We start from the raw sequence: 140,445 nt of genomic DNA, 5'->3' as shown, positions 1-140,445 counted from the left end.
CAGAATTTTTGCTTTGCCTATTAGATGTCGACTATTAGCAGCATATTTCAGCCTCTGTTTATCCAGAGGACTTCAGTGGCTCTCCATGGCTTGGTAATAGTCTCCTCACTCCACTGGTGTGGAATTGAGTGAAAGTGGTGTGGAAATGGGTAAAACTTGGGAGGAAAAATATCAACCTCTTCATGGTTCTGATTTGTTTTCAACCTTTTTCTCTTTGTTTGATTTTTGAGCCATACTCAGGGTTGCTCAGCATTTACTTCTAGATGTGTGCTCAGAGCTCAGGGAACCGTATGGGGTGCTAAGGATCAAAGCTAGGTCAGCCACATGCAAGGCAAGTGCCCTGCCCACTGTACTCCCCATAAAATGTGGCTCTCCATAAAGTGTATTTCTTAGTCACATTTTAAAAATCAGCTTGAAATCCAACAGTTAGGTGGATTGAGAGCTAGAATTTTGTTTGTATTTGGGCCAGAGTGGTGCAGAGAGGTAACTCTTAGCTCTATTCTCAGAAAATCACTCCTGGCGGTGCTCAGAGTGCTTACTATATGGGATGCCACAGATCAATCCCAGGTCAGCCATGTGCAAGGCAAGATCCCTACCTGCTATACTCTCTCTCTATCCCTGAGAGCTAGAATTTTTGTTGTAAACTTCTCTAATACTAGGTTTCAGCTGTCATGGGATATCATGGGTTCTATTTAAAACATGTCTCTGTGAGCTAGACTAATAGTTAATAGATGAAGTCAGACACCTTTACATCCCTTTTATTTTTTTTTTTAACTGAGTCACACCCACTAGTACTCAAAGGCCATGCATGGCCAGGCTCCAGAAAGCAAAGCAAAATCTCCAATCCATTAAGCAATCTCTTGGCCCCCTTAGTCTTTTTTCTGTTTTGTTTTGTTCTTTTGTTTTTTTGTTTTTTGGGCCACACTTGCCAGCGCTCAGGGGTTACTCCTGGCTCTATGCTCAGAAATTGCCCCTGGCAGGCACAGGGGACCATAAGGATACCGGGATCAAACAGCAGTCCTTCTGCATAAAAGGCAAATGCCTTACCTCCAAGCTATCTCTCCAGCCCCTTTTGTTTTGTTTTAAGGCCTCACCCAGTTATGCTCAGACTTAACTCCTAGCTCTGTGCTCAGGAATTACCCTGGCAGAGTGCAAGTGATAATATGGGAGTACAGGGATTGAACCTGTTTGCCACATACAGACAAGTGCCTAGGGGCCAGAGAGATAGCATGGAGGTAGGGCATTTGCCTTGCATGCAGAAGGACAATGTTTCAAATCCCAGCATCCCATATGGTCCCCCGAGCTTGTCAGGAGTAATTTCTGAGTGTAGAGCCAGGAGTAACCCCTGAGGGCTGCTAGGTGTGACCCAAAAACCAAAAACCAAATAAATAAATAAATAAATAAATAAATAAATAAATAAATAAATAAATAAATAAAGACAAATGCCTAACACATTGTATCTCTTCAACTCCCTCTTTTCTTTCTTTCTCCTTCCTTCCTTCCTTCCTTCCTTCCTTCCTTCCTTCCTTCCTTCCTTCCTTCCTTCCTTCCTTCCTTCCTTCCTTCCTTCCTTCCTTCTTTCTTTCTTTCTCTTTCTTTCTTTCTTTCTTTCTTTCTTTCTTTCTTTCTTTCTTCTTTCTTTCTTTTCTTTCTTTCCTTTTTGGTTTTTGAGCCAACCCGACGGAGTTCAGCAGTTACTCCTGGTTATCTGCTCAGAAATCGCTCCTGGCAGGCCTAGGGGACCTTATGGGATGCTAGGATTGGAACCACCATTGGTCCTGGATCAGCTGTTTGCAAGGCAAATGCTCTACCACTGTGCAATCTCTCTGCCACGTTTTTGTTTTGTTTTGTTTGTTTTGGGGTCACATCAGGTGGTGCTCAGGGGTTACTCCTGGCTCTGCACTTAGAAATTATTCTGGGCAGGCTCAGGAGACTATATGCAATGCTAGAGATTAAACCCAGGTTGGCCGTTTGCAAGGCAAACACCTTACCTGCTGTGCTATTGCTTCAGCTTTCTCCAACTCCTTCTTTCAAATATTATTTACTCTTTGAAATATCTATACAAGGGGCCGGGCGGTGGCGCTAAAGGTAAGGTGCCTGCCTTGCCTGTGCTAGCCTTGGATGGACCGCGGTTCAATCCCCTGGTGTCCCATATGGTCCCCCAAGCCAGGAGCAATTTCTGAGCACATAGCCAGGAGTAACCCCTGAGCATTACCGGGTGTGGCCCAAAACTCAAAAAAAAAAAGAAATATCTATACAAGGTTAAATTACTTTTAACCTTTCGATTTTGTTTTACCTTTTTGTTTGTTTGTTTGAGGGGGAGGATAGTTTGGGCAACACCGGGTGGTGCTCAGGACTTACTCCTGGCTCTTAATTCAGTATCACTGCTACGGGACTCACAGGACCATATGTGGTGCACTGGGTTCAAACCCAGGTTGACTGTATACAAGACAAGCACCTTACCAGCTCTCCTCTCAAGTCTTTTTTTTTTTTGGGGGGGGGGCCACACCTGGCGATGCTCAGGGGTTACTCCTGGCTGTCTGCTCAGAAATAGCTCCTGGCAGGCACGGGGGACCATATGGGACAACGGGATTCGAACCAACCACCTTTGGTCCTGGATCGGCTGCTTGCAAGGCAAACGCCCCTGTGCTATCTCTCCGGGCCCTCAAGTCTTTTTTTATGTTTTCTACCAAGAAAATTTAGAAATATTTATTAGGCCAATTTTCTAAATCTTATTCTTTGCAGTGTGTTTTGTTTTATTTATTTATTTATTTTGGTTTTTGGGCCACACCCGGTGGTGCTCAGGGGTTACTCCTGGCTGTCTGCTCAGAAACAGCTCCTGGCAGGCACGGGGGACCATATGGGACACCGGGATTCAAACCAACCACCTTTGGTCCTGGATTGGCTGCTTGCAAGGCAAACGCCGCTGTGCTATCTCTCCAGGTAGTGTGTTTTATTTTAAATTCATACTTTTAGAGGCAAGTTTAATTTTTTTTTTTTTTTTGGTTTTTGGGCCACACCCGGTAACGCTCAGGGGTTACTCCTGGCTATGCGCTCAGAAGTTGCTCCTGGCTTGGGGGACCATATGGGACACCGGGGGATCGAACCGCGGTCCGTCCAAGGCTAGCACAGGCAAGGCAGGCACCTTACCTTTAGCGCCACCGCCCGGCCCCTAATTTTATTTTTTTTAACTTTATTGATTAATTGATTGGTTTTTGGGCCATACCCAGCAGTGCTCAGGGGTTATTCCTGGCTCTGCACTCAGAAATTGCTCCTAGCAGTCTCAGGGGACCATATGGGATGTAACAAATCAAACAGGGTTCCTTCTGGGTTGGTCACATGCAAGGCAAACACCCTACCACCATACTATCTCTCCAGCCCCTAATTTTATTTTTAATTATTATTATTAAAATGTTGGCTACACCTGGTGGTGCTCTCTTGGGAGGGTCACACTTATTGGAGCAAAGGGAGAACATGTGGTACTGTGCTAGAACTGAGGGTTCCTGTATGCAAAGTGTAAAGTTTTGTATAACTGCATGTACAGCAAGTGCCTTATCTACAGTACTATTTCTCTGGACCATGGATGGAATTTTAAAGTACCATTTAAAGAATATGAAATATTTGAAAGAGGCCAGAGAGATAGTGCAGTGTGTAGGCTGTTTGCTTGCACATGGCTGACCCAGATTTGATCTTTGGCATCACATATCATCTCCTGAGCACCACTTGGAATGGCTCAAAAGGCCAAAAAACATTTTATTTTGAGGGAGGAAAAATTTTAAAATATAATTTAATAATATAAAAGGATGAGGGGTCGGAGTATTAGCACAGTGGTAGGGTGTTTGCTTTGCCTGCAGCTGACCCAAGATGGACCTGGATTCAATCCCTGGTATCCCATATGGTCCCCTGAGCCTACCAGAAACGATTTCTGATCAGAGACTCAGGAGTAACCCCTGAGCATGCTGGGAATGGCTCCAAGCTCCCCCACCCCCAAATAAGAAGGCTGGAGATATAGCACAGTAGTAAGGTGCTTGTGTTGCATGTGACTGACCCAGATTCAATCCCCAACATCCCACATGGACCCCAGCACTACCCTGAGTCAGTCCTGAGCAGAGTCAGGAGTAACCTCTGAGCATCATCGGGTTTGGCCCCAAAACAAAGACAAACAGAAAATAATATTAAGTCTGGGCCAAAGTGGTAGAACAGCAGATAGAATGCTTGCCTTATACACAGTCATCATAGGTTTGATTCCTGCCACCCTATATGGTCCCGAGTCTGCTAGAAGTTATCCCGAGGCACAGAGTGAGGAGTAACCCCTGAGCATCACTGAAGGTGAACCCCAAAATAAAACAATATGAAGGACAACCTATACAGTTGATGGAACTATAATTAGATACATAGAAGGGAAAACTACAATATATACCAGTAGCCTTGAATATCATGTACTCAGGGGCCAGAGCAGTGGCGCAAGTAGTAAGGTTTGCCTTGCATTTGCAGACATAGAATGGACCGAGGTTGGATGCTCCGGCGTCCCATAATGTCCTCCCAAACCAGGAGCGATTTCTGAGCACATAGCCAGGAGTGGCCCCTGAGCATCACCAGATGTGCCTCCCCCCCAAAAAAAAGAAAGAAAATCATGTACTCAGGGGCTGGAGCAAAAGCACAGCAGTAGGGCATTTGAGCACATAGCCAGGAGTAACCCCTGAGGGTCACTGGGTGTGGCCCCAAAACAAAACAAACAACAAAACAAAAATGAAAATCATGTATTCTTTGGCTGAATATTCTTCTTTAAATAATTAATATATTTTAATTATTTGGGTGTTTTTTTTGGGGGGGGGTTGGGGCCACACCCGTTTGAAGCTCAGGGGTTACTCCTGGCTAAGCACTCAGAAATTGCCCCTGGCATGGGGGGGACCATATGGGACGCCGGGGGATCGAACAGCGGTCCTTCCTTGGCTAGCGCTTGCAAGGCAGACACCTTACCTCTAGCGCCACCTTGCTGGCCCCTATTTTAATCATTTGAATTTTATTTATTTATTTATTTATTTATTTATTTATTTATTTATTTATTTTTGGTTTTTGGGCCACACCCGGTGACACTCAGGGGTTACTCCTGGCTATGCGCTCAGAAGTCGCTCCTGGCTTGGGGGACCATATGGGACACCGGGGGATCGAACCACGGTCCGTCCTAGGCTAGCGCAGGCAAGGCAGGTACCTTACCTCTAGCGCCACCGCCCGGCCCCCTTTATTTCTTTATTTAAATTTTAATAGTTTGGGAATGGAGTGATAGCACAGCAATAGGGCATTTATTTACCTTGCACACAGACCTGGGTTCAATTTCTGACATCCATATGGTCCCTGAACCTGCTAGGGGTAATTTCTGAGCACAGAGTCAAGAGTAACCTCTGAGCACTGCTGGGTGTAGCCCTCAGCACCCCCCAAAATAAATAAAATATGATTTATTTTGTTTTAATTTTATTTTTTGGTTTGGTGTCCACACTGGCAGTGCCCAGGAGTTACTCTTGGCTCTGGTTTTGTTTATTTTTGGGGGGGGGAGCACGTCCATTTGACGCTCAGGGGTTACTCCTGGTTATGCCATCGCCCCTGGCTTGGGGGAACATATGCGATGTCAGGGGATCAAACCGCAGTCCATCCTAGGCTAGCGCTTGCAAGGCAGATGCCTTACCTCTAGCGCCACCTCTCTGGCCCCACTCTTGCCTCTGCATTCAGAAATCACTCCTGCCAGGCAGAGTCCAGCCTGAGTCCAGGTTGGATCACTGTTGGAGTTCAAAGCCTGTTCATTTACTGGCAGACATGTGGGGTCACACCTGGTAGTGGTCAGGGGTTATGCCTAACTCTAAGCTTAGAAATTGGTCCTGGCAGGCTCAGGAACCATATAGGATACCAGGAATCCAACAGGAATTCGTCCTGGGTCAGCTGCGTGCAAGGCAAACACCCTATCACTGTGCTATAGCTCCAGCCCTGAGAACTCGGGCATAATTAAGGTAGGGAATAATAATAAGTTTGATAATTTAATATTGACCGATTTGAAAAAAAAATTTTTTTTTTGGTTTTTGGGCCACACCCAGTGACACTCAAGGGTTACTCCTGGCTATGCGCTCAGAAATCACTCCTGGCGGGCCCGGAGAAATAGCACAGCGGTGTTTGCCTTGCAAGCAGCCGATCCAGGACCAAAGGTGGTTGGTTCGAATTCCGGTGCCCCATATGCCCCCCCCTCTCGTGCCTGCCAGGAGCTATTTCTGAGCAGACAGCCAGGAGTAACCCCTGAGCACTGCCGGGTGTGGCCCCCCCAAAAAAAGAAATCACTCCTGGCTTGGGGGACCATATGGGGATCAAGCCTCGGTCCGTCCTAGATTAGCGTGTGTACTTACTTACTTACTTACTTACTTACTGCTTGTGCCACAGCTCCGGCCCCAAGAAATCTTTTTTTAGGAAGATACCATGCCACACCTAGCTGTGCTCTGGGTTTATTTCTAGTTCTATGCTCAGAGGTCATTCTTGGAGGTACTCAGGGAACCATAAGTGAAGTCAGGATCAAATCAAGGTCAGAGAGGTTTGAGAAGCAAAACAGATAACATTGTTTTGTGTGACACTTTATAAAATTTTAAGTCTATAGCCTGGGATTAACAAAAAAGAGATAATGTTAAATATAAGTCACTTAAAAAAAAAGAATGATTTATTTATTTGCCCAACAAAAAGCAGAGAGTAAAGAAACTGGGAGTTGGTAAGATTAGGGTGGTCAGGGAAGACCCCTCTGGACTGACATCTGTCAGAAACCCAACGGTAAGGTGAGAATGCCCAGGGACTTTAGGCAACGGGTTGGTTAAGTAAGTGCCAAGGCAGCTATGTGCTGCTGGGCCTGAAGGACAGCAAAAGGAATAGTGGCTGGCATGCAGAGGGAAGAGGAGAAAGTGCCCAGGTCAGGTCCTTGAGGGCATTACAGACATTCTAAGCAGTTGCCTTTTATGATGAGTGAGCTGGGGAGTCGTTCTTTTTTTTTTTTTTTTTTTTTTTTTGGTTTTTGGGTCACACTTGGCGGTGCTCAGGGGTTACTCCTGGCTGTCTGCTCAGAAATAGCTCCTGGCAGGCACGGGAGACCATATGGGGGACACCGGGATTGGAACCAACCACCTTTGGTCCTGGATCGGCTGCTTGCAAGGCAAACGCCGCTGTGCTATCTCTCCGGGCCTGGGGAGTCATTCTTAAAATTTAGTAATTTCCGGGGCCAGAGAGATAGCATGAAAGTAAGGCGTTTGCCTTGCATGTGGAAGGACGGTGGTTCAAATCCGGGCATCCCATAGGGTCCCCGAGTCTGCCGGGGGCGATTTCTAAGCATAGAGCCAGGAGTAACCCCTGAGCACTGCTGGATGTGACCCAAAAACAAAAAACAAAAAATTTTTTTAGTAATTTCCCCCCAACCCACTCTCCCTGCTGTTGTTGCTGTTTCTGACTGAGGAAGGCGGCAGAAGGCTAAATGCTTTGTTACAGCATCAGTGACCCCAAAGCCTCCAGGACCACAGTTAGGCATGCTCTTTGGTTTGGAGGTTGCAAGGCAAGCACTCCCCTGGGAGTCCCATACCCCTCCTCCTTCTATACTTATCTTGTTTTTTTTGTTTTTTGGGGGGGGGCACACCCAGCAATATTTAGGGCTTACTCCTGGCTCTGCACTCAGGAATCACTCCTGGCAGACTTGGGGATACCATATGAGATGCTGGGATCGATCCTTGGTTGGCTACTTGTAAAGCAGGAACCCTACCCGCTGTACTGTCTCTCTGCACCAACCACGTGGTATACTTAAAAGAATTCACATACAGGGACCAAGAATGTGTGTGGCAGAATGCATGCTTCTCCTGCATGTATGGGTTGAATTCTCAAAACTGCCACAGTTGGCATCCAACCCAAACCTTTCACATGCAAGGCATGAGTCCAGCATGTTCTGCCCCTCCCCTACATGGCTCCATTCGTTTTGGGGGAGTTGTCTCACTCAGCGGCACTCAGGTTACTCCTGGTTTTGTGCTCAGAAATCGCTCCTGGCAGGCTTGGGGGACCATATGAGATGCCGGGATTCAAACCACAGTCCTTCTGCATGCAAGACAAATGCCCTCAGAGTTTAGTTCTACAATGTTTGCATTTGGAGTCTTCTTTTGGTCAGGGGTGGGGATGGGGGGTTGTCTTTTCTCTAAGCCCACTCTGTAAACTATTATTATCAAGTTCTGGATTTCTACTGGCCTGACGTCCACTATCCAGCTAGAAGAAGCAGTGGAAAGAGGGCCCTGGAATTTCAGGCCATGGAGACAGAAAAGCAGGCCAAAAGCTGTCCCTGGATCTGGGGCAGGACGTGGCCTCCCAGGAGGTGCTAGGCTTCTGATTCATCCCTCCTGAATCCCTGACTCTTGGGGAAAAGGGAGTGAGCTATTTGTGTAGACGAGGGCCTGGAATGTGTCCTAACTTCTCTGGCATCAGACACTCTTTTCAAAGGCCTGATAAAAAGCTGTAGAGTGGTAGGAAAAGTACATCACCTCTCCAGACAGTTTTGTATTAAGATTTTTCAGCTTTCAAAAATGAGTGTTCCCTATGTCCTAAGACCTCTTCTTCAAAAATGGTAATTTGGGGGCTAGAGAGCATGTATATAGTAGGGCACTTGCCTTCATGCAGACAACTCAGATTCAATCTCCAGCACCCTATAGGGTCCCCTGAGTCCTATAGGGTCCCCTGAGTCCTGTCAGGAGTGATCTCAGAGTAAAGGCTAGCACGAAACCCTGAGTACTGTTGGACATGAATGAAAAACAAACAAAAACTACAGAAGACTGGATAAAGAAACTGGTTTGGGCCAGAGTGATAGCATAGTGGGTAGGGTGTTTGCCTTGCATGTGACTGACTCAGGTTCAATCCCCAATATCCCATGTAATCCTAAGAATGGTTTACAGATCTGAGCTTACCATCATGAGAGATTGGGGGTAGGGGGTTTAATTTGACTTAATTTTGAGCAGCAAAATTATGCCCCCTATCCCCAATCTCTCACAGTGGTAAGCTCAGATCTGTAAACCATTCTCAGGTTCTTTTGTTTTTAGCAATTTGTTATTCCTTTGCTATATTTCATGTCCCACATATATAAGAGATCAGTCTGTTTGTCCTTCTGATTTACTTTATTTGGCATAATATTCTCCAGAAAAATCCACCTAACAGCAAATTGCCTAATTTCATCTCCTTTAAGTAGTGTATTCCATTGTCTATATATACATCAATTTCTTCCTTTCTTTTTTCTTTTATTTTTTTTTTTTGTTTTTCTTTTTGGCCATACTTGATGACACTCAGGAATTACTCCTGGCTCTGTGCTCAGAAGTCTCTATTGGCAGACTCAAGGGACCACATGGGACCCTATAGTACTCGGGGGACTCTATAGGGTGCTGGAGATTGAATCCGAGTTGTCTGCATGTAAGGCAAGTGCCCTACTATATTATCTTTCCTGCCCTCAATCATCTGTTCTCAGTAGGAGGTTTGCCTTGCAAGCGGCTGACCCAGGATCAATGGTAGTTCAAATCCCGGCATCCCATATGGTCCCCCGTGCCTGCCAAGAGCAATTTCTGAGCAGATAGCCAGGAGTAACCCCTGAGCACTGATGGGTGTGGCTCAAAAACCAAAAAAATAAAAAGACTATGACAGGGGCCAGAGTGGCATCGCAAGCAGTAAGGTGTTTCTCTTGCACATGCTAGCCTAGGACAAACCACAGTTCAGTCCCCCGGCATCCCATATGATCCCCCAATCCAGGAGCAATTTCTGAGTGCGTAGCCAGGAGTAACCCCTGAATGTCACTGGATGCAGCCCAAAAACAAACAAACAAAAAAGATTATGATAAGAGGCAGGAGTAGTAGCACAATGGGTAGGGCATTTGCCTTGCACAGGACCAATCCGAGTTCAATCCCCAGTATCCTATATGGTCCCCCATGCCAGCCAGGGATGACTACTGAAGCAGAGCCAGGAGTAACCAGTAAGCATTGCCTGGTGTGGCCCCAAAACAAAACAAAACAAAAAAAAAAGAGAATGACAGGTTCAAGTAACATGTTATTTAATGTAAGAGCTGATATTTAGGCTCACATCTAGGGATTCCTCAAGCCATGTCTGGGCTAGAGAGATACTAAAGCAGGTAATGCTTATCATAATCAGCACAGTTTTGATCCCCAACACTCAAATATTTGGTTCCCCAAATCTTACCAGGAGTGCAGTCAGGAGTAAGCCCTGAACACCCCTAGGGCATCCTAGAAACAAACAAAGCACCCTAGGAACCAAACAGAATATATCTTCTACCAAAGTATAATGTTCTGTGCTAGGGGTGGCTAAAGGGAGGTAGGTGGCTGGCGGTAGGAAGACTAGGAACCACTCGACAAAGCGGAGCAGTCAGTGCCATCAGCGTGATGCAGAGAGAGGCCTGGACAGCAGCTCCTCCGTTGGGCACACTGCAAGCTTTGTGAGAAAAACAAGGACTGAAAGTCAGTTCTTCAAGGGTGAGTTCGGGAATGTGGCTATTCAGGATAAGAAGGGCATTCTAGACATACAGTGAGAAGGAAAGTGTGGCAGTGAAGAATGGACTAGAATTGTAATTGAAGCCTCCCAGAGGCTGGAGCCCAGAGGGCTTAGGAGATCATCTGCTAAGGAAATCAGAGACAGGGAACAATTTGCAGAAGGCAGTATCAGGCTAGCCAAGGGTAGGGCAGATTCCAGAGGCCTCTGAACACCCAAACCAGTGTGCCTCGCTCGGTATGCAATAAACTTAGCAATCTTCTGAAGACTGGAGAGTACTAGCTCAACAACTGTGGATATGTGAAGGGATCAACACCAGATCTTATGAAAGGACAGGGATTTTATAGTGCCCTGAGATGACAAATGAGGCCGAGGAAGGTGGAGCTGGAGAAACAAAGAAGAGAGGGAGAGAAGACACAGCCACAGCAGGTACATAGATCTCAAGGATACAGAAAGTGTTGCCTGCAGAATGGTAGAGAGGCTGGAGCCATAGAAGAGCAGGTAGGGTGCTTGACTTCCATGGGGCCCACCCAGATTTGGTCTCCAACACATAGTGTATTTGTTCTTGTTTTGTTTCTTCACTTCAAAATAAGATATATGCAGTATGCATAGGAACTTGTTCATATTTTTGTTTTTACTATGGTCCAGCTCTCCAAGGATCTGAGGGACAGTGAGCTGGCCCCCTGTTTAAAAAGTTTGAGGACCGGGGCTGGAGAGATAGCATGCCTTTCATGCAGAAGGACGGTGGTTCGAATCCCGGCATCTCATATGGTCTCCTGTGTGGGCCAGGGGCGATTTCTGAGCATAGAGCCAGGAGTAATCCCTGAGCACTGCAGGGTGTGACCCAAAATCAAAAAAATAAATAAACAAAAAGTTTGCGGACCCCTGCTCCAGATGGTCCTCCAAGTCTGTCAGGAGTAATCCCTGTGTACCACCAGGTGTGGCCCCCAAACAAAATGAAACCAAACAAAAAACCAAGAGAGAGATTATTCACTTTCTTTTGGGAAAAATGCATTAGTGGACTCAATCTTGGTTTAGAAGAGAATGGGGGGCCGGCAAAGGTGGCGCTACAGATAAGGTGTTTGCCTTGCAAGCGCTAGCCAAGGAAAGGACCACAGTTCGATCCCCCGGCGTCCCATATGGTCCCCCCCAAGCCAGGGGCAATTTCTGAACGCTTAGCCAGGCAGGAGTACCCCTGAGCATCAAACGGGTGTGGCCCGAAAAACCAAAAAAAAAAAAAAAAAGAAGAGAATGGGTGGATAGCTGGTAGGGATCAGCTCTCACCTTTGGACTATAAATATAAATATATATTATCTAGTAGCAAAAAATACTACTTATAGTGTTACAGCTCTTTTAGAATTTGTCTAGCAAGCCTTCTGGTCTCCATTGGAAGCCCCCCCAAAAAAGACTACTTGTTTGGGATTTTGGGGGGGTGGGCAGACACACCAGGCAGAGTCAGGGCTTATTCCAGGCTCTGTTCTGGCAGTGTTGGAGATCACACGTGGTATCCAGGACTAAACTAGATCTATTGCCTTATCCTCTAATAGCAAAATACTACTTTATTTTATTTGGTTTGGGGGCCACATCCAGTGGTTCTCTGGATCACTCCTGAAGTGCTCTGGGGAGTCTTCATATGCTGCTCAAGGAATGGAATCTGGTGGCCTCATACAAGATAAATCCCTTAACCCTGTACTCTGGCCCAACTAAATATTTGGTGATTTATTTTTATTTTTTTGGCAAGAGTGCTCTGGACTAACTCTTGGCTCTGCTCAAGGATCACTCCTGGCAGAGTTCAGATCCAACCCAGGTCGCAGCCTTGCCGACTGTCCTATCGCTCTAGCCCCCCCACCTCCAGCAAAATACTATTTTTAAAGTTTTCGTTTCTCAAGCCATAAAATAAACTTAAGAACATAAGTGTCAAGAAGAGGACGAGGAAGAGTTAAGCACCTTTGGAAAAATGAAATAGAAAATGGGAGGAGGAGGAAGGGAAGGGGGAGGTGAAACCAAACCCGGGAATGGGAAGAGAAAGCTCCAGGGCACCAGAGGAAATTGGGGCTCCGTTGAGGAAAAAAAAAGATCTTTCGCAGTTGCTGGAAATGGTGCCGGGAAGGCAAGGCCGGGGCTTGCCAGCTTGGCGCCAAGGCAGCTCTGGTGCAGAAACGCACCACCCGAGGGAGAACCAGTTCTGGGACTTGCCCTGCTTGAATGCTTCCAACTGGGAGGCTGGCTGTGGGTTCCTCGGAGGGGGAAGTGTGGAAGCCAAAGACAGGATCCGTAATGTCCCTGCCTTCGTCCCCAGGACAGAGACCAGCCATCGCCTTGGAGTCCTGCTGGGGCTTGCGGTCCCACGATGTTCCAGGAAAGCCCAAAGGGGAGCAGCTTTTATTATATAAGATACCATTTAAGAAAGAAGAAAGGGAAGGGAGGTAATGTGTTTAATATATATTTATTAGATATAATACTATAATGTAATGTAATATAATATAACCCAGCATTCTCATATAAAACATAATGTGTTTCATACTACTTCTTAAAATTGGGGTAGTGGACTGTAAGGAAAGCAGGAGTGGGGGGACCCTTAATACTTACAAGCGCAGAAGGAACCAAGTGCAAACTAAAGCAGCCCCAGGACCCCGGCTTAGAGAGACAGAGAGCCCGCTAGGCCAGAACGAGCCCGGCTGGAGTGGGCCCAGTAGCCCCAGGCCCGAGCGAGCGTGGCGGCGGAGCCCCGTCCCCCGACTTGTCCTTGCCAGCGTCCGGCTTGCCGCTCACCTTCCCCGGGCTTGGTTGCAGCAGGGCGGGGAGGAAGCGGGGAGGCACCGCCTAGCCCGGCTCGCGGCCAAAGGGCAGGAGCTGTCCCACAGGGCCCGCCCCAATGCTGCCCAGACAAAGGCCCGGCACCCCAGCACCCCACCCTCCTTCTGTCCTCCCCAGGCAGCCTCTTGCCTCTGCTCGCTTCATTCCTTTTTCTCTCCTTCTTTCCCTAGGAAGCCGTGATCCACTTTCTGTTCCTATCACTGTGCCCATTGCAGATGCCTAACAAGATGATGTGTGTAAGAACACAACCTAGGGGCCGGCCACAGAGGGGCACAGCGGGGAGGGCAGTATCCAGCACCCATGGCATCCCATGTGGTCCTCCCCACCAGGGGAACAGAGCCAGGAGTAACTCCTCAGCAGCACTGGGTGTGTCCCCCAAAAACATTAAGGGGTATAACTATCTGGTAAGGTGTCTGGCATGTGGCTGACCCAGGTGCCCCCTGAGCCTCACCGGTTGTGAGTTCTGAGAAAAGAACCAGGACCAAGTCCTGACTAAGCATCATTTTAGTTAGCTAGTTAGTTAGTTAGTTATTTAGTTAGTTGGTTGGTTGGTTGGTTTTTGGGCAATACCATGTGAAGAAATTAGTCTTATCAATAAAAATATAATGTGATTCATGTTCAAATTTTCTTTTTTGGGGGGGCATACCCAGAGGCGCTCAATGGTTACTCTGACTCCTGCCTTTGGGCTCAGAAATTACTCCTGGCAGGTCCCAGGGGTTCTTATGGAATGCTTGGGATCGAATCCTGGATGTCTGCGTGCAAGGCGTTCACAATACCTGCTGTGCTATCGCTCCAGCCCCTCATGTTTAAATTGTGAAGAGCTTTTACTGGGACCACAGAGAAAGACTTTGGGGTTAGACAGCGTAGTATGCCTAGAGTCTGGAATTGGTGATATGCCAGGAAGCTTTGTGGGTAAAGTCTCCCTTTGTTTCTAGGCCAAAGGTTTTTCCTTTCTATTTTCCCCATATTATGCTGTGCTATGCAAACAACAACTGCCACACACACACACACACACACACACACACACACACACACACACACCCCTTTTCATTGTCTTTTTTTTTACTCTTTTAAATTGGAGCTCCCGCCTTTTTTTTTATAGAACCTTGGAACAGAGATTACTCTAATTTACAACATATTCCCGCACTCTTATATAAAACTAAGAGGAAAGGAATAAAGAAAGGCTGGGGCCAGAGGGTGGAAGGATAGAACACACTCTGGGTCGAACACACTCTGGGTCCAGTGGTGGAGGGAGGTTGACACTGGAAGTGGGAAGTTCCCTTACTCATTGTATTTTTATTTTTATTTATTTTTTGGTTTTTCGGGCCACACCCATTTGATGCTCAGGGGTTACTCCTGGCTAAGCGCTCAGAAATTGCCCCTGGCTTGGGGGGACCATATAGGACGCTGCGGGATCGAATCACGGTCCTTCCTTGGCTAGCGCTTGGAAGGCAGACACCTCACCTCTAGCGCCACCTTGCCAGCACCCCCCCCTACTCATTGTATACCTGAAGGATTCTGTAGATCACAATTGTTTTGTTTTGTTTTTTATTTTGGTTTTTGGTTTTGGGTCACACCTGGCAGCGCTCAGGGCTTACTACTGGCTCTACACTCAGAAATTGCTCCTGGCAGGCTCGGGGACCATCTGGGATGCCGGGATTTGAACCACCATTCTTCTGCATGCAAGGCAAATGCCTAACCTCCATGCTATCTCTCCAGCTTCGATCACAATTGTTTTAAATAAAAAAAATAATTTCTAGGTGCCCAAGCAGTGGTGAAGTGGTAGGGTGTTTGCCTTGCACGCAGCTGACCTAGGACATCCCAGATGGTCCCCCAAGTCAGGAGCGATTTCTGAGCACATAGTCAGGAGTAACCTCTGAGTACCACCAAGCATGGCCCAAAAACAACAACAACAACAACAACAACAAACATTTTCTAGTAACCTTTTGGGGTAGAGGCCAGAGGGCTTGATCTACATCCAGAGGTGCATCAGAGATATTGTTAAGATTCAAAACAGCTACAAGTAAGGCAAGTCCTTTTATCCCAATACTATCTTTCCAGCTCCTGTAATCCATTTTTTAGTGTATTCAAAATATTGTTTCAAACTCCCTGCAACAATACCAGGAACTAAACTCCATTGGGAGATATACTTGTTCTAGTGTTAATATGACAACGAGGACAGTGAGGAAATGACAACTTGACCTAAGACCAGGAGGTCCTATCACATCACCTAACACTAAGGGGAAATCAGAAGATGTATCATCCTTTGAACTATGAAAAATAAGAGCACTAACTACAGAAAACTGACTTTGACAACTGTGACTGGGCAGAACTTACCTTGAGACCATTAAGGAAAACCCTACCCTAAGTTATAGCCCAGGTCTCTTACAAAAAAAATCAAGATTTCTGATTTCTTTTTTTTTTTTTTTTTTTAATCAAGATTTCTTAGTACAGAGGCCCAATTCTGACAACAGACTGAGCAGAACCTTTGGAACCATAATTTCCTAGACATTGGCTTAGGGAACTAGCAAAAACATGGAGCACATGATACAGAAAACTGAGCACACCAACAATGTTGGAACAGAACCTCTAGAACCTTAAAGACTCTATCCTAGGCCTTGTCTTAGGACCTGCGCAAATACCAAGATTGCTTGCTACAGTGGCCTTATTTTCTCATCCACAACCGAGAGGAAAGTTTTCTGACACCACAAACAAAACAAAACAAAACAAACAAACAAACAAAAAACCTGGGATATGGCAATGAGAAGGTATGGAGCCAGTGGTTGTTCCCATGACAATATGCTTCAAGAGTGGAGAAACCCCGAATCTCTTAGGCCACGGAAATTTCCTTCCTTCCCCAATACTTACTGTGCCTATACAAAAAAAATAAAAAGTGGGTTAACACCAAACCCTTCATTCCAGCATTCCTTTTTCTGTTATTTTTTTTTTTTGGTCTGTTTTTGATATTATTTTCCTTTTCTTTTTTCTTCCACTTTTTTCTCTTTTTTTTCCACTCTTGTGGATATTTGGTGATTTTTTCTTTTCTTTTCTTTCTTTTCTTCTTCTTTTTTTTTTTTTAGTAGTTGATACCAAATTTTTTCTTCTCTTTTCCTTAACCTTTTTATCTCCAACAGAATAGCATAACTTGAATCATTCAGCCTCATAAATTGAGGGGGGAAAAGGATGATACCAGGACCAGTCATATGAACATGTAGTGTAAATAAAAAATGACCAGACTGGATCACCAAATAGAAAACATACCCAACCTACAACAAGCTTTAAAGTGGAGACCAGTTACACTAGTAATCTGGGGGTGGGGTGGAGTAAAGGAGGAGATATGGGAGACATGCTGGGAACAGGAGTGGAGGGAGGACAATATTGGTGGTGGGAATGCCCTTCATTCATTGTCATTATGTACCGTAAATAATTCTGTGTAATGAATTTCAGTCACAATAAAAAAAAATATTGTTTCAGCCCATAATCAATTTAAAAGTTAATATGCGAGGGAGTGAGCACAGGAATTAGGCATCTGCCTTGCCTGCAGCTGAATTTAGTTCAATTGCCAGTATTAATTACATGGCTTCCAAGAATGACCAGGAGTGACCTCAACACAGAGCAGAGCACTTCTAGATGTTGTCTGAAAACCCCCTGGCTAAAATAAAAGTTAAGAGATCTACCTCCTGGGCCGGAGAGATAGCATGGAGATAGGGCATTTGCCTTGCATGGGGAAGGACAGTAGTTCGAATCCCGGCATCCCATATGGTCTCCCAAGCCTGCCAATAGCAATTTCTGAGCACAGAGCCAGGAATAACACCTGAACACTACCGAGTATGGCCCCAAAAAAGCCAAAAATAAATCAACCATATCCCAGACTGGAGAGAAGTCTCAACAAGCTGAGCACAGGCTTTAGGGCCTAGGATTGCTCATCCCCTAAGCATACTTGAGTGCAACCCCTGAGCACAGAGCCCTGAGTAGCTTCTAAGCTCCCCCAGTGAGGCCCCAAAACAGACTATTCCATCCCATACAAGGCTATATAATTGGTCAAATTACTCATCCTCTCTTATCAGGTTCTTACTCTATTAAAAAAAAAAAACCTAATAATCAGATCAGCTCCATAAGGTAATTATGAGAATTAATGGTACATGAAGCATTTAGTACATATTCAGTAAACATTTGTGATTATTAGTGACAATTAGATAAATGTTGGTAACTATTAATTTGAACTAATGAGATTTCAGTATTACTATTAATGTGATCTCATTCATTCACATCAGTCTAGTAACTTGGAGATATTCCTGAAAAGACAAAATTGAAAGAAAATGAAGAAGAGCTACAGAGCTCACAGAATGTCATAGTTTTGTATATGGGACTTCCATATTTAATTCATGGCACCACATGGTTCTCCAAAGCCACTGGAGGTCAGGACCCCTGGATACATAGACAGGAGTAAGCACTGCAGGGTGTGACCCCAAATCTAAAACCAAGGGCCCGGAGAGATAGCATAGCGGTGTTTGCCTTGCAAGCAGCCGATCCAGGACCAAAGGTGGTTGGTTCGAATCCCGTTGTCCCATATGGTCCCCCGTGCCTGCCAGGAGCTATTTCTGAGCAGACAGCCAGGAGTAACCCCTGAGCACCGCCGGGTGTGACCCAAAAACCAAAAAAAAAAAACTAAAACCAAAACAAAACAGAAATTGGTAGCACCTAACATTGAAGAACAAGCGAGGAGATCAAGTCCCTTTCAAATTAAGATATTCTGAAAGTTTGATCATCAAATATAATACATATGATGATGAGAAATTATTTTAGTTTTTGTTTTGAGGAACTAGAGTCTTTTTTTTTTTTTTTTTTTTTTTTTGTTTTTTGGGCCACACCCGGTAACGCTCAGGGGTTACTCCTGGCTATGCGCTCAGAAGTCGCTCCTGGCTTGGGGGACCATATGGGACGCCGGGGGATCGAACCGCGGTCCGTCTCCTAGGCTAGCGCAGGTAAGGCAGGCACCTTACCTCCAGCGCCACCGCCCGGCCCCGGAACTAGAGTCTTTTATTGGGGGGGTAGGTGGGAACCACACTCAATGGTGCTCAAGGGTTACTCCTGGCTCTGCACACAGGAATTATTACTGGCAGTGTTAGGGGGACCAATTGGGATGCCAGAGATTGAACCTGGGTAGGCAGTGTTCAAGACAAGTATAGTTCCCACTGTACTATTGCTCTAGCCCTAGATGGTCTTTTCTTCTCACCTTCTAGTTCTTTCCAGTGAAGCTGAACACCTAAGAAATACCTTTGAAGGGCTGTCGAGGTGGCGCTAGAGGTAAGGTGTCTGCTTTGCAAGTGCTAGCCAAGGGAGGACTGCGGTTCGATCCCCCGGCGTCCCATATGGTCCCCCCAAGCCAGGGGCAATTTCTGAGCGCTTAGCCAGGAGTAACCCCTGAGCATCAAACGGGTGTGACCCGAAAAAAACGAAAAAAAAAAAAAAATACCTTTGAGGGGCCAGAACGGTGGTGTGGAGCAGTAAGGCGTTTACCTTGCCAGCACTAGCGTAGGATGGATTGCAGTTCGATCCCCCAGAATCCCATATGGTCCCCGAAGCCAGGAGCAATTTCTGAGCACATAACCAGGAGTAACCCCTGAGTGTCACCATATGTGCCCCCCACAAAAAAGAAAAGAAAACAAGCAAACAAAAAGAAATACCTTTTAGCAAGTTTTATTACTTCCTTATCGCATGTGAAGTCACTTCACATTTGCTTTACTAATATTTCCTTACCACTAATGTTGACATTTCATGTGGCTTGAAATAGTCCCCACAGAATTCCAAATTTGGGCAGGGTTAAATAACATTCTTATTTAAGCCACAATAGCCCCAAAATATTCCTAGACTTCTGGCTAACTCCTTCAGGAATGTTTTATCTGAAGATAAAAACATTTGCTGAAACCAGTGTGAAATGAAATAGGGGCCCTCTTTTTTATAAAAGAAGCTCATTCCATCTGAGGCCTGAAGAATAGTCCAGGGTTGAAGGCACATGCCCTGCACTTGCTCACTCTGTTTTTAATTTGCTGTTTATTATTGCACTCCCTTGGGCATGGAGATTCCCCAGGGACCAGAGCAGATCCACTAAGATGCCTGGGACCCTACCCTGAGGCAATCTGCATTCCTGGTACTGACTTAGTAGTAGTAGGGGAAGTGACTTAATCAGACTGATTTAAGTTCTGAGTCTTTTGTTCTCTGCATTCCGCTCTACAGTGAAAGATGCTTCAGACTGCAGACATCTCAAGGGGAGAGTCACATGGTAACAGGAAACAGTGGGAAAAACACACTGGTTAGGAGATCACAATATTATCTCGGCACATACCTGGGTGTTTGAGAGCTGCGTTAATGAGCAGCCTCCAGAGAGCTCATCTAATCTGTAGTAACCAGTCAGGTCTTGAGCGAAGGCTTGGTGAGGCCCAAGTCAGGCTAAACTCTGAAAGGGCTGACATTCAAGGGACCTTTGCACGTGGCCGGCCATTCTTATCTAGTTATTCCCAATTTAACTCCCCACCTGTACGACTAGAAAGTTGGTTTTGAACCACACCTGATGGTACTCAGGTGTTACTCCTTGCTCTGCACTCAGAATCACTTGTAGCAGCACTGGGCTGGGGGACGGGAGGGCATGTGAAAGGGTGGTCATCCATGTATAACAGCAAGCACCTTATCAGCTGTACTATTACTTTGGCCCAAAACTATGGGTTTTTTTGTTTTTTGGTGTTGTTTTGGTTTTGGTTTTTGGGTCCCCCAGTGATGCTCAAGATTATTTCTGGCCCTGCGATAAGAAATCACTCCTGGCAGGCTGGGGAACCATATGAGATGCTGGGGATTGAACCCAGGTCTGTCCAGAGTCAGCCACTTGCAAGGCAAATGCCCTACCACTGTGCTATTGCTCCGGCCCCATGTGTTTTTTATTCATATGATGAAACTGATTTTTATATAGCTGAGGGTCTGCAAAATACCAAATGGGCTGAATTCTTTATGTTATTTATATATGTTGATGTGTTTTGTTAACAGACTAGCAATATAGTAAGTAATGAGATAAAGACAAGCACAATTTTTATTTTTACTTATTTATTTTGGGGGAGGCTAGACCTAGTAGTGCTCAGGGCTTATTCCTGGCTCTGTGCTCAGGGATCATTCCTAGCAGGGCTTGGGAAACAACATGGGGTGTTAAGAATCAAGCTGATTGCATGTTCCAAGCATAATCTCTCTGGCTCTAAACATAACCTTTAAATTATCATATATCTCATAATATTTATTTTTCTTGGGGCCAGAGAGATAATTAAGAGAGGTTAAGGTGGGGCCGGAGAGATAGCACAGTGGCTAGGCATTTGCCTTAGACGCGGAAGGACGGTGGTTCGAATCCCGGCATTCCATATGGTCTCCCGAGCCTGCCAGGAGTGATTTCTGAGCATAGAGCCAGGAGTAACCCCTGAGCGCTGCCGGATGTGACCCTCCCCCCCCCAAAAAAAAACAAAAAACAAAAAAAAAAAGGTGTTTTTAGGGGCCGGGCGGTGGCGCTGGAGGTAAGGTGCCTGCCTTGCCTGCGCTAGCCTAGGACGGACCGCGGTTCGATCCCCCGGCGTCCCATATAGTCCCCCAAGAAGCCAGGAGCAACTTCTGAGCGCATAGCCAGGAGTAACCCCTGAGCGTCACAGGGTGTGGCCCAAAACCGAAAAAAAAAAAAAAAAAAAAGAGAGGTTAAGGTACTAACTTTGCACATGGCAGACACAGGCTCGATATTATATTACATATGGTCTCCAGAGCACCACCAGAAGTGCTCCCTGAGCACATAGGTACTCATAGGCTGGAACATCAGCACTCAGGGGATACTCCTGGCTCTGTGCTCAAAAATCGCTCCTGTCAGGCTCTGGGGACCATATGGGTCCATCCTAGGTTGGCTGTGTGCAAGGCAAAAGACATCACTGTGCTATCTCACTCTGACCCCTGTCATTAATTTTTTAATTAAAAATGTAAATTATTTGGGGCTGGCAAGGTGGCACTAGATGTAAGGTGTCTGCCTTGCAAGCACTAGCCAAGGAAAGACTGCAGTTCGATCCCCCCGAGTCCCATATGGTCCCCCCAAGCCAGGGGCGATTCTGAGCGCTTAGCCAGGAGTAACCCCTGAGCATCAAACGGGTGTGGTCCGAAAAACAAAAAAATAAAACAAACAAAAAAAAAAACAACAAAAATGTAAATTATTTTATTACTTTTTGAGTCACACCTCTGGGTATCTCCTCCCCCAACTTCTTTTTTGGGTCACACCTGGCGGTGCTCAGGGGTTACTCCTGGCTGTCTGCTCAGAAATAGCTCCTGGCAGGCACGGGGGACCATACCATATGAGACACCGGGATTCGAACCAACCACCTTTGGTCCTGGATCAGCTGCTTGCAAGGCAAACGCTGCTGTGCTATCTATCTGGGCCCCTCCCCCAACTTCTTATTTATCCCACCTGAATGATCAGAACTGCCCACATCTGGAATGAGTTGTTAGAGGAATCTGCATGGGGGGACAAAGGGATTAAGAAGGAGGGTTAGGGGCAGAGAGATAGCATGGAGGTAGGGCATTTGCCTTGCATGCAGAAGGACGGTGGTTCAAATCCCAGCATCCCATATGGTCGCCTGAGCCTGCCAGAAGCGATTTCTGAGCATAGAGCCAGGAGTAACTTATGAGCGCTGCCAGGTGTGACCCCCCCCCCAAAACAATAGACAAAATCACCCATTTTTCTTTTTCCTTTCATTGGGATGCCGGGGATCAAACCCGTGTTCATTCTGGGTCAGCACGTGCCAGTCAAACACCCTACCACTGTGCTATCATTACTCTAGTTCCCACCCATCAGCATTTTAAAGTCAGCTGTTCACCAATCCTCTTCCTGCTCTTTACTCTTCTTTCTTTTCCTTCAGAATCTGTGAAGCTCTGCAAAACATGTTTAGTAGCTCTGATTGCCAAGAGTTCCTTCTCTCCTTTATTTTTATTTTTATTTGTTTTTGTACCATCCCAGTGATACTCAGAGTGGTGCTCTGGGAACCATAAGGGATGCCAGTTATTGAACCCGGGTCAGTTGCATGCAAGTTATGCCTGCTACCTTCTGCACTATTGCTCTGGCCCCTGGTTCTTCTTCTCACCTTCTATCTGTGTCATACTGTGAGGTAAGGACTGCTGTTTGACATCTGTGTGTTAGAGCACACCCAGCTGTGCTCAAGGGCTCTGAGCTCAAGGATCACTTCTTACAAGGTTCAAGGACACGATATTATGTTGTTGGGACCTGACTTCTGAATAAAGAGGGACGCCATTTTGTAAAAGCCACATGGCAGGCTCCTTCTTAGGTTCAGAATAGGGAAACACACATTTTGTAAGGACCACAAGGTATGAGCTACATGTTGGGGCTTCAGAAGCCTATTTCCATAGACCCCCCCCCTCAGTCTGGCCATACCAAATAGCCTATCAGGGAAGGACAAGGGAGCAGTAGGAAGGTACCCCTAGACAAGAGCCAATTATTTTAAGGATCATCAGAAAGCTGGAACTTCCCTATATCCCTTCCCTATAGAATCCTCATCATGACCTTGGGCGGGGCTCATCTCCTTCAGGGGATGGCCCCTGGCTAGCCAGGCTGGGGAATCTTGTTGGCAGACGGATTAAAGTGTTAAACTTTATTCCAGTTATGTGGTCTCGTCCTTCTACTCTGGAACCCTACAATATGGTGCCTGGAATTAAACTTGGGTCAGCTGTATGACCTCCTTAGCCACACATCTCCATGTCCTTTGTAAAAATCCTATTATTCGGGCTGGGAAGGTGGCGCTAGAGGTAAGGTGTCTGCCTTGCAAGCACTAGCGTAGGACGGACCGAGGTTCGATCCCCCGGCATCCCATATGGTCCCCCCAAGCCAGAGGCAATTTCTGAGCGCATAGCCAGGAGTAACCCTGAGCATCAAACAGTGTGGCCCAAAAACCAAAAAAATAAATAAAATAAAATAAATCCTATTATTCCCTTGGGACCGAGGTAATATCACAGTGGTAGGGTGTTTGCTTTGCAAACAAAACAGACCTGGGTTCAATCCCCAGCATCCCATAGGTCCCTGTGTCTGGCAGGAGCGATTCTTTTGTTTTGTTTTGTTTTGTTTTGGGTCACACCTGGCAGTGCTCAGGAGTTACTCCTGGCTCTATGCTCAGAAATTGCCCCCTGGCAGGCATGGGATGCCGGGATTTAACCACCGTCCTTCTGCATAAAAGGCAAACACCTTACCTCTATGCTATCTCTCTGGCCCCATTCTTTCTTTTTTTTTAATATCTTTATTTAAGCACCATGATTACAAACATGTTTGTAGTTGGATTTTAGTTATAAAAAAGAAACCCCCCCTTCACCAGTGCAACATTCCAAACCCCAATGCCCCGCAACTCCCTCTTCCCTCACCGCTTGCCTGTATTTGAGATAGGCATTTAATTTGTCTCATTCATTGTCATGATAGTTGTCAGTGTAGTTATTTCTCTAACTGGACTCAGCAATCTTGGTGATAAGCTTCATATCGTGGGCCAGTCCTTCCAGGAGCAATTTCTGACCGAAGAGCCAGGAGTAACCCTTGAGCACCACCTGGGATACCCCCCCCCCAAAACTCTATTATTCCTTTAAATCTAAACTCCTCAGATTTAGAGGTCATTTTGGCTGCTCCAACACAGAACATTACAGTTACAAAATTTAGCAGAGCATGGGGGCCAAAACTATAGTACAGCAGGTTGGGCACTTGCTTTGCAAGTAACCAATCCTGTTCAATCCTCAGCATCTCTTTGAGCTTGCCAGGAATAATTCCTGAATGCAGAGCCTGAAGTGACCCCTGGGCACTGACAACTGTTATCCCAAAACCAAAATAAACTAGCAGAGTAAATGTATTTGGTTTTGAAAAACAATCACCTGGTTGAAGAGATAGTAAAAGAGTTATAGCACTTGGCCTTGTAGACCAACACTCAATGCAGTTTGAATACTGGATTCAACACCCCATATGGTTCCTTGAGCAAAGCCTGAAGTAAACCCTGAGCACTGCTGGGTGTGGTTGAATAACAAAAAAGGAAACAAAACTAAAAACACAGGGGCCAGAGAGATAGTACAACAGGTAGGGCACTTGCACATGGTCAACCCAGCTTTGATCCCCAACATACCATATCATCCCCCAAGCATGTCAGGAATAATTCTTTTGCTGTTGTTTTTATTTTTTTTAATTTTTTTTTTTTTTGGCGACAAACCTTTTGACGCTCAGGGGTCACTCCTGGCTATGCATTCAGAAATCGCCCCTGGCTTGGGGGACCATATGGGAGTCCAAGGGATGGAATCCTCCATCCTGGGCTAGCGCTTGCAAGGCATATGCCTTACCTCTAGCGCCACCTCTCTGGCTTCAATAATTCTTTTTTTTTTTTTTTTTTTTTTTTTGTTTTTGGGCCACACCCGATAATGCTCAGGGGTTACTCCTGGCTATGTGCTCAGAAGTTGCTCCTGGCTTGGGGGACCATATGGGACACCGGGGGATCGAACCGCGGTCCGTCCAAGGTTAGCGCAGGCAAGGCAGGCACCTTACCTTTAGCGCCACCGCCCGGCCCTGGCTTCAATAATTCTTGAGTGAAGTCAGGAATAATCCCTGAACACTGCTAGGTTAGGCCCCCAAACAGAGAACTCCACAAATGCAATCCCTCATTTCACATATACAATCAGTCCGGATATAGCTTCCATAGAAGGTATCTGCTCTTGCACCTCTGTTGTTGAGTCTAGAAGCACAGAAAATCACATGAGTTCACTGTACTATTACTCTGGCTTCTGGACATTCAATACCTACCCTATATTGTCTGAGATCCTGTGCTGCACAAAGAAATGAACACAAGGCCTGGCTTCTGTCTTCAATCCCTAACAACCCCATCAGGTCAGCTTATAAATGTGTCTGGACTCATTCCTAATGGACTTTATCCAATAACAAGGTATCAACTACATCGCTGAATTGTGGACATTTTCATGGATATGTACTAAGAATATAATTTATAGGAGTGTTTTTCTCCCCTCCTTGCCCTTTTTTTAAAATATTTTGTTTGGTTGGTTGGTTGGTTGGTTTTGGTTTTTGGGCCACACCCGTTTGACGCTCAGGGGTTACTCCTGGCTATGCACTCAGAAATCGCCCATGGCTTGGGGGACCATATGGGACGCCGGGGGATCGAACCCATGTTATCTCTCCAGCCCCCTTTATTTATTTATTTATTTATTTTTTTTTTGGTTTTTGGGTCACACCCGGCAGTGCTCAGGGGTTACTCCTGGCTCTATGCTCAGAAATCACTCCTGGCAGGCTCGGGGGACCATATGGGACGTCAGGATTTGAACCACGGACCTTCTACCTGAAAGGCAAACACCTTACCGCCATGCTATCTCTCCGGCCCCTTTTTAAAATTTTTTAAAACTTTTATTTATTGATTTATTTATTGGTTGGTTTTTGGGTCACACCCAGCGGTGCTCTGAGGTCACTCCTGGCTCTGCACTCAGAAATCAACCCCGGCTGGGGGACCATAAGGGATGCTGGTAATTGAACGAGGTCCCGCCCGCATCGGCTGAATGCAGGCAAACACCCTACCGCTGTGCTATCTTTCCACCCCCCACCCACAAAATTTTTTTTTTTTTGGTTTTTGGGCCACACCCAGTAATGCTCAGGGGTTACTCCTGGCTATGTGCTCAGAAGTTGCTCCTGGCTTGGGGGACCATATGGGACACCGGGGGATCGAACCGAGGTCTGTCCAAGGCTAGCGCAGGCAAGGCAGGCACCTTACCTTTAGCGCCACCGCCCGGCCCCACCCACAAAATTTTTAAAAATAATCAAGTTAGGGGGCCAGAGAGATAGCACAGCAGTAGAGCATTTGCCATGCATGCCGCCAACTCAGGATAAACCTGGGTTCGATTCCTAGTATCCCATACAGTCCCCCGAGTCTGCCAGGAGTAAAACAAACAAAACAAACAAAAAAGAAAACCCACAAAAAAAAAATCAAAGATGAGTCCACAAGTGAGTCATGCTTTTTCTCAATGATACAAGTGTGGCAGGAATTCAAATGTGTAAAACCAACCAGGCCATATACCTCCCTTGAGAGTGCTGGGCTCTAGTGCTGGCCATTGAATGCTGTTAATGTGCTGGAACATGAGTAGAAGGCTCCACGGAAACAGTGGACTCATTCCCTACTATACCTACACAGCATCACCAAGAATGAGACTGTGAGTCATTCTGAGCTGGCTTATTCTCAGGGGAAAACCCCAGCCAGGCAGAAGATAAAGAATACCACAGACTGGCGAGACACCAGAAAGAAAGCTACCACAGCAGCAGCTTCCTCATATCACATAAAAAACACTAGCAGGAAAGAAGGGGATTATGATATTCAAGTTTCACGGATAGGATAACCAGTCTCGAAACACAGCTCTATTACTGAAATCTAGAATGGTACGTGGAAACTGTCAGATCACATCCTCGAGAACCTAAAGAAAATCCCTCAGTTTTACAAAGGAGAGCTCAACACAGTGTGATAGACGGACAGGAGGAGAAATAGGGTTAGATTAGAAAGAGAATGGGGGACAGGGAGATAGCTTAGTGGATTTGTACAGGGAGCTTGTACAGATAGTAAGGAGCTTGCTTTGGCACATGGCCGATCCAGGTTTGATTCTCAGCACCACACATGGTAGCCCAAGCCCTACTGCAGAGCCAGGAGTAAAGCCTGAGTACAAATAGGTATGGTACTCTAAAACAAAAGAGTAAACAAAACCAAAACAGATAAAGATGGTCTTAGAGATAAATCTAATATAGTAAGAAGAATAGGCCCAGGAATATTCACCTAAAAAATACAAAAGAAAAGCTTTTCAAATAGCCTGTTCTTCCCCCCAATCCTTTTGCTTTATCTATTACATGCCTTAAACCCAATACAAAGTACTCGCTCATCCCCCGCCGCCCCCAGTTAAAAAAATGAAGAAAAAAGAATGAGGCTGGAGAGAGAGTAAAACAAGTAGGGCAATTGCCTTGCAAGCAGTGGACCTAGGTTCAATTTCGACATCCCATTGGATCCAGAGCCCCACCAAGAGTGATTCCTGAATACAGAGCCAGAAATAATCCCCCTGAGCATCTCTGGCAGTGACCTTCACAGGCATCCTACTTGAGGAAACCTCAGGACCCAACTTCCTTTGCCCTTCCCCTTCCTTTCCTCAAAGTTTCCACTGAATCCAGTCTTTTCCTTTCTATGAATTGAGCACACGCAAATGTTAGATCCCTAAGAATCTTCTAAAGAAGTACAAAAGTTTAAAAAAATAAAAAAGAGGGGCCAGAGATATAGCATGGAGGTAGGGCATTTGCCTTGTATGCAGAAGGATGGTGGTTCAAATCCTGGCATCCCATATGATCCCCCCAGCCTGCCAGGACCATTTCTGAGTGTAGAGCCAGGAGGAATCCCTGAGTGCTGCAGGGTGTGACCCAAAAACCAAAAAAAGAAAATAAATAAAAAGAAAAAAGAAAAGGAATGTGGGATGAGGGAGACAAGCTCAAGTGATAGGGCATATTCCAAAGTTTGTACAAGTTGGATCCTTGAAACATTTAGGCCCTCAGCTCTGCCAAGTATAGTGACAGCAGTCCTCAGCATTATCAAGTGTGACCCCTACAAAATTTAATTTTAGGGCCAGGAGCAATAGTACAGTGGGTAGGGCATTTGCCTTTGTACATAACCTAGCTGATTCTATCCTTGTCACCCCCATGTGAACCTGCCAGCCTGCCAGAGTAGTAATTCCTGAGTACAGAGCCAGGAGTAACCCCCCAAGTATGTGTGTGGCCCCCCAAAGCAAAACAGAACAAAACAAAAAAGATGTGAAGTGGTTTTCCTTTTGCTTCCCCAAACAGAAAGAATGGGAATAACACAAAAGAAATTCTATGGGGCTCTAATAAGTAGCATCTCGCCCACAGTAAGCAGGAAGCCAGGGGCTTTCTAGTCTGAGTATGAGAAAGAATACAACTGTGGTTTTGAAGAATCGCAAGTTGGCCAATACTTTCTGTATGTGGTCTTGGTTGTCTGCCCTGAGGAATTCGAAAAAGTACCCATACTCAACTAAAATGTCAGCCCATTCTCTCAATAGGATGTTCTGATCCTGGCTTGACCAAGAGATCAATATTTAGAACCAGAAAACTTGTCAAACAAAGGGAAACCAACTGTCCTTGCCTTCCCCTCTCTCAAAAGCCTAACTCAAAGGGAGTTTGTCTTTATTTTGCCCTTCCCCCATCTAACCCTTATTGTATTTAGATTTGTAGATAGATAGACTGCCTAGGGGCCTGAAGCGATAGCACAGAATAGGCGTTTGCCTTGCATGTGGCCAACCCAGGACAGACAACGGTTTAGATCTGCCACATCCCATATGGTCCCCGTGCCTGCCAGGATTGATTTCTGAGCACAGAGCCAGAAATAAGCCCTTGGCTCGTGACCTTCCCCCCCCCCCCAAAAAAATAAAATAGGGTGCCTCAGGGGTCCAGCTCCTGAGGGGGATTTTTGTTTTGCTTTTGGGCCACATCCAGCAGCTTCAGAGATTATTCCTGGCTCTTAGCTCAGAAATCACTCTTAGCAGTCTCAGGGGCCATTTGGGATGCTGGGGATCGAACTCTGGCTTTGGCCCCTCATGAGCGGATTTATTCTTCTTTCTGATGCCTAAATTTGCAACCTAGCCTCTCTTCAAAGAAAAAAAAATCCGTTTCTTTTGGTTTTGGTTTTTGGGCCACACCTGGTAATGCTTGGAGCTGACTCATGGCTCTCTTCCTTTTTCTTAATAAAAACCTCTTATTGGGGGGCCGGAGAGATAGCATGGAGGTAAGGTGTTTGCCTTCCATGCAGGAGGTCATTGGTTCGAATCCCGGCGCCCCATATGGTCCCCCGTGCCTGCCAGGAGCAATTTCTGAGCCTGGAGCCAGGAATAACCCCTGAGCACTGCCGGGTGTGACCCAAAAAAACAAAAAACAAAAAAACAAAACAAAACAAAAAAAACCTCTTATTGGGCTGGAGTTATAGTACAGTGGGTAGGGCATTTGCCCTGTATGAGGCCAACCTGGGTTTGATCTCCAGTATCCCATATGGTACCCCAAGCCCACCAGGAGTAAACATGAGCGCTGACCTGTGTGACTTAAAAAGCAAAACAAAACAAATAAAAAATATTCTTGTGATCCTGTAACATACATGGTTGCTCTAAGCCAGGGGTCCTCAAAATTTTTAAACAGGGGCCAGTTCACTGTTCTTCAGACTGTTGGAGGGCCAGATTATAGTAAAAACAAAAATTATGAACAAATTTCTATGCACACTGCATATATCTTATTTAGAAGTGAAGAAACAAAATGAGAATAAATACAATATGTGGCCCACGGGCTGTAGTTTGAGGACCATTGCTCTAAGGTCATGAGGACTTTCTTTTCTTTTCTTTTTTTATTTATTTAAACACCTTGATTACATACATGATTGTGTTTGGGTTTCAGTCATGTAAAGAACACCACCCATCACCAGTGCAACATTCCCTGCTCATTGCCAGTAGCCAATAAAGCTTTTTCTCATCCAGTTACCATGCCTTTTAATCAAACACTTTCAGTTACAGCCTGATACCCACCTCTTTCTCTCCACTGCCATTGGCACTTCCCTCAGTTCATCTCTCAACTAGATTACTGAGTTGTCCGTCCACCTAGTACTTCCATTATTAATGTAGTATTACTTTTCAATGATGCAAATTAACATAATGCTACAGTAATGCAAGCTTATTTCAATAAAGACTGTTCTACACAGTTGGAGAGATAGTAGTACAGTACTTTGCCTTGCTCCTGCTCAACCTGGGTTTAATCCCTGACACCACATTTGATCTCCTGAGCACTGCCAGGAATGAACCTGAGTGCAGAGACAAGGAGTAAGACCTTGAGTGCAGGCGGGTGTGGCCTCCAAAGGAAAGGAAAACAAACCGACAATAGCAGCTTTACCAATTGATAGAACTCAAAACAGTCCTTTGCAACACAGTGGGCGTGGGCACCTTGAAAGTCTCTCCTTTCACTATCTCTCTGCTCACTTTCATCTGTTCACTGGGAGACGCCCAGGAGTGGCTCTGGTAATTATGTGGTCGTTCCTGACTTCTCTCCCTCCCATCTGCACCTCAGGCAGGAAAAGGAACTGAGTAGGACTTCCTGTGCTTGCTTCTTCCTAGCTCCCTATCAGATTACCAGGACAACGACTTGGAACCATTAGTGTTTATCTTTAGAGGTCTAAGTTGCAATTTCATTTTTGTTTGCTATCATAACTGGGCTTTCCCTACTTTTAGATAAAATGTTTTATTTAAAGTTTTTGGCTTGGGGCTAGAGAGAGCACAGCTAAGCATTTGCCTTAAACAGGCAGCCAATCTAGGACGGTGATTGAAATCCTGACATCCCATATGGTGTCGTCCCCCCCCCCCCATCCCCGTCCTCGTCCCCGTGCCTGCCAGGAGCGATTTCTGAGCTCAGAGCCAGCCAGGATTAACCCCTGAGCACCGCCAGGTGTGAACCCCCCAAAAAATTTCTAAAAAAAAATATTTTGGTTTACTTTCTCTTGGAGCAGTGTAATATTCACAAAAATTATCTTCAGACTTACAGACTGGTCAGCTCTCCCAATCCACAGAAAATAATCTATGACAGTAGTTATTTTTATCTTTATTTATTGGTCACACCCTGCATTGCTCAAGGCCAACTCCCAGTTCTCTAGGGGAGTCTGTGGGCTAGGGCCCCATACTGAGTCTTGAGGAAGCTCAACTGCACTTGCCTGTTCAATGATCCCATGTACCTTTATACTATAAATTTGCACATATCTCGTTAAGCTTTGGAAGAGGGGTCTGAGAGACATTATAGCAGGAAGGGCACTCACCTTGTACCAGGTAACCAGATTTGATTCCCAGCACTATATATATATGGTCCCCTGAGACCTGCCAGGAGTGATCCCTGAGCAGTGCTGTATATATGACCCAGCCAACCCCATACACACACACACCTCATCAAAAAAACACAAAAACACTTGAGAAAAGGGGGTCAACCCCCCAAATTGGAGAAAAATCACCTCAGCACTTCCTCACACTTGTTTAAATGTTCATGTACGGGGCCAGAGAGATAGCATGGAGGTAAGGCATTTGCCTTGCATGCAGAAGGTCGGTGGTTTGAATTCCGGAATCCCATATGGTCCCCTGAGCCTGCAGGGAGCAATTTCTTTTTTTTTTTTTTTTTTTTTTTTGGTTTTTGGGCCACACCCGGTGACGCTCAGGGGTTACTCCTGGCTATGCGCTCAGAAGTCGCTCCTGGCTTGGGGGACCATATGGGACGCCGGGGGATCGAACCGCGGTCCGTCTCCTAGGCTAGCGCAGGTAAGGCAGGCACCTTACCTCCAGCGCCACCGCCCGGCCCCAGGGAGCAATTTCTGAGCCTAGAGTCAGGAGAAACCCTGAGCGCTGCTGGATGTGACCCAAAAACCAAAAATAAATAAATAAATAAATAAATAAATAAATAAATAAATAAATAAATAAATAAATTTTCATGTACATCCTCCCTTCCTTCTTTAAATTTTTTTTGGTTTTGTTTTGTTTTGGTTTTTATTTTTGGGCCACATCCAATGATGCTCAGGGGTTACTCCTGGCTATGTGCTCAGAAATCGTTCCTGGCTCGGGGGACCATATGGAACGATGGGGATCGAACCCAGGTCCATCCTGGGTCAGCCACGTGCAAGGCAAAACGCCCTACCACTGTGCTATCTCTCTGGCCCCATCCTGTCCTTCTTTTTTGGAGGAGGTGATCCACATCCAGCTGTGTACAGGAGTAATTCCTGACTCTGCACTCAGGAATCACTCTTGGTGGGCTCTAGGGACCAGATGGAATGCTGGGGATCAAAACTGGGTCTGCCAAACACAAAGCAAACATTCTCACGTCAGTGTAGGCTTTTTATTTTTTGGGGATACAACACACACAGTGGTGCTCAGAGACTACATCTTGTTCTGTGTTCAGAGGTTGTTCTGAACTGAGTTGTTCCCAGCTCAATGAAGCAGTCAATTGTGGGATTGTGGGTCTGGAACTGGGCCTCCAGTATGTTAGCCACGCCCCCAGCCTATTAAAGTCTCCTGCTTTTTGAAGGTAAAGTTTCTCTTCATTTTCTTCAATTCTGTTGTTTTAGGTTTTTGTTTTGGGATAGAGGCTCCTCCTAAATGATACTCAGGGAACCCATGGCTCCTACTGCAGGCTGTGGGCAGGCAAGACTGGCAGACTGCAAAGACTGTCAGACCTCATCTGGGAGCGCTCCCCAAGTAAGATCTCTGTAGGTCAAACAAATGTCTCTGCTGCTAACTCTTATATTTTGCCACCTTTCACTCTTCCCTCTCCCGTTTTCATTTCTGTATTTACAGGTCAGAGCTGAGTACCTGGCACAGAGTAGATATTTAATAAGTCAAAGCAATTTGTTGGGGCTCGAGTGATAGCACAGCAGGTATATCACTTGCCCTGCATAAGGCCGACCCAAATCTGATCCCGACATCCCAACCCATATGGTCCCCTAAGCCTGCTAGAAGTGATGCCAGGAGTAACCCCCAAGCACTACCAGGTATGACCCAAAGACAAAAAACAAAAGCAAATTGTTGAATAATTAGTGATCAGTTGATTAGCACATTTTCCCCTTTGGCTTAACAGCTGATGATCAAACGTTTCATAATGTGCCCGGGATAGTAGTACAGTGAGTAGGGCATTTGCCTTGCATCTGGCTGACCCGAGTTCAACCCGAAGCTTCCCATATGGTCCCCCTGAGCACAACCAGTTGTGACTTCTGAATGCAGAGCCAGCAATAACCCCTGAGGCCACTAGGTTAACCCCAAAACAAAAAATAATCAAATGTTTTGTATTGATTCTAGATGTCAAATTCAGTAAAGAAACAGTGGATGCTTTATTTTTATAAACCAAGATTTTTTTATTTGTTTTGTTTTGGGGCCATCCACAGTAGGTGCTCAGGGTTTACTCCTGGCTCTGCACTCCAAGTTCAACCCTCCTAGTGGATTCAGGGAACCATACGAGACTTTGGGGACTAAATCTGGATCAGTCACGTGCAAGGCAAGTGCCCTATCTGCTGTACTATCACATTATTCCAATGCAAGATATATTTTTATTGAAACATAGATGTCAGGGGAGAGAAAGAGGAAGGTATGTGTTCAAGAAAAACCAGTGCTTCTCCAGAGTGAATAAAAGCAAAGACAAAGAGATAAATAAGTGAGGTATGTGTTGAAGGAGAACATGGGTTTGAAGAAGAGCAAGCCAGCAGTAAATTTTTGTTTTACTTACTCATTTATTTATTTATTTATTTATTTATTTATTTATTTATTTATTTATTTATTTTTTGTTCACCTCCCATGCCTGTCAGGAATTGCTCCTGGCTCTGCGCTTAGGAATTACTCCTAGCAGGCTCAGGGGACACTATGGGATGCTGGAGATCAGATCCTGCTTGGCTGTGTGCAAGGCAAATGGCCTGTCCACTGTACTACCTCTCCAGTTCCATTCTCTCCCTTATTCTCTCCTACTTGACTACCTCTGTACAAAGCCTGTGTTTACTTAAAAAAAAAAAAAAGGCAGCAAAGATGGGAAAGCTAGTAAGAGAGGAAATGTGTCTGGGACTGGGAAGGGTGGACATGCTTTGCTAAGAAAATATTATTCATCTTTATTGTTGATGGTCCATTTGTGAGCACTGTTAGGAACATTATATTATCCGCGCAAGGCAGAAAGAGCTAAATTCTAGAGGAGTGTGCCAAAGAGATGGTTTGGTGAGCTTGAACATATGTTCTGCATGTAAGAGGCCCACATTCAAACCCCAAGCACTCACTGTTGGATGTGACCCCAAAACAGACACATTCTAAATGAGCAGTAGAGACTCTGAGATTGATGTGTATTCAAAGAATAGTAAGATTATTGTTTTTTAATTTAATTTTTTTATTTTTGGGTCATACCTGGCAGCGCTCAGAAGTTACTCCTGGCTCTACACTCAGAAATCACTCCTGGAAGGCTCAGGGGACCATATGGAATGCCGGGATTTGAACCACCGTCCTTCTGCTTGCGAGGAATATGCCCTATCTCCATGCTATCTCTCCGACCAGAATAGTAAGATTATTGTGAAACATTAAAGAATGATTCCACAGAGGAGTTAGGTTGGACTTGCCAAATAGATGCAATTTTAGTAGGCGGAAATGCCAGAGGTCTAGAGAAAATGCCCACAGTGAAGGCGGAATCTTGGCACTGTGGGGTGGGGGTACTACAGTAATATCACTGTGTGCCTAAAACAGTACGATTATGCATCATGATACCATAGTGCTTTTTTTTTTCTTTTGGTTTTTGGGCCACACCCATTTGATGCTCAGGGGTTACTCATGGCTATGCACTCAGAAATCGCTCCTGACTTGGGGGGACCATATGGGACGCCGGGGGATCAAACCGCGCTTGCAAGGCAGACACCTTACCTCTAGCGCTACCTCTCCGGCATTTTTTATTTTAATTTCTTATTTTTATATTTTTTGGTTTTGAGGCCACACCCCGTTATGCTCAGAGGTTATTTCTCGCTATGTGCTCAGAAATTGCTCCTGGCTTGGGGGACCACATGGGACGCTAGGGGATAGAACCAAAGTTAGTCCTAGGATAGCACCTAGCAAGGCAAACGCCCTACCACTTGCACCACCACTCTGGCCCCCAGTGCATTATTTTTTAACGGGGAAGCAGGGCGATGGTTCAAAGGACTTGACTTATGCTTTGTATCTCCAGATCCAATCCCTGGCCACACATGGTCCTGGATGTGTTTCCCCCCCCCCCCTCCAATCACTTAATAAAAATCACTGCTAGCTGGTATCAGAGAGATAGCTGAACCCAGGTCAGCTTGTGTGCCAGTCAAGCACCTTACCCATTGTACTACCTCTCTGGCTCCAGGAATATAAATCAGCTACAAGGCACATGAATTATATGCATGATACCACCATCCCTGGCTCCCTGGCACTAGAGTGATCCCAAGCATCAAGAACAGGATTCTAACTATATGTGTTTCATTACACCCTCCAAGACTGGGAATGCATGGAGTTCTAGTCCTGTCCTTGATGCACAGCAGCAGGACATTTGCCTTGCACACATCCGACCCGGGACGGACCTGGTCCCGAGCTCTCCAGGAGCAATTTCTGAGTGCAGAGCCATGAATAACCACTGTGCGCTGCAGGGTGTGGCCCAAAAACCCAAACACACATCACCCCCCCCAAAAAAAAAAAGAATCCCAGAGAATTGATGTGACAGCAGAAGCTCTGGATTTCACTTATTCACCACCAGTCCAGCCCTTTCAGAGAGTAGCCCTCAAATACTGCTGATGTGATTACAAATATATATATATATATATTGGTTTGGGGGGCCACACCTGCGGTGCTCAGGGGTTACTCCTGGCTCTATGCTCAGATATTTCTCCTGGCAGCCTGGGGACCATACGGGATGCCAGGGATCAAATCCAAGTTGGCCGTGCGTAAGGCAAACACCCTACCCTCTGTGTTATCGCTCTGGCTGGTGGCTCCAAAATTTTAAAAATAGGACCTGGGTCTTATTCTTTGAAACCAGTACACTGTGCAAGGTCCCATCTCTCAAACACCTATTAACCAAGATCACACAAGGATCAAGGTACATACAAAATACACAGCAAAGAATAGTGAACTTTAGGTGGACTGGAACTCCAGAACTGGCCTGCCAACTGATCTTCCTTCCTTTTGGCTAATGATTGCTGGTAATTTTAAAACAAAACAAAACAAAACAAAAAGACAAAGTAACCTTTCTCCTTGAGGGCTGAGCCTGCTTCCCTGTTGCAAGGGCAGCCAAACTGAAATCATTTTTTTTTTTTTTTTTGTGGGTTTTGGGTCACACCTGGCAGTGCTCAGGGGTTATTACTGGCTCCAGGCTCAGAAATTTCTCCTGGCAGGCACGGGGGACCATATGGGACATTGGGATTCGAACCTATGACCTCCTGCATGAAAGGCAAACACCTTACCTCCATGCTATCTCTCCGGCCCCCGAACTGAAATCTTGATGCTCAAGTCTAGCAGTTAACTTCTATCCTTCCATAGGCAGTGCTAGGGCTTCTGTACTTCCAAAAAGGGCAAATCCTTTCGTTTAGTTTTCCAAGCTCCTTTAAGCTATGTTAGGACATATGTTAGGACACAACTGATTAGGTTTAATCTAAATTATAAATCACTTTCCACATTTCCTGAACTCACTCTCAGACCAGGGATAGAGATAATACAGTGAATAGGGCATTTGCCTTGCATGTGACTGACCCTGCTTCAAATGCCGGTGCCCTATATGGTCCAGAGTCCAGTCAGAAATGATTCCTAAGCAGAGCCAGGAGTGAGCCCTGAGCTTACTACCTCTATCTGATATATAGAAGCTACTTGCCTTGTTCAACAAGGATTATAATTTAAACCTACAAAATACTGGATTTTAAAGAACTACTCCAAGATACTTGGGGATATATCTTGTCTGGCCAAGTTTAAGATTAAAAATAGCAAACAAGGGGGCCGGAGAGATAGCACAGCCAGGAGCCATCTCTGAGCGTAGAGCCAGGAGTAAACCCTGAGCGCTGCTGGATGTGACCCAAAAACAAAAAATAGCAAACAAGGGGCAAGAGCGATAGCCTAGTCAGTAAGGCATTTGCCTTGCAAGTGACTGGCAAGGATTTGCTCCCTAACATCCCATATGGTCTCCTGAGCCTTTCAGCGCTGAGGGGTTACTCCTGGCTCTAAGCTCAGAAATCACTCCTGGCAGGCTCGGGGGACCATATGGGATGCCGGGATTTGAACCACCGTCCTTCTGTGTGCAAGGCAAACGTCATACCTCCATGCTATCTCTCTGGCCCCGGGGATAATTTCTGAGTGCAGAGCCAGGAGTAGCCCGAGTACCACCGAGTATGGCCCCAAAACAAAACGAAACAAGCAGTAAACAAAATGGAGAAGGCCTCTGCCTTTATTGCTATAACTCCACATAGAACGTGTGGCGGGTATGGGCTGCCATCCTTACCACATAAAAAGAGACACCAGCCTATCCCTATGGAACACTGAATCCAAATTACACAAGTACCATGTGTCTGCTTTGTGCATTGCTGACTGGTAGATGAGCAATGGTTTGTAGCAATAGCAGGTGCTGGGAGATTGCTCCTGCCAAATAGTGCTAAAAAAAAGGCCCAAATCTGTTACACCGGAGCCTGCCATTAACCCCGCAAGAACCAAAGTAGGAGGGTAAAGAGAGGCTGCCTTTGTCCCTTTGTGATTTGGGTTTTTTTTTTCCAGCTCTCACCTGATACATCATTTAACTTGGTTGCAACTAAATCCCCTATATGTTGTACTTCTTCTCAGTCCCCGACCTTGATTGTTTTGGTAGAAGAGTGGTGGGCAAGAGATTGAGGATACGGAGGGGAAGCCCAGAGACTAAAATGTTTCTACTCATACTCTGGGCCTGTGTGTCTCTCATTTCCCTCCAGAAAGTTTGAGTGGATTCTGCTTCTTTCTTGCTAGAGGCCCCCAAAGGAACCTCAGTAGGCCCAGAGAGGCTTAACTCTTCTCCATGTTTGCTTTAAGATGTGTTATTTAGGGCCCGGAGAGATAGCACAGCGGCGTTTGCCTTGCAAGCAGCCGATCCAGGACCAAAGGTGGTTGGTTCGAATCCCGGTGTCCCATATGGTCCCCCGTGCCTGCCAGGAGCTATTTCTGAGCAGACAGTCAGGAGTAACCTCTGAGCACAGCCAGGTGTGGCCCCTCAAAAAAAAAAAAAAAAAAAAGATGTGTTATTTAACCTGCTGAACCATAGTCTCCTCCTATATATAAAAAGATACAATTTCATCAAGTTCACAGGCCCAGTCTGAGAGCTCATCAAAGAAGGTAAACTGTGTGAAAAACCTGCATCAGTCACAGACACATTCCATGAGCACGTCAGTCTTTCAGGTAACTCTTGCTTTCTGGGTTCTGTGTGAGTAGCTGTGTATAAATTATTAGAAGTTCCAGAAAAGATTTGGGATGCATGTGGCCACAGCAGCATCATCTGAGGAGGAAAAAGTAATAGCTAGAGATGAAAGACAACTCAAGGATGCTCCCAGCAGTTAACACTGCCAGCTATTCTAGTTTCACATAGATCAAGGACAAGGGAATTCTGTTACCACATCCTATATTATTATTATTATTTTGGGTCACCAGAGGTGCTCAGGGATTACTTCTGTCTCTGCTCTCAGGGATCACTCCTGGAAGGTTCAGGGACCATAGGAGAACCAAACCCAGGTTGGGTTGCTTAAGAGTGCAAGGCAATTTGCCCAACCCACTATACTACCACTACAGTCTAGTCCCCCAAATCCCAACATTTTTTGCAGTGCCAGGGATCCAACCCAGAGCTTAACACTGGAAAGAAAAAAATATTCTACCGCATTAGTTATCGACCCAGCCTTTCCAAGCTAGATTCTGAGCAGTAGGCTCCAGTGTCACCTCTTGTGGGGGTGACGAGCTAGCTCACTGCGACTGATTTTCGGGGTGAGAGGTGACGATGGTGGAGGAAAATCACTGTTAGAGAGAGAGAGAGATCTCTGGGGCTGCTCCCGGTTGTGGGGTTCAGTGCAGGGGACCATGCAAGCCAGCTGGTGAAGCAAGATCCTGGTCCTGGAGGGGTGTCTGGACAGGCCCCTTTTCCTTACCTAGCTCCCACCAGAGTCAGCACCCCAAAAGCCCTTGTTCCAAGGCCTGCGAGGGCCCAGGGCCTCCCGCCTGTAATCGTCTCTCTGGCCCCTGGGGAGCCGGGGGGAGGTCACGGATGGGTGTAGCGAGGCCTGGATTTGACACAACCGCCTGCCACGTGCAGGCAGAATCCAGGGCGTCTGGGGGTTCCCCAGTGGGGGGAAGGGGCCCGCCTCGCCCCTCCCCCGCGCCGCGCGCGCCACGTCCCGGCCCCGCCCCGCCCCTGCGCGCCACGCGGGGAACCCCGGTGACGTCACCGCCCTCGCTTCCCGCGCGGTGCTGGGGAAGGGAGACGCGTCCCGGCGGCCACGGCGCCTGCGCAGCACCTCGGCAGCTCCCGAGCGTCCTGCAGCGCCGCCTGGCGGCAGGAGCGCCGCCAGCCCCGGCCGGAAGCGCGGCGGCGGTACTGGGAGGACGTGGTGACGTCATCCCACCGCAGCGTGACCAGCGCGCTGCTTCCCCTACACGCCCCCCCCCACCCGGCCTTTGTCTCCCGCCGTCCCAGCCCTCCCCGCGCCTCTGCGGAGGGACCCAAGCCCCGCCCCTTGTTCCGAGAGGAAGGTTGAGCTGATAGGAAAAAAAAACAACCTGGCATCTTGGGGCTGGAGCGGTGGCGCAGGCGGTGGGGCGTCTGCCTTGCACGCGCTAAATTAGGACGGACCGCAGTTCGAATCCCGGCGTCCCATAGGGTTCCCCCAAGCCAGGAGCGATTTCTGAGCGCAGAGCCAGGAGGAATCTCTGAGCATCAACGGATGTGCCCCAAAACAAAAACAAAAAAACCTGGCATCTTTGTTTTCATTTTCTTTTTCTGTATTTTACATTGACCTCAGGGCTGTATTTTACAAAATGCAACTTCCACACAATTGTGATCCGACGGTATAACTGATATTAAGTCCAGGATTCTTCTTTATTCTTTCCTTCCTTCCTCCCTTCCTCCTTCCCTCCCTCCCTCCCTTCCTTCCTTCTTTCCTCTCTTCCTCCCTCCCTTCCTTCCCTCCCTTCCTTCCCTCCCTTCCTTCCTTCTTCCTTTCCTCCCTCCCTTCCTTCCTTCCTTTTTCCTCCCTTCCTCCCTCCCTCCCTCCCTTCCTTCCTTTCTCCCTTCCTTTCATCTTCTCTTCCTCTCTCCCTCCCTCCCTCCCTCTATTCCTTCCTTCCTTCCTTCCTTCCTTCCTTCCTTCCTTCCTTCCTTCCTTCCTTCCTTCCTTCCTTCCTTTCTTCCTTCCTTCCTTCCTTCCTTTCTTCTTTTCTTTCTTTTGAGGGGGGTTTGGGCTACACACCGGAGGTTTACTCCTGGTTCTGTGCTCAGAAAAAGCTCCTGGCAGGCTCAGGAGAACATACCCTGGGATGCCTAGGGTTGAGCCCAGATCCTTACAGCCCAGGCCGGTTCCAGAGCAGTCCCGGGTTGGCCACAGCAAGGTAAATGACCTACCGGCTCTGCTATCTATTGCTCTGGCCCGAGTCCAGAAACTCTTCAGGGACAGAAAGGCCCATTTGAGCCATAGGTCATTAAAAGAACACACACGAGGAGGAGGAGGGCGAGATACAAACACTGGACAGAGGTTTCAACGCACAGTGGCTTCCTCTTGGTTTGGGGAACTGGAGCTCAAAGGGTTCAAGAATTTACCCAAAGTTGATTTAATTAAGTTGTGTGTGTTGATTTAAGGTGTGTGTGTGTGTGTGTGTGTGTGTGTGTGTGTGAGATGCGCAAGGCTACAGACACTTTGCACTTCAACAGAGCCTTGTTGTTTGTTGTGAGGAGCAAGGAGGTGAGGGCCTCCATCCTTGAGGCACTTTGTGAAAGATCTTCCAGCACAGCTCACACCTGGATAAAGTTGCCTGAATCGGGTTTGCTGAGCCCGGGGATCACCCTAACTGCCCGCCCCTGACAGTGGAGTGAAATGTAGGCAAAACCAAACCAAGTTCCACGTTAAATCTTCATGTGCCTTAGTACTGGAGCATTTCTGCCATCCAACACTTGGTTGCATCCAGCCTGAAGACAAAAATGCAAGGGCTGGAGCCCAACTAAAATATCTGATCAAAGAATGCATTCTATAGAAGTTATGTAATGACAGTGGTGAGTATATTGGACACTTTGGTGGCGATGGCAGGGTGTAGTAACTTTGTATTTCAAAACCATAAACGTGGGTCTGGAGCAATAATAGAGCAGGTAAGGTGCTTGTCTTCTTAGGTTTGATCAAACTTAGGTTTGATCTGCACTCTATATGGTCCCGAACCTTGCCAGGAATAATCCCTGAGCATAGTTGTGTATGGTGCCACCCCCTCCAAATAACCTGAGACCATAAATATTTTTTTTTTTTTTTTGGTTTTTGGGCCGCACCCAGTAACGCTCAGGGGTTACTCCTGGCTATGTGCTCAGAAGTTGCTCCTGGCTTGGGGGACCATATGGGACACCGGGGGATCGAACCACGGTCCGTCCAAGGCTAGTGCAGGCAAGGCAGGCACCTTACCTTTAGCGCCACCGCCCGGCCCCAGAGACCATAAATATTAAAGAGCTATGATAACCATGTTACCTAGGCTATTGTAAATAAAAAAGATTATGCATTCTAAGTAGATCTCTGGGAAGCTCCTATGCATATTAAATCTGTTGTAAAATAGATATTTTGGGGGCCAGAGCAGTAGTAGGGCACTTGCCTTGCACAAGACGGATCCAGATTCAATCCCCTCATCTCAGGCAGCCCTCTAAGCACCACCAAGACTGATTCTTGAGTGCAGAGCCAGGAGTAAACTCTGAGCATCACCTAGTGTGAACCTAAAGCCAGATAACTAAATAAAAATAAAACAGGTCATTCTGCCCAATTGGTGAAGCAGGTGGGATAGTAGAAAAATGTATAGGGAAAGCCCATAGAGAAGTAGAGCACTGCTTTGCACATAGCCAATGTAGGATTGATCCCTAGTACCCCATGTGATTCCCTGAGCCCCACCAGGTGTGAGACTTGGAATATCACCAAGTGTAGCTCAAAACTTAAAGAATATTGGGGGGGGGGGGCAGAGCAGTGGCACAGCGGTAGGGTATTTGCCTTGCATGCACTAACCTAGGAGGGACCATAGTTTGATCCCCCGGAGTCCCAGATAGTTCCCCAAGCAAGGAGCAATTTCTGAGTGCATAGCCAGGAGTAATCCCTGAGCATCGCCGGGTGTGGTCTCCCCCAAAACATAAAGAATAAGGGGGTCAGGGAAATATGTAGGAAGGTCGCAGATCTAGAATGGAAGGACAGGTTGACAAAGAACAAGGATCATAAATGGGGATGGGGCCATGGAAAGAGAATCCCAAAAGGGTGGTGGTGGGAAAGGAGGGAAAGCAATGCCAGAAAAGTATCACAAGAAGAAAACCAGAAAATCACGATCTGGGGGATGCAAAAGAGAAACAGGTTGGGAGCTGAGCAGATCCATCTTTTTTTTTTATAATTTTTTATTATGAATTATGAGAACAAAAGATGCAAAGAAAGAGGATAAGGTAAAGTTACAGTGGAAGGACAATCACCCATAACATAATTATCAGAAGAAGTCCCCTTGCTGATATCTTAACTTTGAATTTTCACCAAAGAAAGTTAAGATAAATAAAACAGAATCCATGTGCAATTACTTTTTCCCTCAAGTCCCCAGATTGTAGCACATTATAATATTTCTTAACAGCACACAAGGCAATCTAAAGCCATCAAACTTACGTAACTCCTTAAACATTAGAGGCATAGTGTTTTTTACATTTCCATGTACATGCATATTAGCTTAAGTTAACCTCAAATTTTAAGTGGGTGTGTTTTAAGGATTAGAGTCAAAGGAGCACAGTAAAAACGGTGTTAGAGTGGCAATTGTTGTTTGCATAGGCCCACCAAAATATGAGAGGCATGGAAAGGAATAGCCTTGGCCTAAATACAAAGAGATCCTACCCCTGAAGTTTCCTGGCATAAGACCAGCTCTAGGCCTCAGGAAAGTTATCGTTCGCTCCAAGACATTGTCCGTAGCGCCAATACACTTATCACACAGTCTCTGTTGTTGGTCTCATGTTTCTGTATTAAAGATTCTGGAATCTGCATGTCCTACATTGAAGTCATGATGAGGAGTGCCTTCTCGTTTCACCTCACCATGAAAGGGGAATGCAGGAAGCCCTGTCCTATAAGCAGGTTGTTGTTGTTGTTAAGTCTTCTCAGTGTTAAGGGAAGTCTCTTTTGAGCAGGACGATGTCTGAGCAGTGGTAGGGTCTTCCGTGGTAGAAGATTGCTTCCAGGTGATGTTATAGACAAACCTCACCATAAAGGGGCAATACAGCAAGCCCTGTCCAGTAAACAGGTCATTGTTCTTGTTGTCTTCTCAGTGTTAAGGGATGTCTCTTTTGAGTAGATCGATGTCAGAGCAGCTGTAGGGTCGTCCCTGGTACAGGAATGCCTCCGGGTGATGTTATATACAACCTTGGATGTTTTGTAAATGTCTTCTGTAGATCAAGGGGTAAATGGAGAATGCCCATTCTTCTGAGGCCTGTGCCAGGTCTTTATGTCAATGTTCAGGGTGTAAGGTCTCATTGTACTACAAGATTTGTGTGTTCCCATTTCTATTAGATAAGAACTTATTGGTATGTATAGTATTTTCCCATGTCAGTGTGCCTACGCAAACAAGATATAAAGCCACGTGGTGCTATCAGATATATGGGGGCATAAGAACATTTCCAACAAGACCCATGACTTGGTTCAAACATAAGTATTAAACTGAGGGATTCTTTCACACCAAATTCCATATTGAGCAGTTCACAAAGAGAAGATAAAAAAAAATGGGGGGGGATCATCACTGTATAAGAAAGTATTTAGCAAAAGTTATAGCCGTCAAAGAAAACACCCATAAAATGTTGAAAAGATATGTGTCCTTTTTATGCCTTTTAAAATAGTTGTGTGGGTGTTAACTCTAGGGCACCACTTTGGTCTGTGAATTAGGACTCAAGAGTACTTAAGTTAGAAAGGGTAAAAAAGGAGTAATGATGATAGGAGTTAAAGAAGTTAAAGAGAAATATGAACTTATGAAGGGGTATGCAAAAGGGCAGAGTACAAAATGGACATTCTGCATACATAAAAACATAATTCAATGATAGTGAGTACTATTAATGTTTCTTGTGAGAGTACTATTAATGTTTCTTGTGCCCGCGGGGGCTATCGCCCCCGCGCGATTTTGAAAATGTAGACTGGACAGAGATTACCAGTGCCAGCCAAACCTCCTCCTGCTAGACTCCCGGCTCCCAGGAAGGAGAGATTCTTCAAGAAGCTGGGAGAACAGAAGTTCAGAGCCCCACCCAGACCCTCCCTAAGGAGCCGCATGGATAGTGGGGGAAGGCCTAGGGTCCTTCAAGCTCCACCAAGGGACCCAACTCACCGGCTTGCCCAGGGGTGTGGCCCGGGGAAGCCCTGGAGATCTGGAGCAAGGCGGCAGAGGGGTGCTGGGGTTACCCAAATCCCGCACCCCCCCTAGGCCTGGCCAAGCAGGCCTCCGGCATGGCATGGGCCTGCCAAACCTCCTCCTGCTTGACTCCCGGCTCCCAGGAAGGAGAGATCCTTCAAGAAGCTGGGAGAACAGAAGTTCAGAGCCCCACCCAGACCCTCCCTAAGGAGCCACATGGATAGTGGGGGAAGGCCTAGGGTCCTTCAAGCTCCACCAAGGGACCCAACTCACCAGCTTGCCCAGGGGTGTGGCCCGGGGAAGCCCTGGAGATCTGGAGCAAGGCGGCGGAGGGGTGCTGGGGTTACCCAAATCCCGCACCCCCCCTAGGCCTGGCCAAGCAGGCCTCCGGCATGGCGTGGGCCTGCCAAACCTCCTCCTGCTTGACTCCCCCAGATCCATCTTAAGAAAATTCACAAATAGACCAACTGCCTTTGCTGTGCTGTGTGAATTCTGCTTTTTTAGCATTTAACTCATTCAAGGGTCCCCTTCCATTCCCTCTCTTCTGTTGGTACAGTGGCATCTCCCTGGGTTCCCTTAGTACAGGACAAAGTTCTAGGCTGCTTTGTGTGTGTGCCATACCAGGGAGCAAACACGGGGCCTCACATCTACCACAGAGCTACATCCCTAGCCTCTGTTCTTTCTGACATGGGAGGCCCACACACTGACAGAATGGTGGTTTAACAGATTCTGTAGGTGGTGAGATCTGGGGGCTGAAACGTGTGCAGAATGCACATGTGGGCTGGAGAGAAGGGGCAGGTTATTGCAGATCAAACCAAACAGGAATGAGTAAAAGATGGGTGTTCTAAAGTGACTGGGAAGGCCACAGGGCTGGTGGCAGCTGGTACCTTGAGAGCCAGTGGCAGGCCCACAGACCTCTGATTAGGTGGGTGGTTCTTGGAGTCAAATTTTCTGGAGGTCTCCAAGTGCCCTATCACTCTTCTAACGGAACACAGTTGAGATGACAGCCGTGCTGGCAGAGGCAAGAACATGCAGGTTAGAACCACTGTGTGCTGGGTGGGGGAGTTGATGGTTGTTCCCATGATACCCACAATGTTGAGGACTCAGCCTTGGTGTGTGGAGGAGAGAAGATAGTTTCCCAAGACCTGTAAAAATCCTGTTTGGGAAAGTGCAGTCTCTATGATAGAAGGGATCTGTGTAGACTTAGTGGGTTTTGAGCTGTTCACTCCAAAATTCAGATGGAGGGCTGGAGAAATAGTAAAGAGGTTAAGGCACTTGTCTTGCATGTTGCCAACCTAGGTTCCATCCTGGGCACCACATATTGTTTCCTGAGCAATGCTGGGAATAAGCCCTGAACACAGCTGCATGAGGCTTATCCAATACCTTAGAGCCCTGCCAAGAGTGATCCAAGTGCAGAGCCTGGAATGATTCCTGAACATAGGTGGGTGTGGATCCAGAACAAAGACAAAGTTTTTTTTGGGGGGGGGGCACACCCTCTGATGCTCAGGGATTACTCCTGGGTCTGCGCTCAGATATCTCTCCTGGGGGCTGGACAGATAGCATGGAGGTAAGGCGTTTGCCTTGCATATAGAAGGATGGTGGTTCGAATCCCAGCATCCCCTGAGCCTGCCAGAAGCGACTTCTGAGCGTAGAGTGAGGAGTAACCCCTGAGCACTGCCAAAAAAGAAAAAAATTACTGCTGACTGGGGACCAAATGGGACGCCAGGGGATCGAACCATGGTTTGTCCTAGGTCAGCCGCATGCAAGGCAAATGCCCTACCACCGTGCCACCGCTGAAGCCCAAAATAAAGTACAAGTTCTGAGTTCTCTGTGGTACTTGCTAGGACCTTCCTCAAGAATTTCCCTCAGGGGGCCGGAGAGATATCATGGAGGTAAGGCATTTGCCTTGCATGCAGAAGGACAGTGGTTTGAATCTTGGCATCCCATATAATCCCCCAAAGCCTGCCGGGAGCGATTTCTGAGCATAGGGCCAGGAGTAACCCCTGAGCGCTGCTCAAAACAAAACAAAATAGGGTCCTGGAGAGGTAGCACAGCGGTGTTTGCCTTGCAAGCAGCCCATCCAGGACCTAAGGTGGTTGGTTCGAATTCCGGTGTTCCATATGGTCCCCCGTGCCTGCCAGGAGCTATTTCTGAGCAGACAGCCAGGAATAACCCCTGAGCACCGCCGGGTGTGGCCCAAAAACCAAAAAAAAAAAAAAGAAAAAGAAATACCTTCAGTGGTCGGGTGTTTGCCTTGCACGTGGCTGATCCAGGATGAACTTCAGTTCAATCCCTTGACCTCTCATATGGTCCCCCAAACCAAGAGCAATTTCTGAGTGCATAGCCAGGAGTAACGCCTGAGCATCACTAGGTGTGCCCCCCTCAAAAAAAGAATTTTCTCCAGTGAGAAGCATTCAGGAAATATGCACAGTTACTCCCGGAACTATACAGGACAAAGAGCCTCCCCAACCCCTTCTTCTAGAAGCATAGTTTTCCTTTTGTCAGAAATGATTGTTCCTTACTCCAAGTAAGGATATAAATTGTTTTTGTTTTTGTGGCACACCCAGTGATGCTCAGGGGTTACTTCTGGCTATGTGCTCAGAAATCGCTCCTGGCTTGGGGGACCATATGGGATACCGGGGGATCAAATCACTAGGTTAGCGCGTGCAAGGCAAACACCCTATAGCTTGCACCACCACTCTGGCCCCAATAATAAATTTTTCTTAGCAGTGACACTGGGTCAGGGAGACAGTAAACAATTCAGGCTTGCTCTAGTAAGGATGCCTGACTTGATTACTGTCTTCCTAATCTTTTTTTTTTTTTTTTGGTTTTTGGTTTTTGGGTTACACCTGGCAGTGCTCAGGGGTTATTCCTGGCTCTATGCTCAGAAATCGCCCCTGGCAGGCACAGGGGACCATATGGGATGCCGGAATTTGAACCATCGACCTTCTGCATGAAAGGCAAATGCCTTACCTCCATGCTATCTCTCCGGCCCCATGTCTTCCTAATCTTTTTACTCCTACTCAGGAGTAGGAATCACTTAGGAATCACTCCTAGCGATAACTGGGAAAACCATATGGAATCTGAGATTGAATATGGGTCAGACACATGCAAGGCAAGCAACTTACCTGCTGTGTATATATATATATATATATATATATAATTTATTTATTTGTTTATTTTGGGCCACAACCAGTGGTGCTCAAGGGTTAATCCTGGCAGCATCCCATATGGGATGCTGGGGATCGAACCCAGGTTAGCCACATGAAAGGTAAATGCCTTATCTGTTATGATATTGCTCTAGCCTCTTACCTACTGTATTATGTCTCCAGCACTGAAATAGTATTTGTAATTGTTTCTAGTAGGAAACAACCTTAGGGTGTTATTATGAAAGGGGTAATATCAGGGGCTGGAGAGATAGCATGGAGGTAGGGTGTTTGCCTTGTATGCAGAAGGACGGCGGTTCGAATCCCAGAATCCCATATGGTCCCCCGAGCCTGCCAGGAGCAATTTCTGAGCATAGAGCCAGGAGGAACCCCTGACCGCTGCCAGGTATGACCCTCCCCCCCAAAACAAAACAAAACAAAAAAATGGAAGAAGTAAGGAGGGAGGAAAATAAATGTAAGGAGAACACTTAATAGGTATGATCACTGCCTTTCTTTTTTGCCGGGCAGATTGGATTTTGGGCCACACCTGGCAGTGCTCAGCAGCTTTTTCTGGCTCTGTGCTCAGTAGTGACCCCTGGTGGAACTTGGAACAATGAGGTGCTGGGGATTTAATCAGGGTTGACTATGTGCCCCTGTAGCCCCTATACTATCTCTTCAGCCATCCCTTTTTTATTCAAGCAGGAGTCACTCTCAGGAATATTTTCTATTTATTTATTTGGGGGGGGGTTGGGTCACACCCAGCACTGCTCAGGGGTTACTCCTGGCTCCAAGCTCAGAAATCACTCCTGGCAGGGTAGGGGGACCATATGGGATGCCGGGATTTGAACCAATGACCTTGTGCATGAAAGGCAAATGCCTTACCTCCATGCTATCTCTCTGGCCCCACTCAGAAATACTTTCATTGGCATAGTGCTCAGAGGACATGTGATGCTGGAACTGAACTCAGCTTCACACATGATAGGCATGTGTTCCATTACTTGAGCTATTTAATCAGACTCATTGCTTTCTTTCCTCCTTGAAACAGGCTTCCAATTTTGTGCCTTTGGCAATTCCATTATATGATCAAAGAATTCCGAAATAGAACATTTTTACCAGTTGTAAAAACGTTTCTGAAGAATAAGGAAGCACATACTGAAAGGATAAATAATTGCATACATTAAATTAAAAATTTAATATTCCTATGATTTTTTAAAACATTTATTTATTTATTTATTTATTTATTTATTTATTTATTTAGGTTTTTGGGTCACACCCAGCAGGGCTCAGGGATTACTCCTGGCTCTGTGCTCAGAAATTGCTCCTGGCAGGCTCAGGGGCCCATGTGGGATGCTAGGAATCGAAGCTGGGTCTGTCCCCTGTCAGCCATGTGCAAGGCAAATGCACTACTGCTGTTATATCCCTCCGGCCCTATGACCTCTCTTCATTTCACTATCACCTAATCTCCCCCAAAGTTGAAAATGTTATAACAAGAAAACATGAGATGCAATTTGGAAAAACTCGGGACACTGTGCTTTATTTGAGAACAGAATAAAAGGGCATGACTGAACTCTGCCCAGATGGTCCTGTCCTTCGGCCCTAAGCAGGACAGTTAGTAACTTTCCAACACTAAGGTCTACAGTGCAGCATTGCTAACTTCTTACAGAGGAAGAAAAATATTAAACTCTACGAATAACTCTCCAGCCAAGGAAAATCAACCAATTTTTGTTTGGCTCCTCTTAAAACTCTGCCAGAAATATGACCCAATTTATGCTGACTGTACACAACACACTGAAAGGCTATTTGCGAGGATTCTTCAACAAAATCCACCTGAGTGTGAGAAACCACCCCTTAGCTAAGAGCAGATCACTATTGAATAGGACCAGCTACGTGCTCAATTATTTAAAGTTATGAAGGGCTGGGTATGTGCAAATTGAGCAACAAGAGACTCCTGCTTTGCTTCAAGGGAAAGTGATGGTGGTCAGAGGTGCAAGTTCCAAGGACTGGCCCAGAGGCGGTCGCTGGTCTTGGTATTCGGCCACATGGCCATTCCGGTGGTGACCGTACTCGAACTTGATCCGCAGCTCTCCAATCTTGGATTGGGGAAGGATATCTGGGATCCACTCAATGATGAAAGGTGTTGGTTCCTTTTGATCTGGAGAAGTGTTACCTGAAGAGGAAACAGGGAAAGCTGAATTAATATAATTTCCAGATTTTTTGTTTTTGTTTTTGTTTTTGTTTTTGGGCCACACCCAGAAGCCCTCAGGTTTACTCCTGGCTCTGTGTTCAGAAATAACTCCTGGGCCCGGAGAGATAGCACAGCGGTGTTTGCCTTGTAAGCAGCCGATCCAGGACCAAAGGTGGTTGGTTCAAATCCTGGTGTCCCATATGGTCCCCTGTGCCTGCCAGGAGCTATTTCTGAGCAGACAGCCAGGAGTAACCCCTGAGCACCGCCGGGTGTGGCCCAAAAAAACAAAACAAAACAAAAATTTTAAAAATAACTACAGAAGAACAAAAAAGGAAAGGGAAAATGATGACTGCTATGTCTATCCAAATAAAAATTTCAGGAAAATGGGCTAGAGCAGTGGCACAGTGGTAGGGCATTTGCTTTGCAAGTGGCTGACCTAGGATGGATCACAGTTCAATCCCCTGGCACCCCAAGTGGTCCCCCGAGCCAGGAACAATTTCTGAGCACACAGCCAGCAGTAACCCCTGAGCATAACCAGGTGTGGCCCAAAAACAAAAAAAAATTATTTTTCAGGAAATTATTTGGCATCTATGAAAGAGTAAGATGCAGACTCCATGAAAATGTGGCCCAAAGAATGAGAAAAAAGGGAGACAGAAGAGTATAGCAGGAAAGGTGCTTGACTTGCATCTTTTGCATGCAAAAGACCTGAGTTCAACCCCCAGCTTCCCAACCAGGAGTGATTCTTGAGCGATTCCTGAGTGCTAACCCAGAAGTAACAACTGAGCATCTCTGGTTATGGAAAGGAAGGAAGGAAAGAATGAGGAAGGGAGGGAAGGAGAGAGGGAGGGAGGGCAGAGAGAGTATAGTATATAGGGCTCTTGTCTTGCCAAAAGCCAATCCCAGGTCAATTCCTGGCACTCCATATGGTCCCTAAGCATCATGAGAAGTGATCCCGAGTGTAGAGCTAGGAACAAGTACTGAGGACCACTGAATGTGGCCCAAAGCCAAAAAAATTAAATAAGGATGAAAGCAAGGTTGAAAGACAATGAAATGAAATTAAAAGGGAGAATATAGGCTGGAGTGATAGTACAGTGGGTAGGGCACTTGCCGTGTACTCGGACAACCTGGGTTAGATCCCCAGCATTCCCTATGGTCCCCCAAGCACTGTCAGGAGTAATTCCTGAGGGCAGAGCTAGAAGTTATCCCTGAGCACTGCTAAGTGTGACCCTTCAAAAAATCAATAAAAGGAAAACTAGAAAGTCCAGTTTCAAGGAAATCATAAAGTAGTAGTAGAATAAAATACACATAATTTCAAAACATACTAAAAACCTATAAAAATCAATCACATAATCAAGCTCTCAATGTGCCTAGAAGATTAAAGAAACAAAATTCTAAAACGATCATGACTCAAACAGCAGCCTTCTCAATAGAAAGGAAATACAAGTTCATTTATTTTTTCTTTTTTTGGGGTCACACCCAGCGGTGCTCAAGAGTTACTCCTGGCTCTGCGCTCAGAAATCGTTCCTGGCAAGCAAGGGGGACCATATGGGATGCTGAGATTTGAACCACCGTCCGTCCTGGATCGGCTGCTTGCAAGGCAAATGCCGTGCCACTGTGCTAGCTCTTCAGCCCCACAAGTTCACTTTTTCTTATAATAAATGGGATACAGGGGCCAGAGCTGTGGCGTAAGTGGTAAGGCGTCTGCCTTGCCTGTGCAAGCCTATGACAAACCGCAGTTCCATCCCCCGGCATCCCATATAGCCCCCCAAGCCAGAAGCAATTTCTGAGCGCATAGCCGGGAGTAACACCTGAGCGTCACTGGGTGAGGCCCCAAAAATAAACAAACAGAAAAGGGCTACAGATATCTGGAAAAAAAACAAACCAAAATAAATACCAGCGAATCAAAGATTTTAATATGCAAAACATAAAAAAACAATTGCTTAATTAATTTTTATTTTATTTTATTTTATTTTTTTGGTTTTTGGGCCACACCTGGCGATGCTCAGGGGTTACTCCTGACTGTCTGCTCAGAAATAGCTCCTGGCAGGCACGGGGGACCATATGGGACACCGGAATTGGAACCAACCACCTTTGGTCCTGAATCGGCTGCTTGCAAGGCAAACACCGCTGTGCTATCTCTCCAGGCCCTTATTTAATATTTAATAACAGGTTTAAGTTTTTTTTTTTTTGGGCCACACCCGTTTGACGCTCAGGGGTTACTCCTGGCTATGCACTCAGAAATCGCCCCTGGCTTGGGGGGACCATATGGGACGCCGGGGGATCGAACCTCGGTCCGTCCTACGCTAGAGCTTGCAAGGCAGACACCTTACCTCTAGCGCCACCTTCCTGGCCCCTAGGTTTAAGTTTATTTTGAGAGCCCGGAGAGATAGCACAGCGGTGTTTGCCTTGCAAGCAGCCGATCCAGGACCAAAGGTGGTTGGTTCGAATCCCGGTGTCCCATATGGTCCCCCGTGCCTGCCAGGAGCTATTTCTGAGCAGACAGCCAGGAGTAACCCCTGAGCACCGCCAGGTGTGGCCCAAAAACCAAAAAAAAAAAAAAAAAGTTTATTTTGAGGGGCCAGATAGTTCAATGGGCTGGAGGAGATGCTTTGCATGTGAAAAGCCTGGATTTGACCTACAGTATTGCTAGCAGTACAGACAGAAGAGACCTCCAAGTATAGTGCCAGAAGTAGCCCCTAAATACTACATGATGTGGTCTGAAACCAAATTTGCTTTTGAAAAATATATTGCGCTAGTGTGCTGCACTAGTGACAGCACAGCGGGTAGGGCATTTGCCTTGCATGTGGCTGACCTGAGTTTGATCCCCTGCGTCCCATATGGTCGGTTCACTAAGCCTGCCAAGATTTCTGGGTATAGAACCAAGAGTAACACTTGAGCGCCACTGAGTGTGGCCCAAAAACCATTCTATATATCAAACTAGCAAAATTTAAAAATTATGCTATCTGGGCTGGAGCAATAGCATAGCAGTAGGGCATTTGCCTTGCACACAGCCAATCCAGGACGAATCAGGGTTTGATTCCTGGCATCCCATATGGTCCCCCAGGGCTGCCAGGAGCAATTTCTGAGCACAGAGCCAGGAGTAACCCCTGAGCACCACCAGGTATGCCACAAAAACAAAACAAGCAACGAATAATTAAAAAATGTTATCTCCTTCAAAACTGAGGGTACTAAAGCATAGAAAGCATAGTTCATTTAATAAACAGAAAATAAAATGAAGAAAATGACAGAAGATATATTAAATTAATTTTATTAAAAATAAAGGGCAGTGGGGCCGGAGAGATAGCACAGCAGTGTTTGCCTTGCAAGCAGTCGATCCAGGACCTAAGGTGGTTGGTTCAAATACCGGCGTCCCATATAGTCCCCTGTGCCTGCCAGGAGCTATTTCTGAGCAGATAGCCAGGAGTAACTCCTGAGCACTGCCGGGTGTGGCCCAGGAAACAAACAACAACAACAAAAAAAAAAGGGCAAGAAGCCAGAGAGATAGCATGGAGGTAAGGCGTTTGCCTTTCATGCAAAAGGTTGGTGGTTCAAATACCGGCATCCCATAAGGTCCCACGAGCCTGCCAGAAGCGATTTCTGAGCGTGGAGCCAGGAGTGACTCCTGAGCGCTGCCAGGTGTGACCCTCCCCCCAAAAAAATAAAGGGCAGGGGGGCTGGAGAGATAGCATGGAGGTAGAGAGTTTGCCTTGCATGCAGAAAGATAGTGGTTTGAATCCCGGCATTCCATATGGCTGCTGGGTGTGGACCCCCCAAAAAAAATAAATAAAGGGCAGGGGCCAGAGCGTGACGCTAGAGGTAAGGCATCTGCCTTGCAAGCACTAGCCTAGGATGGACCGCGGTTCGATCCCCCAGCATCCCATATGGTCCCCCAAGCCAGGAAAGATTTCTGAGCGCCTAGCCAAAAGTAACCCCTGAGTGTCACCAGGTGTGGCCCAAAAACAAACAAACAAATAAAGGGCAAAGAAAAAGTAAAAACTTGTTTGTAGGGGCCACTTCTGGTGGTGCAGAGTGTACTCCGGCTCTGCGCTCAAGGATCACTCCTGGCAGTGTTCTGAGAACCATATGCAGTGCTAGGGATTGAACCAGGGTCAACTGCATGCAAAGTAAGCATCTTAAACCACTGTCCTATGTCTCTAGACTGGGGCTGGCATTCTTTTTTTGTAGGCCACATCCAGTGTACTCAGGGGTTACTCCTGGCTCTGTGCTCAGAAATTACTCTTGGTAGGCTCAGGGAACCATATGGGACGCCAGGGATCAAATCCGGGTTAGCTGTGTGCAAGGCAAGTGCCTTCCTCACTGTTGCTCCAGCTCTGTGGGAGATGGGGGGGAGGGGGTGCTGGCACAAGTACTGTCACAGAGGTGACATGCTGCTGACATACTTACTCACTAGGTCATGCTCCGTGACCATGATGCTCACACATCATTTTAGATGTGGTGCTCATCAGGGATATCTTTTCCTGATACTTACATACACCTTCTGTGGTCTGGTGTATGTAATCATTTGTGATATTGAGGTCACAGACATACAACTGCTCAATTCAACAGCAGAGCTGCCAAGATTGCGCCTGGCACAGGTAGTAGCACTGGGAATTTGACCTTATGACCAACATTTGCAAGCCAGATTTTCTAAATCATTGCTATTCCTACAGACCCTTAAGATTTTTTGTTTTTGCTTCTTTTTTGGGGCCACAACAGGTGGTGCTCAGTGGTTATTCCTGGCTCAGCATTCAGGAATTACTCCTGGTAGTGCTTGGAGACCACATGGGATGACTAGGATAGAACTTGAGTTGGCCACAGGCAAGGCAAATGCCTATGTGCAGTACTATTGCTCTGTCCTCTCCATTATATATATTTTATATATAATGTTTTAACTGAATCACCATGATACGCAGTTATGAAGGTGTTCATGATTGAGTTTCAGTCTGACAATGTTCTTGCACCCATTCCTTCACCAGTGTACACTTTCTTGCCATCAATGCCCCATTTTCCTTTATCTTCCACCTTCCAGCCAGCCTGCCTCTATTGCAGACACTTTTCTCCATAATATATATATTATAAATTTTATATATATGGTCCCCCGAGCCTGCCAGGAGTGATTTCTGAGCACAGAGAGCCAGAGTAACCCCTGAGTGCTGCCGAGTGTGACCCAAAAACCAAAAAAAAAAAAAAAGTTTTTTATTGTGACCAATGTGAAAAAAATATATGTGTGTGTGTGTGTGTGTGTGTGTGTGTGTGTGTGTGTGTGTGTGTATTTTTTTAAGTTCATTGGTTAGATTGATGCACATCTGTTGGGTTTTTTGTTTGCTCTTTGTTTTTAGGCCACACCTAGCAGTGCTCAGGGTTACTCCTGGCTCTGTTCTCAGAAACCACTCTTGGTAGGTTGGGGGACCATATGGGATGCTCGAGATTGAACCCGGGTCCGTCCTGGGTCAGCAGCATCCAAGGCAAACACCTTGCTGCTACGCTATCACTTGGGCCCCTCCATGACATAATTTTTAGTGAAGAAAGCAGCTGAGCCTGGACCTGTTTTGGAAACCCTCTCAAAGAAAACAAATGGGGGGCTGGAGAGATAGTACAACGGCAGGGCATTTGCCTTGCATGCAACCAACCAGGACGGAGATGGTTCGAATCCCGGCATCCCATATGATCCTCCAGCCTGTCAGAAGCGGCTTCTGAGTGCAGAGCCAGGAGTAACTCCTGATTGCTGCCGGGTGTAACCCAAAGACCCAAAAACAAACAAAAAAAAAAAACAATAAAAGAAAAGAAAACAAAACAAATGGATCTGAAATAGTTAAAGTTTTAACTATGAGGTAATTTACAATCAGTGAGATTACAGATGGTTATAATTCCCTACCCCACACCCTTTTGTTTTGGGGCCATACTTGGCAATGCTCAGGGCTTACTCCTGGATCTGTACTCGGGAATTCCTCCTGGTGCTGCTCAGGTGACCTCACAGGATGCCAGGGATCAAACCTGGGTTGGCACATGCAAGACAAATGCCCTAAAGCACTGAACTATGGCTGATCACTCCCTATAACAAAACCCATAATTTCTCTAGGATGAACTTGTATTATTTCTATAATTTTGTTTTTATTTGATTTATTTATATATTTAAGTTTTGGGGTTACACCTGGCAGTACTCAAGATGAATCCAAGTGGGCTGGGGTCATCCAGGGTGCTACCTAGTCAAGAGTGGCCAAGGCAAGCATCCTACCTATTGCACTACTGTTCCAATCCTTATTTTATTTTTGACCACACCCAGTGGTGCTCAGAGTTTATACCTGACAGTGCTTGAAGGAAGATATAGTGTTGGGGATCAAACCTGGGAAAAAACTTGTGCGAGGCAAGTACCCTGCTCACCAGCTCCTATAATTTTGCTTTTAGAGTTTTTGGCTTGGAGTTAGAAAGTACAGGGGACAGGAGTTAAGGTGTTTGGCTTCTAATGCAGCTGACTTTGATTCAGTCCCCAGGACCACTTTTGATATCCCTGACTCTTACAAAAAGGGCCTTGGGCCCGGAGAGATAGCACAGCGGCGTTTGCCTTGCAAACAGCTGACCCAGGACCAAAGGTGGTTGGTTCGAATCCCGGTGTCCCATATGGTCCCCCGTGCCTGCCAGGAGCTATTTCTGAGCAGACAGCCAGGAGTCACCCCTGAGCAATGCTGGGTGTGACCCAAAAACCAAAAACCAAAAAAAAAAACCCCCAAAACAAAACAAAAAAAACAAAAAGGGCCTTGAGCACCTGAAGTATGACCAAACCTACCACCTCCCCAATTTTTCTTTTGGGGGGGGGGGCTATACCCAGTGGTGCTCAGGGGTTACTCCTGGCTAAGCGCTCAGAAACTGCCCCTGGCTTGGGGGGACCATATGAAACACCGGGGGATCAAACCGAGGTCGGTCCTTCCTTGGCTAGCGCTTGCAAGGCAGACACCTTACCTCTAGTGCCACCTCGCTGGCCCCAACCAATTTTTCTTATACATGAAAGCATTGGCCCAAATTAAACAAACCACTTGATTACCTTTACAAGAGGACAAGATAATCCCTAATAGGCCTTGATTTGTTTGTTTGCTTTAGCCATATTTGACAGTGTTCAGGGCCTACTTCTGGCTCTATGCTCAGAGATTAGTCCGGGTGGGCTTGGGGGACCATATGGGGTCTATGTTAGCCACGTGCAAAGCAAGCACACTACCCAGCCCCCTTCTTTTTTGTCTTTTCATTTTTGTACCAGACCAGGGTTCATACCTGATGGTACTCCAGGGACACATATAGTGCCAAAGAACCTGAATAGGCTTTGTGCAAGGAAAATGCATCACCTGCTGTAGTACCACTGTAGCACTGGAATGTGACTTCTTTGTTTAAGGTCAAGATCCCAAGTCCAGGGCAGTGCATCACACACAGCAGACCCCACCCCAAGAAAGATGTCATATTAAAACCATCCATTCACTTACCGACTTTGAGAAAAGTTTTCAGTTCCAAGGGCCGCAGAACAGGCTGCTTTTCTATCCGGCCATAGGTTTCTGCTATGCTTTCTACTTCTACTTTCGGGCATTTAAATAGCTCATAAGTCCCATCCCGATTCTGAATAAAACTTCGGGTAATTTCCAAGGGCATCTGGACACAGACAAAAAGCAAAGAAGGTAGAAAATAAAATTTCAACATAGACCAACATTTAGATGACAACAGATAGTTTGCTTTATTCAGGGGTTACTCCTGGCTCTATGCTCAGAAACTGTTCCTGGCAGGCTCAGATGACCATATGGGATGCCGGGATTCGAACCACTGACCTGCATACAAGGCAAACACCCTACTGCTGTGCTACCACTCCAGCCCGCTTTTTTTTTTTCTGATGTAAAAAAAGGTCGGGCCCAGCATGATAGCAGTAGGGTATTTGCCTTGTTTACAGCCACCCCAGACGGACTTTGGTTCGATTCCCTGGCATCCCACATGGTTCAAGAGGTCGCCAGGAGCAATTTCTGAGCGCAGGGCCAGGAATAACTCCTGAGTGCTGCCAGGTGTGACTCAAAAACCAACCAACCAAACAAACAAACAAAAGCCAATAAAAGTTAGGTAAATGTGTTTAACCAGCTGTGGATTGGCATATTGTAAATATACTTCAGGCTGGTTGTTCCTAGCCACCATCTCCTGATGGCATCTCGCGTTGAATTTATTCAATATTTCAGTACACCATTTGCTTTAGTTTTTTCCCCCCTTGTTTTCTGTTTTCCTTGTCTAAAAACTATGTGCATCTTATGGTCAGGTGCATCTTAAAGATGTTTTATTAACGGGCCGGAGAGATAGCATGGAGGTAAGGCATTTGCCTTTCATGCAGAAGGTCATCGGTTCGAATCCCAGCATCCCATATGGTCCTCCGTGCCTGCCAAGAGCAATTTCTGAGCATGGAGCCAGGAGTAACCCCTGAGCACTGCTGGGTGTGACCCAAAAACCAAAAAAAAAAAAAGATGTTCTATTAACAAGGAGGATGTCACATCTTGCCTTCTCCCTTTTATCACTCATGGCTTTTCCTCCTCCTCGCTCACTAATAGGAGCAGCAGACTGGCCACAAGTAAACTGCACCTTTCATACTACCCTGCTGCTGGCTCAGCCCTGCTCTGCACTCGTCTCTGCTTCTTCTCTGCTGCTCTGCGAGAGAGAGAGAGAGAGAGAGAGAGAGAGAGAGAGAGAGAGAGACAGAGAGAGAGACAGAGAGAGAGACAGAGAGAGAGACAGAGAGACAGAGAGACAGAGAGAGACAGAGAGAGACAGAGAGAGAGAGAGAGAGACTGGGAAGATTTCAACTTTGCTACTTAATAGTGTGTGTGTGTGAGAGAGAGAGAGGCAGCCACCAGGGTGTGTGTGTGTGTGTGAGAGAGAGAGAGAGAGAGAGAGAGAGAGAGAGAGAGAGAGAGAGAGAGAGAGAGAGAGAAAGGAGAGAAGAGAGAGAGGAGAGAGAGAGGAGAGAGAGAGAGAGAGCACCGTGTATATTGAATGCCATCCCTGAGACTTATCCTGGCAGAAATTGAATTGAATTTTCTGGGGGGTTCTCTAGGGATCATATGGGGTGCTGGGGACCAAACCCAGGTAGGCCATATGCAAGGCAAGTGCCCTACCCACTTTGTTATCTCTCCAGCCCCTAAACTGAATTCTGTCTGTTACTAAACAATAGGTGAAAGAGGTCCTCAATGTGTAGCCTGCTTTTCATCCACAAAATCAGTCTGTGTTGGAGGATGGAGAGATAGCATAAAATAGGGCATTTACCTTGCATGTGGTTGACCCAGGACGGACCTATGTTTGACTCTTTTTATCCCACATGATCCCCTGAGCCTCCCAGGAGAGATTTCTGAGTGCAGAGCCAGGAGATACCCCTGAGTGCCTCCAGGTGTAGCCCAAAAACAGAAACAAAAATAAATGATTTACTAAAAAAATAGTCTGTGCCAATGCCATTGGGGAGGTGGCATGAGGGGAGGGAGTGAGAGACATACCAGACAGAAGCTGAGCTTCAGAGCTCTTTCCTCTCACTTGTCCTTGCTCTCGGCTGCTAAGGGGCCCCTCTGAATGCTACTTGTTCCAGGTTAAAGCTATCTCTGTGACATCCTCCATCCTGTGTCTAATGAAGTTAGTTACTTAAGTTTTTTTTCTGTTTTTTGTTTTTTTTTTTTTTTTTGTTTTGATTTTAAGGCACACCTACTGGTGCTTAGAGCTTATTTCTTTTTTTTGGGTGGGGGTCCACACCTGGTAGCACTCAGGGTTTACTCCTGGCTCCGTGCTCAGAATTGCTCCTGGCAGGCTCGAGGGACCTTATGGGAGGTTGGGATTCGAACCACCATCCATCTGCGTGCAAGGCAAATGCCTACTGCTGTACTATCTCTCTGGCCCCCTCAGAGCTTATTCTTGGCTCTGTGCAAGTGCTTTTTATGCTAGGTATATGCTAAGTTCACATGTAAATTCTGTAGAGACCGAATAATTTTTCTTCTGGATACAATAAAACAAGGGGGGCCAGAGAGATAGCACAACAGCATTTGCCTTGCAAGCAGCCGACCCAGGACCTAAGATTGTTAGTTCGAATCCTGGCGTCCCATATGGTCCCTCGTGCCTGCCAGGAGCTATTTCTGAGCAGATAGCCAGGAGTAACCCCTGAGTACTGCTGGGTGTGGCCCAAAAACCAAAAAATAAATAGGGGGTGGGAAAATAAATAGTAAAAACAACTAGGGCTGGAGTGATAGTACAGCAGGTAGAGCATTTGCCTTGCACTGCGGCTGACTTGAGTTCGATCCCTGGCATCCCATATGGTCACCTGAGCCTGCCAGTATTAACATTTTTTTATTTCTCCCCTCCCCCCCAGGATTAACTTCTGAGTACACAGCCAGGAGTAACCCCTGAGCACCACTGAGTGTGGACTCCTCCCCCCCTCCCCCCCAAAAAAAAACCCCGTAAATAGGGTAATGTATCCAGGCACATTATTATAGGGAAATAAATTACAAATATTTTTTAATCATCTTGAAAAATACAAGTTTTTTTTGGGGGGGGGCGCCGGAGAGCCTTTCATGCAGGAGGTCATCGTTTTGAATCCCGTGGTCCCATATGGTCCCCCGTGCCTGCCAGGAGCAATTTCTGAGCGCTGTCGGGTGTGACCCAAAAACCACACACACACCAAAAACAGATGAAAAATACAAGTCTTTTTTTTTGTTTGTTTTGATGCCACCTAGTGATGCTCAGGAGTTACTCCTGGCTCTGCACTCAGGAGTCACTCCTGGTGGTGCTCAGGGGACCAGATGGGGTGCCAAGACAGAAGCCAGGTTGATTGCATGCAAGGCAAGTGTGTTTACTGTTATGCTATCTTTCTGGCCCCTGAAAAACATATTTTAAAATGTGTACTATTGGGCCAGAGTGAGAGTAAATGGGTAGGACACCTGCCTTGCATATGGCAGACCCAGGCTAGAACTAAATTACATGTTGAGGAAGAGGGGACAATTGTGCTTGAACTACTGATTAGTAAGTATTATATAACTGTAAATCATTTATATACTTTCTAGTTGCCTTCCAGTTAATCTAGGCTTCACTTTAATAAGCAGCAATCATGATTTTACAAGAAAAATCATTGACATATTCTGATCCCACAGAGAAAGAAAGACATACTTTTTTTTGGGGGGGGGGGCACACCCGACAGTGCTCCAGGGTTACTCTGGCTCTATACTCAGTAATCATTCCTGGCAGGCTCAGAGGACCATATGGAATTCCAGGGATCAGACCTAGGTAGGCTGTGTGCAAGGCAAACACCCTACCTGCTGGACTATGGCTCTGACCCAAGTATAGATATTTATAGATACTTGTTCATGCTATAAGGAATACCCATTAAAATTAGAGATTGAGGGTCCGGAGAGACAGCACAGCGGCGTTTGCGTTGCAAGCAGCCGATCTAGGACCAAAGGTGTTTGGTTCGAATCCCGGTGTCCCATATGGTCCCCTGTGCCTGCCAGGAGCTATTTCTGAGCAGACAGCCAGGAGTAACCCCTGAGCACCGCCAGGTGTGGCCCAAACCCCCCCACCAAAATAAATTAGAGGTTGAACTAGAAAGCCAAGAATATCTCTGAATGACCGGAGAGATAGCACAGCGGTAAGGTGTTTGCCTTGAATGCAGCTGACTCGAACAGATGGTAGTTCGAATCCCGGCATCCCATATAGTCCCCAGTGCCTGCCAGGAGCAACTTCTGAGGGCAGACCCAGGAGTAACCCTTGAGTGAGCTGAGTGTGAAACCCCCCCCCCCAAAAAAAAAAGAATATCTTTGATAATCTCTTAATATGAAATAAGAAATTCTCAGGGCCAGAAAGATAGAACATCGGTAGGGCGTTTGCTTTGCACATCTCCAATTCAGGATGGATGGTGGTTCGAATCCTGGTATCCCATATGGTTCCCCCAAGCATGCCAGGAGCGATTTCTGAGTGCCAAACCAGGAGTAAACCCTGAGCATCGCTGGGTGTGACAAAAAAAAAAAAAAAAAAGATATGTTCAAAATAAAAAGAAACTCTCTCTCTCTTTGGTATCTGTATTTTTTTTTAATTTAAATTTTATTGAAACCATTGTGATTTACAAAGTCCTTCACAGTTGGGTTTCAGACATACAATTAATCTCCACCGGTATTCCAGTATGACAGGCCCATTTTAAGTTTAGATTATTAAAGTTTGGGTCTCTTGGTTCCAATGGCTTGGATATTTAGTTCTGTCCTTTTTTCATTTTTTTTGTCCCCCACCCCCAGTTTTGTCCTTTTTTAACACTACCAATGCACCTAAGACCACTTGATCCCAGGGCCCCTATCCTTTCATATTTGTGTTTCTCCTCTTCCACTCAGTTTCTTTTCTTTTCTTCACTATACTCTGGGGCCAAGGGTAATTCAAGGAACTTTACAAACATATTTCCCATACCTGTTTCCCTCTCTTCTGTTTGAGGCCCTCCCACTACTACTGTAGCGATAAACTCTTACCTCTGGTGTATCTAGGATTTGTTTAACTTGTAGGATATTAGTGATATGCCAAGTATACTTTGAAAATGTTCCCAGTGGCAAGGCATCTTTCCGAATAAAAGCTTCAAAGTAAAAAAGAGACAAAATTAGACAAAGAAAAAAAATCTCCTTTTCTCGTCTATTTGTTACCCAATTTCTAGACAGTTCAGTGCAGTGAGTTTTGGGGTGGGGGATATCAGTATTGTTGTGGGGCATAGCTGGTAGTGCTTGTGATGTTCAGGAGCCCCAGGCCCACCTCAAGCAATGCTCTGAGGTTGGCCCATGTTGTAGGCTTCCTTTAGTGCTGGAATCAGCACAGCAAACACAGTGCTGTACCTTCTGAATTGTGTCTTTAGCCCTAAAGAGATCTTTCCTTACCAACTCTCAGAGCTTTAAAAAAAAAAAAAAAAAACATTCAAGGAGCTGGAGTGATAGAACACCTTTAGGGCATTTGTCTTGCACGTGGCTGACCTGGGAGGGACCTGGGTTCGATCCCCAGTATCCCATATGGTCCCCTGAGCCTACCAGGATCAACTTCTGAGCATAGAGTCAAGAGTAACCTAAATGCTGCTGGGTGTGTCCTCAGAGTAACCCCTGAGCACCGCAGGGTGTGGCCCAAAAACAAAACAAAAAAACAAAAAGACAAAACAAAAAAAAAGAAACATTTACTTGGGCTGGAGAGATAGCATCGAGGTAAGGCATTTGCCATGCATGCAGAAGGTCAGTGGTTCGAATCCTGGCATCCCATATGGTCCCCTGAGCCTGCCAGGAGCAATTTCTGAGCATAGAGCCAGGAATGATCCCTGAGCACTGCTAGGTGTGAACCACCCCCCCAAAAAAAAAGAAAAATTTACTAATGAGAAAGAGAGGGAAAATAAAAGAAAATTTTACTAAGAAATAAATGCTGGGGCCAGGGAAATAGCTCAAAGGGCTACAGCACATATTTGTACACAAGAGGCCTGAGTTTGGTCAATGGCACCACTTGGTCCCCAGACTAATGCCTGGAGTGATGCACATGACCTCAGCTGGGAGTAGCCATGAACACGACTGAGTCTGGCCCAAAACAAAACAAATAAATGATAGAGGTAAATATATAATATGGTTTAAAAGAAATGGGACAACTCAAATGCTAGAGATATTTCTGCTATAAAAGTCTTTGGTTATTTAAGATGCTACTTATTTTTCTGCCTTGTTTGGCAATATTTCTCTGTTATAGGGGCCGGGCGGTGGCGCTGGAGCTAAGGTGCCTGCCTTGCCTGCGCACGGACCGCGGTTCGATCCCCCGGCGTCCCATATGGTCCCCCAAGAAGCCAGGAGCAACTTCTGAGCGCATAGCCAGGAGTAACCCCTGAGCGTCACAGGGTGTGGCCCAAAAACCAAAAAAAAAAAAAAAAAAAAAAAAAAAAAAAAAAAAATATTTCTCTGTTATAAAACAGTATCTTTCAACCTCTTACAACTTTAGATATATTAACAGTTAAGCATAGACTTTAGGGAGGTAGGGGATAGGAAGGGAAACCGGGGCCATTTGTAGCAGGAAGTGTACACTGTTGTGGGATGGGTGTTGGAATACTGCATGACTGAATACTGTATCAATGTCTTTGTAACTATGCACCTCATGGCAATTCAAAAAAAAAAAACTGGGACCAGAGTGGTGCCACAAGGTGTAAGGTGTCTGCCTTGTGCATGCTAGCCTAGGATAGACCGAGGTTCCGGTTCCGTTTGATCCACTGGTGTTCCATATGGTCCCCCAAGCCAGGAGCAATTTCTGACCACATAGCCAGAAGTAACCCCTGAGTGTCACCAGGTGTGGTCGAAAAACAAAAACAAAAAACAAAAACAAAAACATAGTATGGTCCTTACCTGGAGCCCTGCATATAAAATGAGGAAGAAGAAATTTTCATCACTGGTACTACATTCCCCCAACCCCCAGCAAAAGAATAAGGCGATTGTTTTGCATGAGGCCAACCCTGGTTCAATTTCTGGAACTACAAATGATTTCTTGAACCAGGAGTGATCCCTGAACACAGTCATGAGAAAGCCCTGAGAACTACCAGATATGACCCTAAAAAAACCTTTCTCTGTCTTTGTCTCTCTCCACATCTCTCTCTCTGTCTCTTGCTCACTCTCAAAATCCCAGAGTCATATGCATTGGGGGAAGAGCCAAAGACAAACACCCAAATAAGTTTTACCATCCCAAGATTTGTGTGTGTGTGTGTGTGTGTGTGTGTGTGTGTGTGTGTGTGTGTGTGTGTGTGTTTTGGAGGTTTTGTCTTTTTCCTTACTTTTAAAAATTACAGCTTGTAATGCTTTCTTTTTTGTTTTGTTTTGTTTTGGGGTCACACCCAGCGGCGGCGCTCAGGGGTTCCTCTTGGCTCTATGCTCAGAAGTCGCTCCTAGCAGGCTCGGGGAACCATATGGGATGCTGGGATTCGAACCACCAACTTTCTGCATACAAGGCAAATGCTTTATCTCCATGTTATCTCTCCAGCCCACTGGTAATGCTTTTTCTGAAATTATTTCAAATCTAAAAATATCAAAAAATTTTGGGCTAATTTAATAGTACAGCAATAGGGCACCTGCCTTGCATGCAGCTGATACCAGTTCAATCCCTTGAGCCCACCAGGAGTGATCCCTGAGCACAGAGTCAGGAGTAACTCCTGAGCACTGCCAGTGTGGCCCAGAATCAAACAAAAAACCTAAAAATGGCAAACTTTTTGATGAGCACTCTTTCTTTTTTTGTTTTGTTTTTGGGCTACATAACAGGGTTCAGGGCTTATTATTGGCTCTGTGCTTAGGGATCACTGCTGGAGGGGCTCAGGGAACCATCCAGGGTGCAGGGATCAAAACCCTGTTGGCTGTGTGGAAGGCAAGGAAGGGCCTTACTTGCTGTACTGTCACTCTGGCCCCTTGGGGAACACTTCCATTGCATACTTTCAGTGTTTGTTTACAAAGTTTGTGTTCTCTGGGTCTTTTCAGGAACTCTTTCCGGCTGGAGTGTATACAGGCCTTTGATGGTGATCATCATTTTTGGTAATCCAAGACTAAGCTGGCTACTGGGACTAGATGATTGTCTTAATCCTGAGGATTCCATTGTTTTGTTTGTTTGCTTGTTCTTTTTGGGTGGTGGGTTACACCCAGCAGTGTTCAGGGGTTACTCCTGGCTCTGTGTCTGAGAGAAAAATCACTCTCAAATTACAAATTACTTCTGAGAGGCTTGGGGGAACCTATGCCAGGGATCGAACCTGAGTGGCCATGTGAACGACAAATGCCCGGGGCCGGAGAGAGCCGACCCAGGACCTAAGGTGGTTGGTTCGAATCCCGGTGTACCATATGGTTCCCTGTGCCTGCCAGGGGCTATTTCTGAGCAGATAGCCAGAAGTAACCCCTGAACACCGCTGGGTGTAGCCCAAAAACCAAAAAAAAAAAAAGAAAGAAAGAAAAGAAAAGAAAAAAGACAAATGCCCTATCCGTGTGCTAGTGCTCTAGCCCCAACCGTGCTCTTTTTCTATACACAATTTGCTACAGTCAGGCCATCTGTTGCTATTTCTGAGGTACATCCATCCCATACCTGTGGTGGAGTTTGGGAGTCGTTTTTTTGCACTCCCCATGGATATTCTCTGTTGCAGGGCGTCAAAAAAGGACTGAGGAATGTGGAACACCAGGGGCTCTGGCTTTCCTAGAAGAGATGAGAAAAACTCATTTAGAAGCCAGAGGAACAGCATGGGAGCTTCTTCCTCCTGCCTTGCAAAGATGTGGTCATGAATTCAAATCTCTGGTATGCCAAATGTGATCCTGGCAGCCCTGCTGTGTGCAAGTGCCTGTGTGATTTGAGATTTCTGGAATACCATAGTCAGGTGTGGATGTGTGTATGAGTGTGTGTGAGCACCAAATAAAGGGGCTTGGCCTTTTATGATTTAAGAATCGTAATGAGGGGCCAGAGAGATAGTATGGAGGTAAGGCATTTGCCCTACATGCAAAAGGACGGTGGTTCGAATCCCGCCATCCCATATGGTCCCCGGAGCCTGCCAGGAGTGATTTCTGAGCATAAAGCCAGGAGTAAACCCCGAGCACTGCCGGGTGTGACCCAAAAAACAACAACAACAAAAAAAGAGTCGTAATGAAAAAATACATAAGCACCACAGTCAGGAAGTATAAACTCTGATATGTACATGTAAGTGAACTACAGCAACCCCAGCAAGCATCATAGCTGTGACTGGAACACCTCACCCCATAGTAAAAGCTCTGGTGAACATAGCTGTAGGGGTGCACACCTCAGAGAATTGTGTGAGTGTGTGAGCATCTTGCTTGATGTGCAAACCATAGACACCACACAACAGCAACAACAAAAATTAAGACAAGGGGGAGGGAAGTGAGAATTAAAAAAAATTTTTTTCTTTTGTTTTTTCGGCCACACCCGGTGACACTCAGGCGTTACTCCTGGCTATGTGCTCAGAAATCACTCCTGGCTTGGGGGACCATATGGAATGCCGGGGAACATTTTAAATTTGGGGGGAATTTTTTTTTGAGGGGTGGCATACTAGCAGTGCTCAGGAGTTAATCCTGGCCCTGTACTCAGAGATCACTCTTGGTGAGCTCAAGGGATCGAACCCAGGTCAGCCTTGTGCAAGGCAAATATCCTACCTGCTGTACCTCTGGCCACAAAAGAGTTCAACTTTAAAAAATGCTCAATAGCTTAGTTGTAGCAGAGAGAACTGTAGCTTCTATCTTCTGTCTGCCTGAGTACAACTTAAAGAGTAACCCCCCCTTTTTTTTGCTGTTGTTTTTGGGCCATACCCTGCAGTGCTCAGGGGTTACGCCTGTCTCTGCACTCAGAAATCACTCCTGGGAGGCTCAGTGACCATATGGGATGCTGGGGATTCAACCCAGGTCTGTACTGGGTCGGCTGCGTGCAAGGCAAACGCCCTACCACCGTGCTAGCACTCTGGACCCTCTACTTGGTTTTTTATTTTTCTGGGTCACTCTCGGTTCTCAGGGGCGAGTCCTGGTTCTGTGCTCAGAAGTGAAAAAAAAAAAAAAAAAAAAAAAAGAAGTGACCCTAGGTGGTGTTCAGGGGACTATATTCTATGCTAGGAAGATCTAACCATGCTTGGCTGCATGCAAGGCAAACACATTAAAACCTACACTATCTGTCCTGAATGCTGAATCAATTAACAGGCACTTTCTTTAAGCTACTTTATTTCACTCAAGAGTTTTATTTTCTGTGGGCCTGTACACGACGAACTAAAGCAAGCCTGCCAAGCAGAACTGAACAGAACTGCAACACAAGTTCCTACTTTCACAACAGCTAAACTGGGTGACAAACACTTACCATCAAACTGGTAGTGCATGGTTTGGTGGATGCGCTCCGTAACACTGGCCAGCCAGTCTTGGAAGGATAAAGTCACTTGTGCCTCATCTAGTAGCTGACCACAAGCTAGGAGAAACCAAAGAAACTCATCAATAAATTATCTTTTCTACACAACAGACAGTTAATTTAAGTTTGGAAAGCTGTTTGTAGAGAGGGGGAAAAGAACAAGGAACTAAAACTCAAAAGAAATTAGAAACATTCAGTGAAATGAAAGGTTTGAGATTTTGGAGAAAAATCCAGCTTAAAAATAAATGAAAGATACTGGGACTATAGGTTTAAGATGACAGTCTGAAGCCTTTCAGTATTAAAGTGCAAAAAGACTGCCTTGCAGTAATCTATCTTTTGGTCCGACTCCTGATGAAAATAACTGTATGTTCACAGATCTACCATTCTTTCTATGCTCTCTAAAATATCTTCAGATGTCTAAAGCAAATCTATGATTTTTAGATTTCGGGCCACACCCAGTGATGCTGAGAATTACTCCTGACTCTGCACTCAGGAATTACTCCTGGCTTACTTGGGGGACCATATAAAATGCTAGTGACCAAACCCAGGTCAGCTGTGTACAAGGTAAATGCCCTACCTGCTGTGCTATTGCTGCAGCCCAGCATATCTACTTTTATAGATATATGATGTATAATTACGGGTCTTGTGAGAGTTCAGGTTATTCTGATGACAAAAAAATATTTACTATTTTTTGTTGTTGTTTTTGGGTCACAGTGGGGTTGCTCAGGGGTTATTCCTGGCTCTGTGCTCAATAGTTGCTCCTGGCAGGCACAGGGTCCAGGATTCAAACTACTGTCTGTCCTGGATCGACTGACTGTGTGCAAGGCAAACGCACTACTGCTGTGCTATCTCTCCGGCCTCAGGGATCACTCTTTTTTTTTTTTTTTTTTTGGGCCACACCCATTTGATGCTCAGGGATTACTCCTGGCTAAGCGCTCAGAAATCGCCCCTGGCTTGGGGGAACCATATGGGATGCCGGGGGATCGAACCATGTTCATTCTGTGGCTAGTGCTTGTAAGGCAGACACCTTACTTCTAGCACCACCTCACCGGCCCCAGGGATCACTCTTGACAGTGGTCAAGGTACTATATGGGATGCTAGGGATTAAACGCAGGTCGCAAGTGTGCAGAGCAAGTGCCCTACCTGCTGTACTACCTCTTCAGCCCCTACTTCCTTTCTATAAACATTTATTTCCTTAATTAACTATATTTGGTCTCCTTATCTTGTCTTCAGACCCACAGTGACAGCAAAAACGACATTATTTTTCTTTTCTTTTCACACCCTCACCTTTAAAAACTTTATTTCTTTTACGACGCTAGGGCTCAAACTCGGCCTCACACATGCAAGGCAAGATCTACCAATGAGTTAACAACGCTGGCCTATAAGATGTAATTTGGGGGGGGGGGGTGATTACACTCATTGTACTCAGATGCTACTCCCAGTTCAGTGTTTGGAGGTTGCTCCTGGTTGTGATCAGGTGACCATGTGGGGCCTCCTGCATGCAAAAGCGTGCATTTGGTGCTGAGTTATTCCCACTCTGATTTTCTGGCATTTTGGAGAAAAATGGGGTGGGGACATAGGGTAAGGACACCCAGAGATGCTCAGGGTTTACTCTCTACTCAGGGAACAATATGGGGTGCTGAAGATTGAACCCAGCTCAGCTGCATGCAAGACAAATGTACTCTCTCTCCAGCTCCCGATTTCCTGCCTTTTATCTTATTCCAAAGAAGGAAACTTACCCTGCCTTTTTAATGAAGCAACAACAGGCTTCTTCAGGCCACTTTTCCTTAGATTACTGCTCACTGCTTCTTGAGACAATGGACTATTCATCTGTGCACCTGTACCACAAACCATTATTGTGTTTAATAACAGACTTGTAGAACAAAACTGATTAGATCTTTATTTTTTGTTTTGTTTTGTTTTGTTTTGTTTGTTTGTTTGTTTGTTTTTAGACCACACCTGGATGTGTTTAGAGGTTACTCTGTGCTCTGCACTCAAAATCGCTCCTGGAAGGCTCAGGGAACCATATGGGTATTAAACCTGGGTCTGTCTCAGGTCGGCAGCATGCAAGGCAAATGCCCTACCGCTGTGCTATCGTTCTGGCCCCTCTACTTGGTTTTTTATTTTTCTGGGTCACCCTTGGATCTCAGGGGTGAGTCCTGGTTCTGTGCTCAGAGTGATCCTAGGTGGTACTCAGGGGACTATCATCCATGCCAGGAGGATCTAACCATGCTTGGCTGCATGCAAGGCAAGCATATTAAAACTTACACTATCGGGCCCGGAGACATAGCACAGCAGTGCTTGCCTTGCAAGCAGCTGATCCAGAACCTAAGGTGGTTGGTTCAAATTCGGTGTCCCATATGGTCCCCCGTGCCTGCCAGGAGCTATTTCTGAGCAGACAGCCAGGAGTAACCCCTGAGCACCGCCGGGTGTGACCCAAAAACAAAAACAAAAACAAACAAACAAAAAAAAAAACTTACACTATCTCTCTGCCCTGAATTCTGAATCAATTAACTAAACAGTCACTGCTTTTAAGCTTTATTTATTTTTGGTTTTTAGGCCATACCTGGTGATGCTCAGGGGTTACTCCTGGCTATGTGCTCAGAAATTGCTCTTGGCTTGGGGAAACATATGGGACGCTGGATATCGAATCGAGGTCCATCCTGGGTCAGCCACATACAAAGCAAACACCCTACCGCTGTGCTATCACTCCGGCCTCTGAGCTTTATTTTTTGATTGATCTTTATTTATTTGGTTTTGGGGTCACACCCAACAGTGCTCAGGAACTACTTCTGGCTTTATGCTCAAAAATTGTCTCCGGCAGGCTTGGGGGACCACATGGGATGCCGGGATTCGAACCACCGTCCTTCTGCATGCAAGGCAAAAGAACACCTTACCACTGTGCTATCTCTCTGGCCCTTATCTTTATTTTTAAAATTTAGTAGTCATACCCAGCAATGCTCAGGACTTTCTCCTGAATCTGTACTCAGGGATCACTTCTAACAGGGTTTGGGGGACCATATGTTGTATGGATATCGAACCTGGATCAGTCAAGTGCAAGGTAAGTACCCTACCAGCTGTATTATCTCTACAGCCCTATTGAGTAATTTTTTTTTAGTATAAACATCTTTCTAGGTGCACATGGTGTCTGAACACCTGCCACCTACATCTCCCCTCTTGAGATGTGACTCCCACTTTCCTATTTTCATGCTGGGCTGTGTATTGGGGCTCCTTCCATGTTTGGAGAAGTCCGTACTTTCTCTTGAGTGTGTTACTCCCTCCCAATCCTTCCTAAGTACCTCCAAATAAAACTTGTTTTTTTTTGTTAATTCAAAACAATTTAACAGGGGCCGGGCGGTGGCGCTAGAGGTAAGGTGCCTGCCTTGCCTGCGCTAGCCTAGGACGGACCGTGGTTCAATCCCCCCGTGTCCCATATGGTCCCCCAAGCCAGGAGCGACTTCTGAGCGCATAGCCAGGAGCAACCCCTGAGCGTCACCAGGTGTGGCCCCCCCAAAAAAAAGCCAAAAAAAAAAAAAAACAATTTAACAATAAAACAAAACAACATATTTACATATTTCCAGGGAGATACACTAAAATTATTCATTGTTTATTTATTATTATGGTTACTGTTTTTTTTTTATTCATGGTACTGGGGATGGAATAAGATCACTATTCTTGGGTTTTATTTTGCAATTATTTATTTTGGTTTTTGGGTCACACCCAGTGGAGCTCAGGGGTTACTCCTGGCTCTGCGCTCAGAAATCTCCTCTGACAGACTGGGGGACCATATGGGATGCTGGGAATTATACACCGTCTTCTGGGTTGGCCACATGCAAGGCAAAATGCCCTACCGCTGTGCTATCTTTCCAGACCCTTATTTTGCGATTATGCCTAGTGGTACTCAGGACTTTCTCCCAGCGTTGTGCTCAGGAATCACTCCTGATGGTGCTTAGAGAATCACATGCGGTGCTCAGGACTGAACCAGAATTGGCTGCCTGCAAAGAATAGGCCATGTGCTTTGTATGATGGAGCCATAAATTTGGTACCTGCCACCATGTGTCCTGAATATCACTCACTGGAAGTGATTTCCATGCACAGAGCCAGGAGCAACCTCCAGCTCTGTTGCATCTAGTCCCAAAAATGAACAATGAAACAAAAAAAAAAAAAGAAGAAGAAAAATCTTTTCTGAACCAGACGGGTATCTCTAAGGGCCAGTACATATTTTGCATACTAAAGACTGGGTTCAATACCATGTGGTCCCCTGGGCAACATAAGGAGTAATCACCTGGACACTGCCACAAGTGACCCAAAATATATTTTTAAAAAACTTGCTAATTTTTTTTTGTTTTTGTTTTTGTTTTTTTGTTTTTGGGCCACACCCGGCGGTGCTCAGGGGTTACTCCTGGCTGTCTGCTCAGAAATAGCTCCTAGCAGGCACGGGGGACCATATGGGACACCGGGATTCGAACAAACCACCTTAGGTCCTGGATCGGCTGCTTGCAAGGCAAATGCGGCTGTGCTATCTCTCCGGGTCCAAACTTGCTAATTTTAAAGCAAAAATATTTTAGTGGGGCCAGAGCGATAGCACAGTGGTAGGGCATTTGTCTATCACGTGGCTGACCCAGGACAGACCTGGGTTGGATTCCCGGCGTCCAACCAGGATGTGATTTCTGAGTGCATAGCCAGGAGTAACCCGTGAGCGTCACTGAGTGTGGCCCAAAAACAAAAACAAATTTAATTTTATATTTCTAAAGTATTTATGTTTGGGGTTGAGAGATAGTAATAATGAGCAGGGCACTTGCTTTGCATATGGCCAACCTGGGTTCGATCCCTGGTACCCCATATGGTCCCCAGCATCCTAGGATTCCTGAGAGCAGAGCAAAGAGTAACTTCTCCCTGAACATTGCCAGGTGTGGCCCCAAAACAAAAGCAAACAAAAATTTTCTATTTATCTAGATACCAATGACTTTGGAATTTTGGGTCACATATGTGGAACAGGCTTTCTTTCATTTAGAGTGTAGGTTAAATTACATCCTAAGGCATTTCAATATTATATGAATACTTAACACTGGTTGTTTTTGTTTTTTAGGTTTTTGGGCCACACTTAGCGGTGCTCATGGTTACTTCTGGCTCTACACTCAGAAATTACTCTTAGCAGGCTCAGGAGACCATATGGGATGCCAAAGATCAAACCCAGTTTGGCCCTATAGAATTAATCCTAAGGTTCTAAAGCCAGGACACTGGAGAGACATGGGCTGGAAGCAAACATCAACCTAGGAAATAATCCATACACAGACAAATACACAGGAGAGAGAAATGAATTCAGAAATTCCAACACAAGGGGCCGGAATGGTGGCACAAGCAGTAGGGCATTTGTCTTGCACACAATGACTGAAGGACCACAGTTTGATCCCCCGCCGCCCCATATTGTCCCCCAAGCCAGGGCGATTCTGAGCGCATAGCCAGGAGTTACCCCTGAGCGTCACCAGGTATGACCCAAAAACCAAAGAAAAAAAGAAATTCCAACACAAATTCCAACAAGCCTTCAGCCCCTAAGAAGCATCAACCTCTGTGGGAAGTCCAGAAATGCAAAAGAGCGTTTTCTTGAAAATCTGAGTATTTATTAGGAAGGAACAGACCACTTGGAGGTGGGCTTAGGTGGTCTAATCACCAATGCAAGGTGCTACATTCAAAGATGTTTCCAACCAATGAGAAACATGGTATATACTGAGTGATTAATCCCACAACACTTTACCTGCTGTGCTATTGCTCCAGCCTGGAGACTGTTGTTATGTGAATTATAAAGATTAAATATATTAGTGTGTATATATATGATACTACATATTGAAATATGCAAGAAGAAATCTATATTCCTATATTAATGTATAAAATATAATTAACCACTATCAAGCATTTTGTTTTTTGTTTTTTGGTTTTTTTTTTTTGGACCACACTCTGCAATGCTCAGGGGTTACTTTTGGTTCTGCACTCAGTAATTACTCCTGGTGGTACTCAGGAAACGATATAGGATGCAGGGGATTGAACCCAGTAGATGAATGCAAGACAAACCTGCTGTAGTATCTCCACCCCCAAGTGTTTTTGTTTGTTTGATTTTTGGGTCACACCTGGTGATGTTCAGGGGTTACTCCTGGATTTGCCCACAGAAATTACTGCTAGTAATTACTGCTCAAGTGCTCAGGGGATCATGAACTGACTGCCTACAATGAAAGCACCTAACCCACTGTACTATTTCTCGCAGGCCACATCAAAGTTTTTTTTAAACACTATGAATGAAAAAAATTTATTTTATTTTAAATTTTGGTTTTGGGGCCACACCTGGCAGTGCTTAGGGGATTATTCCTGGTTCTGCACTCAGGCTCGGGGACCATATGGGAAGTCAGGAATTGAACCCCGGTCTGTCCTGGGTCGGCCACGTGCAAGCAAATGCCCTACTGCTGTGCTATCTCTCCAGCCCTATGAATGAAATTTCATAATACTTTCCTTGGGCATACATGTAAGACCAGAGTTAGGGATGTGGTTTAGTGCTACAGTTTGGGACCTTGGCTGAGTCCCTGGCACCACATGGTCTAGCACTGTAAACCTGAGCACCCCTAGGTGTGGTTCAACTAAACAAAAATAACACCATGAAACCCACAAACAAAACAAATGGCTTCTTACTCACCAGACACCTCCTCCTTTTTCCTCTTTTTTGGCTTAGAGGCAGTGGACTCACAAGCTGAAACTGTTGATTCTGAATGGCAACCTAATTGAGGTATAATAACCTCTTTAAGACCTAAAATAGAACAGATTTTTTTCAATTACTAACATGATCCAAGAATTAGTATGGGCTCCTAAAAAAAAAAATGCAAATCAGGGGCCAGAGAAATAGCATGGAGGTAAAGTGTTTGCCTTGCATGCAGAAGGACGGTGGTTCGAATCCTGGCATCCCATACGGTCCCGAGCCTGCTGGGGGCAATTTCTGAGTATATAGCCAGGAGTAACCCCTGAGCATTGCCGGGTGTGACCCAAAAACAAAACAAACGAACAAAAAATCAGGGACCAGAGAGATAGAATGGAGGTAGGTAGGGCATTTGCCTTGCATGCAGATGGACGGTGGTTCGAATCCAGGCATCCCATATGGCCCCCCGATCCTGCCAGGAGCGATTTCTAACCATAGAGCCAGAAGTAACCCTTGAGCGTTGCCAGTTGTGACCCAAAAGCCAAAAAAAAAAAAAAAAATTACAAACCAGACCTGACATCTAGTACGGTTAAGAGAGCTAGGGATTAAGGTGCTTACCTTGCAGGTACCTTTTCCTGGTTTCATCCCCAGGATCATATATATATATATATATATATATATATATATATATATATATATATATATATATATATATATATATATATATATATATATATATATATATATATATATATATATATATATATATATATATATATTCCCAAGTACTTCCAGGAGAGACCCCTGAGCACAGAGCCAAAAACTATTCCTAAGGACCACTGAGTATGATCCAAACTCCTTTCCAAAAAATAAAAATACAACCCTCTCCCCCAAATTATGGAGTGGACTGTTTAGACTGCTATTTTTTTTGTTTGTTTGTTTATTTTGGTTTTCTGGCCATACCCAGAAGCAATTTTGGCTCTGTGCTTAGAAATTACTCCTGGTGAGGGGGTTGGGTGGTGGCGCTAGAGGTAAGGTGCCTGCCTTGCCTGCGCTAGCCTTGGATGGACCGCGGTTCAATCCCCCGGCGTCCCATATGGTCCCCCAAGCCAGGGGCAACTTCTGAGTGCATAGCCAGGAGTAACCCCTGAGCGTTACCGGGTGTGGCCCAAAAACCAAAAAAAAAAAAAAAAAAAAGAAATTACTCCTGGCAGGCTTAGGGACCATATGGGATGGTGGGGATCAAAACCGGGTTGGCCACATGCAAGGCAAATGCCCTACATGCTGTTCTATCTCTGGCCCCAGGAGTGCTTACTTTTAAAAGAGGCTCCTTTGGGGGGCTAAAGTGATAGCACAATGGGGTGTTTACCTTGCATGTGGCCAACCCAGGACAAACCCGGGTTCGATCCCCGACATCCGATACGGTCCCCCAAGCTTGTCAGGAGTGATTTCTGAGCACAGAGCCAGAGTAACCCCTGAATGCCGCCAGGTGCAACCCAAAATAACAACAAAAAAAGAGGCTCCTTTGGACCAGAGATGGTACAGAAATGAAGGTGCTTAATTTACATGCAGCTGACTCTGATTTGTTCCCCAGCACACATATGGCTCCCCTGACCTCAACCAAAACACTGCTCGGTGAGAAAAGCCCTCGAATTCTGCCTGATGTGACCCTCCACCCTAAATAAATAAATATTTTGTTTTTTGGGTAACATCCAGCAGTGCTCAGGGGTTCCTCCTGGCTCTACACTCAGAAATTGCTCCTGACATATGGGATGCTGGGATTCAAACCACCGTCCTTCTGCATGCAAGACAAATGCCCTACCTCCATGCTATCTCTCCAGCCCCTAACTAAATAAAATTTAATAAACTTTTTTCTTTATCTTTTTTTTTGTTTTTTTTGGGGGGGCCACACCTGTTTGATGCTCAGAGGTTACTCCTGGATAAGCGCTCAGAAATTGCCCCTGGCTTGGGGGGACCATATGGAACGCCGGGGGATGGAACCGCAGTCCTTCCTTGGCTAGTGCTTGTAAGGCAGACACCTTACCTCTAGCGCCACCTTGCCGGCCCTAATAAACTCCTTTAGGTATTTCTCTGAAGACCCTCCTGTTCAAATCGGCTTCCCATAAGGTCCCCCATGCCTGCCAGGAGCAATTTCTGAGCATGGAGCCAGGAGTTTCCCCTGAGCACTGCCAGGTGTGACCCAAAACCACACACACACACACACTCACACACACACACAGGCAAAACAGAAAATGAAAAAAAAAAGCATCTATAAGAACACACACACACACTCACACACAGGCAAAACAGAAAATGAAAAAAAAAGCATCTATAAGGACCCAGGGAGATAGTTCAAAGGGCTGAGCTCAAAGCGCTTTACATGCAGGGAGGTCCAGGTTCAATTCCTGGGACTACATAGATCCTTCCTCCAAAACATCAAGCCAGGAGTAGCTCCTGAGCACTGTTAGGTGTTCCCCAAAGAAATCTTCAAGGAAAAGATATTTAAGAATAATGAATAAAAGCCTTGATGTACAGTTATTTGTATTGTCTGTGTGGGTGGATGTGGGTGGGGGTGGGGTGTCTGGCAGGGAATAAATCCAAATGCTCTACAGTCGAGCTTAGCTACTTGATGCAGAAACTAAGATCTTCCTCACCTACTTCCCTCATCTTCAAAGAGAAGAAAATAGTTAAGCCAAAATAAGGGGAACTTTTGGATAACGTTTTTGTTTCCATTAATATAGGGCATCCACAGAAGAGGAAAAACAAAGGTAAACTAACTGCAAGATTCACTGACTCAATAAAAATGCCCAAATACTTTGATCATTATCCATTTCTTTTTTTTTTTGTGGTTTTTGGGTTACACTTGGCAGTGCTCAGGCTCCTGGCTCCATGCTCAGAAATTGCTCCTGGCAGGCACGGGGGACCATATGGGACGCCGGGATTTGAACCAATGACCTTCTGCATGAAAGGTAAACGCCTTACCTCCATGCTATCTCTCCAGCCCCGATCATTATCCATTTCAACCAGTCAACCAACCAACCAATCAACCAACTAACCAACCAACCTTTATGCAAGTGAGCTGGCTGGGTTTTAAAGAAGGAATGCTTTTCATTTGAATTATCTACCAACTGCTTCTGAAGGTTGCTAGGAAATCTCCAAATGCCATCATTTCAGTGGAACTCTTTCACTGCCATTTTAGAAAGAGAGTAACTGTGTCACCCATACCACCTACCGCTGGAATCAAAATTTAGGAAGTCTGAGAATTCCTGAGCCAATGTCTCGTCACTGGCAAAAGCACAGATGCAAGCAAAGAAATGAATGCATCTCTGGGCTGCCTCCTCGCTGGGGGCATGTGACTTGTGTGGTTTCAGAGTCTGGCAGGAACAGAAGAAACGGCGCTCAGGCAAGCTTTTTGTGCTGATTTTCTGCACAAAGGACGTATGCAAATACCCCAAACTATGCTTCTGGCTTGCCTTGCATTTCACCACCAAAATGTTTTTAGTAATTCTCTGTACCAAGGGACCTGTGGGTTCTGTGGCCAACTGCCAGATGGTCTGCTTGGTTTCTGAGGAGGCCTGCATGGCATTCAGGACCGAGCTCTTCAGGGTCAAGGGGGTGGCCTCTGCCTGGCAGTTCACTGCCAGCTTGATGTGCTGGCACTGGTTTTCCACAACACCCTGGGCAGCTGCTTTCAGGCACGAGGGAACATAACATCGTCCGGAGCTCAGCTGAGTGATGATTGTCCCATCCACGGTCTGGATTGTTGTCTCTGAAACCCCTAACTCCACAAAGCATCTGTAGTCAGGGCCCCGGTCTCTTTGTCGCACCGAGTAGACCTGTAGATCGGAGCCTGTAATGATTTTCACAGCCTCAACACTGGGCTGCTTCCGGGCTCCATAGCGGAATATTGTGCCACAAGTCTTGTTCTTACAGCTCAGTCCCCGGGTGCCGTTGTATGTGCCACAGCGAGGACATTTTCTGATCCCCCTTAATGTGGCCTTCCCCAAATCGGATAAGAAAGCTGGAACTTTTGTCCTCAGAGAGTTTGTTTCCATTTTCAGAGGCCCTAGAAAAGTCAATGAGCTCATTAGTATTAGTATACCATCACATTATAACATAATATTAAGGGCAAAAATGGAAATCTGGAGCTATCCAAAATTTTCAATGTACTCAAATGAATATTAATTTAAACTCTCAAACAGTAAGAAAAATGTGGCCTTTTCTATTTTAAGCATCACTGTGATTGATAAAACAATGTTCTAACACCACACCTTCCACCACCATGTTCTCCCCTTGATCTCCTGCCTCCCAAAATGTTGCCTTTAGTCTTTAAATTTATTTTATTTGGGGGCCAGAGAGATAGCATGGAGGTAAAGCATTTGCCTTCCATGCAGAAGCCCGGCATCCCATATGGTCCCCTGAGTCTGCCAGGAGTGATTTCTGAACACAGATTCAGGAGTAATCCCTGAGAGCTGCTGGGTGTGACCCAAAAACCAAAAAAAAAAAATTATTTTATTTTATGTTATCTTTTTGGCCACACCCAACAGTTCTCAGGGTTTACTCCTGGCTCGGTGTTTAGGGATCACTCCTGGCAATGCCTGGGGACAGTGCTCGGGGACCATATGAATACTGGAGACCAAACCTGGGTCAGCTGCATCCAAGGCAAGCACTCTACCTGCTGTACTACATCTCTAGCCCATCTGTTTATTGTTTTTTTTTAATTGTTTTTATTTCTTTTTCTCTATGCACTGCACTCAGAATTCTCCTGGCTGGCTAGGGGGAACATACGGGATGCTGGAAATTGAACCCAGATTCATCCCGGGTCGTCTGCATGCAAGGCAAACATTCTTCTGCTGTGCTATTGCTCCAGCCCCTGGTTCTGTTTTTGGGACACACTCAGTGGCGCTCAGGGGTTACTCTTGGCTCTGCACTCAGAAATCACTCCTGGCAGACTTGGGGGACCAAATAGAATGCTGGGGACGAAACCTGGGTTGGCTGCATGCAAGGCAAATGCCCTACCGCTGTGTTGTCACTCAAGCACCACCTATCTGTTTTTTATGTAAGTGCCACCTATCTGTTTTTTATGTAAGTGGTGCCAGAATTGAACCTGTAATTCCACGTAAGTCAAGCAAGCGCTCTATCACTGAGCCATAGGCCTGTCCCATCTCTTACTCTATTTTTTAAACTTTATTTATTGATTGGTTGGTTGATTGTTGGGCCACACACAGCGATGCTCAGGGGTAACTCCTGGTTCAGAAATCACCACTGGCAGCTGGGGGACCATATGGGATGCTGGGAATTGAACTGGGTCCCTCCCCGATTGGCAGCAGGCAAGGTAAATGCCCTACCACTGTGCTATCTCTCCGGCTCCTCTTACTCTATTTTAAACTCCTAATTCAAAATGACAAGTACAGGCTTAGCATGTAGGATGCGTGGGTCTGATCCCTTAGACTGCCTAGTCCCTGAATACCACTGAGAGTGACACCCAGAAGTAGCCTCCAGCATTGCTAGGTGTGGTGCCCAAACCTCTAGTTAATCAAATACAACTAAATCCTAATGTAATTACCAAAGCATTCCTATAAGATCGAGTCCTATTCTTGAAATGAATCTAAATCAATCTAAACCTTGCATGCACAAATTTAATTTGAGCAAGGTCTAGAGAAAGATGAGTTTTTTACCTTTTCAGCATAACCCATCAAACCCAGCTTAATCCTACCTGGATCAACTGTCAGAAAACTGTGTCTCTTGAACTCATAAGACCTAGGTGTTTTTCATTCATTTAAAATCATCAGAGGAGAGGCAAAAACATAATCAATTGCAGAGTAAATGTTACGGCTTAACCCAAAGTCTTCTGACATTTGAACTCTACAGTGTAACAATGGAGACATTCTGCTTCCTTCTTGATCAACCAATAGCAAAGTTCCTGCCCAGTAGCCACAGGTGAAGAATAATCGCACTGTGTTCTGAAGAAATCTGTAATAAGGGGGTAAAAATCAAATATATACACAGATCCTTAGGAGAGAATGTTCTTTCAAGTCCCAAGATGAAGAATCTATTATAGTCTATTTAAGTATTTTTTTTGGGTCACACCTGGCAGCGCTCAGTAGAGCTCCTGGCTCTACACTCAGAAATTGCTCCTGGTAGGCTCGGGGGACCATATGGGATGCCAGGATTCGAACCACCGTCCTTCTGCATGCAAGCCTTACCTCCATGTGGTTCAGTGGCAGAATGATTACTTTGCACAAATGAGATCCTGAGTTCAATACTCCACACCTCAAAATAATAAAGGCTGGGCTGGCGCAATAGCACATGTGGCCAACCCAAGATCTACCTAGGTTTGATTCCTGGCATTCACATGGTCCCCCAAGCCTGCCAGGAGCAATTTCTCGGCACAGAGCGAGGAGTAACCTGAGTACTGCCAGGTATGATCCAAAACCTCTCAATAAATAAATTTAAAAAAAGGGGGGGGGAGGCTTGGGGCTGAAGTGATAGCACAGCATGTAGGATATTTGCCTTGCACATGGTTAACCTAGGTTTGATCCTCAGCATCCTATATGGTCCCCCAAGCCTGACAGGAGTAATTTCTGAGCACAGAGCTAGGAGTAACCCCTGAGGGCCACTGTGTATGGCCTAAAAAAGCAAAACAGGGGCCGGAGCAATAGCACAGTGGGTAGGTGTTTGCCTTACATGCAACTGACCTGGATTGAATCCCTGGAATTCCATATCATCCCCAGAACCTGCCAGGATAATTTTTGAGCACAGAGCCAGAAGCAACCCCTGAGCACTGTTAGGTGTGGCTCCCAAGCAAAATAAAACAAACAAAAGCATAAAACTCTAAGAAAACAGGTAGGAGAGATATCACAAGAAGTTACATAGCATGAGATGGATCCTATTTTGAATTCCTGGTGCCATATATGGTCCCTGGGCACTATTAAGGGTTTTGACTGAGCAAAATATCTCTGAGTATCACCAGGTTTGGCCCAAAATTTCCCTATACATGCTTCTCAAATATGACATCAAAAACATAAGTGAGGGGCCAGAGAGATAGCACAGTGGTAAGGTGTTTGCCTTTCAAGCAGTGAACCCAGGACCTGGTTTCGATTCCCAACATCCCATATGGTTCCCCGAGCTTGGTAGGAGCGATTTCTGAGCCCAGCCAGGAGTAACCCCTGAGCACCGCCGTGTGTGGCCCAAAACACACACATACACACATACATACACACACACACACACACACACACACACACACACACACACACAAAATTTAAAAAAAAAAAGGTTAAAAAAATTGGGCTGGGGGCTGGGCGGTGGCGCTAAAGGTAAGGTGCCTGCCTTGCCTGCGCTAACCTTGGAAGGACCGCGGTTCGATCCCCTGGTGTCCCATATGGTCCCCCAAGCCAGGAGCAACTTCTGAGCACATAGCCAGGAGTAACCCCTGAGCGTTACTGGGTGTGGCCCAAAAACCAAAAAAGAAAAAAAAAAATTGGGCTGGAGGACCAGAGAGATAGCACAGTGTAGGGCGTTTGCCTTGCATGCGGCAACCCAGGACAGACCTGGGTTCAATTCCTGGCATCCTGTATGGTCCCCTGAGCCTGCCAGGAGGATTTCTGAGCACAGAGCCATGGGTAACCCCTGAGCGCTGCTGCCACTGCTGGGAATGGCCCAAAAACAAACAAGCAAACAAACAAACAAAATTAGGCTCTAGATAATACAGATGGTTTGGATCTTGCCTTTCAGGATGTTGACCCAGGTTTGATATCCTGCATCCAATATGGTCCTCTGAGCCCACTAGAAATCATTCCTGAGTGCAAAGCTAGGAGCACTGCCCATATGTGGCTCCCCACAAAAAAATAAAAAAAGCCTAAGTGAAAAAATATAAAAACATATATCAATTGGATTTGATAAATATTAAAATTGTGCTTCAAGGAATATATGATAATAAAAGTGAAAATTGATTTAGGGACTTGGCTCAGCAGCAGAGCATTTGCTTTACACATGAGGCCTTTGGATTAATCTCCAGCCAAAAAAAGGAAAAGAAAAATGGAAAGGGGAAGGGAAAGAGATAGGGAAAGAAAAAGGGAAAGGGATAGTGAAAGGGAAAAGGAAAGAGATAATGAAAGGGAAAGGGGGAAGGAAAAGGAAAAGGAAAGGGGAAAAGAAAAAGGGGAAGGTGAGAGCCAAAGAGAAAAAAGAAGTGGAAAGGGAGCTGAAAGGAGACAAAGGGAGTGCAAGTCAATGAGAACTGGAGAGTGGTTAAGGTACTTTCCTTGCTTGTACCTATTGCCTTTAGATCCTTGAGACTACCAAGAGCCACAAGGTGTGCTCTCTGAGCAGACAGGAATAACCGTGAAGCAGCAGCTGGTATGGTCTCATTCCATTCTCTACCATCCATGTCTAATGTTAAAAAACAAAACAAAACAGGGCTAGAGCAATAGCCACAGCAGGTAGGGTGTTTGCCTTACACATAGCCAACCCGGGTTTGATTCTCAGCATTCCAAATGGTCCCTCGAGACTGCCAGGAGCAATTTCTGAGCACAGAGACATGTCAGGAATAACCCCTGAGCACCACTAGGTGTGGCTCATAACTCCCCCCCAAAACTCCCCAAAAAATAAGTGGCCAAGATGTGGCTCAGTGACAAAGCACATGCCAGGTATGCATGAGATCCTTAGCATTACAGGGAAAAACATGGAATACACACATGCAGAATATCTCTCTTATCTCAGAAGAAAGGACCTAGGAAATAGTATGAGATCTACATCTCACTGTTTCATTTGAACTCTAAGTGTACTAAGTCGCTACAAGTTCTATACTGAAAGATACAAACAAGTCAACACAACTTGTAAAGAATCTGCATTTGTTTTGATTTGGCGGGCTTTATCCATCAGTGCTGCCTTTAGTCCTCTTCCCAGCAAGTTTACAAAGTCAACCGGTAGGGCCCGGAGAGATAGCACAAGCGGTGTTTGCCCTGCAAGCAGCCGATCCAGGACCAAAGGTGGTTGGTTCGAATCCCGGTGTCCCATATGGTCCCCCGTGCCTGCCAGGAGCTATTTCTGAGCAGACAGCCAGGAGTAACCCCTGAGCACCGCCAGGTGTGGCCCAAAAACCAAAAAACAAAACACACAAAACAAAGTCAACCGGTAAACGCCAAGGTACAGGAACTGGCCCAAGGGGGGTGCACTTGCCTTGCATGCATGACATCTATTCGACCCCGGTACCCCACCCCAAATGGTCCCCAACCTCGCCAAAAGAAATCCCTGAGCACTGCCAGGTGTAAACCCAGACTGTGACCCAACAACCCTTACCCTCTCCCAAAATAAAAAGGGGACAAGTCCTGTAAATTAACCACGATCACTCGCCCGAACGGGTGACTTTTTATCCAGGTGCCCTGTGACAACACAGCTAGCCCTGCCGTGGGGGAGGATGCTATTTGCGTTTGTGTGGAGAACGAATGAAACACACTTAGCTGGGGCCAGAGCGGTGGCGCAAGCGGTAAGGCGTCTGTCTGCCTTGCCGGTGCTAGCCTAGGACTGACCGCGGTTCGATCTCCTGGCGTCCCATATGGTCCCTCAAGCCAGGAGCGATTTCTGGGCGCATAGCCAAGAGTAACACCTGGAGTCACCGGGTGTGGCTCAAAAAGAAAACAAAACAAAACAAAAAACCACCTGTTTTGGGGGGTTTTTTTTTTTTGGGTCACACCTGGCAGTGCTCAGGGGTTACTCCTGGCTTCACGCTCAGAAATTGCTCTTGGCAGGCTTGGGGACCATACTGAACGCAGGGATTCGAACCAATGACCTGCATGGAAGGCAAACGCCTTACCTCATGCAATATCTCTGGCCCCAACCACCAATTTTTAATTTTTTTTTTTTTTTTTGGTTTTTTGGGCCACACTTGTTTGGTGCTCAGGGGTTACTCCTGGCTAAGGGCTCAGAAATTGCCCCTGGCTTGTGGGGACCATATGGGACGCCGGGGGATGGAACCGCGGTCCTTCCTTGGCTAGCGCTTGCAAGGCAGACTTACCTCTAGCACCACCTCACCAGCTCCAATTTTTGTTTTCTTTTTTTTTTTTTTTTTTTTTTGGTTTTTGGGCCACACCCTGTGACGCTCAGGGGTTACTCCTGGCTATGCGCTCAGAAGTTGCTCCTGGCTTCTTGGGGGACCATATGGGACGCCGGGGGATCGAACCGCGGTCCGTCCTAGGCTAGCGCAGGCAAGGCAGGCACCTTACCTCCAGCGCCACCGCCCGGCCCCCCAATTTTTGTTTTCTTATCTCAAATTTGGACTATTGCCCTTAAATTCTTAGGGAACTGAAAGATTCTATTTTTAGAAAAAGTACTCTACTTTGGAATTTACCAGAAAGAGGTACTCTCCTTCACAGAACTCCCTGAGGTGAAAGTGATACATGTCTCTTTCTGTCATCTCACCATTGTTTGTTATTGAATACAAATAACCAGTCAATGAGGATCTCTAGGGGCCGGAGAGATAGCACAGCAGCGTTTGCCTTGCAAGCAGCCGACCCAGGACCTAAGGTAGTTGGTTCGAATCCCGGTGTCTCATATGGTCCCCCGTGCCTGCCAGAAGCTATTTCTGAGCAGATAGCCAGGAGTAATCCCTGAGCGCCGCTGGGTGTGGCCTAAAATAAAATAATAAAATAAAATAAAATAAAATAAAATAAAATAAAATAAATGAGGATCTCTAGGAAAACATTCACTGAGGAGAAAGGCCATAACACACATTAGAAAAACAATCAGCAAGGGAGCTGGAGCTATAGCACAGGGGCAGGGCATTTTGCTTAGCACAGGGCCTACCCAGGATGGACCTTGGTTCGATCCCCAGCATCCCATGAGGTCCCCTGAACCAGAAGCTATTTCTGAGCGCAGAGCAGGAGTAACCCCTGAGAGTCACCGGGTGTGGCCCCCAAAACAAAACAATAACAAAAAAAAAATACACACTTACTAACACATACATATTCAGCCACTCCCATGCATTCCCTCCTAGACTGACTAGGTAGTTCATGCATGGCACTATTTTCCTGGGCACTATTTTCCCCATTTTCTCCCAATTCAGGTGGAAGACAGGGAGTTGTTGGAGAAAGTAGACATTTGACCCAAACCTCACATCCCCCAGATATTATTGGGAGTTTGGACTATCTGGCCTCCTAACAGGGACAGGCCTAAAGGCAGGCCCTGAGCATCCTGACTCCAGGCCTCTCCCAAGGAATACAATTCGGCTGGGCCTCCTTCCAAAGGTCAAAGGTCAAAGGCCACCTTTCCTTCGGGCCTCGGGCACCGTCGGGCGGACTTCCGGGACCGCGTGCTTCCCGGCATCCTCCCCGCGCCACTCTCACTTCCGGTCCCGAGAGGCCCAGGCAGAGGCGTCGCAGCCCAGTGGCACAGCGCGCCGAGGGTTCAGAGCTTTCCTACGCAATTCCCAAGTCGAAGCCCCAGGTCCACCCTCGCCCTCGCCCTCGCTCTCTGTCCGCACGGGCTCCCCTCACTGGCCCAGTGTCCCCCGCCCGGGCCCCGCGACGTGGCCCAAGTCCCCAGATTGATGACCGCCCTCACCTCCTCGCTCTTCGCCTGCTGCGGCCTTTTACAAACAGAGCCAAGTTGGGCTCTGTAACGACGGTCGTGATTGGCCAGGGCGCCCACGCGCGCGAGGGATCCGCCTTTTCCGATTCGCGTTGCCTGATGGGAAATGTAGTTTCCCGGGCCGGAGAGATAGCATGGATAGTAGGTAAGGCGTTTGCCTTGCATGCAGGACGGTGGTTTGAATCCCGGCATCCTATATGATCCCCCGAGCCCGCCAGGAGCGATTTTTGAGCGTAGAGCCAGGAGGAACCCCTGAGCGCTGCCGGGTGTGACCCAAAACTCCCCCCTCCCCAAAAAGTTTCCCAGTGTTGAAAAAAAAATTTTTTTTCAAATATTCATTCTTTGATCCTTGACCACTGGCAATAATTATCCTTCCCTTGGCCCTTCAGCTCCTATACACTCTTGTTTTGTTTGCTTTAAGATCATACATAGTGGGGCCGGAGAGATAGCATGGAGGTAAGGCGTTTGCCTTTCATGCAGGAGGTCATCGGTTCGAATCCCGGCGCCCCATATGGTCCCCTGTGCCTGCCAGGAGCAATTTCTGAGCCTGGAGCCAGGAATAACCCCTGAGCACTGCCAGGTGTGACCCAAAAACCAAAAAAAAAAAAAAAAAAAGATCATACATAGTTTACTTACTCCTGGCTCTGCTGCAGTCAGGAATCACTCCAGGTGGGCTTTGGGGGAAGTAGGGTGTAATCATGTAGGGTGCCAGGGATCGACCCCAGGAGTGCCGCGTGAAAGGTGAGGGTCCTACCCACTGTAATGGCTCCTCAGACCCCACCCCATCATCATATAATGCCACTGTTAAGTAATATATTCCGTGTATGTTTGAGGATAGTGTATTTTACTGTTCATTTGGATACATCCGCTTTGTTTTGAATTGCCTAATAAAGTTTTCTGTATGCTTTCCAGATGCTACTCCGATAAATGTGTATATGTGTGTGTATGTATGTGTGTATGTATATATATACATATGTATGTATGTATATGTATGTGTGTGTGTGTGTGTATATATATATATATATATATATATATATATATATATATATATATATATATATATATATATATATAGCTGGAGAGAGAATACAGGATAATGCTGTGAACACAACATATGGCCCTGAACACAGCCAGGAGTTGTTTGTTCAGCAAAAATAAGTTACTATTGCCTTATATAGAAATGTTTTACATTAAGATAAATAAAAATCTATCTTTTCAGGGGCCGATTAGCACAGTGGTGGGGCCTTGGCCTTGCATGCGGTTGACCAGGGAGACCCGGTGCAATTTCCAGCATTCCATATGGTCCCCCAGCCTGCCAGGGGCATTTTTTGAATGCAGAGCCAGGAGTGACCCCTGAGCACCGCTGGGTGTGGCCCAAGGGTCAATCAATCAATCAATGAAGCTTTAAAAAAATGATCTTTTCACAGCTTAGACTTTTGTTCTGGGACTCACACTTTTCTGAATTATATACTTTAGTTCATTTAGTACAGAATTAGTTGTTGGTAAGTACTCTTGACTTTTCTTTCACCTTCATTCTTGTATGATTGTTTGTTTCTGGCAGTAGACTGAATATATTCCTCTGGATATATTGATACTGTTGACATATTTGTCATGAATGTGTCGGTGTTTTGTGTTTACTTTCACCTTCTTTGTCATGGTCACACACACACACACACACACACACTGAGGGAGGGTTTCAGTCTTCATTTATGGTGCTTAAGCACTTTCTAGTTGCATGCTGCCCAGGGGTTCTGTAGTAACACATTTATTTTTAGCTGTTGACTGTTCACTGTGCTGCCTACACACACCTGGTTGTGAGTGGTGAAAATTATAGTTGCACCTAGATCACAACAGAGCTGCTAGAATCATGCTGTGTTGTTACTCCTGGCAGCACTAACAGGACATATAGGATGCAGGGGATCAAACCTGGGTTGGCTGCATGCAAGGAAGTATCCTGCCCACTGTATTATTTATTGTTCTGGAACCCAGTAAGTACATACTTTATTTGTAGGAGGCCCAAGCTTGTTTGATCCCTAGTTCCATATAGTCCTGAACAGTATCTAGAGACCCCCCCCCCCCCACAAACACTGAACCAGGAATATCATCAGATGTGGCTGGCTGAAAATGCAAACAAAAGTGAAGCATTAGAAATCTGTAGAGGCGGGGCCGGGAAGGTGGCGCTAGAGGTAAGGTGTCTGCCTTACAAGCGCTAGCCAAGGAACGGACCGTGGTTCGATCCCCCGGCGTCCCATATGGTCCCCCCAAGCCAGGGGCGATTTCTGAGCACATAGCCAGGAGTAACCCCTGAGTGTCAAACGGGTGTGGCCCAAAAACCAAAAAAAAAAAAAAAAAAAAAATCATGAAAAAAAAAAAAAAAAAAAAAAAAAGAAATCTGTAGAGGCAGGGCCAGAGAGATAGCATGGAGGTAAGGTGTTTGCCTTTCATGCAGAAAGTCATTGGTTCAAATCCCAGCATCCCATATGGTCCCCTGAGCCTGCCAGGAGTGATTTCTTAACATGGAGCCAGGAGTAACCCCTGAGCCCTGCCGGGTGTGACCCAAAAACCAAATACCAAAAAAAAAAAACAAAAAAAAAAAAACCCACATCTGTAGAGAGGCCTGAGAGATAGCACAGCAATAGGGCATTTGCCTTGCTCAGACAATCCAGGAGTGAGGAGCAAAGAGTAATCCCTGAGCACCACCGGGGGGCCCAAAAAAGAAATCTGTAGACACATTCACATATTTTACTTAGGCTCTTAAGTCTATTGTTTTGGATTCATTTTTGAGTCTGAACACAACAATCAACATTGCAGTGGGGTTGGTAAGATTATCTAAAAGGCAGAACAAGTATACATGAGATACTGTTTGATATTAAAGACACATGGCCTTTCCTAAAAACTGCAGCATCTGGGGGCTGGAGCGATAGCACATCGGTAAGGCATTTGCCTTGCACTCGGCCAACACAGGACAGACCCAGTTCGAATCCCAGCATCCCATATGGTCTCCCGAGCCTGCCAGAAATCACTTGTAAGCGCAGAGCCAGGAGTAACCTGAGCACAGCCAGGTGTGACCCAAAAACAAAAGCATCTGAAAAAAACAAACAAACAAAAAAAAAAAAACCTGCAGCATGTGGCTCTCATTGGAACCAGCACAACTATAACAACTTATGACCAAATTGGGGACGGAGTGATAGATAGTACAGTGGAGACGGCATTTGCTTTGCACACTAATGAGCTAAGTTTGATTCCCAGCATCCCATGACACACTGATCAAGGTATATAATTCCTAAGTGCAGAGCTAAGAGTAATCTCACTAATGCCTGGTGCACGCCCCCCCATAAAAAGTAATACATCTCAGAGCTGCCCCAACAGGTATCTGTGTGAGGCCCACCCCCCCCTCCATTCCTCCAAAAGAAGTGGTGATTAGGGAAAAAAATAATCATCCTTACCAAAAAGATAATTGCTTTGTTTTCAGAAATCATCACTCTTTTCTGGGAAGTTTTTTTTATTTCTTAAAAACATATTTATTTTTACAACTCAACTGTAACCTCAAGAGCACCCTATAGCACTTAGTAAATTTAGCTTGCTTTATATGCAATGAGGTCTTTATAAACTGTCTTATCAAATATAACGGAGCTCTAACAAACATACAAAAGGAAGACAAGCAAACACAGGGACAAAACAGGAAAAGAATAAAATCAGACTGAATCTCATCTTCAATAGTTACTCTCAATAGGGAAAATGAGACCTGATTTCATGATGTTAATTCTGCAGAAATGTCAACTTTTTGTGGTTGTTAAACATCAATCAATGCAAATCATGGTTTCTGAAAGATTTTTTTTATAAAAAAAATCTAATATAACAATATGGCTAGGACAAAAAAGAAAAGATCTCTCACACACAATAATCACTGCAAGGAGATCCCACAGATTATAGAAAACATAGAAGAACTTTAATATCCAAAGTCAGGGCAAAGAATACTGGATTAAGGACCCATTAAGTGTGACTAATTTGAGGTTCAGTACAGTACCAGATGTATTCAAAAATAAAATCTGAATGCACACTGCAGAGAATAAAACTCTGTTTAAAATTTTAATTCCCTTGATGGAATACTAAGTACTGTTAGACTGAAATAAAAATCTTCAAATGATCTGTTTACACTAAGTAAAAATTTAAACCAGATTTAGCAATGTTCCTGAAATGTGACTTTGTTCAGTAGTAACCTATTCATCATGCATACCACTTTTTTTTCCTCAAAAAGTAGTCAGCGTATATTTGTGCAATAAGAAAATATACTGGCTTAATAAAAAGTGAGATAGTCAAAATGAAAGAAAAACTGTATTTTTGCTGAAATTACTTATGCAAAAATAATTTTCCCTGCAAGCACAGGTGGATAGACAGACATATTTTTTAAAATGAGGGTCCTAGAAAAAGAAACATAAGTCAGAAGAAACTAAAAATAGCTTCCTGATATTTTTTGAGTATCTAATTTAAACTGCTTTGGGTTGCATGCCCTGATCTATATAGAGCAGAAAATAAAATTTCCCAGTATTTAAAAAATTTACTCCTCTTCCATAAAGTAATTTTTAATGTGTCAATACTTGAAAATACACAGTGACTTAATGAAACATCAGTACAAATGCATAGAAGTGAGTGAGCTCCAGAGAACTGTGTGTGTGTGAGCTATCTTTCCTGGGCTCTGGTTTATAAGAGTATTGGCTTTGAGACCAGTTTAGGGTCAACTGCTCCTACTTGGAAGATAAAGGCCAGGAAATTCCAAGATCTCACGAGCCTTTTAAAATTCGAGGAGCTCTCTGAGGTCTTAAAAACAATCAGCCATCCAAATATGTACACAGGGGACTGACCCTTCCCCCTTTGTAAGTCAGGGAAGAAGTTTGTGACCTTCACTTTTCTGAAAACAAAAACAAAACAAACACAACAAAATCTCCCACAATTATTCTAAGAGACTGAATTGTACTAGAAATTTCAAAACTAGAACAATGCCATCAAAGATTAAACCTCTTAATGCTCGGAGGACCCCAAAATAATAAAATTGGGAACTCCAGGAAAATAGGTACCAAAAAAGATCAAAATAATGATTGCACTGAGGATTCTCTTCTTTGAAGGCTGTTTACGGAGGTAGGATTTTAAGGGTTTTTTTGTTTGTTTGTTTGCTTATATTTTGGCCTCTGAACATTTGAAAAATGCTTTGCCCGGCTGGTCCTTCAGGCTAATTTAGGAGTTCACAACAAACCCCAAGCCTAATATCAGAATATTCTACAGTTTCACAGCTATCATTTTTGTACATATTACAATTAAGATGATTTACTCACTTTGAGTAAATATAACTAGAAAATGGTAAATTAATATATTCATTACATACAACTTTGTGTCTCAAAATCTTGAAAAACAAGAGTTGATGACTTTGTATTCAAAGACTATCAAAGTATGTATTTGATATTCACATGCAAACAAAACTTTATAAATCTGTCAACTGCATGATGCCTTTAAGGAAATGACAGCTTGATAACTGTACAAAATCATAATTGCTAAAACCTTTTACATAATGAAACAAAACATGTAAATGTTGAAGTTGACACATGACATTGACATGGGTTCAAAAGAACTTATCACATTTCAGAGATTTTCTTTAGCAACAAGTTTTTGATTTTATGTTTCCTGGTACACAGCAAAGTTTGTCACAGAAGATAAAAATCCTTTAAAACAAATCCAACAGAGAATTCTTGAGGCACCTTCTCATATAAAACACAAGATAAATGCTATTATCAATCCATCTAGAAAAGTTTTCCATCTACGTGAACATCATTTTTCCCATTTTAAGTATATTTTACAGAATTCTAATAAGGCAAGACAAATTTGTGGAAAAAATGAAGATACAAAAATGATGTAAACTAATAATTTAGATTTAAAAGCCCCAAAAGGAATACAGTGGAGATGGAACAGTTTAAACAATGCCTTAAAAAAAAAAAAACACACAAAACCTAAAACAGAATTGTGCACAAGCTGAAGATTACAAAGAACTTCTATACTCTGCACAGTTTTGGTTTTTCTCTTCTTTTCTCCTCTTTTTTTTACATATTTATATTACATATTTTAAATCATCAGGAATGCAAACTAAGAACTGCACACTACTTTAGTGGAAAAAAGTTCAACATTGTGCAATTTTCTGCCTCTTAATTAAAAAAGTGGCAGCAATCCCTGCATTTGTATTTGAAACAAGGATCTGAGAAACTTTATCAAAAAAGGTAATGAAGGCAAAAATTGGCAGACATCCAGCATCTTGTTTCTTTTTTAAACAATGTGGATGATGAGTAATTTCATGATTAGAAAATGAAATATTTTAAATAAATACATTGTATCTGACATTTGCGCTGACTGATTGGATGAATCTTTAAGTAAACAACCTCTTGGTTTTACTACACTCCCGGCAGCCTCAAGTCACTGGCTTAAAGAATCGGTAGTCCTTGTTCACTGTGTTTCATATCCTGCCACCCGATAGCCTGCAGGCTGATTAGGCAACATGCTACCGTTCTGTCCCGGAGGAGGCTGAACTCCGTAGTTTGGTCCCATCCATGGTGCGGAAGACTGCGTCTGACTGATAGAGGTGAAAATAGCAGAGGGGAAGGGAAACATTGATTAAAATAAAATATAATGCCAAGTACAGCTAACATATTCACAATAAATGTATATCTTCCTAAACACAAATTTAATGTTAAGCCAAAGGAAACAAAAATAAAAGCTTTTCTCTTAAAAAAAAAATTAAGGGCCCGGAGAGATAGCACAGCGGCCTTTGCCTTGCAAGCAGCCGATCCAGGACCAAAGGTGGTTGGTTCGAATCCCGGTGTCCCATATGGTCCCCCGTGCCTGCCAGGAGCTATTTCTGAGCAGACAGCCAGGAGTAACCCCTGAGCACTGCCGGGTGTGACCCAAAAACCAAAAATAAATAAATAAATAAATAAATAAATAAATAAATAAATAAATAAAAGCAGGGGTCAGAGATAGCATGGAGGTAAGGCGTTTGTTTGCCTTGCTTACAGAAGGTCATTGTTCGAATCCCGGCATCCCATGTGTTCCCTGAGCCTGCCAGGAGCGATTTCTGAGCATGGAGCCAAGAGTAACCCCTGAGCGCTGCCAGGTGTGACCCAAAAAACCAAAAACCAAAAAAAAAAAAAGTATATTATGATCACTCAGTAAGCTAGACTAAGAGGGGACCACCTACTCTAGCAGCCCGGGGGTGATAGTGGGGGATATGGGTTGCAGGAAGGGAACGGGGATGGGGGACGACAAATTTGGTGATGGGTATTCCCCTGATTCAATGTTAATATGTACCTAAAATACTACTGTGAAAGATATGTAAGCCAATATGATTAAAATAAAAATTAAAAAAAAAAACACAAAAAACTATTTAAAGGCCAGAAAAAAAAAAAAAGGCAAGCAATCTGGGGACTAGAGAGATAGCACAGTGGTGTTTGCCTCGCACATAGCCTATCCAGGAAGAACGATGGTTCGATGGTTCGAATCCCGGCATCCCATATGGTTGGTCCCCTGTACCTGCCAGGAGCTATTTCTGAGCGCAGATCCAAGAGTAAACTCCTGAGTACCTCCAGTGTGACCCGTGACCCAAAAACCAAAAAAAAGAGGCAATTTCATAAATTTAATTTTTGTCCTATAATTTTGTTTAATGACTGCTAAGAAAATATCTTTAAACTTGAAGTCAGAGTTAGTAGTTGGCAGGGCATTTGCTTTGGTTCCCTGAACTCACCAGGGTTCAGACCTAAACACAGACCAGGAATAAGCCCAAAGCACCACTGGGTGGAGCCCTGTAGAGCCCCAAAACAAAGCAACAAGGGAAAATATCCTTAACCTGCAAAACTGACGCATGTGGGTTTTAAGGCCCGGGGGACCATATGGGATCCCAGGATTCGAACCAATGACCTGCATGAAAGGCAAATGCCTTACCTCTATGCTATCTCTCTGGACCCTGGGTTAAATATATCTTGAATAAGCCACTGGACAAAACTAAATCATTTGGTATATGGAGTAGCATTTTTATTATTCAAAGAAAGAAACTTGAAAATAATTATCAGTATTTTAAAATGTCTAGTTTCTTTAAAGGGTAGGCCAATATCAGGTGGTGCTAGGGATTGAACTTGGGGGTCTGCTGCAAGCAAGCAGGTACCTCAATCCCTATATTATCTCTCAGGCCCCTAACTTTATAATGTCTAATGTCTTTATATTTGCTTATTTCAGGCTATATGAGAAAGATTTCAGGTAACTATGCATGAACAATACCTTCTTGAACACAAACCAAAAAAATCAAATAAAATAGGATTAAAATAAGTATATCCAAGAATGACTATAATCATTAATCATTTATGTTACTTTAATCATTAATGTTACAAAGTTGATTGAAAAAAATGTTGGACGTTTTTTTGGTTTTTCGGGCCACAACCGTTTGAAGCTCAGGGGTTACTCCTGGCTATGTGCTCAGAAATTGCTCCTGGCAAGGGGGAACCATATGGGACACCAGGGGATCAAACCGTGGTCCTTTCCTTGGCTAGCGCTTGCAAGGCGGACACCTTACCCCTAGAGCCACCTTGCCGGCCCCAGACTTTTTTTTTTTTTAAATATGGAGTGCTTCAGGGGCTGGAGAGATAGTATGGAGGTAAGGCGTTTGCCTTTCATGCAGGAGGTCATCGGTTCAAATCCCTGCGCCCCATATGGTCCCCCGTGCCTACCAGGAGCAATTTCTGAGCCTGGAGCCAGGAATAACCCCTGAGCACTGCCGGGTGTGACCCAAAAATCACAAAAACAAAAACAAAAAAAAAAAATATGGAGTGCTTCACAAATTTGCGTGTCATCCTTGTGCAGAGGCCATGCTAATCTTCTCTGTATCATTCCAATTTTTGTAGGTGCTGCCAAAGCGAGCACTGACTTTTTTGTTTGTTCGTTTGGATTACACGCAGCGGCGCTCAGGGATTACTCCTGGCTCTGTGCTCAGAAATCGCTCCTGGCAGGCATGGGGGACCATATGGGATGCTGGGATTTGAACCATCGTTGGTCCTGAGTTGGCTGTATGCAAGGCAAACCACAGTACTATCTCTCCGCTCCCCCCAAAAAGTTAACTTTTGTTTTTGTTTTTGGGGCCACACCTATTTGATGCTCAGGGGTTACTCCTCAGAAATCGCCCCTGGTTTGGGGGGACCATATGGGACGCACCGCAGTTCTTCCTTGGCTAGTGCTTGCAAGGCAGACAGACACCTTACCTCTAGCGCCATCTCGTCGGCCCCCAAAAGTTTAACTTTTAAATAAAAGTGTTTTTTTGTTTGTTTGTTTTTGGGCCACACCACCTTTGGTCCTGGATCGGCAGCTTGCAAGGCAAACGCCGCTGTGCTATCTCTCCGGGCCCTTTTTTTGTGTTTTTATTTGGTTTTTGGGCCACACCCGGTGGTGCTCAGGGGCTACTCCTGGCTATCTGCTCAAAAATAGCTCCTGGCAGGCACGGGGGACCATATGGGACACTGGGATTTGACCAACCACCTTTGGTCCTGGATCGGCTGCTTGCAAGGCAAACACCACTGTGCTATCTCTCCGGGCCCTAAATAAAAGTATTTTTTTTACTTTTTTTATGGGTGGAGTGTTTTGGGGCACATCTGGTGATGCTTAAGGTTTACTCTTGGCTCTGCACTGGGAGCCAATGGAGCTAAGGCAGCAGTTCTCAAATAGTGGGGCGTGCTCCCCGCCCCCAGGAGGGCAAAGCTCCATAAAGGGGGATGCATTTGACCTCAGCGAACACTGTCATAACAAGCTAAGCCCCGTGTTTATGTCTCTGTATGTCTCTGGAGCTGAGAGTTGCTGTGTCCTGCTTCAAACCCCGCTTTGTAAAGCTATGCATTGCAAAACGTGCTCATTGTAGCCATTAATCCAGGCATTACCAGCTTTTTTTTTTTTAATAAAGATACTATTTACAGGGCCCGGAGAAATAGCACAGCGGCTATTGCCTTGCAAGCTGCCTTGCAAGCAGCCAATACAGGACCTAAGGTGGTAGGTTCGAATCCCAGTGTCCCATATGGTCCCCCGTGCCTGCCAGGAGTTATTTCTGAGCAGACAGCCAGGAATAACCCGAGCACCGCCGGATGTGGCCCAAAAACCAAAAAAAAAAAAAAAAAAAAAAAAAAAAGATACTATTTATAGTCGCGCTGGGGGGGTGCGAAAAATGTTTCCGTCTTCCTAGGGGGGGAATGACAGAAAATAACTGAGAAGCATTGAGCTAAGGGGACCATATCGGGTGCCAGGGATTGAATAGGAGTTGGCTGTGTATAAATCAAGTACTTAAACCATGTACGTGTCTCCAGCAACACCTGCTAACTATTTCTAGGGACCAGGAAGATAATACAAAGCTTAAACACTTACAGGATATATATATATATATATATATATATATATATATATATATATATATATATATATCTACAATCCCCAAAATCGCTATAATCTCAAGCACCACCAATAGTGAGCTAGTGGTTTCATATTTAGTAATGTCCATAAGATTCCACCAAGCTTTGCACTCAAGAATCATTCTTAGAGGTACTTGGGGGTCATTTGAGATGCTGGGGATTGAACCTGGGAAAGCCACATGCAAGCAAGTACCTTCTGGCTCCTCACCACAATTCTAAATGCTGTTTATAATTTATTTGAAAAGCTCAATTTTTAATAAATCTCTTCCAGGAACCAAGGATGTAGCTCAATGCTTGCATGGGCTTAATTTCAGGTAAAATATATTCACATGCACAAACTCACAATTTCCCCTTCCTCTTACAGATTCCTGACACCTTTATAAAAAGAGCAAGTTGCACTGGTGAAGGGAGGTGTTTTTTTTTTTTTTATAACTGAAACCCAACTACAAACATGTTTGTAATTATGGTGCTTAAATAAAGATATTAATTAAAAATAAATAAATATGGGGGCTAGAGTGGTAGCGCAAGTAGTAGGCATTTTGCTTTGCACGTGCTGATCTAGGACAGACCGTGGTTCGATCCCCCAGTGTCCCATATGGTCCCAAAGCCAGGAGCGATTTCTGAGCGCATAGCCAGGGGTAACCCCTGAGAGTCACCGGGTGTGACCCAAAAACCAAAACAAAAAAAAAGGGGGGGGGGGAGAGGGAAGAGGGGGCCAGGGAGATAGTATAGTGGGTAAGGTGCTTTGGTTGCATACAGCTGACTCAGATTTAATACCCAGCTTCCTGTATGGTCCCATGAGCACCACTAGGAATGTAGAGCCAGGAATAACTCCTGAGCATAGTCAGGTGTGGCCCAAAACAAAATAAAAAGGAAGAGAGGCTGGAGTGATAGTATAGCAGATAAGAGGCTTTACCTTGTACTTGGCCGATCTGGAGAACCCCAAGCAATGCCAAAAGTAATTTCTGAGTGTAGAGCCAGGAGTAACCAACCCCTGAGCGCTGCCAGATGGAAAACCAAAACCAAGACAAAATAAAACACACACACACACACAAAGGAGAAAATATACTTACTTAAATCCTTGCTGGTTCCATGCCTGTCCGTACATTCCATATGCAGGTACTTGCCAACCATTAGGCATATACTGGCCAATTTGTTGTGCATTTCCATACCACTGACCCCACTGGCCATATGCTTGTGGATATCCAATTTGATTCTGCTATTAAGCAAGATTTTTAACAGATAATCTAGTATTGTTTTCTCTGTATATTGAAATAAAATCCCATACACTATATAAGATCATGCCATATAGGGCCATGACTATTTTTAAAATAAATGAATAAACAAAAGATTAGAAAGTGACTGCTTAAAAATATGTGCTTCTATGTTGCTTAACTATGTGATATTACTTCTGAATATTAAACTCTAAGGCAGCAGAAATGACCTAGTGATAATATTAAAGTCACTATAATGTTTAAATGTTTTATAAAACACTGTCAGTATGACTGTTTCCTTTAGATAGGGAAGACATAGACCTATTTCAGTTTAGTTAAGAATTTAAATTTAAGATTTTCTTACTCCTATTTACAATTTTCTCACTGAAATCTTTAAAGAATCAAACAAATCATTAGAACTGCTTTGGAAAACAAAAGCAGCAGTATTTGGAAGAAAATATTAAGGCCTATCTATCTATATTTTTAGAGTTTATATGTTTATTTCAATTGAACCAAGCATGCTTGTGAATTCTCCAAATAGTATGTGAATAAATCTACCAAATATTTAAAAAAATTTAATACCCTGTTAGGTTTGTCGGAGCATTTTAATATCCACTGTGGGAGCATGAGTCAACTGAGGCAGTCACATTCATCATGTCACCACTGCAATCCATGAACCACCACTCTGGAACTATAATACATGTAGGAAAAGCCCTTATATACTATAATTTTAGCTACAAACTTATTAACAAGGATTATCAACATTTTACTTTAACATAACTTTATTATGAGCCCAGCAATTATTTTGCAAAATCAAGATCCTTCTTACCTGTTGCACAGGATTTATCATATCAAGCGTTTCTTTGCCCCAATAGCACTTCACAACATGCCCTTCAATGGTAGTTCCATTAACAGAAACAATTGCATGTGCTGCACTTTCATGGGAATTAAACCTATTGAAAATGTTAAGAATCATCAATATAAATGATTTAAACTACTTATGAATAAACATGTTTTAAAGTTGAGTGAAATAAAACAAGCAGTCCATATAAAACAAAATGGTATATTTTCTTTGCTCTTCTGCAAAGATTGTGTAGTTATAGAGAAGACTTATTTTGGGGCCACACCTGATAGTGCTCAGGGCTTAATCCTGGCACTATATTCAGGAATCATTCCTGGTAGGAGATATGGTGTGCTGGGAATCAAACCCAGGTTGGCTACATGCAAGGCAAGCACCCTACCTGGTCTGGCCTGAGAGAATCTTTTTGTTATAGGGGATGCTTTTTATTTATTTTTTTGGTTTTTGAGTCACACCCAGCAGCACTCAGGGGTTACTCCTGGCTATCTGCTCAGAAATCGCTCCTGACATGCATGGAGGACCATATAGGACGCCAGGATTCAAAACCACCTTTGGTCCTGGGTAGGTTGCTTGCAAGGCAAACACTCCACCGCTGCGCTATCTCTGCGGTCCCATAGGGGATGCTTTACCTTGGGTTGTAAGGGATTATTAAACAATTGTAAATATGTTACATGCCAAAGGATTTCTAGTTATTTTTTGGTGGGGGAAACCACATCAGGAGGTGCTCAGGGGTCACTCCTGGCAGTACTTAAGGAACCATATGTTATACCGGGGATCAAACCCAAGTCAGCCGCATGTTAAGGCAAAAACACCCTACCTGCTGCGCTATATCGCACCAGCCCCTGGATTTCTGTTTCCAAACACTTTTGCTTGTTTTGTAGACTACACCCAGTGGTGCTAAAGACTGCTCCCACCTTTGTGCCTGATAGTCATTCACAGCAGTGTCTGGGGCACATTCAGTGACAAACATCACACCTGGCAAAGCATACAAGCAAAGCATGTGCTCAGCCTGTGGAGCTACAACCAAGGTGAAGTGTAAAGAAAATTACTCGGTTATCCTATGTTCGAAACTGACCTGGGTGGCCAACTGAAGTGATAGTACAGAGAGGTTAGGGTGTTTGCTTTGCACACAGTCAAACCAGATTCTATCCCTGTCATCCCATATGGTCCCTGGAGCCTGCTAAGAGTAATTCATGAGTACTGAGCCAAAAGTACCTGAGTGCCACCAGGTGTGGCTCAAAAACCAAAATCAAAACCCTGACTTGGGTGGATGGGGCAGGCTGTTTTTTGGGGCTGGAGCAGTGCCGCAAGCGGTAAGGCCTTGCCCGTGCTAGCCTAGGACAGACCTTGGTTCGATCCCCCCCGCGTCCCATATGGTCCCCCAAGCAGGAGTGATTTCTGAGCGCATAGCCAGAAATAACCTCTGAGTGTCACTGGGTGTGGCCAAAAAAAAAACAAGAAATAAAAAGAAATAACAGCTTACCGAACAAATGAATATCCTTTATCTGGGAAGACTCGAATTTCCATTATTTGTCCAAATGGTGAAAAAGTCTGCCGCATTAGTTGTTCTGTTGGACAATAAACAAAAACAAATTAGAAAAGCCTATATCACACAAGTTCCTTCAAATACTAAGCTTTTTTGGGGGTGGGGGTAGCTTGGGTCATACCTGGTGGCGCTCAAGTGTTACCCTGGCTCTGAGCTCAGAAATTGCTCCTGGCAGACATAGGGGACCATTTGGGATGCTGGGAATCAAAACCGGGGTCTGTCCCAGTTAGATGCATGCAAGGCAAGCACCCTACTGCCATGCTATCACTCTGGCCCCAATACTAAGCTTTTCAACTTAACAACTAAGTTTGTGATGCCACCCAGTGGAGCTTCCGTACCTGTTAGCCCGGAAGTGACTCCTCCGCAGTACACAGTGCAGTTGCTTGGACTCGACTGATTAACAACCTCATCGTAGGATAACTGTTTAGTGTTTGCTGGGGAGGTAAAGTATAGATTTAATTCATTATGAAAAATATTCTAAAAGGAAAAAGCAGAATTAATTATATTACATAATGGCAACAATCACCTTAACCAATATGCTTAGAGAAAACATTACATTTGAAATTTAATTTCCCCCAAGAATATCTAGAAAATTATTCAGTATTTTCTATTTAATAGGAGACTTGACATTTAGAGAAAATATATTATTTATAATTACAAAAATGAAAACTAAGTACATTTTTGAACAGTAGTCTTGGTTTGCTTCTCATCTATTTCTGCAACAAGTCTCCGGGAAGAGCTCTAACATTTAAAAGCTAGTGTATTTTCCTCCAAAATTCCACATTTCCTTTTCTTCTCCATTACACCTACACTCATATGTACTCTTTGGAGCTGGAGGCTTTCGGGTTGCCCAATTAGTTCTGATTTGTCTTCCACCAAGCCACTGGCCACCCATCTGTTGAATGGCGTTTTCAGCATCCTGTTCCATACAAAACAAATGATATTATTAATTGACGTTAAACTATCATTGGCAACAGAGTAATACTCAAAAATATTTTTAATTAAAAGGCTTTAAAATATGCAATATACAAGTTTCTTTTCTTTCTTCTCTTCTTTTTTTAGCCACAAATGACATGCTCAAGTTTTACTTCTCAGAAATCACTCCTGGAGGGATCAAGGGACCTATGGAGTGCTGGGGATCAAACCTGAATTGGCCACATGAAAGGCAAGTGCCCTACCCACTGTATCTTTCCAGCCCTACTGTATGACAGCTTCTCTAAACTATCTTTTTTTTTTTTTTTTTTGGTTTTGGGTCACACCTGGCAGTGCTCAGGGGTTATTCCTGGCTCGATGCTCAGAAATCGCTCCTGGCAGGCTCGGGGGACCATACGGAATGCCGGGATTCAAACCACCGATCTTCTGCATACAAGGCAAATGCCTTACCTCCATGCTATCTCTCCAGCCCCTAAACTATCTTTAATTTAAATCTAAGACTCTGGGAATGTCAATCATTTGAAAACTTAATGCAGTGCAAGAGTTATTAGGTAACATAGAATGTAATAACTTAATTATTAGGAATGAAAATCTTAATATAATCCAACAAGCCTGCTTTTTTTTTGGGGGGGGGGGGGGGAATCACATCTGACAATGCTCAGGGGTTAATCCTGTATCTGCACTCAGCAATCACTCCTGGTGGCTTAAAGGGATCAGAGATGCCAGGTACTGAACTTGGGTAGGCTTCATGCAAAGCAAGCAACCTACCCACTATATATCTCTCTAGCCCTTTAATGAATTTAATGCAAGTATGAGTTCTCATTCATCCAATAGGTAAAAACAAAACGCTATGATGATGCTCTAATGTAGCAGGCTAAGGGCTAGGCACACACTAGTGAATGAGGCAGGCACGCCTTTACTACCAAGGAGCATCCATTTATATTAGACGTATCAAGTAACCACAAACTGTAGGAAATGGTACCGAGGAAACAAAAGGTTGCGACAAGAAATACAAACATGGGTATCAATGTACAGCAGCCCTACAAAACAAGTACAACTTGTTTGAATCCCAGCACACCAAAATGAGAAAAGCCATTTTATGGAGAATGTGACTTCTGAAAGCTAAAGATGGGTGATTAAAAAAAGAAGCACATGTAAACGACTCTTTTGAGATGTTCGATTCAAGTAGAAACAAATCAAGGGTGGTTTTACTAGATTCTAAAGGTCTGGGATATGGCTCAGTGGCAGAGCTCCTACCTTGCCTATGTGAGTTAATCCTCTATACTTTTGTATCTTTGTACAACAAGCATGTAAACTTTGTAATCCAGTATGTGTGACCAATGGCAGATTAAAGTAGCAACAAAAGGAAAGGGGGGGGGAAAACAACAGGAATATATTTTTAGGTTGAAGGGAGTAATCCAGTGGAGAAAAACTGATGAGAGGACATAAAAAATCAGAACAAGTATAGCACGTATAATTTTATTAAAAGAAAAAGGTGTTTTGGGGATGAAGTAATAGCACAGTGGTAGTGCATTTGCTCTGCATGCAGCTCCTGGGTTTGATCCCTGGCATCCCATATGGTCCCCTAAGCCTGCCAGGAGTAACTTCTGAGTGCAGAACCAGGAGTAACCCCAAGCACCATAGGGTGTGTCCCAAAAACAAAAACAGGGAAAGGTGTGAAACAGGCAAATCTAGAAACAAAATCAATATTTGCTTAGTATTAGATGGAAGATGATGTATAAGTAAGAGAACAATGACTGTTCATAGAGAAAACTGAATTTTATATAGCATTGATAGTTGAAAGCTGAAGGAATTTTTGTAAGATAATCTTTTTCTAAGGGGCCGGAGTGATAGTACAGTGGTAAGGCATTTGCTCTGCACTCAGCCAACATAAGGAGGGCCCCGAGGTTTGAATCCCAGCATCCCATATGATCCCCTGAGCCTGCCAGGTGCAACTTCTGAGCGCAAAGCCAGGAGTAACCCCTGAGCACCACCAGGTGTGACCCAAAAAACAAAACAAAAAAAACCTTTTTCTCAGTGTATCATAAAGTTGTCAGCTCAGGCCAACAATGTGAGAAAAGTAAGAAATATCTGAGGACATGAGATAGCCAAAAACTAAAAAATCCAACTTAGGGGCCATAGCAACAGCAGAGTGGGTAGAGCATTTGCCTTTCAAGCAACTGACCTGGGTTCAATCCCATATGGTCCCCCTCTCAGGGCACTGCCAGGAATGACCCCTAAATACAGACAGAGCCAGGAATAACCCCTGAGCACCACCACCAGCTGCGGTCCCACCAAAACCCAAAACCTAAAAAAAAAAAAAAAAAAAAAAAAATCAAACAACAACAACAACAAAAACCTAAAACAAAACAAAACAAAAAAATCCAACTTACTAGAAAACAAGACAGCAAAAGTCAATACTAGGTACTCATTCAATGCTGGAACCGTAAAATTAGAGAAGCAAAACCAGTTGACTCAGCTTTTCTCTAGCAACATCGAATGTCAGAGTACCAGAAAGGGGGTTTGCTTAACTCATACAATATAGGAAGAGAGGCAAAGGATATGGGAATAATATAAATTAAAGCTGGCAGTGATAGGGTAACCCCTGAGCACCACCGGGTGTAGACCCTCCAAAAAATATATATTTACACGGTCCAAACAAAAAACTACTCTATAGTGAAAAGCTTTCCACCCTGTCCATCATCTTCTAAATGTTCTACACCCAAACAGGAACTCTTGCAGCAAATTTCACATTTTTCCATGCAGAGGAAAGAACACAAACACATGTGACACACAAAACAAAATGTAGGCCTCCTTCCTTTTTTAAGCGAGTATTCAACTAACATACTATGAAAATCTATCAATAACCAGTGTTTAAGAGTATTCTCTTATTTAAAAATAAAAATAAAGGCAGATGGGACTGGAGAGATAGTACAGTGGGTAAGGCACTTGTCTTACAAGTGGTCAACTTAGGCTCAGTCCTTGGGATCACAGTATGATTCTCTGATACCTGCCAGATGTTATCCCTGAACACAGAGCCAGGAACACAGCACAGCTGAGTGTATCATCTCACCCTCCACAAATTAGCAGTGTTAAAACTCAACAGAAGATTGGGGCCGGAGAGATAGCATGGAGGTAAGGCATTTGCCTTTCATGCAGAAGGTCGGTGATTCGAATCCCAGCATCCCATATGGTCCCCTGAGCCTGCCAGGAGCGATTTCTATTTCTGAGCATTGAGCCAGGAGTAACCTCTGAGGGCTGCCGCCCGGGGTGACCCAAAAACCAAAAACCAAAAAAAAAAAAAAAATTAAAAACCTCAACAGAAAACATGTCAAAGATGTTTAGCTGTTACACTAAATTATCAGCATTTTCTTCTTTTATTTTTCTTTTACCTCTTGCTTGAAAACCTGCACAATCTTTTCTTTTACAAGCAAAATTCAACTACTTATAACATGCTTTCATAAAAACTGATATTCGGTGTACCCGAGATATATATAGCTCTGGTGCTTGCCAAGCACACACAACCGGCCCCTGTTCAATTCTTACTGCTGCTTATGGCCCTCTGAACAATATCAGGAATGATCCAAAAGCAAGCTCTGAGCACCACTAGCTATTGCACAAACACAGAGACATGTTCAGGGTCGGGGAAGAGTTCAAAGCGTTGGAATACATGCTTTGCATGCAGATTCAATTTCTGACATTGCATCACCAGGAGGAACCCCTGAGCAATGGAGTAGCCACAGAATATTACTGCATCTAGTCCCCAGACAAATCAAAATCGGTCGGTGTTCAATAAATGATTGTTAAATGACAGAATTTTACTAGCTATAGGGGGTGGGGGGCATGATTCTTATAGTGGTAAGAGGGTCCTGTGATGCTGAGACTCAAATCTGAAACTCCTACATACAAACCATGAACGCCAATCCTGAGTTATCTCCTTGACCCCTTAATAGATAATTTTAAATTATAAGAACATAAAATAAGGAGTATGAGATTTTCCATATTTACTTTCTTAATTTATTCTTTGGGGGAGGGGTTGGGCCACAGCCAGTGTCACTCAGGGGCTACTCCTGGCTCTGTGCTCAGAAATAGCCCTTGGCAGGCCTGGGGACCATATGGGATGTCAGGGATCAAACCTGGGTTTGTCCTAGATTGGCCGCATGCAAGGCAAATGCCTTACTGCTGTGCTATTTCTCAGGCCCCCTCTTAATTTATTCTTTTGTTTGTTTGTTTTTTGTTTATGGGCCACACCTGTGACACTCAGGGATTACTCCCTCTATGCACTCAGAAATCGCTCCTGACTTGGGGGACCATATGGGATGCCAGGGGATCAAACTGTGGTCCATTCTAGGCTAGACGCCATCCAAGGCAGACGCCTAACTGCTTGCACCACCACGCCAGCCCCATGAAATCTACCATTTTAAATGAACACACAGCAAACTCCATAGCCATGCACCTGAAGTTACTACAATCTTCACTCTAGTTGGCCGTCCACAGAGGGAAAGCATTCCAACTGTGGAAAACAGTGCTCTAGAGACTAAATATCAATGAAATAAAGAGTAGATGATAGAAAAGATTAGGAGCCAGACAGTGTTGCAGATAAGGCACTTGCCTTGCATGTGGTTAACTTGGATTCAATTCCTGGCACCCGCAAGGGCTATGAACACTGCCAGGAGAAACCCAAGTGCAGTTAGAAGTAAGCCTGAACATAGCTAAGTATGACCCCCAAACCAAATAAACCCAAATCCGTATTAGAACAAAATGAGCATTATATCCTCGAAAGTGCTGCGCATGCATTTTTTTCTTTTTTATTGCGCTCACCCATTTGTTGAAAAAGGAGACAAAGCCATATCCCTTAGACTTTCCTGTTGCCATGTCTTTTACCACACGGGCATCTCTGAAATCAGAAATAACCAGATGTTTAGTTTGACAAACTTTCCTCCAGAAATCAAGTGAGAACTTCGTAACAATTCATTTTACATTTCAGTGTCATTACAATAAACCTTTAGTACAAATTATCCCTTTAGTCTACAAGTTTTACTAGGTATTAGCAAATGAAGCTTAATTGTTCAAACATGCAAATCAGTAACTTCATTACATACATATGCATATACTGCACAAACTGTCTCCTGCTTAAAAAGTTTTTTTTTTTTTTTTTTTTTTGGTTTTTGGGCCACTCCCGGTGGTGCTCAGGGGTTACTCCTGGCAAGCACGGGGGACCGTATGGGACACCGAGATTTGAACCAACCACCTTTGGTCCTGAATCGGCTGCTTGCAAGACAAACGCCGCTGTGCTATCTCTCCGGGCCCTTAAAAAGAGTTTTAAACTTTCTAATATTAAGCATGGTGAAAGCAGCTTAATAAATTTAAGCACATTAGGTAACTTTCTTTTTTTTTTTTTTTTTTTTTTTTTTGGTTTTTTGGGCCACACCCGGTAACGCTCAGGGGTTACTCCTGGCTATGCGCTCAGAAGTTGCTCCTGGCTCGGGGGACCATATGGGACACCGGGGGATCGAACCGCGGTCCGTCCAAGGCTAGCGCAGGCAAAGCAGGCACCTTACCTTTAGCGCCACCGCCCGGCCCAGGTAACTTTCTTTAACCATGCATTTTATAATTTGCTCTTTGGGACCAGAGAATTACCTAATCATTAAACATTGAAACAGAAAACTAAAGAAAAAGTTGCATAGTCCCTAAATTAATTAAATTCTGAGATCAATTTAAACCCCCATTAAATTTTGGGTAAATTCTGAGTAATTGACATTTTCAGAAAAGCTAAATCAATGATGAAAAATACTAGACACACACTTTAGTTTGAAACTATAGACATAGGAAAAGATTTTATACTGAATTTTAAAATAGTAGCCATGTAAGAGTGATTCGAAACTAAAAGATATAAAAGCAAAATTTTAAAAAGTCAGAAAGTAAAAAAGCACGCCAACATTTATCCACTGTGAACTGTAGCTTGTGGTTAGCCAGGGCAATTCTGTCCATTCTTCAGAGACACTCTGCAAAATAACCAGAGCCCTATTATTTGAGATTGAGTAAAAAACCCAGCCATGATAGCTAAACTCCATACCTCAAAAAAATTGGACTCAAGTTGTGCTTCACAGGCAATCTGCTTTAAGTTAGCAAGGTATGTCACAATGCTTGCTTTCTCAGGACACATGAACAAAACAGGCACTTTCATAACAAAAACCCAAGTCAACCATGCAATATAGTTATAGTTTTATACTGAATCATACTTTCATCAGTTTAAAAGTGATTTTTTTCCTTGGGGGAGGGAGCTGGGGGGGGTCACACTTAGTAGTGCCTAGGGATTACTCCCAGCAGTACTAGGGGGTCAGGGGGAGAAGATTAAAATGGGGTTTACCAGACACATGCAAAGCAAGTGCTTTCACCCCTACTATCTCTATTATCCTATAATTTTTTAAAATAATTTTAATAAAAATTTCTCAATTTGGGGTCAGAGCAGTAATATATAAATAGGGTACTTTGCCAATCCAGGACCCCCTAGAATCGATTCACAGCATCCCATATGGTCCCCTGAGCACCACCAGGAGTAATTCTTAACAGAAGAGCCAGGAATAAGCCCTGAACATCACCAGGTGTGGCCCCAAAACAAATCTCTAATTAAATCATCTTTATGGTACATAAGAATTTAATAATTGACTCACTTCTATTTCAATTATGTCAGATTACCCTAAACTTAAGAAACGAATTTAATTTGCTTTCATTTGGGGTCACATCACACAGTGCTCACTACCCTAGCAGTTCTTGGGGAACCATGTGGTATCAAGAACTAAGCCTCGGTTTCCTTCATGCAAAACATGCATTCCAGCCTGTTGAGCAATCTTTAGGGCTCCTATGCATTATCTTTTAACTATTTTTACCTAATTTTTGGTTTCTGGGTCACACTTTACAATGCTTAGGAGTCATGTCCATAGAACCATGTGGTAACAGATTGAAACTGGACCTCCCACATGTAATGCATACACTTGGAGTCCATTGAGTTCTCTCGCACCCATCAACTACATTTAAAAGTTGGCTTCTTTTTTTTTTTGTTTTTTTTGGGCCACACCGGGTAACGCTCAGGAGTTACTCCTGGCTATCCGCTCAGAAGTCGCTCCTGGCTTGGGGGACCATATGGGAAACCGGGGGATCGAACCGCGGTCCATCCAAGGCTAGCGCAGGCAAGGCAGGCACCTTACCTCTAGAGCCACCGCCCGGCCCCAAAAGTTGGCTTCTTAAAAAAAAAAAATGTTGGCTTCTTAGGCCAACTTAGGTGATAATACAACGAGTAGCGCATTTTGCTTTGCACACAGCCAACTGGGTTTGATCCCCATCATCCCATATGGCCCCTGTAGCCCACCAGGAGTGATTCCTGAGCACAGAGCCAGGAGTAACCCCTGAGAACCACTGGGTGTGGCCCCAAAACCTAAACAAAACAAAACAAAAATAAAGTTGGCTTCTTAAACTGGAGAGATAGCAAAGAGGTCCAAGTTTAAGTGTTGCACGCAAAGTCTAGTTTCAAGTACCAGAATAAAATGGTCTCCAGGGTACTGCTGAGTGTCAAACCAGAACACAGAATGGGGACTAGTCTCCAAGCACTGCCAATGTGGCCACAAACTCAAAAGTAACAATAACAACAATAATAAAGCTGACCTCTTAGGGCCTGATAAATGGCTCGATGGGTTGAGCGCATGCTTCGCATTTGGGAAGGTTAAATTCAATCCCTGGAACCACCAAGAGTAGCCCAAAACATTAAAAAAAAAAAAAAAAAAACAATAGGAAAGTTGGTCTCCTACTTTTGTCTTTCCTTTATCACCATAATTTGTTAATTTGCTGGGGCTAGAGTGTAACACAGCAGGGTGGGAATTTGTCTTGTACACAGCCAACCCAGAGAAGCCCCTGATCCTGCCAGGAATGACTTCTGAACGCAAGGAGCAACCCAGCACTGCTGGGCGTAGTCCAAAACTATAGATTTTAATTTTCTTTTTTTAAACTTTATTTATTGATCAATCAACTGATTAATTTTTTGGCTATACCCAACAGTGCTCAGAGGTCACTCCTGGCTCTGCACTCAGAAATCACCCCTCAGGCTGGGGTACCATATAGGATGCTGGGAATTGAACTGGGTTCCTCCCAGGTTGACCACATGGCAAGGCAAATATGCCCTACTGTTGTGCTATCTCTCTGGCCTCTACATTTTAGTTTTTTCATCAAATGTTCTATAACTCTTCAAATGAAAATTCATCACCAATAATTGCCATTTACTTTCTGGTGTCCTCACATTCTTCATTCCATTGTTGGTCTTTTCAAACTAAAACAAAACTACCTTTTCTTTTTTTTCCTTTTTACTTCCTTTCCTGAAGGAACAACAATAAAGCAACCTTTCAAATAAATAAACCTTTTAAAAATTTATTTCTCTCTCTCTCTCTCTCAACCCCCCTCCCCCCCTCCCCTAGCTCACTCGCTCGCGAGGTTTTTGGGCCACACCTGGTAACGCTTAGGGATTACTCCTGGTTATATGCTAGAAATCACTCCTGGGATCGAACCCAAGTCAGTCCTGGGGCAGACGTGTGCAAGGCAAATGTCCTACTGCTGTGTTATTGCTCCAGCTCTAAATTTCTTACTAAATCTCTTACTGCTAAAATGGCATACTGGGCATGGATAGACAGTACAGTGGGTAGGGTGCTTGCCTGAAGTTAATTTGTGGCCAACCTGGATTCGATTCTCAAGCACAGCCAGGAGAAAGTTCTGAGTGCAGAGCCAGGAGTAACAGCCCTGAATATCACCGGGGTGGGGCCCTCTCAAAAAATTAAATAGCATGCTTTTCACAATATTAAAAATTCTCGGGGCCGGAGAGATAGCATGGAAGTAAGGTGTTTGCCTTTCATGCTGAAGGACATCAGTTCAAATCCGGCATCCCATATGGTACCCTGTGCCTGCCAGGAGCAATTTCAGAGCATTGAGCCAGGAGTTTCCCCTGAGCACTGTTGGGTGTGACCCAAAAACCACCAAAAAAAAAAAAAAAAAAGGCAAAAAATTCTTTTAAGATGAATGCTGCTTTGTGAGCTTTTTATAAAAGTCCTAAGATATATACCAATAACAAAAGCAAGCAAGATTAGTTTAACAAAATAGCAAAAGATATTACTATTATTAACAGTAATGACACATAAGTTGCTATCTGAGAAATAACACTCAATACCGGTTTTTTTTCTTGTTTTTGTTTTTTGGGCCATGCCTGGTGACGGTCAGGGGTTACTCCTGGCTATGTGCTCAGAAATCGCTCCTGACTTGGGGGACCATATGGGAAACCGGGGAAATTGAACTTCCGTCCGTCCTAGACTGGTGCACGCAAGGCAGACAGACGCCTTACGGCCAGTGCCACCACTCTGGCCCCTCAATGCTGTTGTTTTTTAAATTTGAACTGTTAAAGCTTTTTTTTTTCCTTCAGTTTTTTGGGGTCACACCCATCAGCGCTATTCCTGGCTCTACACTCAGAAATTGCTCCTGGCCGGCTCAGGGGACCATAAGGGAAGGGATTCGAACCACCGTCCTACCTCCATGTTATCTCTCCAGCTGTTACAGGTTTTTTTATGTTAAACCGTATTTTTTTAAAAAGCATAGAATTACCCAAAGGCGACTAAATCCCTTTTTCACAGCATAAATTTATGAAAGACTATGCTCATGCTAGCAAAACGCTTATATAAAACCATATGCACAACAGCAAACTGTCTCGTAAGAGCCAATGAAAATGATGTTAAGTGCACTAAAAAGCCAAAAACTTATTCATAGGAAAATAAGCTTTTACTGTTAACTGGATAGTCTCTAGATTATTTAACACATACATTCAAGAATTTAATAACCATGTATAATTTATCTCTTATTACTTACGATATTCTTCCAAATGGTGCAAAAGCAGCTTTTATATCTTCAGTTGTAATTTCTGGACTGAGATCACCAACAAAGACATGGAAATGATCTTATAAGGGGAAGGAAGGGGAAGTGAAAAGAAAAATAAAATTTTAGAATTTAAAAAATATTTAAATTGATTAAAATATCATATAGAAATTTATGGATTATAGTAATGTATAATACTAAACTATATCTATAAAAATCCTATCAATTTTAAACATTATGAATCAAGATGGTAATACATGGTTCTCCTAGAAAGACTGATATATCTAACTGGAAAATGAGTTATATTTCTACTCATAGTCAATTATTAGTCATCTAAGAAAATAATATGACAATTTTTGCAAAAGTATTAACAATTTAATTACCACTCTAATAGTATTTACATTTATTCAATGTCCACTATATCAAAGGTTTTACAAATATAAGTAATAGTGGTATTGTGAATTATGGAGGCTAGATTGCCCCAGTTAAGATGATTTACTGAAGCTAGCTATATACTTGGTTTAACCATATTTTGTGAAGAACAATCAAAGAAATACCTTGCATTGCAACAGTTTGATGTTAAAGTATTTGACAGTTTTCTCAAAAGCCAACAGTTTTGGTTGCCCAGACATTACACCATTCAGTTTATGTGAATCCATGTGCAAGTGAACTAAGACTGAAGGCAACAGAATGAAAACAGTAATCCCTTCACTTTATATTAGTGCCATTACAAATGCATTGGAGAGAAATAACGATCCCATATGTGAAGTTTTTTTTAAAGACAATGTACCAAAAAAAAAAAAAAAGAAAAACGTAAAAAAATATACAATAGCTGTTTCAACATTTTAAAATGGACAAATATATAAATTCCGACAAAATATATTTGGAAAGAAAAGTTACCCCTACTTGGCAGGCCTTAAGCAACATATTGGGTTGTCATTTGGGAAACACAGTTTCAGGAGCAACTCAAGAATCAGAAGCTCTGGGTATGAAGCACAGATCGTGACCTCAAGGAAGCAGGCTATGTCGCCTTTTTGTTGGTCAAAGTATTTCTTTTTTTTTTTTTTTTTTTTTTTTTTTTTTTTTTGGTTTTTGGGTCACACCCGGCTGTGCTCAGGAGTTACTCCTGGCTGTCTGCTCAGAAATAGCTCCTGGCAGGCACGGGGGACCATATGGGACACCGGGATTCGAACCAACTACCTTTGGTCCTGGATGGGCTGCTTGCAAGGCAAACACCGCTGTGCTATCTCTCCGGGCCCGTCAAAGTATTTCTAAGGCATCATCTGCTACCCAGGGGTGGGAGAGAGCTTGAAATAGCACCAAAGTAATGGACAAACCACACTTGGTCAACACTGGGAAGAAGGGGGAAAAATATTGCCAGAGAGACAAACAGAAACACGACCTTCTCCCTCCCCTCTCCCCCCAACATCAAACAAAAAAATTTCAGGTGGTTAGTGAATACCATTTTCAAGAGATTTCATTTTATGTTTAAGAAGATACAATTACCTTGTGAACGCTGTGTGCTGACAACGGTACTACCTGATGACAAAGATTAGATTTGTTCTTAAATTTATTAACACAAACACATTCAATCATATCTTAGGATAACGATCAAAACATTACTGCAAACACATATGATGTTTATATGCTTAATAATAAAACTATGGTGTACAATAAAAACAAATGTTCACAGGGTATAAAATATACTTACTGCTTGTATCTTTCTTTTGACTGCTGGGGGTTGTTGCCCAATTCACTTTGACTTCCTAAAAAAAATTTCTACATTTAATCTCCATAAAATACAGCTCAAAATTTAGATTAATTACAAGATGAAACATTTAAGGCATCAGTTCAGCTCAATTTTTTTTTGGGGGGGGGGCACTCCCCGGCAGTGCTCAGAGGTTACTCCTGGCTATCTGCTCAGAAATAGCTCCTGGCAGGCACGGCGGACCATATGGGACACCGGGATTCGAACCAACCAACCACCTTAGGTCCTGGGTCGGCTGCTTGCAAGGCAAATGCTCTATTTTTATCTTTTAACCTACACTTACGAAAAGAATGCTAATTAAGCCATATGTATATTATCTCTTTTTAAGAATTCTATTTACATGTTAAAGGAGTTACATAAATTTTGTGGCTTTAGATTGCTTTGTGTACTGCTAAGAAATGTTACAATGTGGCCGGAGAGATAGCATGGAGGTAAGGCGTTTACCTTTCATGCAGGAGGTCATCGGTTCGAATCCCGGCATCCCATATGGTCCCCCGTGCCTGCCAGGAGCAATTTCTGAGCACGGAGCCAGGAAAAACCCCTGAGCACTGCCGGGTGTGACCCAAAAACCACAAAAAAAAAAGAAATGTTATAATGTATTATAATTCTGGGGACTTCAGGGACAAAGTAATTGTGCATGGGTTTTGTTTTATTTTTCTTAATGCTCTTTGGCTGAAAGTTCAAAATTGGGGTGTCAGCAAGGGGATTTCTTCTTCTGAGAATTGTTTATGGGTGATTGTAACTTTATCTCGTCCTCTTTCTTTGCAGCTTTGATCTCATAATAAAAAAAATTTAAAAAAAAGAATCATATTAAGTACCATAAACCAGTTGATGCTTTCTCTACAGATCAGATGGAAATAAAGAAGAAACACTTTTTACCCCATTTCATTGCTTTTTTTTTTTTTTTTTTTCAAACAGAACCACATAACTTGAACTATCTAGTTCCGCCTCTCAAATAGAAGGGAAAATAATGCAGGGTATCAAGACCAAGTATGATCACTAAGTAGTAAGCTAGACACACAGGGGACCACTTATTCTAGCAGCCCGGGGGGTGAGGGTGAGGGACATGGATTGCAAGAAGGGAACGGACAAATCTGGTATTCCCGATACATTGTTAATATGTACCTAAAATATTACTGTGAAATATGTAAGCCACTTTGGTCAAAATAAAAATTATAAATGCCGGCAAGGTGGCACTAGAGGTAAGGTGTCTGCCTTGCAAGCGCTAGCCAAGGAAGGACCATGGTTCGATCACCCGGCATCCCATATGGTCCCCCCAAGCCAGGGGCAATTTCTGAGCACTTAGCCAGGAGTAACCCCTGAGCATAAAACAGGTGTGGCCCGAAAAAACAACAAAAAAAAAGAATTCTATTTACTGAGCTGGAGAGATAGCATGGAGGTAGGGCGTTGTTTGCCTTGCTTGCAGAAGGATGGTGGTTCAAATCCCAGCATCCCATATGGCCTTCTAGGAGCGATTTCTGAGTGTAGAGCCAGGAGTAACCCCTGAACACTGCTGGGGGTGACCCAAAAACCAAAAACCAAAAAAAAAAAAAAAAAAAAAAAATTCTATTTACTGAGGCCAGAGTGGTGCCACAGTGGCAGGACATTTGCTTGACATGTGGCTGACACTGGACGAACTGCAGTTCAATCCCCCAGTGTCCCCATATGGTCCCCCAAGCATCACCAGGTGTGCCCCCCAATAAAAACAAACAAACAAACAAACAAAAAGAATTTTATATATTAAGGCCAGAGAGATAATATGGTAGGTTAAGGCACTTGCTTTGCATATGACCAATCTGGATTCGATTCATGGCATCCCATATGGTCCCCTGAGCATGCCAAGAGTGATTCCTGAGAGCAGAGCAGGAACAGCTTCCAAGTATCACTGGGCATGTCCCCATAACCCCCAAAAGAATTCTATTTATCTTTTTCATTTTTCTATTTTTAATTTTTGGGCTTGAGAGTTATAGTCATCAGTACTTAAGAGCTTATTCTTGGGTCTGAACTCAGGGAATCATTCCTGGCATGGACCATGGGAACATACAGGATGCCAGGGATGGAGATCAGATTGGCCACACACAAGGCAAAAGCACTACATGATTTTTGTACTGTCTCTCCAGTCCCTCTATTTACCCTTTTCATCAGAAGTATTAGCAACAAGGTAAGAATGTAGCTCAGTGGTAGAAGACTTGCCTTGTATGCAAGGCTCTGGATTTGATCCAAAGCACCACCAACAAAAAAAGTATATGAATATATTTCTAGTGTGTTTCAGGGTCTCTTAAGCAGTGCTCTGGGCTACTGCCACTACTTTACCCAGTTCTGCTTGGGGAACCATGAGGTACTGGAGATGAACTCAGAGCTTCTGGCATGCATGCTAGACTGAACTATGTACTAGGTCCTTTCTTATTGTTTTTATTTTTATTTAATTTTTGGTTTTTTGGGGTCACACCTGGCAGCACTCAGGGGTTACTCCTGGCTCTATGCTCAGAAATCACCCCTGGCAGGCACAGGGGATCATATGGGATGCCTGGATTCGAACCACCATCCTTCTGCATGAAAGGCAAACACCTTACCTCCATGCTATGTCTCCGGCCCTATTTTTATTTACTTTTGGTTTTTTGGGCTATACCTGGTGACGCTCAGGGGTTACTCCTGGCTATGTGCTCAGAAATTGCTCCTGGCTTGGGGGACCCATATGGGATGCCAGGGGATTGAACCGAGGTCCGACCTAGGCTAGCCAGGGCAAGGCAGACAGACACCTTACCGCTTGTGCCACCATTCCTATCCCTTTATCTTTTGTTTTGTTTTGTTTTTGTGTCACACCCAGTGGCGCTCAAGGGTTACTCCTGGCTGTGCTCAGAAATCACTCCTGTGCAGGCTCGAAGGACCATACGGAATGTCAGGATTCGAACCACCATCTGTCCTGGATCAGCTGCTTGCAAGGCAAATGTTCTACCGCTATGCTATCTCTCTGCCCCCCTTTATTTTTTTAAACATCAGACCTGATGTTTGATGATAAAGTGAAAATAAAGCTTCTAAAAAGGAACAAAATTAGATGAGATGTAATAATTTCCCAGAGTCAAGTCACCTTCTTTAATTATGTTAGCTTACCTTACCCATTATCTTCCGCCCATTCATAGCAGCTAGAGCTGCAGCAGCATGACGATGCTCATAAAATTCCACAAAACAATATGGATCATTTCCAGCTGTCTGTTAAAGGAGAAACACAAATGAATTTCAAGTTTCATACAGCCATTACCTAAAATTATATAAAGGCATTTTTTTTACTAAGGGGTAGGGTTTTGGGGGGCACACTCAGTAGTGCTCAGGGGTTACTCCTCGCTCTACAGGCAAGATTTACTCCTGACAGGCTCTGGGGATAATATGGGATGCCATGGAACAAACCCAAGTCGGTCACGTTCAAAGCAAAAGGCCTACTACTTACTATTGCTCCGACATATAGAGGTCACATATCTCAACTACTATGTTCATGGAGAATAACAATCCATTCCACATATAATCAGAAAAGTAAATAAACTATTAAAAAAAAATCTAACTACTTTTGGAACCTTGGATAGCACAGTGCCAGAGTGCCGGTCTTGCAGCATGAGACAATGTGATAATCCCTAACTTTAGACCAAACACCCAGTACAATCCAGGCTGCACTGTCTTTTAGAAATCTCGCTTTGGGGGCCAGCAAGGTGGCGCTAGAGGTAAGGTGTCTGCCTTACAAGTCCCATATGGTCCCCCCCCAAGCCAGGGGCAATTTCTGAGCGCTTAGCCAGGAGTAACCCTTGAGCATCAAACGGGTGTGGCCCAAAAACCAAAAAAAAAAAAAAAAAAAGAGAGAAAAAGTAAAAGAAATCTCGCTTTGGTGGTTCTCAGAGAAGCCTAAGTACCAAGGATCAAACCTAGGGCTTCCATATACAAAGCGCATGCTCTAGTTCTTAGAAATATTTTCCTGACTCCCAAACATCCAATATTTTATGTCTGTGCAAAATATCAAATGACTTTATAGTCCTTTTAAAAAAAATCTTTGCATAATCTCTGAAGCAAATTATTGGAACAGAACTAATCAAGACTAGAATGATCCTAAAATAAGCACTCCAAAAAAATAAAATTAAATTAATAAGTAATGGCTATAACAGTATAAATGGACTGAAATTTAGATTTCAATAACAATAAAAATAATCTTATAAGATTCAATCTAAATCCCAAAATTTATACCAAGTGGCAGGGGTTTATTTATTTACCTAGTGAGAATTTTTGTAAGTCAAGCAATTATTCAAATTTTGCCTACTGAATTTTTTGAAGTCTCTTCCAGGCTGTTGGAAGCCACCAGGATTATATACTTAGGGAAGCCATGCACTGCCAACATTGAATGGGGGAACACCATGGATGTGAGGCTTATGTTCCAGCCCTTTGAACTTTTCCCTGGCCTTTACCTAGTTGTATTTACCAGCCAAGTATCTAAAATGACCCAGACCAGGAGAGGAGAATAGCAGCTTATAAACTAATAAGCATAATTTATATTAAGAGAGATCTTAAGAGTCACACCTGATTAAGGCATGGAGCAAGCTGTAGCACCAGGCATTAAAGCCTGGTCTACAGCATGTAGAGCATGTAGCACAATTCTTTGAACCCATGTCTCCCCATCCCATTTCTTATTTTCAATAGTATCTTCTTTAGCCAAGTGCAAAGAAAACACTTTAAAATCAGTCTGGGTAAAAACAATACTACAATTTATAGTTGACACCAATTAGTTGAATGAATTAAACTATCTGGCTTTTTTTTTTTTCTTTTTTTGTCACACACAGTGACGCTCAGGCTTACTCCTGGCTATGCGCTCAGAAATAGCTCCTGGCTTGGGGGCCGGGCGGTGGCGCTAAAGGTAAGGTGCCTGCCTTGCCTGCGCTAGCCTCGGACGGACCGCGGTTCGATCCCCCGGCGTCCCATATGGTCCCCCAAGCCAGGAGCAACTTCTGAGTGCATAGCCAGGAGTAACCCCTGAGCGTCACTGGGTGTGGCCCAAAAACCAAAAAAAAAAAAAAAAAAAAAAAAAAAAAGAAACTAAATTAGGGGCCGGGCGGTGGCGCTAAAGGTAAGGTGCCTGCCTTGCCTGCGCTAACCTTGGACGGACCGCAGTTCGATCCCCCGGTGTCCCATATGGTCCCCCAAGCCAGGAGCAACTTCTGAGCGCATAGCCAGGAGTAACCCCTGAGCGTTACTGGGTGTGGCCCAAAAACCAAAAAAAAAAAAAAAGAAAGAAATAGCTCCTGGCTTGGGGGACCATATGGGATGCAGGGGGTCGGGCTAGTGCGGGCAAGGCAGACACCTTACCCCTTGCACCAGCACTTGACCCCTATCTGGCTTTTTTTTAATGGGGTCATCACTCCTGATACTCGGGTCATTCCTGGAAGAGCTGGGAATCAAAACCATTTCTCCTGCATGAAGAGCATGCACTCAATTGAGCAGAATGATCAATCTGGACCTAAACCCAGATTTTATACTGAGGATTGCCTAATGCAAGACAAAACTTGAATCATGCTTTTAAAAATGAAGCTTAGAACCAGAGAAAGAGAAGGTTCTTGCTATGCTTAGCTATCCAGGCTCTATCCCCAGTGCCACAGAAGGTTGCCTGAGTACCACCAGTGATTACTCTTAAGCACAGAGCCAGGTGTGGGTCAAATATCACTATAAAATAAAAGTGAAACCAAAAGGGCCAGAGAGAGTATACATAATACCCTGATTTTAATTTCAACAAGAAAAAAGACCCTATAATTTCCTAAGACAATGCTAATACCTGAATTTACAGACTAAGACAACTAACAATTTAGATGTTTCATTTCATCTTAAAATAATGAGCTCTAGGAGCCTGAGTTGTGGTGCAGCGGTAGGGCATTTGCCTTGCACACTGACCTAGAACGGGCCACAGTTCGCTCCCCCGGAATCCCATATGTTCCCCCAAGCCAGGAGTAACCCCCAGAGCGTCACCGGGTGTCCCCCTTCCCCAAAAAAATAGCTCTAGGGGTTGTAGCAATACCACAGCAGCAGGGCATTTGCCTTGCAAGCAGTTGGACAGACCTAGGTTCAATTTCGGCACCATATGGTCCCTGAGCCTGCCAGGATCGATTTCTGCTGCTGGGTATGCTATCCCCCCTTCCAAAGCTCTATTCTCCTCATTACTTAGAAACAGATTATCAGTTATCCCAAAAAGGAATCATTATAGATTCACTAAAATCTCCAACAACTTAAGACTTATCATTTGAGAGACATAGATTATATATCTAAGAAAAGAGAAAATCAAAGTAAAATACCCTTACATCCATAATCATCTTGCAGTTTTTACAAGGTCCAATCTGGCTAAAGAGCTGGAGAATCAGAGCTTCCGTCACATCTCTGGAAAGGTTACCAACATATCTGAAAAACAAAGAAAAATAATTTACCATTTAAAGTTTGCACCTTTTGAATCTTTCTTTTTTTGTTTTTTGATTTTTGGGCCACACCTGGCGGTGCTCAGGGGTTATACTCCTGGCTACCTGCTCAGAAATAGCTCCTGGCAGTCACGGGAACCATATGGGAAGCAGGGATTCGAACCAACCAACTTAGGTGCTGAATCAGCTGCTTGCAAGGCAAACGCCACTGTGCTATCTCTCCGGCCCCCATGTTCTGGTATTTTTTAAGTTATTACTATTAACAACATTTTCAACTTTGTTTTTGGGCCACATCTGGCAGTGCACAAGGCTAATTCCTAAGTATGTACTCAAGAATCACTCCTGGTGGGCTTGGAGGACCAATTGGGATGCTAGAAATCAAACTTAGGTTGGCCAATGCAAGGCAAACATTTTGCCAGTTGTCCTGTCACTCTAGCCCTAATTATCCTCAACCTTAAACTTGCACAATTACACCCACACTGCCCAATTTAAGTGGACTTTGGTTTACACGATAAACATTTCTTCAGTTTCACTGTTATGAAAGCCACATTATGCAGTGCTTGGGAAAGGTGAACTCTGCGGGTTATCAGTTGATGCTGCGACATGCAAGTGCTATACATGATTGATAGCAACTAACAAAACCAGGGCCTTGCACATTCAGGCCACTTGTGCCATGTCTCCAAACTATAAATTATGACTAACTTACGCAGAGTGAATTTATAAACCCATAAAACTATTATGCCCTGGGGCTGGAGAGATAGCACAGCAGCGGACCCAGGACCTAAGGTGGTTGGTTCGAATCCCGGTGTCCCATATGGTCCCCCGTACCTGCTAGGAGCTATTTCTGAGCAGACAGCCAGGAGTAACCCCTGAGCACCACTGGGTGTGGCCCCCTCCCCAAAAACGCAAAAAACTATTATGCCCTTTGTTTATAAGGCTTAAAAATATTCTATTCCCTTCCCTTTTTTGTGTGTGTGTGTGTGAAAAAAAATTACTATATATTTTTTTTTACTCTTACCCTTTAAGGAAAAAAAATACAATTTACTGAACTTAAAAACGTAACTGGGGCCCGGAGAGATAGCACAGCGGTGTTTGCCTTGCAAGCAGCCGCTCCAGGACCAAAGGTGGTTGCTTCGAATCCCGGTGTCCCATATGGTCCCCCGTGCCTGCCAGGAGCTATTTCTGAGCAGACAGCCAGGAGTAACCCCTGAGCAACGCCGGGTGTGGCCCAAAAACCAAAAAAAAAAAAAAAAAAACAAGTAACTGTGGGGCAGGGCGGTGGTGCTAAAGGTAAGGTGCCTGCCTTGCCTGCGCTAGCCTTGGATGGACAGCAGTTCGATCCCCCGGTGTCCCATATGGTCCCCCAAGCCAGGAGCAACTTCTGAGCACAAAGCCAGGAGTAACCCCTGAGCATTACCGGGTGTGGCCCAAAAATAAAAAACAAAAACAAAAACAAGTAACTGTAATAGAATGCCTGTCTCGAATACAGGCAGGGGATGGGAAGGGGGGGGAATGTTACACTGGTGAAGGGGGGTGTTCTGTTTGTGACTGTAACCCAACTATGATCATGTTAAATAAAAAATATATTCAAAATAAATAAATAAATAAATAAGAAAATTTGGGGTAGCATACACTTGTTTATGGCACTGGGGATTCCAAATGGCAATGGTGGCAGGATCAAACTTGGCATATGGGAAAGTGCCTCATGCTTGCAAGGCAGATTCAAGCTCCCTGGGTCCTTAAAGGGATGAACTGCCTTATTTTTTTGTTTGTTTGTTTTGGGCAGTGTTTTGGATACCATGAACTCGCTTTTCAAAACATTATATATGCCAAATTGTAGGCTCAATTTCTTCCCTCCAACTACCTACTCAATAAATACACATTGAATGCTTACCACAAAGGCACTAAAACAGGGTAAAAAGGCAAAGGGAGGGCTAAAGAGGTAACAGAGGGTGGAGGGATGGAGAGATAATATAGAGGGAAAGGGTTGAGCAGGGCTAAAATCCTGCACCATATACAGTCCCTTAAGCAGTACCAGGAGAGATCTGGTACAAGGAGGTCTGGCCCAAAAACAAAACAAAAGGTAAAAGGTGAAGTGCTGATTCTTAAGGAATGTGTATAATTAAAGAACAGAAAATAAACTAAAGTTTATTAATTCAAGTTTTTATTCTGAAAATCAGTACGATTTTTTTTGGGGGGGGGCCACACACTGCGACACTCAAGGGTTACTCCTGGCTCTGCGCTCAGAAATTGCTCCTGGCAGGCGTGGGGGACCATATGGGATACCAGGGATCAAACCTGTGCCTGTCCTGGGTTGGCCGTCTGCAAGGCAAATGCCCTAACGCTCTGCTATCACTCCAGCACAATAAGAATTATGACTTTAACTTGCATTTGAATAGGAACTCCAATACAATAGGACCTAATGAGGTCCTTAACTAGTCAAAAAACAGTAACTGGAGCAATGTGCTCACTGGATCTATGTGTCAGTGCTGCCCACCCATGTACACAGTGTCTGAGCACAAACATGTCACCCACAGCACCCCTCTTGAGTAAGATGTGCGCTTTGCTCCTTTCAAGCTGTGTTGTGTACCCAGGGTCCTTTCCACTTTTGGAGAAGCCCGTGTTCTCTCTTGAATGCATTACTTTCTCCCTTTCTTATCATTTCCTTCCCCTTCCTCAGTACTTTCCAATAAAGCCTATTTTTATTTTAAAGAAAAAAGTAATAGGGCCGAACAGATAGTACAGAAGGTTGGGCGCTTCTTTTGCACAGGCTTGACCTGGATTTGATCACCAGAACCATATAGAGGCCCCAATTACCACAAGGATTAATTCCTGAGAATAAAACACTGCTGTGTGCACTCCCCCCCCCCAATATAAGGAAACCAAAATATTCACAATAAAGATGTGGACAAGTTGTTTTATATCAACAAAATGACTGATTAAAGAATCATTAAAAAATAAAGTAAGTAAAATGTTGGTGTGGCTATTAACAGTACCTAGGTTTTGGGCCCGGACAGATAGCACTGCAGTGTTTGCCTTGCAAGCAGCCTATCCAGGACCAAAGGTGGTTGGTTCGAATCCCGGTGTCCCATATGGTCCCCCGTGGCTGCCAGGAGCTATTTCTGAGCAGACAGCCAGGAGTAACCACTGAGCACCGCCCGCCGGGTGTGAACCAAAAACCAAATAAAAACAGTACCTAGGTTTTATTCATTACTTAACTGCAAAGGAAAAACCCTTAGAACCTTCCTTGGCTAGCGCTTGCAAGGCAGACACTGTACCTCTAGCGCCACCTCTCCGGCCCCCCCTTAGAACCTTAATAGTGAGCCCACAGGATATTCACCCCTGTGACCATTCCATTTTATAGATGGACTGAGGAATCCGAGCAATAGTATAGCAGGTAGGCCGTTACATGCACCCTACTTTGGTTTGGCCTCTGGCGCTCTATATGGTCCCACCCCCAAGCACTGCCAGGATGATTGAGTACAGAGCCAGGAGTAAGGCCTGAGCACCATTGGATATAGCCCCCAAACAAACGAACAAAATATAGATGGACTGTATACATAATGTCTATATATAAATCATATCCCTTATAAAGTATTCAAATAAAAATGGCCTGATTGGGGAGGGGCAGTAATAGTGCAGTGTGTAGGGCACTTGTTTGCACACAGCTAGTCCATATTTGATCCCCAGCACCCCATATAGTCTTCCAAGCCCGTCAGGAGTGATTCCTCAGCACAAAGCCAGAAATAAACACTGAGCATGGCTAGGTATGGCCCAAAGAACCATATTAAAAAAAAAAAAAAAAAAGGGCCTGGAGAGATAGCACAGCGGTGTTTGCCTTGCAAGCAGCCGATCCAGGACCAAAGATGGTTGGTTCAAATCCCGGTGTCCCATATGGTCCCCCATGCCTGCCAGGAGCTATTTCTGAGCAGACAGCCAGGAGTAACCCCAGAGCACCGCTGGGTGTGGCCCAAAAATAAATAAATAAATATTTAAAAAAAGCTTTAAAAAAAAAACAAAAACAGTGGAAGAGGGATCTAATTGGGGCCATAATAATAGAACAGTGTGTAGGGCATTTGCCTTGAACGTGACTGACCCAGGTTTGATACCCAGCATCCCATATAGTCCCGTAAGTACCACCAGGAGTAATTCCTGAACATAGAGCCAGGAGTAACTCCTAAATGTGTGTGGCCCCAAATTAAATATGTATATATGTGTATAGATATATATAAATTATTTTTAAATGGGCAACTTTAAATTTGGTCAAGCTTAAATTGAGACATAATTTTATAGGATTTTGAGTATACAAAAATGAAGGCCTTCAGATAGTACAGCAGGTAAGAATGTTGTATTGCGGGGCCGGAGAGATAGCATGGAGGTAAGGCGTTTGCCTCTCATGCAGGAGGTCATCGGTTCGAATCCCGGCGTCCCATATATGGTCCTCCCGTGCCTGCCAGGAGCAATTTCTGAGCCTGGAGCCAGGAATAACCCCTGAGCACTGCCGGGTGTGACCCAAAAACCACAAAAAAAAAAAAAAAAAAAAAAAAAAAAAAAAAAAAAAAAAAAAGAATGTTGTATTGCCTTGCATATAGCTGGCCCATGTTCAATCCCACAAACCTCACCAGGAGTGATCCCTGAGCAGAGAGCCAGGAATAAGTCCTGAGCAGAGCAGGGTATGAGACAAAAAACAAAAAGCTAGAACCAACCAATATGGGATACTGTATAAGAAAACTTGTTTGATCTCTTTTAAGAAGATTTAGAAGGGGGGCTGGAGAGACAGCATGGAGGTAAGGCATTTGCCTTTCATGCAGGAGGTCATCAGTTCGAATCCCAGCGTCCCATTTGGTCCCTCGTGACTGCCAGGAGCAATTTCTGAGCCTGGAGCCAGGAATAACCCCTGAGCACTGCCAGGTGTGACCCAAAAACCACACACACACACACACAAAAAAAAGATTTAGAGAGGCCAGAGCAATAGCAGTGAAGAGGAGTTTGCTGTGCACGTGATCAACTCAGGTTCAACTCAGGTTCGATCCCTAGCATCCTTTATGGTTCCCCAGGCCTGCCAGGAATGATTCCTGAGCGCAGAGCCAGGAGAAGCCCGAACTCTGCTAGTGTGGCCCAAAAGACAATTAAAAAAATGGGGTGGGGGTGTGGTGTAGTAACAGCACAGTGGTAGGGCATTTGCCTGGCATGTGGACCTGGGTTTGATTCCCAACATCCCATATGGTCCTCTGAGCCTGCCAGGAACAAATTCTGAGTATAGAGCCAAGAGTAACCTGAGTGCCACCAGGTGTGGCCCAAAAACCAAAAAGAAAAAAAAGCCCAAATTTGAAATCTATAGATTGGGATGGAGAGGTGTGGGCCAACCCAGCAATGTTCAGGACTTACTCCTGGCTCTGAACTCAGGGATCATTCCTGGAAGCCTATATATAGTGCCAGGAATAGAACCAAAGTCAGACACATGTCCTGCAGTGCAATTGTTCTAGCCCTAAAATCTACAGACCCTTTTACCACTCAAGAAACTTTAAGTGGAGTAAGAAGCATTATAGTTTTTCAGACTATTGTTTTGGGATTTTTTTTATTTATTTATTTTTTGTTTTTGGGTCACACCCGGCAACACTCAGGGGTTAACTCCTGGCTCTATGCTCAGAAATTGCCCCTGGCAGGCACGGGGGACCATATGGGACACCGGGGATTCGAACCACCGTCCTTACGCATGCAAAGCAAATGCCTTACCTCTGTGCTATCTCTCCGGCCCAGTTTTCAGACTATTGTAAACATTCTTATATATTTGGGGTGGGTGTTGGGGACAACCCCGTATTGCTCAGGACTTACTTTTTTTTTGGTTTTTGGGTCACACTCGGCAGCGCTCAGGGGTTACTCCTGGCTCCACGCTCAGAAATCGTTCCTGGTAGGCTCAGGGGACCATATGGGATGCCAGGATTCAAACCACCAAAATTCTGCATGCAAGGCAAATGCTCTACCTCTATTCTATCTCTCTGGCCCCTCAGGGCTTACTTTTACTCTGTGCTAACAGTCTATTCCTGAAGGTGTCATAAATTGTTTACACAGATGTAATGCCAGGGATAGAAATGAGTCAGCCACATGCAAGTGCCTTAACTCCTATACTATCTATATGGCTGATACTGTTCTATGATTTTTTTTTTGTTTTTTTTTTTTTTGGCCACACCTGGTGATGCTCAGGGGTTACTCCTTGCTATGCACTCAGAAATCGCTCCTGGCTGAGGGACCAAATGAGACACCAGAGGATCGAACCAAAGTCCATCCTAAGCTAGCACGTGCAAGTCAGTCACCTTACCTCAGCGCCACCGTTCCGGCCCCTATAATTCTTTTAGGGTTGTTTATTCACTTATTTATTTATTTATTTATTACTTGATTGGTTTTTGGGCCATACCCAGCGATGCTCAGGGGTTACTCCAGGCTCGGTGCTCAGAAATTGTTCCTGGCAAGCCTGGGGGACCATATGGGACGCCAGGAATCAAATCGGGTCCATCCCGGGTTGGCCACATGCAAGACAAATGCTGTGCTATATCTCAGGCCCCTGTTCTATGATTCTTTACTTTGCCAGGAGTTCCTTTTAAGAATAGATGGGGGGTAGGCACACAGAACAATAGCACAGCAAGTAGGGTGTTTGCCTTGCCTGCGGCTGACCCAAGTTTAATATCCAGCATTCCATATGGCCCCCCAGTCTGCCAGAAATAATTTCTGAGCAAAGAACCAGGAATAACTCCTAAGCACTACAGGTGTGGCCACAAAACAAAATGTGTAGATTTAGGTTACATATGTTCTAATTACTTTTTGTCCTTTGGCTATCAAATAACTTCTTTCCTCAATTTAAAGGAATCTTTATCTATAGAAGTCTGAGTCCTTACAAAAATTAAAAAGGATCTCAAATCTCTCCTTCATGTAAAACAGACCAGGACAGTTAGATACCAGTCCTGAACAAAGAAAATAGGCGTTAGAGGAGAGACTGAAGACAAGTAATTTTGGTGGAAAGTAGTAGTGGACTTTCAAACTCCATGCCAGAAGCTGTGTCAGCAGGATCCCTCCTAAGATGGTGTAAGGACTGATTAGAACTATGAGCAAGACAGCTGTCTCTTTTTCCTGTACATTTTCTAAGGCAGGTTCTAAAAACTTTTACAAATTCTGAGCATATAATGTATTTTAAATAAATGCCTTTTTCGCTTAAGCTTCTTGCTGCTTGCATTCAAGAAAATCCTAATACAAAAAAATTATTAGAACTGTTGCAAGCCGAGGTCCCTTGGCATGTCTATTGGACTACTAAACAAAAGTATAATTCTTACATTTATGTATTGTTTTATTTTTCAAAATTCTTTTGGGATAATATAAAATTATCCTTTTTAGCTGTTCCAATGACCTCTGGTTAACATCATGAATTGAAGCATTCCATGTTGATATTTATTAAGTCACCTCTGAGATCATGTGCCAATCTTGTGCAGAACTGGAAAGTAAAGACAGGAGTAGAATAAAATTAACTATTAAAGCAAATAACAGTAAATTAAAGACTGCCTTTCTTGGGCAACTGGACAACGATGATTATGATCGGCATGTCAATTATTACCATATTAGCTGAACATGAAAATTATGTGATGGATCTCTAAAAATATATCATTTGGACAATAAGCAGTAAAAAAAGTTGTCTTCTGGCCCGGGAAGGTGGCGCTAAAAGTAAGGTGTCTGCCTTGCAAGCGCTAGCGTAGGACGGACCGCGGTTCAATCCCCCGGTGTCCCATATGGTCCCCCCAAGCCAGGGGCGATTTCTGAGCGCATAGCCAGGAGTAATCCCTGAGCGTCAAACGGGTGTGGCCCAAAAACCAAAAAAAAAAAAAAAAAAAGTTGTCTTCTCAAATAGTTAGGCTAAAAGAGGAGCTGGAAAGGTAATACAGCAGATAGCTCACTTGTCTCGCACAAGCCTGAGTCAGGTTCAATCCCTGGCATTCCATATTGTCCTGAGTACTGCCAGGAGAAATTCCTCAGTACAGAGCCAGGAGTAACCTCAGCACCACAGGTCTGATCCCCCAAAAAAAGGCAACAAGGAAATTTGGGTATTAGCAATTGGCAAAGCCACTTGAAAGGTTCCTTAGTCTTAACTGCTATTTTCATTACTTTTCCAGTTTTTAATTTTCAAAATAGAAACTTATACTAACAATGAAAACTCGACAGTTATGCAGGCACTGGATTTCATATAATATGGATCTTTGGAGCTAGTAACATAGCTCAAATAGTTTCAAAACTGGTAATCAATACTTTGAAAATTTAACCTACAAAGAATATGCTAAAGGGTCTAGGATAAACTGGTCCTGCATGTGAGGCATGCATTCCTTCTACCAAAAAGAGGAAAAGGAATGTACTCAATGTTATACTTCATTTGAGTTTGTGTTTGAGTTAGATTCAGTGCATAAAAACCGAAAATTTAGGGGACAAAAATTTAGTCAGAGCACTTGCCTTGCACATCACCAACCCGGCTTGACATCCCCCTTCCCTAGTATCTCATATGGTCCCAAGTACCACCAGGAGTAATCCCTAAGTACAGAGCCAAGAAATAATCCCTGAGCATTACCAGGTGTGGCCCCAAAACAGGAAGAGAGGGGTTGTCAGGGAGAGGGGGGAGCAGAATTTGATGACTTGTAAAATATTGAATGAAAAGACTTTTAATCTAATTATAAATTGCTAAGAGATATTTTAGTTTTATTTGTCTTAGTTATAGAAGGCTCATTCATAGGGGTCCAGGTAAAAATTCAAATGAAAAGCTTTTTATCTAATTATAAAGCCTGTAAGAGATTTTGTTTATCTTTATAAACCTACTTTTGTTGATTTCATTTTTTTTTTTTGATTTTTGGGTCGCACCTGGCCGTGCTCAGGGGCTACTCCTGGCTCTACACTCAGAAATCACTCCCAGCAGACTCGGGGGATCATATGGGATGCTGGGATTCGAACCACTGTCCTGCATGCAAGGCTAACGCTCTACAGCTGTGCTATCTCTCCGGCCCCTGGTTTCATTTTTATATACCTTATCCATTGGTAATTTCTGTTGCTCTAGTTTCAAAATATATCCGGGGGCCGGGCGGTGGCGCTGGAGGTAAGGTGCCTGCCTTGCCTGCTGCCTAGGACGGACCGCGGTTCGATCCCCCGGCGTCCGGTATGGTCCCCCAAGAAGCCAGGAGCAACTTCTGAGCGCATAGCCAGGAGTAACCCCTGAGCGTCACAGGGTGTGGCCCAAAAACAAAAACAAAAACAAAAAAAAAAATATCCGGAATCAAAATACTTTGTTTCCAAAGTATTGCTGACAAAGTTGCAATCTGCAACTTACGGTGATGCTTAAAACTCATTTGAAGCAAATGAAGGCATTTCCTTGAACCATGTAAGTAGACAGGTGAAATTCAAAATGAACACCAGATTTTTGTCTTCAATATTTGAGTCTTGATACACTGCTAGGAATTGTTCCAGTTTTTAAAAACAAATGTATTAATCACTTGCCATGGACCAGACAATGTGTAAGATCACATAAATCAATTTATATTAAAAGTGAAAAAAAATATTTTAAAAAATTGCTAGTAAAATCTAGGGAGTAGTAACCTAATTAGTACTTACTTCAAGATTGATCTGACTGGTAGGGTGGGTACTTGCCTTGCCACAGGTACCTAGGTTCAACCCCCAGCGCCCCAGGAGTAATGCCTGAGCACTGCCAGGCCCGGCCCAAAAACAAACAAAAAAAGAGTTGAGGACTGTAACTGGAAAGGTAGTAAGGAGCTCACCTTGCCTAGGAAGACCTGAGTTAAATATTCATCACCCCATATGTTCCCATCTCCTCCAACACCAACCACCAAGAGATCTCTGAACACAGAGACAAGAAATCTGAGCACTGCCAGTGAGTGCCCCCTTCCTAGAGAACTGCTAGCAGAGTTGCAGGATGAAGAACAAAAAGGTATGACCATGGGAGTTGCTGAAACTCTTAGCTTTTCCTCAGATACCAAATGGATAGTTACCTCAAAGTTCTGACTAGACAAAACAATCACTTAGACTAAGCATAGAAACTTCTTCAATAAGTATTTGAAGGTATAACCAAAATAACCAAAACCTCATTATTTCTTATAGGGAATTGGGTCCCTGTCCCCAAACTGCTGCTAGGACCTTGCTTGGGTGAATGTCCTGGGAAGGCTTTAGTGGCCTTTTAGGACTGACATTTCCAAATCAGTGAACTAAAAGCAGCTCAACTCCAGATAAGTTCTGGCGTTCTCTGGCATCAAAATCTTTGAAATAACGTAAAAACTTTAAGTTCCAAAGCCTTCTAAAGGAGAAAAGTGCTTAACACATTTGTGGCAGGAGAGGTTAACTTATTTTAGCAAAGAAGGACAATCTCATTATACTAGTAGGTTTTAAAGCAATATTCACCTTTTTTTTTTAAATATTCACCTTTCTGAGGTAGATCCCCATTCAGCTAAAAAAAAAAATAGCACTAACTGTTGAATAGTATTCAAAAGATAAGGCAACTAACAGTCAAGTTTACTAACGTAAGAGCTGGAGTGATTGATAGTAAAGCATATGAGGCAATTAATTGCCTCGCATCCAGTCAACCAGGTTGGATCCCTGACATGCCATCGGGTTCCCCAAACACTGCTTTTGGGGTGTGGCCCAAAAGCCCCCCCAAAAGTTTATTAATCCATTATGAAAAAATAAAGTGCCTCTATTTCTCATCCAGACACTTGTTGGTGAAAAATATGGATTTACCCTGAACTCCCTAATAGCCTTTAAAACAAACAAAACCCACTAAACTAAAACTCATATCTAAAGCACAGCCCTCCAATATTCTGAGAACTAAGACCCAAAAGCTGTCAAAAAAATAAATAAAACCCCAAAATCCAAACAAACAAAAAACCAAACTCGAGGAGGAGCTTTTTCTTTCTTGGGCAAAGCAAAGGAACAAAGCCAGCCAGGCAGGACTTTGGAGCACAAAGGAGAACGCAGGGGGTGGAGGGAAACCAACCACTGCCCAGGCACAAAGGAAGCATCTGAACCGGGGGCTGTCCGGGAGGGAACCCACACTGGGCTAGGGCGGTGGGGGGGGGGGGGGCCGAGGCTCGAACCCGGGGCCGCCCATCAATGTCACTCAGCCTGGCTGCGGACACCCTGACCTACCCTCCTGGTCCTGGAGACAACCCTTCGGGGTTGGGGATGGGGCCTTGGGGACCCCGGAGGCGACCTGAAAAAAAAGACGTGGCCTTTTCTTTCCTTCGTCCAGGCAACCAGCTAGCGGGCCGCAAGTTCGAGCCCCAGGCAAGGCGCGAGGCCCTGATGAGGGAACCAGAAGCGGGTCATCCTAGAGGGGGCGGGAATGAGAGCAGCAGAGCCGGCAGCTTTGAATGAAAGAAAAGGCCCAACGGGACAGCTACGGTGCAGGAGCGGGGGGGCTTAGTCCAGGGTGGCGAGTGCAAGTCCTGCGCGGGTCCCGAGGTTGCAGGTTCTAGGCCCGAGCCCCGCTGTAGCCTTCAAGCTGCATCCGGGTCCTACTCCCGCTTCCTGAACCATCCCTGAGCCCGCTCCGGCTCCGGCAGCCTCTCCGAGCGACCCCCATCCGACCCCATCCGATTCCATCCCACCCCATCGCGCCCCCTCGATAGCCCCAGACAGACTCACAGAGTCTTGGGCATCTCGTCCTCCATGGCTGTGGCGGCGGCGCCTCCGGGTCCAGCTCCCTTCCTTCCTTCCCCTTCGCTACCTTCCCCAACGCGTCTGCACGGCTAATGGCCGCCGCGGGAGAGACGGGGCGAGCAGCTCGGCTCGGCTGACCAGGTTTCTTTTTTTGTTTTGATTTTTTTTTTTTTTTGACTTAATGACATGAAACGGTCCCAGCCCCGGCCCCAACCCCGGCCCCAGGAACAATGAAGCCCCGAAGCAAGATGGCGGCGAGCCGCGCGCGGGACTCTCAGACCCAGCCCGCGGAGGGACCCGGCGTGCGCATGCGCAGTAGCGTCGCGCACGCAACCTCGCGGTCGCCTGGCTCAAAGAGCCCGGCCGAGGTTTTCCCTCGGCGGCGCAGACGCTCTCGCCCCGACGTCCCGGGGCCTGGCCTCGGATCGCAACGCGCAGGCGCAGAGCCGCGTTAACTCTTTCGGCGCTGGAGGTATCAAGTTTTTGTCTTCCACCTCCCTGGAGACTAATGTTTCAAATGGGGAATGCAAAATGAAACAGATCTGCTTGGAAGTGAAGGATGGTGCATGTTACCGAAGAAAATAGACTAAAAAAAAAAAAAAAACAAAAAAAACCTTGTACTTATGCTATTTTTATTTAGTTGAGTAAAACATAAGTAGATGCGCCGCCCGGGAATCGAACCCGGGTCGCAAGAATGGGAATCTTGCATGATACCACTACACCAGCGGCGCAGCTGCGAGGCGGTCTTGCAAAAGAGACTTAGGTCTAAAAGGAAGCATGTAGCTTCACTCCCGGATGAAGAGGTTTCTTTCCTTTATTTGACATTTTTAAGCTTTATTCATAGTCTAAATCTGCTAGTCTTCATTGCCACCGGGATGATTTTTTTGTCTTCTTTCTTCCTAATGCAGCTGAATGGTTGTTCTTACTTTTTCTTTTTTTTTTTTTATTTATTGAAAGAAAATGCATCACATAGTTGACATACCTGATCATAATACATTTGTTCTGATTTTTTTCTGTACGATTATTTTTTAAGAATTAAAAAATTCTCGTTAAAGAAAATTTTCCTTCTTGATTTTACTGAAATGTTGAAAGCCGGAGTTTTTTTTAGATCTTGGCAAAAATTTATCTTTAAATTGCATTTTGCAAAAATAAATAAATAAATTGCATTTTGTTGGCATGTTCATTAGAAAGCATTCTTTTTTTTTTTTTTTTTCTTTTTTTTTTTTGGTTTTTGGTTTTTGGGCCACACCCGGCGATGCTCAGGGGTTACTCCTGGCTGTCTGCTCAGAAATAGCTCCTGGCAGGCACGGGGGACCATATGGGACACCGGGATTCAAACCAACCACCTTAGGTCCTGGATCGGCAAACGCCGCTATGCTATCTGTCCGGGCCATAGAAAGCATTCTTAAAAAAGAAAAAGAAAAAAGAAAAGAAAAAGAAAGAAAGAAATATCAATAGTCTGAAAAGAAATACAAATGTAAATCGATCATAAGTCATCAAGCCAGTTGAATCGGAGATAGATACAGTTTGTTCCTCTTTGAAGGCTGCAAGAGTCAAAACTTTTGATGTGGGGTTCAACTTCCATTTTGTAAGCGAAATATATTCCCGAGGGACCCCGCAACCCACCCCATGTTGGTTTCTCCAGTTCCAAGCTAGCTCTCGGAGAAATAGTCTTTAAACAAAAGAGATATTTAAAGAATAGTTAAACATGTTAAGTAATGAATGGTCTTGGAAAGAAAAAGTTCCGTGGTATAAATTGGATCACTATTTTGCCTGACACAGTAGGGATAGTAAAAAGCCTAAAATAGTGGAATTTTTAAAAAAATTTTATTTATTTAAAGAAAATACATGATAGTTGATCATAAGTGAAATAAGTGAAAAGCAAAGTGAAAGCAAAGTTATTGAAAAAATGGAAAGTAAATAAAATGGCAGAGAAGAGGAGAAAAAAGAAAAAATACAGTAGCAAGCTCATTTGTGAAAAGTATTGTATCACCAATGAAGTCATTAATACAATGGCAGAAGGTTTGGTGAGCTCTTGTTTAAAATAGTGTTTTTATAATAAATAAGACAACTGTTAACAATGGATAGTACTTTCATTTTAAGGTGCCAGGATCCTATGACAATTTACCACCTAGCCATAACCCAGCCCAGAACACTATGAGAGGTTTTTTTTTCAATATACCTTATATAATATATAATTTCATATACCTTATAATTTACTGGCAAAGAGTGGTTTTTATTGTGTTTTTGTTGCATTGACAGAGATGTGCAAACATCAGTGTAATCAAAGTAAGAACCTTTTCCTGACTCCTAAAAAGAAACTATAAAATAGCACTCACCTCCCTAATTATCTTTTTGTCTCTATAGATTTGCCCTTTCTAGCATTTCATGTAAATAAAATCACTCACTATGTGGCTTCTTTTGCATGACATTATGCTTGATTGGTTCTTTGATATAGCATTTATAAATACATTTTTGCCAAATTAAATTCTTTTTATAATATTTTTAAACTTTATTGATTAATTGATTGGTTTCTGGGCCACACCCAGCAACACTCAGGGATTACTCCTGGCTCTGCACTCAGAAATTGCCTCTGGCAGGCTTGGGGAGGAAACTGGTCCCTCCCAGGTCGGAGGTATCTAAGGCAAATGCCCTACTGCTGTGCTCTCTCCTCAGCCCCTAAATTCTATTTTATCAATATAGCAAAAGTGTCTCTGTCTTAAATGTTATTACATTTTATCTTTATTATCAATTATATTTATAATTTTACTAAAACTTCATTAACATTTTTGTTATGACTGTCATATCACACTGCCACAAACAAAACATAGATAAATCAAAGAGTGGTTAGTGCAGTTAGAGAAATAACTACACTAACAACTATCATGGTAGTAAGTGAGAGAAATAGAATACCTGTCTTGAATACAGGCAGGGATTGGGAAAGAGGAAGATGGGGAATATTGGTGGTGGGAATGTTGCACAGGTTAAGGGGGGGGGTGTTCTTTTTATGACTGAAACCCAACTACAAAACATGTTTGTAATCAGGGTGCTTAAATAAAGATATTATAAAAAAGGGGCGGGAGAGATAGCATGGACGTAGGGCGTTTGCCTTACATGCAGAAGGATGGTGGTTTCAATCCTGGCATCCCCCCACCCCGAGCCTACCAGGAGTGAATTCTGAGTGTAGAGCCAAGAGTAACCCCTGAGCACTTCCGGGTGTGACCCAAAACCAAAAATAAAAAAAAAAATTAGAAATTCCTCATTCAGGGGCCGGGCGGTGGCGCTCGAGGTAAGGTGCCTGCCTTACCTGCGCTAGCCTAGGAGACGGACCGCGGTTCGATCCCCCGGCGTCCCATATGGTCCCCCAAGCCAGGAGCGACTTCTGAGCGCATAGCCAGGAGTAACCCCTGAGCGTCACCGGGTGTGGCCCAAAAACCAAAAAAAAAAAAAAAAAAAAAGAAATTCCTCATTCATCTCTTTTTTTTTTTTTTTTTTTTTTTTTTTTTTTTTTTTTGGTTTTTGGGCCACACCCGTTTGACGCTCAGGGGTTACTCCTGGCTATGTGCTCAGAAATCGCCCCTGGCTTGGGGGGACCATATGGGACGCCGGGGGATCGAACCGCGGTCCTTCCTTGGCTAGCGCTTGCAAGGCAGACACCTTACCTCCAGCGCCACCTACCCGGCCCCTTCATTCATCTCTTATGAAGATAATTACTATTAAGAGATTAGTGGGGGAGTCTAGCAGGAAGAGGTTTGGCAGGCCCACGCCATGCCGGAGGCCTGCTTGGCCAGGCCTAGGGGGGGGTACGGGATTTGGGTAACCCCAGCACCCCTCTGCCGCCTTGCTCCAGATCTCCAGGGCTTCCCCGGGCCACACCCCTGGGCAAGCCAGTGAGTTGGGTCCCTTGGTGGAGTTTGAAGGTACCCTAGGCCTTCCCCCACTATCCATGCGGCTCCTTAGGGAGGGTCTGGGTGGGGCTCTGAACTTCTGTTCTCCCAGCTTCTTGAAGGATCTCTCCTTCCTGGGAGCCTGGAGTCTAGCAGGAGGAGGTTTGGCTGGCACTGGTAATCTCTGTCCAGTCTACATTTTCAAAATCGCGCGGGGGCACAAGAAACATTAATAGTACTCTCACAAGAAACATTAATAGTACTCACTATCATTGAATTATGTTTTTATGTATGCAGAATGTCCATTTTGTACTCTGCCCTTTTGCATACCCCTTCATAAGTTCATATTTCTCTTTAACTTCTTTAACTCCTATCATCATTACTCCTTTTTTACCCTTTCTAACTTAAGTACTGTTGAGTCCTAATACACAGACCAAAGTGGTGCCCTAGAGTTAACACCCACCCAACTATTTTAAAAGGCATAAAAAGGACACATATCTTTTCAACATTTTATGGGTGTTTTCTTTGACGGCTATAACTTTTGCTAAATACTTTCTTATACAGTGATGATCCCCCCCCATGTTTTTTATCTTCTCTTTATGAACTGCTCAATATGGAATTTGGTGTGAAAGAATCCCTCAGTTTAATACTTATGTTTGAACCAAGTCATGGGTCTTGTTGGAAATGTTCTTATGCCCCCATATATCTGATAGCACCACGTGGCTTTATATCTTGTTTGCGTAGGCACAATAACATAGGAAAATACTATACATACCAATAAGTTCTTATCTAATAGAAATGGGAACTCACAAATCTTGTAGTGCAATGAGACCTTACACCCTGAACATTGACATAAAGACCTGGCACAGGCCTCAGAAGAATGGGCATTCTCCATTTACCCCTTGATCTACAGAAGACATTTACAAAACATCCAAGGTTGTATATAACATCACCCGGAGGCATTCCTGTACCAGGGATGACCCTACAGCTGCTCAGACATCGATCTACTCAAAAGAGACATCCCTTAACACTGAGAAGACAACAAGAACAATGACCTGTTTACTGGACAGGGCTTGCTGTATTGCCCCTTTATGGTGAGGTTTGTCTATAACATCACCTGGAAGCAATCCTCTACCACGGAAGACCCTACCACTGCTCAGACATCGTCCTGCTCAAAAGAGACTTCCCTTAACACTGAGAAGACTTAACAACAACAACCTGCTTACAGGACAGGGCTTCCTGCATTCCCCTTTCATGGTGAGGTGAAACGAAAAGGCACTCCACATCATGACTTCAATGTAGGACATGCAGATTCCAGAATCTTTAATACAGAAACATGAGACCAACAACAGAGACTGTGTGATAAGTGTGTTGGCGCTACGGACAATGTCTTGGAGCAAACGATAACTTTCCTGAGGCCTAGAGCTGGTCTTATGCCAGGAAACTTCAGGGGTAGGATCTCTTTGTATTTAGGCCAAGGCTATTCCTTTCCATGCCTCTCATATTTTGGTGGGCCTATGCAAACAACAATTGCCACTCTAACACCGTTTTTACTGTGCTCCTTTGACTCTAATCCTTAAAACACACCCACTTAAAATTCGAGGTTAACTTAAGCTAATATGCATGTACATGGAAATGTAAAAAATACTATGCCTCTAATGTTTAAGGAGTTACGTAAGTTTGATGGCTTTAGATTGCCTTGTGTGCTGTTAAGAAATATTATAATGTGCTACAATCTGGGGACTTGAGGGAAAAAGTAATTGCACATGGATTCTGTTTTATTTATCTTAACTTTCTTTGGTGAAAATTCAAAGTTAAGGGCCGGGAAGGTGGCGCTAGAGGTAAGGTGTCTGCCTTACAAGCGCTAGCGTAGGACGGACCGCGGTTCGATCCCCCGGCGTCCCATATGGTCTCCCCAAGCCAGGGGCGATTTCTGAGCTCATAGCCAGGAGTAACCCCTGAGCGTCAAACGGGTGTGGCCCAAAAAAAAGAAAAACAAAAAAAAACAAAAAAAACAAAAAAAAACAGAAAATTCAAAGTTAAGATATCAGCAAGGGGACTTCTTCTGATAATTATGTTATGGGTGATTGTCCTTCCACTGTAACTTTACCTTATCCTCTTTCTTTGCATCTTTTGTTGTCATAATTCATAATAAAAATTATAAAAAAAATAAGGTAAAAAAAAGAGATTAGTGTATAAATTTTCTCATCTTTAAATATTTGCAGATGCACAATCTTTTGAAATTTTTTTTAAATGTAGTTACTGTGCTACCTTAGTTTCTCATTAAAATTTACATCATAGGGGCCTGAGAGATAGAATAGCAGTAGGGCATTTGCCTTGCACGCAGCTCACCCAAAATGGACCTGGATTAGATTTCCAGCATCCCATATTGTTCCCTGAGCCAGGAGTAATTTCTGAGCTCAGAGCCAGGAGTAACCCCTGAGCATCACAGGGTGTGGCCTAAAACCAAAATAAATAAATAAATAAATAAATAAATAAATAAATAAAATTTACATCATAGAATGTTCTCCATTTTGACTAAAACAAGTCAGTAGATTTGTAATATTTGTAATAGCTGCAAAATTACCCATAAAACCAATGTGCTACAATTTGTTAAATGGTAAATTGAATAAATGACCACAATGGTTTTGAGATACATTTAGATTACTCTTTTTCTTTTGACTGTAAATAATAGTACCATAAGCACCTTGGACATATCCTATGAATTGATATTAATTTCTGTGGGATGTAAAGATGGCAATAAATAATATATGGTAGCTTCATTGATTAAAAAAAAGAATATCTGCGTTCATATATTTATATGTAGATAAATGTTTTTAGAATGTATTTGTCATTCATGGGTTGGGCAGTTTGTTCGGTGGTAAAGTACATGTTTTGCAATGTGAGACCCTGAGTTGGAGCCATAGCATCGCAAAAACATAAATAAACAAATCAATACATACGGTCTTAGTAATCCACACCCTTAGTCAGAACAAATATTGGAAAACCACTGCCTGAAAATGCCTATATGATGCAGGAGATTCCTCCTGCTCTGGTCACTGAAATCACCACAACACACACACACACACACACACACACACACACACACACACACACACACACACACACACACACACACACACTGCTGAATTTCTTACTCTTTTTTTTTTGGTTTTTGGGTCTCACCCGGCAGTGCTCAGGAGTTACTCCTGGCTCCATGCTCAGAAGTCGCTCCTTTTTTTTTTTTTTTTTTTTTTTGGTTTTTGGTTTTTGGGCCACACCCCGCGGTGCTCAGGGGTTACTCCTGGCTGTCTGCTCAGAAATAGCTCCTGGCAGGCACGGGGGACCATATGGGACACCGGGATTGGAACCAACCACCTTTGGTCCTGGATCGGCTGCTTGCAAGGCAAACACCGCTGTGCTGTCTCTCCGGGCCCAGAAGTCGCTCCTGGCGAGCACGGGGGACCATATGGGACGCCGGGATTCGAACCGATGACCTTTTGCATGAGAGGCAAACGCCTTACCTCCATGCTATCTCTCCGGCCCGGAATTTCTTACTCTTATGGGATTCTCTCTCTTCTCTTTATGGGATTCTCTCCCCTCACTCACATTTTTTTTTTAAATAAAAACATTGGCTTCACTAAAAAGGAAATAAATAAAGAAAACTAGTTTCTTCAGCATTTAAAATGTAATCTTACTAATTTTTGCCACTGTTACAAGTAAAGAATGATACTTCCTTGTTTTATTTGTCTAAAGTATGACTAGAGTTGAACATTTCTTCACATTCTTGTTTTTAGCACTTTTGTAAACGACCTATTTATATACCTAATCTGTATTTATATCATTTTTTAAAATCTCATCCCTCTATAGAGCTCTTTTTTTTTGGTCACACCCAGTAGTGCTCAGGGTTACTCCTGGCTCTACGCTCAGAGATTGCTCCTGGCAGGCTTGGGGGACCATATGGGATGCTGGGATTCGAACCACTGTCCTTCTGCATGCAAGGCAAACACCATGCTATCTCTCTGGCCCCAAAAATGTTTAATTTCTTTTGTTCAACATTCTTAGAAAGTTTATATCATAGCAATATAGCAAGTGAAACTTGAAATAAGATGTCATATGATCACTATTTGCAGAAATATGCTAAGAAAAATCTAGTGATCCCACTAAAATATTTTTCAAAGCAATATATCAATAAAATTATGTAACGGACCAAAAATAAAGAAAATTTCTTGCAGTTATGTAAACTAATACTGACTGTGAAAAAAGGAAAAGAGGGGCCTGGAGAGATAGCACAGCGGCGTTTGCCTTGCAAGCAGCCAAAGGTGGTTGGTTCGAATCCCGGTGTCCCATATGGTTCCCCCCCCCCCCCCCCCCCGTGCCTGCCAGGAGCTGTTTCTGAGCAGACAGCCAGGAGTAACCCCTGAGCACCACCGGGTGTGAACCAAAAACCAAAAAAAAAGAAAAAAAGAAAAAGAAAAGAAAAGAAAAAAGGAAAAGAGACAAAGAAGGGAAGAAAGAAAAAGAGAAATAAAAAGAGTAAGAGTAAGAGAAAAGTAAAAGAGAAAGAAAACTGAAGGAAATAGAGGAAGAAAGAGGAAAGAAAAGGAGAAAAAAAAGAGAAATCTAGTAATAAAAAGGAGAGAAAGAAAAGACAACTATTTAAAGCGATTTCTTTTTTTGTTTTGTTTTGTTTTTTGTTTTTGGGCCACACCTGGCGGTGCTCAGGGGTTATTCCTGGCTGTCTGCTCAGAAATAGCTCCTGGCAGGCACGGGGGACCATATGGGACATCGGGATTCGAACCAACCATCTTTGGTCCTGGATCGGCTGCTTGCAAGGCAAATGCCGCTGAGCTATCTCTCCGGGCCCTAAAGCGATTTCTGAGGTCAGAGCCAGGAGTAACCCCTGAGCACATACGCGCGCGCACGCACACACACACACACACACACACACACACACACACACACACACATATGCACGCACGCACGCACACAATAGCACCAAAAACAAATACCTAGAATTCAAGTTAACAAAGTATATGTAAGACTTAGTGAAAACGAATGCTCTTTGACTTTGTATTTTCTTTGTATATTCTCTTTGCCGTTAAAGTTTATATCTACCAAGAGATGACGCAGTGACTACACGCACTTATAAGAACCCACTTTGCAAATGTTACTTTTGATCTTGATCCTGGGGTTATCACATGCGCTAGAGCAATGCTGACATCAGAATGTTTCTGCTACAGTCACGAGTACTTAAACTCCCTTTCCCTCAGTGAACAGCACAACTAAAAAGATGTGAGAGTCTGTCAGTGCTGCGGCCCCTGGTGATCCTGTGAGAGAACATTGACAGTCACTTATAGGAAGCATTCAGACTACAAGCACCACATCTAAAGAGTATGACACTAGTGACTTGTGTGCAAGCCCTTCAACAGTGTGATTGAGTTCAAGTTTTGCAATGTGGTATACAGTTCTCAAATAAAAGTTGATTGTGGAGCCGAAGAGATAGCACAATGATAAGTGTTTGCCTTACACGCAGCCAATCCCATATGGTCCCCCTGTCTGCCAGGAGCAATTTCTGAGCACAGAGCCAAGAGTAACCCCTGAACACTGCCGGGTGTGACCTCCCCCGCCACACACACAAGTTGATTGTGTCAGAACCGCAAGCATATATTTATATGTATATGTATACAC

The 140,445-nt window shown here is 44.4% G+C and overlaps 2 protein-coding genes and 3 non-coding genes across 9 annotated transcripts; 1 reads left to right on the top strand and 4 right to left on the bottom strand.

Annotated features, from left to right (window-relative positions):
• Positions 1-11,873: 11,873 nt before the first annotated feature.
• Positions 11,874-11,934, top strand: LOC126025356 (U7 small nuclear RNA). Its single transcript, XR_007501366.1, has one exon. It is a non-coding gene; the product is annotated as a U7 small nuclear RNA (small nuclear RNA).
• Positions 11,935-49,341: 37,407 nt separating this feature from the next.
• Positions 49,342-86,042, bottom strand: C12H2orf42 (chromosome 12 C2orf42 homolog). The gene is made up of 9 exons (XM_049785052.1): positions 86,018-86,042; positions 77,688-78,521; positions 74,459-74,569; positions 69,516-69,614; positions 67,732-67,836; positions 65,971-66,078; positions 62,385-62,485; positions 57,357-57,519; positions 49,342-49,869 (listed from the first exon to the last, which is right to left on the bottom strand). The coding sequence occupies exons 2-9, from the start codon at positions 78,508-78,510 to the stop codon at positions 49,661-49,663; spliced, it is 1,719 nt and encodes a 572-aa protein (XP_049641009.1). The 5' UTR covers positions 78,511-78,521; positions 86,018-86,042; the 3' UTR covers positions 49,342-49,660.
• A 3,847-nt stretch (positions 86,043-89,889) lies between these two features.
• TIA1 (TIA1 cytotoxic granule associated RNA binding protein) lies at positions 89,890-131,121 on the bottom strand. 5 transcript variants are annotated; one of them, XM_049785072.1, is made up of 13 exons: positions 130,853-131,109; positions 119,066-119,162; positions 115,854-115,952; positions 112,686-112,740; positions 112,481-112,513; positions 110,969-111,056; positions 105,893-105,968; positions 100,949-101,057; positions 100,477-100,572; positions 100,076-100,160; positions 98,563-98,686; positions 97,593-97,735; positions 89,890-92,657 (listed from the first exon to the last, which is right to left on the bottom strand). In XM_049785072.1, exons 1-13 carry the CDS (start codon positions 130,876-130,878, stop codon positions 92,531-92,533), a joined length of 1,158 nt encoding a protein of 385 aa, XP_049641029.1. In that variant the 5' UTR covers positions 130,879-131,109; the 3' UTR covers positions 89,890-92,530. The 5 variants fall into 5 exon arrangements, 4 of the variants coding, with proteins under 4 accessions (XP_049641029.1, XP_049641028.1, XP_049641032.1 ...); XM_049785071.1 differs by having other exon boundaries at positions 97,593-97,738; positions 130,853-131,104; XM_049785075.1 differs by lacking the exon at positions 112,481-112,513 and having other exon boundaries at positions 130,853-131,107.
• On the bottom strand, positions 94,889-94,993 carry LOC126025114 (U6 spliceosomal RNA). The gene has a single exon (XR_007501160.1). It is a non-coding gene; the product is annotated as a U6 spliceosomal RNA (small nuclear RNA).
• A 406-nt stretch (positions 131,122-131,527) lies between the features above and the next one.
• Positions 131,528-131,598, bottom strand: TRNAG-CCC (transfer RNA glycine (anticodon CCC)). The gene has a single exon. It is a non-coding gene; the product is annotated as a tRNA-Gly (tRNA).
• Between the last annotated feature and the right edge of the window lie 8,847 nt (positions 131,599-140,445).

The sequence above is a fragment of the Suncus etruscus genome, chromosome 12, assembly GCF_024139225.1.
Source record: "Suncus etruscus isolate mSunEtr1 chromosome 12, mSunEtr1.pri.cur, whole genome shotgun sequence".
NCBI classification, from domain to species: Eukaryota; Metazoa; Chordata; class Mammalia; order Eulipotyphla; family Soricidae; genus Suncus; species Suncus etruscus.
The sequence above is the reverse complement of the archived record's forward strand: the minus strand, read 5'-3'. Positions and strand labels throughout refer to the sequence as shown.

What these genes read in the sequence shown, in the direction of transcription:
- TIA1 (XM_049785071.1), bottom strand. Translation starts at nt 130,878, where the DNA reads ATGGAGGACGAGATGCCCAAGACTCT. An exon ending in CAGCACACAGCGTTCACAAG is followed by an intron (nt 111,057 to 112,480) that starts GTAATTGTATCT and finishes TCCCCTTATAAG; the next exon opens with ATCATTTCCATGTCTTTGTT. An exon ending in TCCAAAGAGTACATATGAGT is followed by an intron (nt 100,573 to 100,948) that starts GTAGGTGTAATG and finishes TTACCTCCCCAG; the next exon opens with CAAACACTAAACAGTTATCC.
- C12H2orf42 (XM_049785052.1), bottom strand. Translation starts at nt 78,510, where the DNA reads ATGGAAACAAACTCTCTGAGGACAAAAGTTCCAGCTTTCTTATCCGAT. An exon ending in TGCTTCATTAAAAAGGCAGG is followed by an intron (nt 67,837 to 69,515) that starts GTAAGTTTCCTT and finishes GGTTTCTCCTAG; the next exon opens with CTTGTGGTCAGCTACTAGAT. An exon ending in GAAAACTTTTCTCAAAGTCG is followed by an intron (nt 49,870 to 57,356) that starts GTAAGTGAATGG and finishes TTTCCTCTTCAG; the next exon opens with GTAACACTTCTCCAGATCAA.